At 42.0% G+C, this 137,500-nt stretch overlaps 2 protein-coding genes and 1 long non-coding RNA gene across 6 annotated transcripts; all 3 read right to left on the bottom strand.

Moving 5' to 3' along the window:
- Positions 1–2,395: 2,395 nt before the first annotated feature.
- LOC137617957 (uncharacterized) lies at positions 2,396–38,464 on the bottom strand. The gene is made up of 3 exons (XR_011039709.1): positions 38,331–38,464; positions 5,574–5,676; positions 2,396–4,639 (listed from the first exon to the last, which is right to left on the bottom strand). It is a non-coding gene; the product is annotated as an uncharacterized lncRNA (long non-coding RNA).
- A 25,541-nt stretch (positions 38,465–64,005) lies between these two features.
- LOC137618269 (uncharacterized) lies at positions 64,006–125,360 on the bottom strand. Of its 4 annotated transcripts, none has more exons than XM_068348436.1 (4): positions 125,214–125,360; positions 120,684–120,787; positions 89,451–89,584; positions 64,006–78,488 (listed from the first exon to the last, which is right to left on the bottom strand). In XM_068348436.1, the coding sequence occupies exon 4, from the start codon at positions 77,870–77,872 to the stop codon at positions 66,311–66,313; it is 11,562 nt and encodes a 3,853-aa protein (XP_068204537.1). In that variant the 5' UTR covers positions 77,873–78,488; positions 89,451–89,584; positions 120,684–120,787; positions 125,214–125,360; the 3' UTR covers positions 64,006–66,310. The 4 variants fall into 4 exon arrangements, with proteins under 4 accessions (XP_068204537.1, XP_068204538.1, XP_068204539.1 ...); XM_068348438.1 differs by lacking the exons at positions 64,006–78,488; positions 89,451–89,584 and adding exons at positions 99,486–110,601; positions 110,889–111,039; XM_068348439.1 differs by lacking the exons at positions 64,006–78,488; positions 89,451–89,584 and adding exons at positions 99,486–110,601; positions 110,889–111,036.
- Positions 125,361–129,357: 3,997 nt separating this feature from the next.
- LOC137617956 (trypsin-1-like) lies at positions 129,358–137,470 on the bottom strand. Its single transcript, XM_068347890.1, has 6 exons — positions 137,363–137,470; positions 135,851–136,041; positions 134,951–135,121; positions 131,835–131,972; positions 131,262–131,411; positions 129,358–129,529 (listed from the first exon to the last, which is right to left on the bottom strand). The coding sequence occupies exons 1-6, from the start codon at positions 137,466–137,468 to the stop codon at positions 129,395–129,397; spliced, it is 891 nt and encodes a 296-aa protein (XP_068203991.1). The 5' UTR covers positions 137,469–137,470; the 3' UTR covers positions 129,358–129,394.
- Between the last annotated feature and the right edge of the window lie 30 nt (positions 137,471–137,500).

Below are 137,500 nucleotides of genomic sequence, written 5' to 3'. Positions count from 1 at the left end.
TCTACTTGAGATACACCAGCCATACTCCTTAGACACTTCATCTCAAACACATTCAATTTCTGTCTCTCCGTCACTTTCATTCCCCACAACTCTGATCAATACATCACTGTTGATACAATCACTTTCTCATACAGAAGTCTCTTTACACCCATGCCCAACCCTCTATTCTTTACCACTCCCTTCATTGCCCCCAACACTTTGCATCCTCCATTCACTCACTCATGTACATCTGCTTCCACTCCACCATTTGCTACAACAACAGACCCCAAGTACTTAAAATGATCCACCTCCTCAAGTAACTCTCTATTCAACATGACATTCAACCTTGCACCACCTTCCCTTCTTGTACATCTCATAACCTTACTCTTACCCACATTAACTCTCAACTTCCTTCTCTCACACACCTTTCCAAATTCTGTCACTAATCGGTCAAGCTTCTCTTCCGTGAAGCAAAACAACAGATTTACCTCCCATTCCTGATCATTCTCGTCTACCAATTTTAATCCTCATCCAAGCACTTGAGCATTCACCTCGCTCACCACTCCATCAACATACAAGTTAAACAACCACAGCGACATCACACATCCCTGCCTCAGCTCCACTCTCACCAGAAACCAATCGCTCACTTCACTTCCTATCCTAACACACGCTTTACTACCTTTGTAGAAACTTTTCCCTGCTTGCAACAACCTTCCACCAATTCCATACAACCTCATCACATTCCACATCGTTTCCCTATCAACTCTATCATACGCTTTCTCAAGATCCATAAACGCAACATACACCTCCTTACCTTTTGCTAAATATTTCTCGCATATCTGCCTAACAATAAAAATCTGATTCATACCTCCCTTACCTCTTCTAAAACCACCCTGTACTTCTAAGATTGCATTCACTGTTTTATCCTTAATCCTATTAATCAGTACTCTACCATAAACTTCTCCAACCACACTCAACAAACTAATACCCCTTGAATTACAACACTCATGCACATCTCCCTTACCCTTATATAGTGGTACAATACAAGCACAAACCCAATCTACTGGTACCATTGACAACACAAAACAATCTCACCAACCATTCAAGTACAGTCACACCCCTTTCATTCAACATTTCAGCTTTCATACCATCCATACCAGATGCTTTTCCACTTTCATTTCATCTAGTGCTCGCCTCACTTCCTCTCTTGTAATCTCTCTCTCATTCTCATCTCCCATCACTGGCACCTCAACACCTGCAACAGCAATTATATCTGCCTCCCTATTATCCTCAACATTCAGTAAACTTTCAAAATATTCTGCCCACCTTTTCCTTTCCTCCTCTCCTTTTAACAACCTTCCATTTCCATCTTTCCCTTTCTCTTCAATTCTCAAACTAGCCTTCCTTTTTCATGGATAAAAATAATGATTACATAGTTTTTGGTTTGAAATATTTCATTAAAGATATTTGGTAATTATGCTACAGTTTTGTGAGTCATATATCTGCCCCTAGTTTGTGTGATAGAGAAAGTGTAAAAGAATGGGAAGTATATAAATGAGAAAATGAAAGATAATGATGGAAAGGAAGAAGTCAATGACATAGCCTGCATTTTTAAGATGCTGGATAAAAAAAAAAAAAAAAAAAAAAAAACCTTATATTTGCATAATGAAGGGATACAGAGAAAAACAAATTAAGAGGTTTAAATAAGTCTCCAAAATGATGAAAGAATGAGAAAATCATGGACTTTCTGCCATGAAATTATTTGATAGAATACTGTACAGAGGTACTTCTGTATACAAGAGACTCTTAATACGTGAAAATTGGTATACTGTACAAGCATAAAAATTCAAAATCAGTTTAGGTGGTCTGCAAGAAAAAATTTCTTTCAGTATGGACTCTTTTTGTGGAGAAATACTGTATGAACGAAGTTATTCTGCAATGTGCTAAATATTTTGGATGTGGTGAAACAATATCTCCAAGTTTCAAATTAACTTTTTGATGACCGATGGACATATTATACGTCCTATAAGTCTTCAACCCCTAGATGACCGAAGGATGTAATATACATTCTCAAAAGGGTATCTTTTTCAAAACGGCTATTAATCAAAAATTAAATTTGGGCCTAAGCAAATATCAACTCTATGATAGTGGGTGAGCCATAGTTGAACTTCATGCTATTGGTCTGGAATAATAATTCAAAAATAACTTATTTTCTACCAGTCACTTCCTTCACACAAAATATTTAATTTTTAAAATCTTTTATTTCATAATTTATGAATAATTTTCTGGGTCACATTGGAAAAACTATAAACCCTCTTTATATAAAATCTGTTCAGGAACAAGATACAAGAATTTTAAAATTCATATTGAATTTGTTTGCCAAATATTCGTGTATAAGTAGCATTTTTTTTTTTTTTTTTTTTTTTTGTCCACCTATCTATAAATTTTCTACAGACAGACATGTTCTACTGCAATTCTGATAAACCATCTATCAAAAAAAATCAATGTTATAACTTGAATATTATGCTTGCTACAGTGATTTGAAAAAAAAAATCCCAGTTTCTTGTTAGCGCTCACAAACTCGGCCCTGGGAACGAACAACACTATTAATTGACCGGTCATCAGAGAGTTAATATGCTTTAAATATCTGAAGTGAGTTGAGATGTCACTGTGAATAACATACTGTAATCATTATTAGCTTTAGTGTGTGAGCATTCAATCAATTTTTAAAATATGCCTGGGCATTGGTCCTTGGTAACTTTATCATCATTTTCTTATAGGGGGGAAAGACAAAAGTTTGGTATTTTGTTAAAGGGGAAAGGATTGAAATATTCTGAAGAGGGAATATCATGTGTCCAAAAACCGTGCCTGTACAGGCACTACAAAAATAAACAAAAATAAGCAGCAGCCTATTGGACATGTGCACTGGTAAGTAGGATTACATCATCCGCATTAATTATTCTACAAAACTATCAATTCTTCCCAGCACACAAAGCTGGGAAGCTCCACAATCAGGATGGCCTCAATCCCGCTATCCATATCTATCTGGCTACAGCAAGTACGTACTCCATGATGAGAGCATGAAAAAGACAGACGCCCTTCACGGGTTTGCCTGAGACCTACGAAATTACACTAATAGAATATGATTAAGAAGGAAACAACATGAAGAAGGGAAAAAAAGACTCAATGTATTTGTATACAGAGAATAAAGGAAGACTGCTTGAGCATGTTATAAAAATACTGAAAAATATAGAAGAGGAAAGGAGATAAACTACAGAAATATCAACAGAACTTACATAAAAGTGGAAAAGATTACAATAAATATTTGTGAATATCCAAGCAGAGACTATTGCCATTAACTGCCAGATTGCCTCAATACTGTACTAGAGTCTTAAGCCTATTGTAAGGAGAGAAATTGTGAAATTTTTATCTTGAAGGATACATCAATATAGTCAAAGCTTCAAGAAAGAAGCTGTATGAACATCAAGGAGATTCACAAAAATAATACATGATAGACATTACAAAGGCAGAGGATATCATTAAATAGGCTAATAATATTACGCAAATCTAAAATGAAACAATAGTAGGAGAATCAGAAAAATTGTGTCAAATACCAGTAGAAATGCCGGCAAAAGACGTACAGTTAGGACAGTGGCCATGCAGTTGAACTGTTTAACAAATGTTATATATTGTTTAATTTACCAGCTCACTTTGCATTTCAAATCTAAAAGGAGAAAGAGATTCTTGAAGCCCAAAATGTATTACAAGGATGATGTGGAATAGAGGAATGTGGAGAAAAGTGTGGTGATGAATAGACAGTTCTTAGAAGTAGTGTATTTCAGTTACCTTTAGGACAGACTGAACTTAGAGGCAGAGGGTGTGAGGTTAGAAATGAGTACCTGAGCCATGGATGAAATGGAGTACGATTGCTTGACTGCACGCAAATAAAAAAAAGCCCCATCAGAAGAGGAGGCTAAGACTTACATTGAGCACATATGGTTTGTGCTACTCTACACAGCAGAAACATGAAGTACCAACAAAAATTGGAAGACTACAAAATAGGTTTATAGAGTGCCGTAGCCAGACTACAGAGTGAAGAGGCAATATGAAGTTAAAAGTTAAGAAATTGGACGGCAAAACAAAAGAAGGGAAGTAGGAACAGATCTATAGTAGATGGCTATAAAGTGAGTGGAGCTAGTTCAGGCAGAGACACTACAAACACTTTTAAAGTTATGCCTACAATCCTCCACTTGAGGCAAACTGATTACACTACTAAATTAAAGTAAGCAAAACAAAGCTTAGGGTGACAATGAAGAAAGTACGGAAGATAACTAATCATAGTGGCTGTGTTTTTGTACTGTTGTATTAGTTTAACAGATGTTGTCATTCATAACAGGTAAAGCCCTGACTCACAAAACACTTCAAAGCTCAAAAAAGTATTCACCACATCACATATAAGCTTAGTTAATCCTATCAAAAAATCACAAACTCAAAAAATCCCCTCAGATAGACTAAGGAGGAAAAGAGTATTTAAATCTGCACTGAATGTCAGCTGTCCCTCTGGAGATAGGTCTGGAGAATACGATTTGTTTCAGACATCAGACGTTGCTTGGCCATCTTGTTTGTCTTGTAGACGGATAATGTTGTCTTCATCAGGAACCTGAAATGAATTTGTCATTTAGTACCAGTTTCAAAATAGGACCCTGCACACCACTTCATGGTATGAATTATTTTCTATGGACCTCGAATACAATGTACTGTACAAATTATATTTACAAAGACCAATGCTGACTGGACTTTTCTAAAGGTTCTCATACATTTTTTTACAAGATTATCATTATAGTTACTAAAATACTCAAGCCATCAACTATGACGTCAAAATATTTATAGATATTGCACACAGATTCAACACTTCCCAACCCCTACTCCAACTACAACCTCTGTATGCCTTTCATTATCCAACATTGTTTTCCTTCCCTTGTCACTCCTCTTTCATTTCTTCCTGTTCTAACTTTTCTAACATATTGGTAAATTTCTTAATACTAATAAATATAATTGAAAAATACATTAATTACAACGAACCAGTGTTGAAGAAACAGAAAGAAATGGAGTTATTACCTGGACTAGATGATTTACAGGAATAAATGTACACCAGTAAATGGTACTAACTCAGGGGCTCAAATTATTTGTTATCTGAGCAATAAGCTCTTCTAGCATTCTGCAACCCTATTGCCATTACCCTTAAAATAATTTAGAAAGACTACAGCTTCCTATTCACAAACTCTCATGGGGCTCCTCTGAGGGACTCCCTATAAGGGGATTGAATGTCAAATAACAAATAATAATTGAATTTGATTGCTAACATACAAGTGACCTCAAAAAAGGGTAACTGTTGCACCTAAAAACACAAAACAATTGAGAGAGAGAGAGAGAGAGAGAGAGAGAGAGAGAGAGAGAGAGAGAGAGAGAGAGAGAGAGAGAGAGAGAGAGAGAGAGAGAGAGAGAGAGAGAGTATGGATAGGCAAGGATTAAGAAATTGCAAAAACACTAAGATGAATTTCATACTCCTGTGCTATTTAAAGTTTTCTTAATACCTTTGGTTGGGCCATTTCATCATTAAGTACATTTTCTTTGAGGCAGGCTACCAGGTAGTATTTCCAACTTCCAGCTAATTGTGTGTTTTACAGTCCAAGTCACCTGTAATGAAAATTTTTTTTCAAATAGGCTACACTGTATTGTAATTCAAATATTTCTTTTAAAAATTCCCAGAAATACTTTTATCTCAGTAACTTGGTTAACAAAAAAAAAACATATAAAAAAATAGTTCATACAATACAAAATAACAAATTTTGAAAGTAATATGACAAATTCGTAGATAATTTGTATTTTTCCTAACCATACAAACCGTAGCTATTTAGATAGGGTATTACTTTCGGCGTAGCAGGAATGACGAGCCATTAGATTTTTAACAAGGGTTAACTACCACCTCGCTAGTTAGCGGGGGGGGGGGGGGGGGGGTTAGCTAGCTATCCCTCCCCCCTCACACACCGGTGAACTAATTCACTTCGCTTAGAGGTAGGACTTCACGAGGGACAGGGCCGGCGGGCAAGTATGATTAAATAGCTAAGGTTTGTATGGTTAGGACTTAACCCTTAGGTAGGGTGACTTAACCCTTAGGTAGGGTGGTAAGTCCCAGCCTTACTGGCTCTGGCTTTGCCCGGGGACTCAGAATCCGAGTGTGTAGCACTCGAGATAAGGAGTGCCTGCACCTCGCAAATCCCTTGCTCTGCAAGAAACGTGTGGCCTATGTAAGCTTGTGTGTGAAGGAATGAAGTGTGACTCGTCCTAGGAAGTTGACCTGTAATCCTTTAGATGGAATTCTAGGGTAGGACATTCCCAATACCACCTCGTCAGGGTATGGGGGACGCGACAGTATTACCTTAATACTAGGAACACAAGGAAGCATGGTTTACCTGCAGTGGTTTGAGGTCAGCTGTGCAGAGAACCCAGGATGCTGCTTTCCCCAAGAGAGGGGAGGATGAAGAAAAGAATAAGGGCCAGGCATACTTTTTCATTCACGCAGACTAAAACCGGGTAACAATGCCCTCAACCTTCTGCTACTTGTCCATTAAGGAGCCTGAGGTTTAGACCAGCTGTTGTGCAGCCACCACAGGGCCGATAGAGAATGTATCGAGCCTCCTGTGGGTCACGTCCTGCAGGTAGTGGACTGTGAAGGTCGTTTGACGCTTCCAGACCACAGCTTGTAGAACCTGCGTCACTGAGTAGTTTCTCTTGAATGCCAGGGACGTAGCGATGCCTCTGACATCGTGTGCTCTAGGGCGACGTGATGGAGGAGGGTCTAGATTCAGGAAATGGTGGATGACCCTGCGAATCCATGCTGAGATGGTGCTCTTAGTGACCCTCCTCTTCGTCCTTCCTGTGCTCACAAACAATGCTCGCACTTGAGGACGAGCTGCAGCTGTTCTCTTAAGATAGAGCCTCAGACTCCTTACTGGGCACAGTAGGAGATGGTCTGGGTCATCTGTTACAGAACGGAGACTCGAAATCCTGAAGAAGTCGAACCGTTGGTTCGGAATCCCGGGATTTTGAGTCTTAGCCACGAACTCAGGGATGAACCCAAACGTTACCTCCCCCCATACCCTTGAATGGGCAACGTCGTATGAGAGACCATGAATTTTGCAGACTCGCTTGGCCGAGGCCAATGCGAGTAGGCACACCGTCTTCCAAGTCAGGTGACGATCAGAAGCCTGGCGTTATGGATTCGAACGGAGGTCTCTTAAGAGACCTGAGGACTCGAACCAGGTTCCATGGAGGTGGTCTCACTTCCGACTGAGGGCAGGTAAGCTCGTAGCTTCGTATGAGTAGAGAAAGTTCCAGCGAGGAGGAAATGTCCATTCCTTTCAGCCTGAAGGCTAGGCTTAAGGCTGAGCGATAGCCTTTCACTGCCGAGACTGAAAGGCGCATTTCTTCCCGCAAATACACGAGAAACTCCGCTATTGCTGGAATAGTGGCATCGAGGGGAGAGATACCCCTTCTGCGACACCAACCACAGAAGACTCTCCACTTCGCCTGGTAGACCCCTGCGGATGACTTTCGCAGGTGTCGAGACATCCTTTCAGCAAATTGTTGCGAAAAGCCTCTCTCTGTGAGGAGATGCTGGATAGTCTCCAGGCGTGGAGCCGCAGCGAAGCTACGGCTTTGTGGAAGATGTTGGCGTGTGGTTGTTTGAATAGCTCGTGTCGTGGAGGAAGTTCTCTCGGGAGTTCCGTCAGGAGCTACAGAAGGTCCGGAAACCACTCTGCGTGATGCCATAGCGGAGCTATCAAGGTCACTGAAAGGTTGACCGATATTCTGGTCTTGTTGAGTACCCTCCTCATCAGACAGAACGGGGGAAAGGCGTATACATCGATGTTGTCCCACCGTTGTTGGAAAGCATCTTGCCAGAGAGCCTTGGGGTCCGGGACTGGGGAGCAGTAAAGCAGAAGCTTGAAATTCAAAGCTGTCGAGTACAGATCCACCGTCGGGGAATCCCACAAAGTCTGGACTTTGTTGGCTACTAGACGATCCAAAGACCACTCGGTAATCACTATCTGGGATGCCCTGCTCAGACTGTCGGCGAGCACATTCCTCTTGCCTGGAATGAAACGAGCTGATAGTGGAATCGAGTGGACTTCGGTCCATCTCAGTATCTCTACTGCAAGATGGGATAGCTGCTCTGAAAAGGTACCTCCCTGCTTGTTGATGTAAGCCACTACCGTGGTGTTGTCGCTCATCACCACCACGGAGTGACCCGCCAGGTACTGTTGGATCTGTTGAAGTGCCAGGAATACAGACTTCATCTCTAGCAGATTTATCTGGGGGCACTTTTCTGATTCTGACCAGAGGCCTGAGGTCCTGTGGTTCAGAACATGGGCCCCCCACCCTTTCTTTGAGGCGTTCGAAAACAGCATCAAATCCGGGGGGAGGACGAGAAGATCCACTCCCTTTCGTAGGTTCTCGTGTCACCCACCACTGAAGGTCCGTCCGTTCCGCAGGACCCATAGGGACCATGACGTCTGGGGAATCGTGTTCTTGATTCCACCTAGACTTGAATCGCCATTGCAGGGATTTCATCCTGAGGTGACCGTTTGGAACTAGACGGGCCAGGGAAGAAAGGTGACCGAGGAGACGTAACCACGATTGGGCTGGGAGTTCTTCTCGTCTGAGGAAAGGATCTACAACCCTCCTCAGCCTTGCTATCCTGTCGTCTGATGGGAAGGCTTTGTGGAGATTGGTGTCCAATATCATGCCTAGATATACCAGTCGCTGAATTGGAAGCAGAGAAGACTTCTCGAGATTTACCATGATCCCTAGATCTTGGCAAAGTCCCAGAAGCTTGTCTCAGTGTCGAAGAAGGGTAGACTCCGAGTCTGCCAGGATCAGCCAGTCGTCCAGATAACGGAGGAGACGGATGCCGATCCTGTGTGCCCACGAAGAAATCAGGGTGAACACTCTGGTAAATACCTGAGGTGCTGTGGAGAGACCGAAACACAGCACCTTGAACTGGTAGATCTTGTTGTCTAGGCTGAATCTTAAGTACTTCCTGGAAGACGGATGGATTGGGATCTGGAAGTACGCGTCCTTCAGATCCAGTGTACACATGAAGTCTTACGGTCTCACTGCATGTCTGACCGTGTCTGCTGTCTCCATGCTGAACGGAGTTTGTTTGACAAACTTGTTCAGAGCTGAGAGGTCGATGACTGGTCTCCAGCCTCCAGACGCCTTCTTTACAAGAAAGAGTATACTGAAGAAGCCTGGGAAGCCGTCAACGACCTCCTGGAGAGCATCCTTCTTCAGCATGGTCTCGACTTCTGCCCGTAGGGTTAGCCCTTTGCCGATCCCATGGCATAAGAGCTCAACGACACTGGATTCGCTGTCAGGGGAAGAAGAGATGCTATGAACGGGACGGGATATCCCTGACTGATCACGGAGATCTTCCAGGAATCAGCCCCGAGTTGCTGCCACCTGAATGCGCAACTTTTTAGGCATCCCCCACTGGTGGACATGCAGGGGGATTGCCAATCATAGCATTTGCGGCCTCAGCCGCTCCCTCTAGGATTCTTGCCTCCCCTGGAGGACTTTTTGCCCTTCTTGTCTCTGACAGGAAAGGGCTGCTGCTTGGACACCGTCGTCTTTGCTGCTGCTGCCGGTTTCGTCGTCTTGGACTGGCGAGGTTGTTGAGGTGCTGGAGGTTTGTAGGGCTTTATTGTAAGAGCCCTATGGAGAAGAGAGTCATGGTTCGACTTTCTCCACCTCTCAGCTGCCTGTTCCACATCCTTGAGCTCAAACAAACTCTTTCCCAGGAGGGAAGTGTGTCTGAGCTTGCAGACATCCACGGCTGGGACCTTCGAGTGGAACCTCTCAGTCACCGCATCATGTCGCTTCAGGATCGAATTTGCCTACAAGTTCAAGACTTGGTGGGCCAGAAACTCAATGGTGCGCGTGCCCGAAGAGAGGGAGATCTCCAAGGCCTTCCTGGTGCTCTCCTTGGACAGATCCTCGGTTCGTAGCAGGATGCCCAGAGACCCCAGCCAGACATCCAGCCACGAAGTGGCCTGCATGGCACACTTTGCGACCTTCTCGTGATTCAGGATCTGTTGCCGAAAATGTCACTTGCCGGCTGGAGTGTTTCTCAAGAGAGACTCCCCTGGCAAGCTCTTCCACAGAGTGGTGAAGTGGATGAGCTAAACAAGACTCCTCCATGATCTCAAAATACCTCCTCTGTTGGACACGAGGAGGTGGGAGGAGCTTGTTGCCAGCAGTGGAACGGCTGGAGGAGGCAAGCTCGGAGAGCTGGCCCTCAACCTTATCCCTGGCACTCTTCACCCCTTGGGACCAAGGCAAAGCTGCACTGGCCTTAGTGGGTTTCTGAATGCCCAAGACTCGGTCCAGGACCGTGTTCTTGCCCTCACGAGGGGCAATCTCCGGGTCCTTGAACCCACTGAGATGCCTCATCATCGTCAAGACTTGCCAAAAGGCATGTTCTGACTCTTGCTGCTCTCCTCCTGGTGAACTGGCAGCAAAGTCTCCTGTCCCCAGATGCTCTACTTGGGGGGACACGTGGACATTCTCCTGGGGTCTCGCTGGCTCTGGTTGAATCCTGGAAGACAACTTCGGGATAGTCTTCGAGTCCTTGGGTTCCCTTCCAGGAGGGATGCAGGACTCCAGCAACAAAGTCTGAGGGCTCTTCTCCGCCCCAACATAGGAAGATTCTCCTACTCGCGATGGGGTCTCTCCCATTGGTGTGGTGGAGGAAGGTCTCACCTCGGTAGATTCTCCTGAGGACGGAAAAGCTTCGTCCAAAGGAGAAGGAGAGAACGTCAGTGGGGGGGGAAGGAGCCTTCCTTACGGACTTCTTAGGAGCCAGTTTGACCCTGGGAGAAGTCACAACGATCTCTACTCCTCTCTTCCTCTTCAGTGGGGTCGGAGCTGCCGTTGGTTTGAGACCCAAATCAGCGAAGGCAGGCTTAACAGCCTGGACGACAGCTCTGATAAGGGACCCAAACCATGGCTGCTTACTGACAGACACAGTGTCAGAGACTCCCGCTGGAGGGAAGAGGATCTTGCAATCCTTCGGAGTAGATACCATGGGGCCTGCCTGAAATGAAAGGGAAGATGATTGGTGCCTAGACCTCTCTGAAGACCTCCCCTCCTCCTGCGAGCGCCCTGGGGGGGGGGGGGGGACCATGAAGAAGATGACCTGATTGCTCTCGCTCCAGAAGACTCGCTAGGAAGCTTGCATTGCGAAACCCGGAGGGAATCGCGCTTGGGCTCGCGCGCGATGGAGCAATCCCAGGTTCGCGCACGTATTCGTGCGCGCGGGCAAGGGCAGGCGAGGGCGCGCGTGAGCACGCGGGCGAGGGCGCGCGTGAGCACGCGGGCGAGGGCGCGCGTGAGCACGCGGGCGAGGGCGCGCGGGCGAGGGCGCGCGGGCGAGGGCGCGCGGGCGAGGGCGCGCGGGCGAGGGCGCGCGGGCGAGGGCGCGCGGGCGAGGGCGCGCGGGCGAGGGCGCGCGTGAGCGCACGGGCGAGGGCGCGCGTGAGCACGCGGGCGAGGGCGCGTGGGGGTGCGGGCAAGTGCTGGTGACCAGGAGAATGACGGCGTGTAGGCGAACGACAGAACACAGGCGAGCAATGGCACACAGGAGAGCGATGGCGCGCAGGGCGAGCGACTGCGCACAGGTGAGGTTGCGCGTGGGCGCGCAGGTGATCTTCTGCAAGCAGGCTCGAGGGCACGTTGGCGTGCTGGAGAGTGATGGCGCGCAGGGGATGGGGTGCGCGGACGCACCGGAGATCGCTGTCGTGCAGGTGCGCGATCTGGAGAAGACAGATGGGATCAGCAGGCTTAGAAGCGAGTGAAGGAGACTGCTCGTGGGCATGTGGGCGCGTCGTACGCCGTCCACCTCTGGAAGTGCGCATGGTAGGAGCTGGAACCTGTGGGCGCGAAGGTGACTGAGCGTGATGGCGTGTAGGCGAGGGTTGACGAGAGGGCGAGTTCCGAGGGTGCGCAGGTGAACGCTGGCAAGAAGGAGAAGGGTGAGGCTTCCTTCCTACGCCCAGATCCGAAGATCGTGGGCACGCGGGCGAGCGATGACGAGTAGTCACGCGCTGGCGCGCAGGGGAAGTTCACTGGCGAGCTGGAGATCGTGGGCACGCAGGCGATCGTGGGCATGTAGGGCGCATATCAGGATCAGGGCGCGCGGTTGTGCGCTGGCGAGGAGGAGATCGCCGGCGTACAGGAGATCGCTGACGCGCAGGAGAGCGCTTGCGAGTAGTAGCGCGCTGGCGAGCAGGAGAGCGCTGACATGTCGACTCTGCCATAGGAGATCGCTGGCGCGTTGTTTCCAGCACAGGATGACACTCAGCAACAGCAGGAACAGGAGAAGGCTTGCGCGTAGCTGCGCGCGAGCGAGCAGGAGAACATGGGCGCACAGGTAAAACCTGGCACTTAAGGGACTTGCTCACATTGTGAGACAAGCCCTTTTGCCCCGAAGGGACCGGTGCCCGTTGGATAACGGGGTGCGAGGGCGCCCACTGCGCATCAGCTGCCACGAACGGTGAAGGAGTGTCAGCAGGTCTGGCAGGCGTAGGAGATCGCGAGTGATCTGCAGAGAGGTCCAGAGATGCGGCTGCAACGGTCAACTCACAACAAGGAGGATCCTCTGTGGGGGACAGCGAGGGCGAGGAGCCTCCTAACTCCCTTGTGGGGAGAAGGAAGACCTCTACGGCGAAGAGGAGGGCGAGCCTTGCGACGCATACGTCGTCTGGGAGAAGGAACACCATCGTCGGTCCTCCGAAGAGGAGTCTCTGTCAGTGAACTCCCCCGAGGGGGAGAATCGCCTGCAGGAGCGACCGTTGGACTCAGCTCCTCCCTCGAAGGGTGTTCGGAGGGGGGAACTGAGCCTTCAGCAACATCAGCACCCAAGGCAGGGATTTGACCCGACCCGTCAGAAGCCTCTGCCACAACAACGTCAACGATAGACAGAGGGTCAACCTCCGCTATCATCGGCAACTGTTTGACAGCTGCGCCCAACTGGATCAAGTCAAACAGAGGTTCCCTGGAGGGAAAACCCTTAAGCCCCAAGGAAGCCCAAAGCTGCAATAAATAATCATTATAAACAGAGGAAGAAATAGATAAATCCTCCCCTGGAGGAGGAGGAGGAGCTGCCTTGCTATGGGAGGCAATTCCCTCTCCCGAACCCCGAGGTCGGTCAACAAAAGAACGGCCTACGCTACCACTCGACGGTATCTCACGAGAGACCGATCGAGCACGAGCTTCAGAGGAGGTTCAGGCAACGGAAGAGGAGTACTGTATCTGGAATTTTCCTTCTTCAAGGAAACCCTTGAAGGAGAAAGATCCCGCTTAGACTTCCTCTTCCGTCTCCGGGAGACCACTGGGAGGTAGAACACTCCCTGCACACACTGCAGACTTTATCCTTATCACACCGTTGACCTCTGCAGAACGGACACAAGGTGTGAGGGTCCGTCTCGACCGCCGACATATAAGTCCCACAAGGGCGGTCGGGTAAACCAGGGCATTTCCGCATGATAAGGAGAGAGGCCAACTTCCAAACACACAAACTGAGAGAGAAAGCAAAAAAGATTAAGGCTGTTAATGCGAGGGTGAGAGCAGACACGTCTGACCATCACCCAAGCCAAAAGTGAAGTGAATCAGTTCACAGGTGTGTGAGGGGGGAGGGGTAGCTAGCTACCCCTCCCCTACCCCCCCCCCCCCCAACTAGCGAGGGGGTAGTTAACCCTCGTTAAAAATCTAATGGCTCGTCATTTCAGCTACGCCGAAAGTAATACCCTATTCAAATAGCGTGGTTTGTATTTCGGTTACGGAAGAATTGTATTTTTCCTAGCCATACAAACCCTAAGTCCTCTACACAGGCTGGAATTGGTCGTTGTAACATAACAAGCAGTTATCCAATTGGAGAGGGTGCAGGTCAAGGAGTCCCGCCCCATTCCAATCAGGTCATAACTCACTTTTGATACTTTACGTCAAGACTTGGATGGGTGGTTTGAGGAGGGCTTGACCTGTGGAGAAGCAAAGCAAGGCACTAGCACCCCCTATCTGTTTATCATAAGGATGAGAAACTAAAAGCCTCTGGGTTGTACAATGAATTGTACCATACCAAGTAAAGAGAAATGTTATTTTGATAATAAAATAAATTTTTGAATATGCTGTACTTACCCGGTGATTATAATAGCTGCAACTCTGTTGCTCGACAGAAAAACTCTACGTAAAAATTCGCCAGCGATCGCTACACAGGTAGGGGGTGTACTCAACAGCGCCATCTATCGTTCAGATACCCATTACTCATTGTAAACAAAGAACTCAATTTTCTACTCGGTCCACTGTGTCTTAATTTATAATCACCGGGTAAGTATATTCAAAAATTTATTTTATTATCAAAATAACATTTTTCAATATTTAACTTAGCCGGTGATTATAATAGCTGATTCACACCCAGGGGTGTGGGTAGAGACCAGCAAAATATGTTTACATCATATGAGCTAAGAATTTTTATTTCATTTTAGAAGTTATCAAAATAACTAAACAAAATAAATAGGTACCTGGTAAGGAAGTCGACTTGAACAATTACTCTGCCTTTTTAAGTACGTCTTCCTTACGGAGCCTCGCGATCCTCTTAGGATGCTGAGCGACCCCTAGGAGCTGAAGTATCAAGGGTTGCAACCCATACAACAGGACCTCATCAAAACCTCTAATCTAGGCGCTTCTCAAGAAATGACTTTGACCACCCGCCAAATCAACTAGGATGCGAAAGGCTTCTTAGCCTTCCGGACAATCCAAAATGTTATTTTCATTAGTAAAATAAATTTTTGAATATACTTACCCGATGATCATGTAGCTGTCAACTCTGTTGCCCGACAGAAATCTACGGTCGGTATACGCCAGCGATCGCTATACAGGTGGGGGTGTACACAACAGCGCCATCTGTGAGCAGGTACTCAAGTACTTCTTGTCAACAAGAACTCAATTTTCTCCTCGGTCCACTGGTTCTCTATGGGGAGGAAGGGCGGGTCCTTAAATTCATGATCATCGGGTAAGTATATTCAAAAATTTATTTTACTAATGAAAATAACATTTTTCAATATTAATCTTACCCGATGATCATGTAGCTGATTCACACCCAGGGTGGTGGGTGGAGACCAGCATACATGTTAACAAAGAAGCTAAGTATCCCGTATCTTATTTTAGCCGTTATTCAAAATAACAAACATAAAATAAATAAGTACCTGGTAAGGAAGTCGACTTGAACCATTACTCTGCCTTTTTAAGTACGTCTTCCTTACTAAGCCTAGCGATCCTCTTAGAATGCTGAGCGACTCCTAGGTGCTGAAGTATTAAGGGCTGCAACCCATACTAAAGGACCTCATCACAACCTCTAATCTAGGCGCTTCTCAAGAAAGAATTTGACCACCCGCCAAATCAACCAGGATGCGGAAGGCTTCTTAGCCTTCCGGACAACCCAGAAATATTTCAAGAGAAAGATTAAAAAGGTTCTGGAATTAGGGAATTGTAGTGGTGGAGCCCCCACCACTACTGCACTCGTTGCTACGAATGGTCCCAGAGTGTAGCAGTTCTCGTAAAGAGACTGGACATTCTTAAGATAAAAGACGCGAACACTGATTAGCTTTTCCAAAAGGTTGCGTCGAAAATATTTTGCAGAGATCTATTTTATTAAAAGGTCACGGAAGTTGTGATAGCTCTAACTTCGTGTGTCCTTACCTTCAGCCAAGCTTGGTCTTCCTCATTCAGAAGGGAATGAGCTTCTCCTATTAACAGTCTGAAAATAATAGGATAAAGAATTCTCTGACATAGGCAAAGATGAATTCTTAACTGAACACCATAAAGCTTCAGACGGGCCTCATAAAGGTTTTTAAAAAAAAAGAACTTAAGAGCTCTACAGGACATAATACTCTTTCTAGTTCCTTTCCAACCATATCGATAAGTTTGGAATAACGAACGATATTGGTCAAGGCCGAGAAGGCAGCTCGTGTTTGGCTAGAAAACCAAGATGTAGAACATGTAGCCGTTTCGGATGAAAATCCGATGTTCTTGCTGAAGGCATGAATCTCACTGACTCTTTTACCTGGTAAAGCATATCAGGAAAAGAGTCTTAAAGGTGAGATCTTTCAGGGAGGCTGATTGAAGTGGTTCGAACCTGTCTAACATAAGGAATCTTAGAACCACGTCTAAATTCCAACCAGGTGTAACCAAACGACGCTCCTTCGTGGTCTCAAAAGACTTAAGGAGGTCCTGTAGATCTTTATTGTTAAAAAGATCTAAGCCTCTGTGACGGAAGACTGATGCCAACAAGCTTCTGTAACACTTGAGAGTGGGAGCTGAAAGAGATCACTCTTTTCTCAGATATAAGAGGAAGTCAGCTATTTGAGTTACAGAGGTACTGGTCGAGGATACGGATACTGACTTGCACCAGTTTAGGAAGATTCCCCACTTCGATTGGTAGACTCTAAGGGTGGATGTTCTCCTTGCTCTAACAATCGCTCTGGTTGCCTCCTTCGAAAAACCTCTAGTTCTCGAGAGTCTTTCGATACTCAGAAGGCAGTGAGACGAAGAGCGTGGAGGCCTTGGAGTACCTTCTTACGCGTGGCAGACGTAGCAGGTCCACCCTTAGGGGAAGAGTTCTGGGAACGTCTACTAGCCATCGAAGTACCTCGGTAAGTTATTCTCTCGCGGGCCAGAGGGAAGCAACTAGTGTCCCAACGTGAGAGGCGAACTTCTGCAGTACCTTGTTGACAAACTAGAACGGAGGGAATGCATATAGATCTAGATGAGACTAATCTAGTAGAAAGGCATCTAAAAGAACCACTGCTGGGTCTGTTGAGAGCCTCTTGGACATCGAGGTTGCGAAGAGATCCATGGTTGGATGGCCCCAAGTGACCCAAAGTCTCTTGCATACATCTCTGTGGAGGGTCCAATATGTTGGAATTATTGTCCCTTCCTACTGAGACAAACTGCTAAGACATTCAAGTTGCCTTGGAAGAAATTTGTTACTAGTGAAAAGTCAAGACCTGTTGAACAGGAGAGGAGGTCACTAGCGAACTCGCACCATGTCAGAGAGTAGGTCCCTCCTTGCTAGGAGATGAACATCAAAGCAGGGAGTTGTCCGTGTTGACCTCCATTACTTTGTCTTGAAGGAGAGACCTGAAGCTTTTCCAGGTCAGACTTACTGCCAGAAGCTTCTTGCAGTTAAAATGCATTGTCCTTTGACGCGAGTTCCATAATCCCAGGCATTCCCTACCGCCTAAGGTCGCACCCCAGCCTACGTCCGATGCGTCTGAGAAGAGAACGTGGTTGGGAGTCTGAACAGTCAGGGGAAGACCCTATAAAAGGTTGATAAAGTCCTTTCCTCAGGTTAGACCAGACTTATCTTCCGGAAACCGGGATCGAGACCGCTTGTAGCGTCTTGTCCTTTTCCAGTGAAGAGCTAGATGAAACCGAAGAGGACGGAGGTGTAGTCTTCCAAGTGACACCAAATGCACCACGGATGACAGTGTCCTAACCAGACTCATCCACAGCCTGACAGGGCCGTATTCCTTCTTCAGCATCTTCTGGATGGATAGCAGGGCTGGGGATTGATCTTCTCGTTCAGCCATGTCCTCATCAGAGGGTTCCTCATCCGAAACTGATGAGGAAACGGCAACGGAGTGGGCAACGTCTGACTCGCTGAATCCGGTCGCACTGGTGGATGCGTGACGGAGCCGGACACAAGATCATGGTACTGCTGCACCGTCTGTGAACTGTCAACCATGGGGAAGCGAGGAAGTACAGCGACAACCCGAAACTGTCTAGACTGTCTGGGTAGTACAGACAACTCCTTATCGGGTTGCTGAGGTTGCCGCACTGCGTCACAACAAGTCACCTCTGCTGGTTGTTGAACGTCTTCCCAGTGACTCACTGACTCCGAAAAAAATCCTCTATCAAGGACTAAGCTTGGACTGCATGTCTTGCAACAAAGCCCAAGGTCTATGGGAGCAGGTGTGGCAACAGACGGGGTTAGCGACTGAAGCGGAACCATTTACCCTCCCTGGAAGCATGTTATGCTTAAATAAAAGTCCATAGGAGGCTAAGCAGCTTAAGGCTCCTCTCCAAATGACAGAGTCCTCAAGGGAATATCAGAAGGAGGGAGAACAGCACTTTCTCATCTACAGGAACCATATCCGAGAAAAGCTAGGTTCTCTCAGTGAGGGTTTCACTGGTGCAAAAGCAGCAGACCAGAAGGCAACGTATGAAACTGCTTGACAGTCTGTGAACTGTCAAAAACTGAACTGTCAACCACAACAGGAGCGTGAGGACATACAGCACTGGTGTATAAGTAGCAGACCAGAAGGCAACGTCATGTAACTGTATGACAGTTTGTGAGTTGGCAACAACCAAAGTTGTGTGGGGAAGCCTCAACTCCTGACTGACTAGTTTGCTGCTGGCGAGTGGCGGTAACCACAGTGTGTTGCGGAGGCTGACACACCGTGTCAAAACACGGCAGCTTGTGGTAGCTCACGCACGGCAACGGAGTGCTCTGTGTGTGGGAGTCATCATACATCTGGCAGGGTTGACTTGTGCATGGGTGGAGGAGCTCTCACAACAAGAGTGTGAGAGCAGGAAGCCATGCCGGGCGCACAACCGTGGGAGGTGTAGGCCCACGGGTGCATCGTCAACCTTCTCCGCAGTCGGAGTGTGGGAGCTGGCAACAACAAAAGCAGAGTGCTGGAGCGTGGGAGGGGCTGCGGTGGGTTGAGGAGCATGCGGTATGGTATGCGGAGCAAGCTGTAAGGTATGCGGCTCATGCTGCATGGTATGCGGAGCATGCTGTAAGGTATGCAGAGCATGCTGCATGGTATGCGGAGCATGCTGTAAGGTATGCAGAGCATGCTGCATGGGCTGCGGAGAATGCCGCATAATGCTGGAACCCGGCAGCTCTACAGAACCTTCCCACTGCTGATGCGGTAGCTCACGCATGTTAGCAGATGGTGCAGCAAGAACATGCGTCTGGCAGGGTGGACTGCGCATCGGTGGTGGAGCTCTCACAGGTGGAGGGTGGGAGCAGGCAGCCGCAGTATCTGCTGAGCGCACAACCTCGGCGGGTTGTAGGTTAACAGGTGCATTGTCAACCTTCCAGCATGATACTCCTGCATGAAGGAGCAAGCTGAGACTGTATAGTCTGCAGCATGGACCACTAGGGTCTATGAAAGACAACAACAAACGGAGCTACTGTCCGTTGTGACTGAGGGTCTAAAACCGCTGGTGCGGCAACAGACGGAGTTACTGCCTGTTGCGGTACCACCTTGCCTCTCTTGGGAGGTGTGCAGTTGTCGTACTGCAGCAAGTCCGAACTGACCCAGTGGCTACACCTAGGCCGTTGGACTTGCGCGGAAGGGACCGACTTGCACTTAAAAGCTGCAAGATTTGGTCCATGGTTTCTGCGAGAAACCTCTTCCGCAGACGAGGAATAAATGGGCTCTCTCGTCTTTGTGTGGGTGGGGTGATCACGTCGGCAACGTGTGTAGATACACCCGAAACCACGGAGGGAAACGTCTGTTCGTTGATCAAGGCCTGTGGAACCCATAAGTCCTTCGACATTACTTCTCCCCTGGGCTTGGGAGCTTGTAAGAGGTATCGGACTAGGTGAACAACTGGCACGAACAGAAGAACCCTCGAACGCAACACTGTAACACTTTGCGCATATCACTTTATCACTTTTGATTTTCTGTTTGCACTTATTTCACTGAACTCGAAACTTTAAGTGGTTTGTACCTGAAACACGCAATCCTATCCTTCATTAAAAGGTAGTAATTGCGAAAACAGTATTACAATGTAACAGAAAAACATAATGAAAGATAAAGAATTCAGTGGCTGGAAAAGAGACTAAACACTAGTTCAAATAAACTACGTTTAAAATCTCTCACCGCATAAAGCCTGGGAACAAGAATAAAATTCTAGAAACGTTTTACCTTCTTCCCCTATAGCGACTAGGGAGAAGAGCAAAAAACGAGAACAACGTTACCCGCTTGAACGAAACGTTTATCCTCCTCTCTCTCCCTCCGTCTCTATCTCTCTCTCTCTCTCTCTCTTGACTTAGAACCTGAGAGATGAGCCCAATTATATATATCGTTAAAACATATTATTTGTTAAAGGAAAAAAACTGAAAGGTTTCCCAAATAAAAAGTTCCTTTATTAAATTAAAACCATTTAAGCTAAGAAAGAATGAACGAAACGCTAGAATCGGTTTACTCTTACTGCAACGTGAAACCGTGAAATACTCTCTCTATCGTAACGATAGAGCGCAAGTTGAACGTTCTGAACGTCAACAACTGCGGAGACTAAACAAAACGTTAGTTCAACTTTGAAAACAGTACGAGACTATCAAAGAAATTCTTTCAAAAACATTAAAATTAAAATAGCATAAATTCTTAACAGGAAAAACGATATGACGGGCTCAATGTTAATTAACTTCGGTTCCAAGTAAGGACCGCCTACTATTAGGAAAGGTCGCATATAAACAAACATAAAAATTAATTTTTATAAGTTTATAATAAATGGAAGTTAATCGAAGAGGCCTATAAATGGCGGAGACATATAAAATAAATCTATAACTTTGTTAAGCAAAATTACCAAAAACCTAAACACACTTCCGTCTGAGGGAAGGGTGGGAAAAAAAAGTGAAAGAGAGTCTATACTCTCTTCGACACCAACACTACCGTCTAAGGGAAGGGTCGGCCATATAAAAGTGAAAGAGAGTCCATACTCTCTTCGTCACCATAATTGAATCAAATTAATTCCAAAAGCTTGCTAAGCTAATGATAAAGCTTCCTGAATAGCGAAGGCTAAACTCTAGAGCAAATACATCACCAAATCGTGAACAATAACTCCAGAATCAACAGCGTATCCAAGTAGGTCTAGCCGGTGGCACGACAGAGGAAAAATTGAGTTCTTGTTGACAAGAAGTACTTGAGTACCTGCTCACAGATGGCGCTGTTGTGTACACCCCCACCTGTATAGCGATCGCTGGCGTATCCCGACCGTAGATTTCTGTCGGGCAACAGAGTTGACAGCTACATGATCATCGGGTAAGATTAATATTGAAAAAACAACAATAAAAACATTTCAAGAGAAAGATTAAAAAGGTTATGGAATTAGGGAATTGTAGTGGTTGAGCCCTCACCCACTACTGCAATCGTTGCTACGAATGGTCCCAGAGCGTAGCAGTTCTCGTAAAGAGACTGGACATCCTTAAGATAAAAAGACGCGAACACTGACTTGCTTTTCCAATAGGTTGCGTCCATTATACTTCGCAGAGATCTATTTTGTTTAAAGGCCACGGAAGTTGCGACAGTTCAACTTCGTGTGTCCTTACCTTCAGCAAAGCTTGGTCTTCCTCATTCAGATGGGAATGAGCTTCTCGTATTAACAGTCTGATAAAATAGGATAAAGCATTCTTTGACATAGGCAAAGATGGTTTCTTAACTGAACACCATAAAGCTTCAGACGGGCCTCGTAAAGGTTTAGTTCGTTTTAAATAGAACTTAAGAGCTCTTACAGGGCATAAGACTCTTTCTAGTTCATTTCCAACCATACGATAAGCTTGGAATATCGAACGATTTTGGCCAAGGTCGAGAAGGCAGCTCGTTTTTGGCTAGAAAACCAAGTTGTAGAGAACATGTAGCCGTTTCAGATGAGAATCCGATGTTCTTGCTGAAGGCATGAATCTCACTGACTCTTTTAGCTGTGGCTAAGCATACCAGGAAAAGTGTCTTTAAGGTGAGATCTTTCAGGGAGGCTGATTGTAGCGGCTCGAACCTGTCTGACATAAGGAATCTTAGTACCACGTCTAAATTCCAACCAGGTGTAACCAAACGACGCTCCTTCGTGGTCTCAAAAGACTTAAGGAGGTCCTGTAGATCTTTTTGTTGGAAAGATCTAAGCCTCTGTGACGGAAGACTGATGCCAACATGCTTCTGTAACCTTTGATAGTGGGACCTGAAAGAGATCGTTCTTTCCTCAGATATAAGAGGAAGTCAGCTATTTGAGTTACAGAGGTACTGGTTGAGGATACGGATACTGACTTGCACCAGTTTCGTAAGATTTCCCACTTCGATTGGTAGACTCTAAGGGTGGATGTTCTCCTTGCTCTAGCAATCGCTCTGGCTGCCTCCTTCGAAAAGCCTCTAGCTCTCGAGAGTCTTTCGATAGTCTGAAGGCAGTCAGACGAAGAGCGTGGAGGCCTTGGTGTACCTTCTTTACGTGTGGCTGACGTAGAAGGTCCACCCTTAGGGGAAGTGTTCTGGGAACGTCTACTAGCCATCGAAGTACCTCGGTGAACCATTCTCTCGCGGGCCAGAGGGGAGCAACTAGCGTCAACCTTGTCCCTTCGTGAGAGGCGAACTTCTGCAGTACCTTGTTGACAATCTTGAACGGAGGGAATGCATATAGATCTAGATGTGACCAGTCTAGGAGAAAGGCATCTATATGAACTGCTGCTGGGTCCGGGAATGGAGAGCAAAATATTGGGAGCCTCTTGGTCATCGAGGTTGCGAAGAGATCTATGGTTGGCTGGCCCCAGGTGGCCCAAAGTCTCTTGCATACATCCTTGTGGAGGGTCCATTCTGTTGGAATTATTTGTCCCTTCCGACTGAGACAATCTGCCATGACATTCAAGTTGCCTTGGATGAACCTCGTTACTAGTGATATGTTTAGACCTTTTGACCAGGTGAGGAGGTCCCTTGCGATCTCGTACAACGTCAGAGAGTAGGTCCCTCCTTGCTTGGAGATGTACGCCAAAGCCGTGGTGTTGTCCGAGTTCACCTCCACCACTTTGCCTTGAAGGAGAGACCTGAAGCTTTTCCAGGCCAGACGTACTGCCAGTAGCTCCTTGCAGTTGAAATGCATTGTCCTTTGACTCGAGTTCCATATCCCGAGCATTCCCGACCGTCTAATGTCGCACCCCAGCCTACGTCCGATGCGTCCGAGAAGAGAACGTGGTTGGGAGTCTGAACAGCCAGGGGAAGACCCTCTCTTAGGTTGATATTGTCCTTTCACCAAGTCAGACAAGACTTTATCTTTTCGGAAACCGGGATCGAGACCGCTTCTAGCGTCTTGTCCTTTTTCCAGTGAAAAGCTAGATGGTATTGAAGAGGACGGAGGTGTAGTCTTCCTAGTGACACAAATTGATCCACGGATGACAGTGTCCCTACTAGACTCATCCACAGTCTGACTGAGCAGCGTTCCTTCTTCAGCATCTTCTGGATGGATAGCAGGGCTGGGGGCTGATCGTCTTGTTGTTCAGCAACGTCCTCATCAGAGGGTTCCTCATCCGAAACTGATGAGGAAACGGCAACGGAGTGGGCAACGTCTGGCTCGCTGAATCCGGTCGCACTGGTGGATGCGTGACGGAGCCGGACGCAATATCATGGAACTGCTGCACAGTCTGTGAACTGTCAACAACCATGAGTGCGCGAGGAAGCACAGCGTCAACCCGAGACTGTCTAGACCGTCTGGGTTGTGCAGTCAACACGCTACCGGGTTGCTGAGGTTGACGCACTGCGTCAAAACAAGTCACCTCTGCTGGTTGTTGAACGTCCTGAACGTCAAAAACCACCTCCGAGCGTCGCTTAATGTCAACGTGCGGCTGGCAACCCACACTGGGTCGCATCGGTGGAGAAACCACCTCAACTGGCAGACGTGAGTAGGTTACCTCAGCGTCAACAGGGCGCACAACCGACCGGTTGGAAGGTTGTTGGCCAGAAGGTTCTTCTCCGCATTTAAGTCCTCTATCAAGGACGCAAGCTTGGACTGCATGTCTTGCAGCAAAGCCCATTTAGGGTCTACGGGAGCAGGTGTGGCAATAGACGGGGTTAGCGACTGAGGCGGAACCGTTTACCATCCCTGAAAGCCTTGTTATGTGTGACATAATAGTACAGCAAAACTTCAAAGGCTCGACAACAGCTGTGAAGTTGACCTGTAAACAACTTGGAGCGTCTCCTGGCTAGGTGCCAGGGAGAGTCTACCAGAATTGAGAAGTCTATCTGGGCAGAGTCATGAACTCCCAAGCCGAGAACTTCTCTCGTGTCATATCAGACTCTCGCTCTATAAACCAGTTTAAAAGAAGGGAAAGCAAAGGCTGTATCCCCCAAACTCCTCCTGGTGAAAAACCAGTCGCCTAGCCAACGTAACGCTCTCTAGGAGAGCGAGAGAGCACTAGCTTAAAAACAACGGCTTCGAAGTAGCTAGGCCTAGTGTAAGCTCTGACGTTTAGGCGAACGAGGAGCAGCAGTTACAAAAAGATCCGGACGAAGATCCTTAAAAAAAATCATCATGATTTAATTAAAGTCCATAGGAGGCTAAGCAGCTTTAGGCTCCTCTCCATCTGACAGAGTCCTCAAGGGAATATCAGTAGGAGGGAGAACAGCAACTTCCTCATCTACAGGAACCTTGTCCGATAAAAGCTGAGTCTCTTACTGGTGCATTAGTAGCGGACCAGAACGCAACGTCATGTAACTGCTTGACAGTCTGTGAACTGTCAACAACTGAACTGTCAACCACAACAGGTGCGTGAGGACGCACAGCGTCCACTCGAGACTGCTTTGACTGCCTAGACTGAGCAGTCAAAACAACTCTAGAATGCGGAGGTTGACGCACAGCGTCAAAACAAGTCAACTTTGATTGTTAGTGAACGTCTTGAACGTCAACAGGAGCATCAGCCAGTGGCCTAACGTCCAAATGCGGCTGAAAAACCACACGAGACCGCATCGAGTGTGGTTCTAAACAACCTGACTGACGTGACTAAGCTACGCCAACGTCAACAGTAAGCACAAAGGAACGTTAGGTTGGCTGAAAGCCTGGATATCGATGAGATAAACGGCTAGACTCAACGGACTAATCGGCAGAATAGTCTTCCATAAGGGAGGCAAGCATATACTGCATGTTTTGCCATACAACCCCTTAAGGATCAACGGAAATGGTTGTGGTAATAGACGAGGGTAACGTCTGTGACCGCAACACTTTGCCTACAAAAAAAGACTCTCGGAGTCTGTGTTACGATTTTGTTAGGCGGCGAGCAGTTATCCGATGACTGCATAGGGTCAGAGCTGTCCTAATGGCTGTAACCAGGACGCTGGACCTGTCCTGAAAGGACTGACTTTCGCTTAAGGGCTCCGAAACCTTGTGACAGGTTTCTTATGCGAAAAGCCTATGGATGGCGAGGAGAAACAACGTCTCTCTCGTCTTATGGTAGGGGAGATCTTGGTAAGATACACCCGATACCATAGAGGGAAAACGTCTGTTCGTTGGTCAAGGCCTCTCGAACCCATAAGTCGTTTGACATTACTTCTCCCCTGGGCTTGGGAGCTTGTAAGAGGTCCCGGACTAGGTGAACGACAGGCACGAACAGACGAACCATCGGACGCAACACTGTAACACTTTGCGCCTCGGACGCAACACTGTAACACTTTGCGCATATCACTTTATCACTTCGATTTTCTGTTTTGCACTTATTTTTACCTGAAACGCAATTCTACCCTTCATTAAAAGGTAGTAATTGCGAAATTAGTCGTATAATGCAAGCTCATTAATACCAGCAAAAAACAGAAAACATATTTTAAGATAAAAAGAAAAATCAGTGGCTGGGAAAGAGACTAAACACTAGTTCATATAACTACGTTTTCAATCTCTCACCGCACATAGCCTGGGGACGAGAATAAAAACCTAAAAACGTTTTATCCTTCCTCCCCGTACAGCGACTAGGGACGTGAGTAACACGAGAACAACGTTACCCGCTTGAACGGAACGTTTTCTCTCCTCTCTCTCCCTCCGTCTCTATCTCTCTCTCTCTCTTTCTCTCTTGATTTCGCACCTAAGAGAAGAGCCCAATTATATATCGTCAAAAAAACATGTTATTTGACTAAAGGAAAAAACTGAAAGGTTTTTCAAATAAAAAGTTCCTTTAAATTAGAATTTAAAACATTTAAGCTAAGAAAGAATGAACAAAACGTCAGAATCGATTTACTCTTACTGCAAAGTGAAACCGTGATACACTCTCTCTATATCGTAACGATAGAGCGCATGTTGAACGTCCTGAACGTCAACAACTGCGTAGCATAAAAAACTAAACGTTAGTTCATCTTTGAAAACAGTACGAAGACTATCAAAGAAATTCTTTCATAAAAAATTACATTTAAAAAGTTTTAAATCCTTAGCTCTTTAAAAGCTAAAGACGATATAAAGGGCTCAACGTTGATTAACTTCGGTTTCCAAGTTAGGGCCGCCTACTCTCAGGAAAGTTCTATATAAACAAAGCATTAAAAATTTATTTTTATATGTTTATAAAAAATAGAAAGTTAATCGAAGAGGCCTAATAAAGGCGGAGAGATATAAAATATATATAGCAAAATCTATAACGTGATAAGATAATTACTAAAAGCTTAAACACACTTCCGTCTAAGGGAAGGGTCGGCCATTTAAAAGTGAAAGAAAGTCCATACTCTCTTTGTCACCATAATTAAATCTATCCAAAACGAGTTCAAGTTTTCAGATGAAGATAAAACACCTGCATAGCGAAAGCTCAAAACTAGAATAGTGTACTTCACCAAATAGTTGTGAAAACAAATCCAGTTAGCAACAGCGAATTAGTAGGTCTTGCCGGTAGCCCGACAGAGAGAAAATTGAGTTCTTTGTTTACAATGAGTAATGGGTATCTGAACGACAGATGGCGCTGTTGAGTACACCCCCTACCTGTGTAGCGATCGCTGCCGAATTTTTACGTAGAGTTTTTCTGTCGAGCAACAGAGTTGCAGCTATTATAATCACCGGCTAAGTTAAATATTGAAAAACCTTACTCCCCAGAAGTAGAAGTCAGTAAGAATCAAACACCAAGAGCATGAATAAAACGGGTTGGTTTCAGATTCACCATCACCCAGCTTGCAGGGGAGATGGGGAGCTAACCTTAGGTGAATACAAAGAATGGTGCTTTGAAGTACAACTTACCAGCATCTGGTCTGACCAGCATGTAAAGCATTGACCGCCGACCATAAGAGAGGGGTAGAAGAATGAAGGAGAAATGCCAGTTATTTAATAACCTTTTATTCTCAACTTATGTCGAAACGTTACCACAGACAAAATACATCTTTTTCCCATGTGGGAGCTGGGCTTATTACACAACAGCTTGAGCAGCCACCACAGGTCCAAGCCAATAGGAAATGAAGGGTGTCCGCCTTCCCGACACCTGGCCCACTGGCAGATTTCTCTTGAAAGCAAGTGTGGGGACAAACACCCGACTTCCTAAGCCCTGGTCCTGGTCGGTGCCTTGACTCTCACATCAACTAAGGCGTACGCTCTACCGATTGTCTCACGAAGTCAAAAAGAACATTCCTTGACACCATTTTCTTGGACCTGTCAGTGCTAACAAAAAAGTCTCCTACACTCAGACCTGAGGTGTCGGGCCATTTTAAGATAGCACAACAGGGACTTCAATTGACATACGAGTATCTCATCACAATCTGATGCTTCTCAGAGGGAGGAGATGGAGAAGGACTCAAACCTAGGCTCATGCACCACTAGATTTGTAGTGCTTGCCCTTGGTCTCACAAGAAATTAGCAGTGGAAAATGGAAAATGTAAAATGAGGGAAGGAGAGGACTTTGGTACAAAGTTGGTCCCCCCCCCAACCATACAGAGGAGTAGTCAATGTCATTTAAAACTCAGCCCAATTAGTTCTCCTATGCCTCGGGGACTAATTGCTCTTCCACTTCAAGGGAGCACATCTGAAGGTCCACATTCTTTAAATTTGGAAATTTCCAAGTCAAGTCAGGTAGCTGAGATTCATGACTGTTGGAGTGATACACCTAGGGTTATTTTTCCATGTCTCTCCACAATGAAACTGGGCAAACGAGATTCAAGCAATTCAGTGATATGAGATGGGTAGATACAGTACATGATACCATCATAATAATAATGAAAAAAAAAAAATTATACATTATCAAAGGGCTTGAGGAAATATCCACTTGGAAATCACAAAATAAAGCAGCAATTATAAAGTTTCGTCTCACCCACTTGCAGAGCAATATTTTTTATTTACACTACTGTACCACAATTACTCAGTAACATTTTCCCTGCAATTAATATTAAGGAATAGTGAAAATTTTACTCTTTTTGACCTTCCTGCTACATTCTCAGCATTCAAATCTCTAGTAACTTCGTGGCACAGTACTAATCAACTTTCCTAGGTGAGGCTGGGTCTTCATCCATTTGAGAGGAGCAAAACTGGGTAATATGGAGAACTGCTCCCCTGCCCCAATAAAATTTATACGGACACTACTAAAGGCACTCAAACCCATCAATAACATTTCATTTTGACTTTTCAAACTAGGCTTCGACTTACCACCATCTAACCTGACATAAATAAGCTGTGACCTTGCTTGCCTTTCCCCGACCTAACCTTAGATTGCTGTGACTCAAACATTTCCAGGAAATTGTCTATCTTTTATCTAGGGCCATATCTCAAACAAGTGGTAGGGTCTGGGAAGCTACTCAAAGACCAAGAACCACTAAGGGAAAATCCACAAATTGAAACATTCAATAAAGTTAAAATAAGACGGAGACCAAGATACTTACTTTTACTTTTACTTTTACGGGTTTATTTCTCGCCCTCCGTCACACACTGAATGTCTGTTCAGGAGGGCCTTGGTGTGTGAAAAAATAATTTCTTTCCAATTAATATTTTGCTCTGTATATTATCAGTTATTTTGCTAGCATTTGTATTCAGGCTTAATAGTTTTCAGGTCACTATTATAACACTCTAAAAAGAAAGCAAGAAGGAAGCAAGATAGGAAGTACAGTAAAAAGATAAAACGTAAATGCAGCTTCCAATGCAAAATGTTGGGTTTGATGGACGCTTTAACCGTCTGAAAATCCGAAGACGCATAAATACATGTAGGCTAGGTTTATAGAAATTTATTCAGCTTTATGAAATTTTCATTTTCTATCTTAATTCCTTTGTATGTTACACTAGAGAACATTAAGATACGGTGGCCGCACATGACACCGATGTTCATTGTAATAAAAAATTTGCAAGTTGTGAGTTTGATAGCGATTTTATCACGGTTAGGACCAACAAGCAGTTAATCGTACCTAGATACTAAGCAATTCTAGGCCAGTTATTGCAATACTAAACGGATTTTGAGCGAAGCGAAAAATCTATTTTTGGGTGAGATAGCCATGGCGTCCTGATGGAAGGTTCCTTTTTGGTAGCTTCCTTGGGTAAATAACTACCAAGATATTCCCAGAGAATTTAACCACAGGTTATCACAGAATTCTAACTTCTGGAGCGAGTATCCTAAAGGTTTCCTTTTTAAGACATCGTATATCAACAGGGGACGCATGTATTAACGCGCCACATAGCTATCTACACCCCGAACAGAGTTAATGCTTCGATGTGTAAGGGCTGAGAATAGCTGGGAGCCGTTCCATAGCTAATCTCATTCGTGGCTACTACTGATACTCTAGACGTAAACAAACGGGCGCCATTGCTTAAATGACGTCACGTCCGTCTTTATCCTGAAGCCAGTTGCTTGCCCATCACCATGATACAGCAGAGCAGGGTGGGACCTAAAACTGGACGAAGTAGCAGGGAGGGTCCATCAGGACGCCATGGCTATCTCACCCAAAAATAGATTTTTCGCTTCGCTCAAAATCCGTTTTTTGGGCTCAAGCCATGGCGTCCTGATGGAAGAATACCAGAGAATCAATGTATCGTGGTAGATTTTCCCCTAATAGTAAGTGCCAAGGCATTGACAAATTAGCATAGTAATCTTGGAAAGAACCGTAGGGAAGAAGCATCCTGCCCCCCTTGGCAGTGAAGTTCCCACGGGCCATGCCGACGTCAAAGTGGTATTGAAGGGCTATTCATCCTGATAGAAGAACTTGAAGAACTTGGAGATGAAGCTGAATGTTTGGTATTTGTATAGGAACATTCTGAAAAGTAGACCAGTGGTGGTTGGGCACTGTATGTTGAGAAGGATGATTCATCTCCAGGGTATGAAGAGTAAGTATTCGTATTGGAACATTACATAATCAGAGTGAATATAAATTAAGAGTTAGTATCTTAATTTCTCCATAACCATAAGGAAAAGGGGATAATAAAACTATGACAGGCATGTATTTCATAGTAAGTAGGAGCTGATTGAGACGCACAGGTAATAAAATAGAAATTTTATTTCACAAATGCAGAAATTAAATAAATTACAGCAATAAGTAAAGTTCATTTACAGTAATTATAATGTACATAGTAATAAAGACTTGCTCTTGAATCTGAAAAGGAATTTCAAGTTTATTAGTAGGCACTCGTTCTAGAGGAACGCAAGTCTTTGATTAAAACACATCATGCTCAGGGCATGAAGATTATGTGACAACTATGACATTTCACCTGGGATAAGAACAGTTATAAAAGCACTAAGTGTTTTCGACATCACTATGTATCGCTCGAGGGTCAACATAGGCACCCGAAGAGTTAGAGTCCCAAGTAACTCACTGTTCTACGCAGAGTTAGGTGCAGGTTTCATAACACTACCTGCGGCTACCACAAAATGTTTGACTTCGTGCACTTGTTTCGCATAATGTTTAAAGAAAACGCGCGAGGACTTCCAGCCTGTGAAGTTTTTAAGGCTTTCAAAGTCCATGCTCTGAAAGAAATTCAGAGATGATGCAACTTTCCTAGGATCATGACCAGCGGGTGTACTGTCAGGATCCGCTCTGCGAATGAAGTAGGTGATTTTCGCTCTTAATTGTTTCAGTGACAGGTCGCTGCCCGATGTTTCTCCTTTGAAGAGTTGGCCTCCACCAAAGTTCGAAGTTCTGCGAAGATAGACCTTGAGGCTCTCTACTGGGCATAGAGAGACATCTTCCTTCAGGGGGCATATTCTCCATGGGCCCCATCTTTTGGTGGGTAATTCATTTTTGGCGAGAAATGTCGGATCAGGGGAGAGGGTAACGTCTCCTGTATCGGTAAACAGGATGTGTCCGTCTTCTCTTGATAATGCCACTATTTCGCTGACTCGAGCTCCCGAAGCAAGAGCAAAGAGAAATATAACTTTCTGAGTCAGATCCTTGAGAGGGCATGAATCATTATCCAAGTTGGAGGCGAAATGGAGCACCTTGTCTAGTGACCAGGAGATCGGTTTCGGTGGGGGTGCTGGGCGTAGGCGAGCACATGCTTTCGGTAGTTTGTTGAAGATGTCGCTGGACAGATCAATTTGGAAAGCATATAGAATTGGTCTGGTCAAGGCCGATTTGCAGGTTGAAATCGTATTGGCTGCTAATCCCTGTCCATGAAGGTGAATAAAGGAGGACATGCAGAAATCAATCGTGATTTCTCTAGGATTTTTTGTCTTGACGAAGGAGACCCATTTCCTCCAGGATGATTCGTATTGCCGTCTTGTGGATTCGGTCTTGTATTCCTCTAGGAAGTCCAGACTTTTCTTCGAGATCCCAAACCTCTTCTTTGCGGCTAGGGAGAGAAAATCATGAGATGAAGGTCCTTGATTTTCGATGATGAAGCGAAGACAGTCGACTTCTGTACTTGTTGGGAGAGAACTGGGCCCGGGAGAGGGATCAGCTTGGGCTGCAGCTCCAGGACCAGGGGGTACCAGTTGCTCCGGGGCCACTTGGGAGCCACTAGGGCCGCTGTCCCTTTGAAGGTTCTCAGTTTGGAGAGGACTTTCAACAGAAGGTTGGTGGGAGGGAACAGGTAGATCTTGGACCATCTGTTCCAGTCCAGTGACATGGCATCCACTGCTTCTGCCTTGGGGTCCTCGTACGGGGCCACATACCGAGGAAGTTGATTGATGTCGCTCGTTGCAAAGAGATCTATCTGAAGTTCTGGGACTTGGTGAGAGATGAAGGAGAACGATCTTGCGTCTAGAGACCATTCCGACTCTATCGGGTTTGTCCGAGATAGAGCATCCGCTGTCACGTTGCGGAATCCTTGTAGGTGAACTGCAGACAGGTGCCACTTCTTCTTCTCTGCCAGACGGAAGATTGGGAGAAGCACCTGATTTATCTGGGGCGATCTTGAGCCTTGGCGATTGAGACAACGAACTACCACCGAGTTGTCTAGGGTTAGACGAATGTGGATCGAGGGCGGCGGGGATAATTTCTTCAGAGTTAGAAGGACCGCCATGGCCCCCAAGATGTTTATATGGAACGTCTTGAACAGGGGAGACCAGGTCCTTGAGCCTGTTTTTGGTGGGAGTGACCTCCCCAACCCTCCAGCGAAGCGTCCGTGTGGATGTTGAGTGATGGAGGAGGGTGTTGGAGAGGAATGGACCTTTTCAGGGCCTTTGCTTCTGACCACGGCTTTAGGAGAAGTCGAAGTCTGTTTGGAAGCCGTCTCTTGAGGTCTCTTCGAGCGATGGATGCAGAACGTCTCCAGACTCCCGCGGCATCCTTTAGCTGTGCACGAAGCACTGGGTTTGTTACTGAGGCGAACTGTAGAGAGCCTAGAACTCGTTCCTGCTGGCGTCTTGAAATTCGTTTGGATTTCAGCAGTCGCTTGACAGACCCTGCTATTTCCTTCCTTTTCTTCTGGGGGATGGAAAGGCGGTGTGACTGAAGGTTCCATTGGATTCCCAACCACTGGAACTTCTGAGCTGAAGAGAGGCGAGATTTCTTCTCGTTGATCTTGAATCCCAGGTGTTCTAGGTACTGGGTGACTTTGTTGCAAGATTTTACACAATCTTCGGGCGATGGAGCCCAGACTAGCCAGTCGTCGAGGTAGGCCATCACCTGGACGTTTCGGAGGCGGAGCTGTTGTACTATGGCGTCCGCCAGCTTTGTGAAGATCCGAGGGGCCACGTTGAGGCCGAAGGGCATGGCCCGGAAGGCGTAGCTTTTCCTTTGGAGTCGAAATCCTTGGTAGGAGGAAGCGTGATGGTTCATTGGAACGTGCCAGTAGGCATCCGCCAGGTCTATGGAGACCGTGTAGGAACCTCGAGGCAGAAGGGTCCTTATCTGTTGAAGAGTCAGCATCTTGAACTTGTCGTTCGCTATGAACTTGTTGAGGGGGGATAAGTCCAGAATGACTCTGAGTTTGTCGGAGTCTTTCTTGGGGACACAAAACAGTCTCCCTTGGAACCTGGTGGACTTTACCTTCCTTATCACCTTCTTGTTCAAGAGATCTAGGACATATTCTTCCAGAAGGGGGGTTGATTGTTGAAAGAATTGCTGGAAGGTTGGGGGTGGTTGAGTCCAACTCCAGCCTAGACCCTTCTTGACGATGCTGTGTGCCCAGGGATCGAAGGTCCAACGATCCTGGAATTGGCGGAGTCTTCCTCCCACCGGAAGCACTTCATTGCTTCTGGTGTCCCGAGGGCTTGCTGCCTCGGCCGCTAGCTCCCTTTCCTCCTCTGCCTCTGGAGGGACGGCGAGATGCGTCTCTGCTTGCACCTCTGTTTGAGCCTCTACCTTTGGGACGAAAGGTAGTTGTCTGTTGCTCGAAAGCAGGGGTGAAGACCGGTGACTGTGACAACACCGGTTGGGTGACCAATTGAAAGGTCTGTTGTGGCTGAGCTGCCACTTGGGAGGTAGCGGGTCCCGGAAACTGACGTCTTTGTTGACGTTGCTGGGGTTTCTGTTTTAGGGATTTCCTCTTAGGTTGAGGTCCGTCGTCCTGAGAGGGTTTCCTTTTTCTTGACATGCCCCACTTGTGGAGAAGGTTCCTATTCTCCGTGGCGGCTTTGTCGGTGATTTCCTTCACAAGGTCAGAAGGAAAGAGGTGTTTGCCCCAGATGTTGGAGGAAATCAGCCTCCGGGGTTTGTGTTTCACAGTGGCACCTGCGAACACGAATTCACGACAGGCTCTCCGAGCCTTCATGAAGTGGTACAAGTCCTTCATCACGGTTGTCATGTGGGATTTGGAGAGTACCATGTAGTGGTCTGGTACTCTGGTGTCACAGGCCATAATTTCAAGTTGGACTTGGTGAGACATAGATGCTGCGAGCCTCTCCTTCGTATCTTGTTCCCGACGAAGGAGGTGATCGTTGAGCTTAGGGAGGTCTTCATTAAACTGACGTCCGGCGACGTCAGGATCTAGCTTTCCCATGACGAAAGTATGCTGGATATCCTTCCAGTGTCGAGCGTCAGGGGGAGTGACTATGGAGAAGGGTCTGCACTCCTCCAGTGCAGGGCAGGCTTTCCCCTCTTCCACAGCTTTAAGGCACGCAGTGAAGGCCTTTTCCAAGAATGGAAGAACCGCATTTTCAGGTGCGACATAAGTAGGGTGCTTCTTGCTCAGGGCCGGAAGCTTAGAGCAGGTAAAACCCCTACTCTTGAATGTGTTGGCTAGCATAGCCTGGGCCTTCGCGAGATCGAACACTATCTCTTCCTTCGGTTCGGTCTCTTCCTTAGAGGCAGGTTCGGAACGAAGTCGGACGTAACAGTCCGGGTAGGCCTCAAAGTTTGGGAAGAACTCCACGTCTTCCAAAGGGACCGTGCCGATCTTGTCGCTGATAAAGATCCTGCCGGTCGCGATAACCATATGCTCAGCATACCTCCACGGGTTGGCATGTGAGCAAGCGGGGAGATCCTTAACCGAAATCCTCTTCGGTTCTCTGGATCCCATCATGGACCTGATGAACTCCTGATTCTCCTTTAACCTGTCGTCCATGACGGCTCTAATCAACCGGATCATTTCTTGAGTGGAAGAAGAGGGATCCGGGGTCGTGGAGGTAGACGGGATAGATACTTCCGTCGGTGTAGGAGTAGGAGCGGAGATGGAAGGAGGAGCGACCTCTAGCTCCGACTCGGCGTATTCCACCTGGTCTTCGTCATCTTCAGCTCCTTGAGCCATAAGAGTCTTCTCCGTGTCTTCCGAGACATCCGACATATGTTCGTCATCTTCAGAATCCAGGCGGCACTCATGCATGGACTGAGCCATGACAACATCAGGTTCCACTGTAATTTGGACAGTGGGAATCACATCCTTGGGTACCACTGAATCAGGGGAGGCCTTAGGGAACAAGAGTGACCTCATTTCTTCAGTGGCCAGGTACGGTCCGGTGGCATTCTTCTGGAAGCCACGCACCCACTTGCGTAGCTTCTCTCGAGAAGTGTCCCTGACCTCCGCTGAGGGAGGGTTATGGAAGGCATCAACTAGTTGAGCCTGGCAGACCGTACAATTCAGTGGGTCCCAGAATTTCAGATCCCCTTTCTTGTTAGCACAAGGGGCGTGAGTCCTGCAAGCCGTATGCCCATAGAAGTGCGGGCGTTTCACAGCGCAGAAGTCGAAGTCACACTTCATCTGCTCCTCCTGTGGAAGAAAGAGAAAATGAGTATGGGGAGTCATAAGAATGGTTCTTAAGCTAAGTTAAGATTAATCATTAATATTAACTTAAAGAAAGGGTGTGATGCATAGATTGAAGTAGTAAAGAAAACATACTCCATGCATCTCGCCCGTCTGGCTACCGCAAGCTTTATCCATGGATAATCCGAGATGGCCGAAGGCACAGGATAGTATTCCCTGAAATTCCACAGGGCAATGGAATTCCATGGAAACCAAGGATAAGTTTGGGACTGAGATCACTCAGTCCCAAATTAGGGAGCTAACAGGTCCCTTAGGGTAACTGCTTCCGGCAACCAGCCGCGCTAAGATGCACGCAGCATGCTGGAATATTGAAGAATGCAAAGGGACAGCATGATTACTAATAGAAGAGTACCAAGGTACTGATCTAAAGAGTGTAACAGGCTATCTGTTTGCAGTGTAGGGCTATCAGTATACAAGTGATAGCTAGGAGAAGGGGGTGCAAGTATCCTTGACGCCTCCGGGAGGTTCCGGCAGACCTCCGGCACGCCGGAGGCCGCTCCAGCAGAGTTTCTGGCATTAGGACAGACAAAATGTAAGTCAAGAGTAAAGCCAGGGTGGCGGCCGCCGGCACAACGGCGGCACGCCGGCAGAGGAGCGGCGGCACGCCGGCAGAGGAGCGGCGGCACGCCGGCAGAGGAGCGGCGGCTCCGGCAGTCGGAGGATGCCGGATTGGTGACTGGGATAAGGATGGTTATAGCTGAACCAGGTTGCCGGCAGTGAATGCCGGCACTCCGGTGGCCGACCGGCAGGCGGACGGTGAAGCTAGGAGGAAGGAGGAAGGCCGTCGGTGGGAGCCGGCAGCGGTCGACAGTCCCCCGGCAAGCGGAGGGGCTGGCGGCATGAGGGTAGGGGAGAGTCACCAAGGTAGGAGGCAGGTATCGCCGACAGTGGAGGCGGCAAGGGACCGGCACCCGGATAGTGAGAGAGACAGGGGGAGGGATGTAAGAAGTCCAGTCATGGAATCCAGACATCCCCCCCTGAGAGGGTGTACCCATGATAGAGGCAGGCTCTATCACCCAGGAGCCGGGGTCGCAGAGGACCGGGGGCTAGGGTAGCCCAAGGGAGGGCTAGGGGACACCCAAGAGGGGAGAGACCTCCGCATGCAGAACGCATCCAGTGGCTAACCCCATAGGACACTATGAAGGGTATATGTACCAGAGCGGACTGCACAAGGAAGCTCAAGGTAGCCCTATCACTCCGCCCTAAGGAGGAGTTGTAGGACAGGGGACAGATGGGTATAGACTAACCTAAGTGTAGGCTAGGCTATACAAAAGATAGGTGGGGAGGGGAGAAGAGAAGAGTCTTCCAAGGAAGGGGTTCTGTACCAGAGCGGCCACTAGGGAAAGGGAGGACACTCCCTAACCTAAGATAAGGCTGCCAGGCTGAAACGGTGCATGGGTACAGTTTCAGCAGGGGACAGAGTAACCTTCCAAAACCTAACCTAGAACAGGGCTAGGAGCCCTGAACTAGGAAGGATAGAAGACATATCGCTATGGCAGGACAGTCATAGACTATTCCTAGCCATAGAGGAAGGGCTAGCCTAACCTCACTCTCGGACGCAACTCTAAGGGGGGGTCATTCCCTTAGGGAGGACTGAGAGGCGATGAATACTCCATTAGACACTTGATCCCCTTACTCAGAAAGGGAATCAAGGCTAAACAGAGGGAGTGCCAAGGCAGGGGATGAAGGAAGCATATAGGGGTCCTACAAGTAGGTTAGGTTAGGAAGGGACACTAACTAACCTATCCCCTATATGGTCCCTGAAGGCGAAAAAACACTTGCATCACGGTCGAAAGTATTGTAAAATAATGCCACTATCTTCATAACTTAGCCTAGGATCACTAATAAAATCATGCATGAACACTTATATACAGGCGCTCTGGCCTGGGGGCTATAGTAGCCGACTGGTATGAGGTCAATCGATGACCGATAAAAAGCGTCGAAACACGATATAAAAGTTCCTAGCTATGAAGACTAAATAAACTAATGTAATCGATTAGTAAATAAGGCCGGAAGCGTTGTTGTGGCTAACTAAATAAGGCATGCAAAACAACAACGACGCCATAAAATGGCGGGTCAGGTAGAGGCACAGCTCTGCCACAAAACAGCAATTATCTCGGAAAGTAATATTTACTTTACGGTCAGAGCTTAACTAAACAATACTGGAACCTTGTACTCAACTTTCCAGAAGAAGGCGAGGCTGAAGGTAGCGACATTACGTAGATGCAAAGCGATAAGTAAAGCACAGGGAAAATCCGTCTAAGTAGGGCGAGCTACTGAACAAAGGATGAAGACGGACGTGACGTCATTTAAGCAATGGCGCCCGTTTGTTTACGTCTCGAGTATCAGTAGTAGCCACGAATGAGATTAGCTATGGAACGGCTCCCAGCTATTCTCAGCCCTTACACACCGAAGCATTAACTCTGTTCGGGGTGTAGATAGCTATGTGGCGCGTTAATACATGCGTCCCCTGTTGATATACGATGTCTTAAAAGGGAAACCTTTAGGATACTCGCTCCAGAAGTTAGAATTCTGTGATAACCTGTGGTTAAATTCTCTGGGAATATCCTAGTAGTTATTTACCCAAGGAAGCTACCAAAAAGGAACCTTCCATCAGGACGCCATGGCTTGAGCCCAAAAAAGGCACATTATCATGCCCGAATAGGTTAAAGAGCCATAGGCTAGTCTGGATTATACTATCAAAATAGCACTGCATATGTTACAACTAGGATAGGCCCTACACAGTAAAATACTCCAAGCTTACAAACCTTAACACAAAAATGCTATTCATCATGATTAAATAGGTACTGACTACTAACCACCGCCTCCATTTTGTGGACTACTTCCTAGCCTAACACCAACTTAAACAAAATAGCATTACACCTTTAAATACAAACCTGAGCTACTTCATTTGCAGCCTAAGTATTTCTTTATCATTCAGGCAGACATATAATTGAAGCACGCAAAATTATAAGACATTGGCCGGTGGTAAAATGGGAATTTGAAGATAGAAACCTCCAGACTTGTCAATCGATAATTGTGTGCGTCACTCCACACTCAGAAACTTTTCACACGCAGTGTTACCAGATGGGTTAGTGTAAAAATCCATAAAACTCGTGATAAAAAAATCTCCAAACAACCCAAAAATTCATATTTCCACAAATATATTCTCCTCTGATCATGTAGGCTTCACCAATATAGAAATTACTCACCATAATTCATAAGAGCGCAAGCAAACTAATTGCAACAATATAAAGGTTTACTCATCTTTGTTTCTACTTCACAGAAACTTGCACGGAATATCCCCATCAGACACCCAAAATCCTCAAATCTAGAGATAAATCCCCAAATCTGGGAATAAATTCCCATAGCTGGCAACACTGAACAACTATTGCCAATTGCTTAATATTTGTTATTTAAAGTATATGCATATTTGTGTGAGCTTTTATTTATAATGAAGAAAATGTGTTTTTATATAAAAATTGATGCATTGCAAGTATTTTAAAAAGATTAATCTAACAATAATAATGTATATAATGCATAGAATTAAAACATTGTTACCAAAACTCCCTAATACTGACTGACTGGCTGTCAGGGGTAACGTTTCCATTGCTATTTTTTAAAATAAACTATATTAATAAATATTTATAAATGTTTATATGAATTTGATAATAATAACAGATGTAACTATTTCAGTAAATACACATAGATGTTTATGGGTACCTAATGATAATTATGATAATAAAAAGTAATAGTAATTACTGTAAATTGAAAGCAGAAAACGTAACCTGAAGCAAAGATTTGGTGTGGAGTCTAATATTACAACCAATTCTCGTTGTTCAGATCACCCAAATATATATTTTGCAGAGAAAGATTAAATTTCAGACATGATAGCATGATAGAAAAATATAACCATCTGAAACCGACCTTTCTGTGGCCCTTATGAACATACCCAAAATTGTACTTTTTTTTTTTAATTCCTCTAAAAAAAGAGTAACGCCGTAACATCACTATCTTCTAATATCACAATCTAATCCTCAATAATAGTTATAATCCTCTGATAGCCTTGAGAGAGAGAGAGAGAGAGAGAGAGAGAGAGAGAGAGAGAGAGAGAGAGAGAGAGAGAGAGAGAGAGAGAGAGAGATATTGTTTTATAACTTGATTTCCGCTAAAAGGTACCTATTAGATATAATAAGCCTATTCTAGTCAATATACTTCTAAAAACTAACTTATTTTGCCTAAATTATATCTAATCTTTCCTATAAGCATAGACCTGAACCCATTTAAAACTATGAACAATTTTCATTCCATACACGATTGAGAGAAGGTTGAAAATAAGGGATTTATGTTATTCTGTCATACTAAAAACACCACTAAAATAAATTAATAATGAATAAAGCTGTTTGAAAAAAATTATCAGCACATGAATTATCAAAAAAAAAAAAAAAAAAAAAAAAAAAAAGTACCTTACAATGCTGAGGAGTAGAAGGGCATGACGTCCTCAATCCAGGATAGGTATCCTTTATTGGCCTTGAACTTTGTCATCCTGATGGAAGTTCCTCGAAGGCAGCCTTCTACTTGAGGTATATCTGCTGCCATCCTTTACAGGAAACGTCGGGTTAAGCTTGACCTCGTGTCAGAAAAATTAGAAAATTTATTTTGTCATAATCTTTATAAGTTTTTGTTTCTAAAAAGAATATCGAAACATTACTAAATACCATTGAAAATGCATAAAAATTATCAGCAAATAAAATAATCATTGTTAATACGTCTTAAATATAAGTGCAAAAAATACTCTACTCAAAAATCTTTTTTTCTAAATCTAAATATAAAGATAAACAAAATAAAATATGTGAATGTTCCTGGATATTTTGACATTTTTTTTTTCTTTTTAAATCTAAAAACTGTTGAGGTCATTAAATAAAATGGGTAGTGGCAAAATTTTTTCTTATCGAATAAAGTCACATTATCGGACAACGGAAATGTGTTAAAAATACACACTTTCCCAATTGCAGTTGGACATTGCGTTCAATGCGTGTCTTCGCAATATGCAATGCATTTGTTTTTCTACGTGTATATGCGGCAGCAGTAGACTTCCTTCTGCTTCTCATGATGGGGAATAGAAAAAAGAAAAGAATATACTTATCAGATGTGGAAAAAAAGAGAGAAGAAAATAAATGAATTAGAATAGAAAAGAAAGCCAAGGAGATCTTTAGTAGATTTGAAATGAAGGAAGGGCATGTCAATTACAACATTCTAATTACTTAAATAAATATTCCTGGATTTCCATGATTTTATGGTGGATGTCTGGATGCTTAGCAATTAATTCGCAACTATAAATTTTAAATTATCAATAAAATAGATTATTCTAAAGAGTACTAACATAGAAAAAAATGGCAAATTCTTGAAATATTTTATAAAGAAAATGGATTAAATTCCTTTCTTAGTTTAATAATAGTGTTTATGAAAACAAGTAAGAAAAAGATAGCTTTACTTTTATCAAAATTCAAGTATACTTTAGGAATAAGTCAGTTTGATGCCACAGACAAACAGTTGCACGAACAGGCAGCATTTGTCTTTTGGTTAACCTTGGGTTGATACCTTTGGTACTGCATTCACTGCGGCACCTCGATGTGGCAGGGATTTGGAGGGCCAGATCGACTGCCATCAAGGTTGAATATGTCCTTCATAAGTTGATGGAGTCCCCTCGAAAACCTGGTAGCATGCGTGTCATACCAATGTTTCACTTGGGGAGACTTCATTGTTGTATAGTGCTATGAACACATTCAAAGTTAATGATAAACTAAGATATTACTTCATATATTAAAAGGCATTTTTGGGCTCAAGCCATGACGTCCTGATGGAAGGTTCCTTTAGTAGCTTCCCAAGGGTATATATGACTACAGTGATATTCCCAGAGAATCAAACCAAAGGTTTCACATAATTCTAACTTCTGGCGCGAGTACCCTTAAGATTTACTCTCAAGGACATCGTATATAATCAGGAGACGTATTCTTGACACGCCACATGGCAAACTGCACCCCAAATAGCCTTTACGCTTCGAGGAGTATACGTGGCAGAATTAGAAGGGTAGCCGCATCAGAGGTTACCCTGGTTCCCCTACTACTATCGTATCACAACCACGCCAATTCCCTCTGGCGGTCATTCCTTAATTTGTAGCGCCTCGCTACGGTGGTGTTCCTTGTTGATCTGACATTTTCGATCGATTTCTAAAGATCTTTCTGCTTTCTACAGCTTCTTTCATCCATCTAGAAAGTTGAGTATTCATTCTTTACAATATGTATATTAGTTCCAGCCTCACAATGAAATTAGTGTATGTATTGTGATTGGATCTACGCCGATTACCTGTGTCGCCATGGGTGCTGTTGTTCATTGGGCTTGTGTTATTTAGTTAGCAGAACGACACTCTCGGTTTAAATAGCATTAATTGTTATTATGAAAGCTATTTGGGCATTTTATAATTGTAAAGATATGTATATGCGTAATTTTCCCTTTTCTGTGTCGATCGTATATGTCAGAGTTTCGGTGATTTTAGGTAACCGAGAACTCGCCTTGCCTAGGTAACCCAGCCTAGACAACATATACTTTCGACATTTCCCCGGTTACCCTTGTGTATCGGTTATCATTCATTGGAGATTGATATATCCTGGAATTGTTATAGCCGTTACTCATCTCGAATAGAGATTTATGGGTAATCTCTCTTCCCTCTGAGAGTAGCCTTAGGCTACAACTCTATGCGTCGGCCTTGAATTTCTTATTCAGGCATGATTAGCCTAGAGTTTTCTCTCTCATCCCTTAACAGCAGACGGCAAGTTTTGGGATTCGATCAGAACCTCAGAGTATTTAGTCTTATGTCGCAGTCGGTCGGCGCAGGGAATTGCATTCCCCTGCCGGCTGAGCTGCCGGCATAGGAGGCTAGCCCTCCCTAGGCTACACCTAAAGTGGTCGCATGATGCCGGCACCTTCTCCCTGTGGTCTAGCAGACTAGTCCTATGCTCGCAGACCCTAGGCTGTAGAGTAGTTTACTCATGTGGCCTAGGATGGCGCTGGCATTGGAACTCTGTTTCTCCCTTGTTGAGAGGAAATGGCATGGCTGCCGTCCCCTTAACTGTATTAGCACCTCCTAAGCTGGAGAACAAAAGATCCTCCTGCCACTTGGGGTTGTGCCGATACTGAAACAGAGTTCCTTCAAGGTGTGTAGGTCCGGCAACATTGCCGGCCCCTTCCATACCTCGTATAGGACCCTAATACCTCCCCCTCCCCCCCCCCCAGTTCTTTTACGATGGCCGAGCCATTGTTTTTCCTGAGCCGGCGTCCTGCAACCTTACCATTGCCGGTGGGTTGCCAGAGCCGGCCAGACCCCCTCTCCTCAGCTGACGGCTGTCGGTGACTGATGGCTTCCGGCGGCCATGACGGCAGTGGGTGGGAGGTCCCTTCTGTCACCAAAGTTCTCCAGTTCTCCCTTGAACTGCTGGCCACAACTTCTGTTGTCGGCGTGTTGCTCTGGCCGGCAGTAGACAGGCACAGATAGGTACTGACTCAGTCGGCAGCATGCCGACTGTACTAGTGCTGCCAGAGGCTGGCCTTCAGTGGTAAGCCGGCAATAGTACTGTGGCTAGATGAAAGCCTGAATGTTATATTCTCCCCTTCCATTTGAACCTTCTTTTCGGAGAAAGGCAGTAAAATTAGACTTTTACATCCTTAATTACTGCATTCATACACAGTAATAGATAGCCTTCACTCTATGCCTTCTCTCTCTCTCTCTCTTAGCTAGCATGCTAGATGCTCCGGCAAGAGCTTGCTAATCCAGCAACATGCCGGTTGAACTACAGTATATGTCTATACAGGTAGTCAGTATATTTGCAGTATAGTGTATACGGCAGATGGAAAACTAATGTGTATATTATACTAGTAGTTATTTCCAATATATCTTGAGTATCCCTGCCCAGGTATTTGCTGAACACAATCCTATATTGATAGAATAATATTTCGTCAATATTCTGATATGAAATCAGTTTCCATTTACCCTACAATATTAAATTTCATAAAGGGCTGTTGGTGTGTCACCTCTAACCTTTAAAGGGGAGAGCACTTATCCCTGAGTTTCCCTGATCAGGAAACTCCCTGATTTAATATTGAAAGGGAAGCCACAACAAATACATTGGGTGAGATACACAAATATATGTCTTTTATCTTTCCTAATCCAGTTGGGCGCCAGATGGAGCAGCACACTGGCTGAACTACATTAGATATAATTATACATTAGCCATTAATTTGCAGTATGGTATATACTGCAAATAGAAAACTATAGTATGATTATACAGTAGTTATTTCTACATATCTTGGGTACCCTTGTGCGAGCTTCTGCTGGTACCGCTCCTATATCGAAAGAACGGTATTCCTTCGATACTCTGATTGTGAAATCGGTCCTCCTTACCTTACGGTGTTAAGTATAAGGGGGGACACTTCTCTACACCTAGGTGTTTGACCCCCTTTTTACCTGGAGTTGCCCAGTTGGAGGAATCTCCTTATATTAATACTGAGGGGAGGTAACAGCATTGGCTTGTAGGGGATACACAAGTATGTGTCTCCCACTATCCCTTTATAGCTTCCAGTCCTAAACTATTTTGTCAAAAGATGACTTTTGCAAATTGTTTATCAGTATGATAATCAATTGAATACTCATTTCTGTTCTCCTTTCCTTACAAGAGGAACATCAGATGATGCATCGCAGTCTTTTGCAGGAATAAGAGTGAATATTTTCACGGATATAATACATGCAGGTTTCATGCCCCCAGCAATATTAGTTCCCAATCCCCAACCCATTCTGAGACCCTCCGGCCTGAAAGTAGGCTGGACCTTATTGTCCGAAGGTCTCGAAAATCCCAAGTTAATAGAATCTACGGATACAGCTCGTAACAACTTAGGCAATTGGGTGTGAGGTTTCTATAATCTCTGAAACCATACCTACGATTATTACAACTTCATAAATGTATGACATCCTGTCCCTTATCCCTCCTTTCTCCACTCCAGTTCGAGGGGAGGAGATGGGGATGGGGGTACCCCCCCCCCCCTCGCTGCCAGTTCATACACGATGGCAGTCTCAAGCTGTCGAACTACGGTTGGTTTGGTTTCAGGTGTTGTCTGAAACAAAAAGGCAGTTCAGTTACGAACTCGCGAAAATACAGAAACTCTACGGGATTTGGACCGAAGATTTCACTTATTCATTGTGGTAACTGGCAAATTGGTGATCCTTTCACTGGCTCGTGGTGATAACAACGACGGCAGTCATTGATTAACTGCCGCCGAGAGCCGGCAGTGTGTGCCCTTGGTCACCACCCAGTTAATGTCTGGGTGGGTATGCCTTCAGTCGGCACCCCGCCGACAACCGGCGGACTGCCGACAGCCCGAGGGGTCGCCGACGATTCAGCGGGCTGCGGCCTGCGTATAGTTTTCACCACTACCCAGTCATATTGAATGCTGGCTAGGATGGTGTGCCTTCTGTCGGCGACCCGCTGACGACTGACGAGTCACTGACATGCCGAAGCTGCTAGCCATATCGATACTGAAGTACTGTGCCAGTTGACTTACCCCCAAGTACTAGCCTTGATGGTAGTATGCCAGTTGTATAGGTGTATACAATACCCTGTACATCTGTAGCATAGGAACATTTCACAGACAGAAATCTTTGGTACATAACCATACAATAGAATAATTTTCCAATACTCTGTGCTTCTAAGCACAATCTCTTGCAGAGACCTACCTGATTTGGGAACTCACTTCCCCCTTTTCTTACGCTGACTCTTCATCAGTTTCTTTGATTCTCATTATTAATTCCCTAGATGTAGGCGCTGTTTACGCTACTCTATTCTTATGGGCTAGAATCTTCCATTGGGACCCCCAAAAGAGGATGCCCTAGAATAAATAATTAGGAAGGTCGCAGCAGTTGGCTGGAGGGATTCACACGTATGCCTCTCTCCTATTCTTTTCCAGCGTACTTATCCTAAGCCTTATACAATAGAAAGGAATCTTCTATTACAGTGAAGCACGACACTGGGAAGCTGATATAAACAAACGGTCAGGTATAACCTAAAAGGAGGACGGAAAAGTTTCTTAGTTCTCCTTGGGATGTTCAACAGCATCCCACAGTCACAATGGCCGTTGTTCCACAAACGGTCAGATATGTAAACCTTCTGATCATGCGAAGCAAACAAACGCTTCTGATAGGAGGGAGGTTCCTTCCGGATCGCTGGACCTTCGATCCTTGGGTCCAAGGCCTAACCAAGATGAGACTAGAATGGAAATAGACATTACCTCCACCATCCTTTCCTCAACTCTTCCTACATTCCAAAACCCCCCTGGAAGAGCATACTTTAGAGCTCTAGAGCATATTAGCAGTAAGGAAAGTGGAGTCCATCGATTTCCAAGGAAGGCAGTTTGGCGTTCACGTGAAGGACTCAAGAAAACTCTGAGTCATTCTGAACTTGTCGCCACTCAACAAGTTCCAATAAAACAGCAAGTTCAGAATGTTAATCCTTCTGAACATAAGGACCTTATTCAATAAGGGATGTACGCAGTCTGGTCACACCTGAAAGATGTCTATCGGCAACTTCAAGTCAGTCACCCCCTCCCCTCCTACCTAGGATCCAAGTTACAGAAGATAACATATATCATAGACAAGATTCTCGTCAGACTAGATTCAGTCCTAAGATCTTCACGGAATTGGCAGACACAGTCAAGCTAAACCAAGCCTAGAAAGAGTTCAGGCAACAAAGGACCTGGATGACAGGCTGGGGTGGGCAGCACCCGAAACGGCTGGTCTATGAGCATCCATGGAGATGATCTGGCCCCCGGAACATTGGGGATGCAAGATAGCTTCAAGAAGTCTCGATTCTCTCCAGCTCAGGGGCTTCAATGTTTTTAAAAAACCATTGAAACCTGTGGTCACTCCAACTCTCCTTTCCCTTGGGGATGTAAAAGGAGATCGCAAGGTCGGTCAAGAGACTATGGTAATCAGTCAGGATTCCAAGACGCTAACAGGGAAGAGTTTTGAACTCTCTCCAGTTCACGATAATGACAGACCCAGTGCTACGAGCACAGATGTAAGATGCGTTAAGGGCTGCAGAAGACACGAATCAAACGCTCGAAGAGATCTAAAAGGACCAATTATGTTCGTTCCTTCTTCGCTTACCCTACAATGACCAAAGGCCACAGGCTCGTAGGCCATGTTAGTCCTGTAATGGGTGGGGAAACTCTCTCCACGCAGATCAGACCTCATCAGGCTGATTTGGGGCATCGAAGCGATAATGAGGCGTCGAAACTGCCGAGGATAAGGGACGTCTCATTTCATTAGGTGATGTTAGCCATCCCTTCCCTAAGGGAATGGCACCTATCAGCAGCTCATGTATAAAGGTTCCGCAAGGTGACAGCGGATGCTCTTCTCGGGCTCAGGCCAATGGAGTTGGAATGGTCCACAGACGCAGACCTATTCCCTCCCAGATGGGAACAAGTCCCCGAACTGCAGATCGATCTCTTCATCACGAGCGTCATCAAGATACTATCTCGATATATAGCCCTATACGAGGATCCTCTAGTGGAGATAACAGACATCATGTCTCTAGAATAGAAGGGATGGACTTAGGAATTCTTGTTCAGCCCATCCAATCTCCTGTGGAAGGCCCTCTATATGCTGAGACCCTTCCAGGGAAGAGGGGCTCTGTTGGCTCCCAGGTAGCCCAAGAGCACCCCGTTCCCTGTAATGAAGGAACTGAGGCTGAGGCTGGTCCTAGTTCTGCACCTAGGATTATCCAGGAGGTTCAGAAGTTTTCTGCCTTCAATTTCTCACAGAGCACCCGATCCCTTCATCTTATGAATTCCTTGCCTTAACGGTTAGGAAAAAGACTTGGGATCTCAAAAGGCAAAATAGAATTCCTAGAAGAATACAAGTCCAGTCAACTAGAAGACAATACGAGTCTTCTTGGGAAAAGTAAGTTGCTTTGTAAAAGCGAAAGGTCCAAAAGGAATCTCATGATCTTCTGCCTGTCCTTCTCTGTCCACCCTCATAATCAAGGTCTGGCGGCCAACAGCACGAAGGCCTTTGACAAAGGAGGCAGTGCATCCTTGGATACTATGAGAAGAATGGTTCCTCGGCCCTGTTCCCATATGAACCCTTGAGTAAGCACCAAGAGTATGGCCGGGTTTGCAAGAGAGGTCACTTGATTGGATCTTTGGATCCATGGACCAATATCTACGTGCAAGTCAGCCTCGACTAGACTTCTTCTATATGCCCTTTAAGTGCGAAGACATGTGCAAGGCTTAGGCCTGCACCACCACCAAAGCCCATCTCATGGTCTTTGGACAAGGTCCTACATTATGCCTCACCTGTGAACAAAAGAGGATTGTTCCCTCAAGGATCTAACCCAAAAGGTTATTTTTCTGTTCACTATAGCCTCTGGGGCTAGAGTTAGTGAAATAGTGGCCCTATCTGGGGATGAGGGCCACATTAAATGGGAGAACTGCATCTCTTTCTTGATCCAACCTTTCTCGCTAAGGACGAGCTACCTACTAAGAGGTGGGGTTCCTGGAGAATCTGCCCACTGAAGGAAGATGTCTCTCTATGTCTACTAGAGTGCCTAAGGTCTATCTTCGTAGAACTTCAGACTTCAGGAGAAACAGCTCTTTACAGGAGAAATCTCTGGATCAAACTATCCCTACAACTGAGGGCGAAGCTCACCTACCTTATTCGCGGAGCGGATCCTGACAGTACTCCTGCAGATAGTGATCCGAGAAAAATTGCTTCATCACTGAACTTTTCAGTGTGTGGACTTGAGCCTCTTCGATCCTTTACTGGACGGAGATTGTCAAGAGTGTCTTACAGACACTATGCTAAGCATGTCTATGACTTGAAGCATTATGTGGTGGTGGCAGGTGGTATTTTGGACCCTGTCATCTAGCTCTGCGATGAACAGTCAATTGATTGGGACTATCAATTAAAAGGAGAAGGGGTCAGCATTTTTCGTGTGACCTCCCTTTGAATAAGTGTTGCCAAGGTAACACTAAATCTGTTCAGAATCTCAGGTGTGAAATTATACAGATAACATTAGTGCCGTGTGTACATAGTACACAGTGTTGTTAGACTATTTCATGTACAGAAATTATAAAGAGAAGTCCTATTGAAAGAGCTTTTCTTCAGTCTGAGAGTTGCACTCATTATTTCTTCCCCTTTCAAAAGGGAACATTAATTTCTGTATATGTCTCTTGTATAATTTCCTTATCATGATACATTCATTTAGCATGTATTCATTTATTAGAAATAAATGTCTATTAAAATGCAGTTGCTTCCTAATTCGCCCGACAATTGCATGTTTAAGATGCCAGAGTTCCTTGACTTACTCATGTAAGTATTTCTCATATCATTGTATGTTTACAAACAACGGATGGGGACACTGATATTGGTTCGGCAATATATACAAACCTCCTTGAGACCGTTTGTATTCTCAGTGTATACTTATGTTTGTTCATACAATATATGCTACCTTGAGGCCCCTTTTCTACCATCTAAAATGACTCTTCTCTGCAGGGGGCAGGAAGCACTAACATCGTTATGCTTAGTGATAATGACGGATATCGGTAACGTCATTTGTCTCAATTGGCCCTTTTGGCCGTAGAAATATTGTCCCAAGGTTAAGGCACTGATGAAAATCCACAGATACATTAATTCTCTGGTATGCGTCCGTCAGGACGTCATGGCTTGAGCCCAAAAAGCAGAATCTATTTTTGGGTGAGATGGCCATGACGTCCTGATGGACCCACCCTTCTTTTCTAAGAAAAGATCTTCACAGTTTCCCTCCCGAACTACTGTATCTGTAGCACCATGCTCAACGCTACAAAGAATGACCGCCAGAGGGAATTGGCGCGGTTGTGATACGATAGTAGTAGGGGAACCATGGTAACCTCTGATGCGGCTACCCTTCTAATTCTGCCACGTATCCCCCTCGAAGCGTAAAGGCTATTTGGGGTGCAGATTGCCATGTAGCGTGTCAAGAATACGTCCCATGATTATATACTATATACTTGAGAGTAAATCTTAAGGGTACTCACGCCAGAAGTTAGAATTCTGTGAAACCTTTGGTTTGATTCTCAGGGAATATCACTGTAGTCATATATACCCTTGGGAAGCTTACTAAAGGAACCTTCCATCAGGACATCATGGCCATCTCACCCAAAAATAGATTTTTCCACCATTCCTCTGGTCCCTTGCTGTATACCTACTGTACAGACCTCTTTACTTCACTTCCTCCTTTCTTTCTACCTTCTTGCTGTTCAACCTCTTCTGTCTATTACATGTGCAACAGCAAAAGTGTCCCTCCCCATTTGGACCTCTATGCTGAATGCCTCAACCTGATTCCAACAACCAAAAGTGACCCTCCCCTTTTAGGACCTCTGTTGAATGACCAAACCTGGCTCCAACAACCAACTATAGGAATTCTCCTAAGGTTAGCTGTACCTGGCTGCAAAAGTTAAGATAGGCTGCAAAGCACAATGCAAGAAAGTGGGTGCAGTTTGGTATGTGGAAACCCTGCAAAGACATCACAAATTCAATTTGAAATATCATAGGAAATCATTTGGAAATTCACTCTGTTGGAGGTTAGTGCCACACGTGGCCCCAATTACACTTGTTTTATATCCTTCTATTGTATCCCTATTCCAACTTGCTGTTTAATTTCCTAAATTCTTATTAAATGTGCAACTGCACGATTTTTCCCAGTAGCACTTGGGCTCCAAATGGCCTCTCAGGCCTCAGTGCCAGGCTATATAGTCAAAAGCCCTTTTTGGGTATGCTATGTTTTACTGCTGTAACAATAAAAGCACCAGGAAATGTGAATTCACAGTTTTAGGCCTGTGTCATTATCATCAACATGATACAATATTTGCAATCTTCTCAAGATGGTCTTAGAGGATATTTCTGGTGCATACCATGACTTTTTGGGCTCAAGCCATGGCGTCCTGATGGAAGGTTCCTGTTTGGTAGCTTCCTTGGGTATAAGACTACTAAGATATTCCCAGAGAATTTAACCACAGGTTATCACAGAATTCTAACTTCTGGAGCGAGTATCTCAAAGGTTTCCCTTTAAGACATCGTAATACAACAGGGGACACGCATGTCTGGTCGTGCCACATAGCTATCTCCACCCCGAACAGAGTTAACGCTTCGGTGTGTAAGGGCTGAGAATAGCTGGGAGCCGTTCCACAGCTAATCTCACTCGTGGCTACTACTGATACTCGAGACGTAAACAAACGGACGCCATTGCTCTAATGACGTCACGCGCGTCTTTATCCTTTGTTTAGTAGCTGCCCTACTGAGACGGATTTTCCCTTGTGTGAACTTTATCGCTTTGCATCTTCGCTATGTCGTTACCTTCAGCCTCGCCTTCTTCTGGAAAGTTGAGTACAAGGTTCCAGTATTGTTTAATTAAGCTCTGGCCGTAAAGTAAATATTATTTCGCGAAATAATTGATGTTTTGTGGCAGAGCTGTGCCTCTACCGGACCCGCCATTTTATGGCGTCGTTGTTGTTTTGCATGTTCTATTTAGTTAGCCACAACAACGCTTCCGGCCTTATATACTAATCGAATACATTAGTTTATTTAGTCTTCATAGCTAGGAACTTTTATATCGTGTTTAGACGCTTTTTATCGGTCATCGATTGACCTCATACCAGTCGGCTACTATAGCCCCCAGGCCAGGAGCCTATATACAAGTGTTCATGCATGATTTATCAGTGATCCTAGACTAAGTTATGAAGATAGTGGCATTATTATTTTACAATACTTTTGACTAGTGATGCAAATGTTTTCGCCTTCAGGGACCATATAGGGGATAGGCTAGTCAGTGATTCTTACTAGCCTAACCTAACCTTAGGACCCCTATATGCTTCCTTCATCCCCTGCCTTGGCACTCCCTCTAATTAGCCTTGATCCCTTTTCTGAGTAAAGGGATTTATTGTCTAATAGAGTATTATATCGCCTCTCAGTCCTCCCTAAAGGAATGAACCCCCTTTAGGATTGCGTCTGAGAGTGAGGTTAGGCTAGCCTACCTCTATGGCTAGGATAGTCTACGACTTTCCTGCGATAGCGATACGTCTTCTTCCTTGCCTAGTTCAGGACTTTTAGCCCTGATCTAGGTCGGGTTAGGAAGGTTTCTCTGTTCCATGCTGAAACTGTACTCTTGCACCGTTTTAGCCGATCAGCCTAATCTTAGGTTAGGGAGTGTCCTCCCTTCCCTTTGTGGCCGCTCTGGTACAGAAACCCTTCCTGGGAAGACCCCTCTCTTCTCCCTCCCCACCTATCTCTTGTATAGCCTAGCCTATGCTTAGGTTAGTTTATACTCATCTGTCCCCTGTCCTACAACTCCTCCTTAGGGTGGAAGAGTAGGGCTACCCGAGCTTCCTTGTGCAGTCCGCTCTGGTACATATACCTTCATAGTGTCCTATAAGGTTAGTTTCTAGTGTAGCTCTGCATAGGGGAGTCTCCCCCCCCCCCCCCCTCTTGGGTGTTCCCTAGTCCTCCCTTGGGCTACCTGCTCCCGGTCCCTAGTGACCCCTGCTTATGGATGATAGAGCCTGTCTCTATCATGGGTACACCCCCTCAGGGAGGGGGAGGGATGTCTGGAACCCTGAAGGTACTTCCTGCATCCTTCCCCCCCTCCCCCTGTCTCTCTATCTATCCGGGTGCCGGTCTCTTGCCGCCTCTTCTGCCGGCAATACCTGCCTCCCTCTTGGTGACTTCCCTACCCTTGCCGCCAGCCCCCCGTGTACCGAGGGACTGCCGGCTGCCGCCGGCTACTACCGGCAGCTCTCCTACTCCTATCTAATCGTCCGCTTGCCGGTCGATCTCCGGAGTGCCGGCATATACTGCCGGCAACCCGATACTACCTGTACCATCCTTACCCCAGTCACCAATCCGGCATCCTCCGGCTGCCGGAGCCGCCGCTCCCTGCCGGCGTGCCGCCGTTGTGCCGGCGGCCGCCATCCTGGTATCTAACTGACTTTGAAAATTGTCTGTTCTAGTGCCAGAATCTATGCTGGAGCGAGCTCCGGCGTGCCGGCGGCTTGCCGGATGCCCCGGAGGCGTCAAGAATACTTGCACCCCCTCTCTGTAGCTATCATAAGACTAAGATAGCCCTACCTTGCAAATAGATAAGCTGCTTTGCTTCTAAGATCAGTACCTAGTACTGCTCTATTAGTGATCATGCTGTCTCTTTGCATTCTTCTATTTCCAGCATGCTATGTGCATCTTAGCACGGCTGGTTGCCAGAAGCAGTTTCCCTTAATGAGACCTTCTGGCTCTTATCTGGGAACCGAATGAATTCGATCCCAACCTTGTCCTTGGCTTTCCATGGAGTTCCAATATAATGGGAATCCTAGGAAACTATATCCAATGATCTCGGTCATTTGGATTATCCCAGGACCAAGCCTATGGTAACCAGCCGGGCGAGATGCATGGAGCGTGTTCTCCTTTACTGTTTCATTCTCTATGCATCACACCTTCTTTAAGTTAAAATTAATGATTAATATTAACTTAATTCAAGAGCCATTCCTATGACTCCCCCATACTCATTTTCTCTTTCTTCCACAGGAGGAGCAGATGAAGTGCGATTTCGCATACTGTGCTGTGAAACGCTCCCAGTTTTACGGACATACGGCGTGCAGGACTCACGCCCCTTGCTCAGACAAGAAAGGGGATTGGAAGTTCTGGAATCCACTGGAATGTACGGTCTGCCAGGCCTACCTAGTTGAGGCCTTCCATAACCCTCCCTCAGCGGAGGTTAGAGACATTGCTCGTGAGAAACTGCGCAAGTGGGTGCGTGGTTTTCAGAGAAATGCTACTGGACCGTACCTGGCCACCGAAGAACTGAGGTCCCTGTTGTTCCCTAAGGCCTCCCCTGACTCAGTGGTTCCAAAGGAAGCAATCCCCACTGTCCAAATTACGGTGGAACCTGATGTGGTCATGGCTCAGTCCATGCACGAGTGTCGTTTAGATTCCGAGGATGATGAACAGATCTCTGACGTCTCGGAAGACACGGAGAAGACGCTTATGGCTCAAGGAGCCGAAGAGGACGAAGACAAGGTGGAATACACCGAGTCGGAGATTGGAGCTACTCCCTCGTCCATCCCTCCGCCTACTCCTACACCGACGGATGTGTCCATCCCGTCTACCTCCTCGACCCCGGATCCTTCCTCTTCTACCCAAGAACTGATCCGACTGATTAGAGCTGTCATGGACGACAGACTGAAGGAGAACCAGGAGTCCATCAGGTCTATGATTGGATCCAGAGAACCGAAGAAGATCTCGGTCAAGGATCTCCCAGCTTGCTCTCATGCCAACCCGTGGAGGTATGCAGAGCATATGGTTATTGCGACCGGCAGGATCTTTGTTAGTGACAAAATCGGCACGGTCCCGTTGGAAGATGTGGAATTCTTCCCAAGCTTCGAGGCCTACCCGGACTGTTACGTCCGGCTTCGTTCCGAACCTGCCTCGAAGGAGGAGACCGAACCTAAAGAAGAGATAGTGTTCGATCTCGCAAAGGCCCAGGCTATGCTAGCCTCCGCATTTAAGAGCAGGGGCTTTACCTGCTCTAAGCTTCCTGCCTTGAGCAAGAAGCATCCTACATATGTCGCACCTGACACTGCGATTCTTCCATTTTTGGAAAAGGCCTTGGCTGCATGCCTTAAAGCGGCGGAAGAAGGAAAACCCTGCCCTGCACTGGAGGAGTGCAGACCCTTCTCCATCGTGACACCCCCTGACACTAGACAATGGAAAGATGTCCAACATACTTTCGTTGTGGGTAGGCTCGATCCTGACGTCGCCGTACGTCAGTTTAATGAAGACCTCCCTAAGCTCAATGATCACCTCCTTCGCCGGGAACAAGACACGAAGGAGAGGCTTGCAGCGTCTCTTTCTCATCAAGTCCAACTTGAAGTTATGGCCTGTGACACAGCAGTACCCGATCACTACATGGTACTGGCCAAATCCCACTTACTCACGGTAATGAAGGACTTGTACCATTTCATAAAGGCTCGTAGAGCCTGTCGTGAATTCGTGTTTGTCGGTGCCACCGTGAAACACGAACCCCGGAGGCTGATTTCCTCCAACATCTGGGGAAAGCACCTGTTTCCTTCTGACCTTATCAAGGAAATAACGGACAGAGCCGCCACGGAGAATAGGAACCTTCTCCACAAGTGGGGCATGTCCAGAAAAAGGAAAACCTCTCAGGACGATGGACCTCAGCCTAAGAGGAAACCTCAGAAGCCGAAACCCCAGCAACGTCAACAAAGACGTCAGTTTCCGGGACCCGCTACCTCCCAAGTGGTTGCCCAACCACAACAGACCTTTCAATTGGTCCCCCAACCGGTGTTGTCACAGTCACCGGTCTTCACCCCTGCCTTTGAGCAGCCATCCACTACCTTTCATGCCAGAGGTAGAGGCTCGTCCAGGGGTGCAAGCAGAGACGCCTCTCGTCGTCCCTCCAGAGGTAGAGGAGGAAAGGGAGCTAGCGGCCGAGGCAACAAGTCCTCGGGACACCAGAAGCAATGAAGTGCTTCCGGTGGGAGGAAGACTCCGCCAATTCCAGGATCGTTGGACCTTCGATCCTTGGGCACACAGCATCATCAAGAACGGTCTAGGCTGGAGTTGGGTGCAACCACCCCCAATCTTCCAGCGGTTCTTCCAACAATCGACCCCCATTCTGGAAGAATATGTTCTAGACCTCTTGAACAAGAAGGTGATAAGGAAGGTAAAGTCCACCAGGTTCCAAGGGAGACTGTTTTGCGTTCCCAAGAAGGACTCAGACAAGCTCAGAGTCATTCTGGACTTATCCCCCCTCAACAAGTTCATAGAGAACAACAAATTCAAGATGCTGACGCTTCAACAAATAAGGACCCTTCTGCCTCAAGGTTCCTACATGGTCTCTATAGACCTGGCGGATGCCTATTGGCACATTCCAATGAACCATCACGCTTCCTCCTACCTAGGATTTCGACTCCAAAGGAAAAGCTACGCCTTCCGGGCCATGCCATTCGGCCTCAATGTGGCCCCTCGGATCTTCACAAAGCTGGCGGATGCCATAGTACAACAGCTCCGCCTAAGAAACGTCCAGGTGATGGCCTACCTCGACGACTGGCTAGTCTGGGCTCCATCGCCCGAAGAGTGTACAAAGTCTTGCGACGAAGTTACCCAGTACCTAGAACACCTGGGATTCAAGATCAACGAGAAGAAATCTCGCCTCTCTCCGGCTCAGAAGTTTCAGTGGCTGGGAATCCACTGGAATCTTCAGTCACACCGCCTTTCCATCCCCCAGAAGAAAAGGAAGGAAATAGCAGGGTCTGTCAAGCGACTACTGAAATCCAAACGCATTTCAAGACGACAGCAGGAACGAGTTCTAGGCTCTCTACAATTCGCCTCAGTGACAAACCCAGTGCTTCGTGCACAGCTAAAGGATGCCGCGGGAGTCTGGAGACGATCGGCATCCATCGCTCGAAGAGACCTCAAGAGACGGCTTCCAAACAGACTTCGACGCCTCCTAAAGCCGTGGTCGGAAGCAATGGCCCTGAAAAGGTCCATTCCTCTCCAACACCCTCCTCCATCACTCAACATCCACACGGATGCCTCACTGGAGGGCTGGGGAGGTCACTCCCACCTGAAACAAGCTCAAGGGACCTGGTCTCCACTATTCAAGACGTTCCACATAAACATCTTGGAGGCCATGGCGGTCCTTCTTACTCTGAAGAAGCTATCCCCGCCGCCCTCGATCCACATCCGTCTAACCCTAGACAACTCGGTGGTAGTTCGTTGTCTCAATCGCCAGGGCTCAAGATCGCCCCAGATAAATCAGGTGCTTCTCCCAATCTTCCGTCTGGCGGAGAAGAAGAAGTGGCACCTGTCTGCAGTTCACCTACAAGGATTCCGCAACGTGACAGCGGATGCTCTATCTCGGACAAACCCGATAGAGTCGGAATGGTCTCTAGACGCAAGATCATTCTCCTTCATCTCTCATCAAGTCCCAGAACTTCAGATAGATCTCTTTGCAACGAGCGACAACAATCAACTTCCTCTGTACGTAGCCCCGTACGAGGACCCCAAAGCAGAAGCGGTGGACGCCATGTCACTGGACTGGAACAGATGGTCGAAGATATACCTGTTCCCTCCCACCAACCTTCTGTTGAAAGTCCTCTCCAAACTGAGAACCTTCAAAGGGACAGCGGCCCTAGTGGCTCCCAAGTGGCCCCGGAGCAACTGGTACCCCCTGGTCCTGGAGCTGCAGCCCAAGCTGATCCCTCTCCCGGGCCCAGTTCTCTCTCAACAAGTACAGAAGTCGACTGTCTTCGCTTCATCATCGAAAATCAAGGACCTTCATCTCATGATTTTCTCTCCCTTGCCGCAAAGAAGAGGTTTGGGATCTCGAAGAAAAGTCTAGACTTCCTAGAGGAATACAAGACCGAATCCACGAGACGGCAATATGAATCATCCTGGAGGAAATGGGTCTCCTTTGTTAAAGCAAAAAATCCTAAAGAAATCACCATTGATTTCTGTATGTCCTTCTTCATTCACCTTCATGGACAAGGATTAGCAGCCAATACGATTTCAACCTGCAAATCGGCTTTGACTAGACCAATTCTATATGCTTTCCAAATTGATCTGTCCAACGACATCTTTAACAAACTGCCGAAAGCATGTGCTCGCCTACGCCCAGCACCCCCTCCGAAACCGATCTCCTGGTCACTAGACAAGGTGCTCCATTTCGCCTCCAACTTGGACAATGATTCATGCCCCCTCAAGGATCTGACTCAGAAAGTTATATTTTTATTTGCTCTCGCCTCGGGAGCTCGAGTCAGCGAAATAGTGGCATTATCAAGAGAAGAGGGACACATCCTGTTTGCTGATTCAGGAGAAGTGACCCTCTCCCCTGATCCGACGTTTCTCGCCAAAAATGAATTACCCACCAAAAGATGGGGCCCTTGGAGAATATGCCCCCTGAAGGAGGATGTCTCTCTATGTCCAGTAGAGAGCCTCAAGGTCTATCTTCGCAGAACTTCAAACTTTGGTGGAGGCCAACTCTTCAAAGGAGAAACATCGGGCAGCGACCTGTCACTGAAACAATTAAGAGCGAAAATCACCTACTTCATTCGCAGAGCGGATCCGAACAGTACACCCGCTGGTCATGATCCTAGAAAAGTGGCATCTTCTCTGAACTTCTTTCAGAGCATGGACTTTGAGAGCCTTAAAAACTTTACGGGCTGGAAGTCCTCGCGAGTTTTCTTTAAACATTATGCGAAACAAGTGCACGAAATCAAACATTTTGTGGTAGCCGCAGGTAGTGTTATGAAACCTGCACCTAACTCTGCGTAGAACAGTGAGTTACTTGGGACTCTAACTCTTCGGGTGCCTATGTTGACCCTCGAGTGATTCATAGTGATGTCTAAAAACACTTAGTGCTTTTATAACTGTTCTTATCCCAGGTGAAATGTCATAGTGTTACACAAGTGCCGCATGCCTTGAGCATGATGTGTTATTTAAAGACTTGCGTTCCTCGAGAACGAGTACCTACTAATCCTGAAATTCCCTTTCAGATTCAAGAGCAAGCCTTTATTTCTATGTACATTATTATTACTGTAAATGAACTTTACTTTTGCTGTAAATTATTTAATTTCTGCATTGTGAAATAAAATTTCTATTTTATTACTTATGCGTCTCTTTCAGCTCCTACTTACTATGAAATACATACTGTCATAGTTTTATTTATTCCTCCTTTCTTATGGTCATGAAGAATTTAAGATGTCTATTCCTAAATTATATTCACCTTGCCTCAGTAAGGTTCCTACACGAATACTTACTTCTGATAATCAGGAGATGAACTCTACACACAGTGCCCAACCACCACTGGCCTACTTCAGAATGTTCCTATACAAATATCAAACATTCTGCTTCATCTCTAAGCTCTTAAAAGTTCTTCTGTCAAGATGAATAGCCCTTCAATACCACTTTGACGTCGGCATAGCCCATGGGAACTTCCTACCAATGGGGGGCAGGATATTTCGTTCCTATGGTTCTTACCTAAGATTACTTTGCTGTTTTGTCAATGCCTAGGCACTTAACTCTGGGGGAAAATCTACCACGATACATTGATTCTCTGGTACTCTTCCATCAGGACGCCATGGCTTGAGCCAAAAAAACGGATTTTGAGCGAAGCGAAAAATCTATTTTTGGGTGAGATAGCCATGGCGTCCTGATGGACCCTCCCTACTACTTCGTTCAGTTTGCTCCCACCCTACACAATTGTATCATGGTGATGGGCAGCAACTGGCGCCAGGATAAAGACGCGCGTGACGTCATTAGAGCAATGGCGTCCGTTTGTTTACGTCTCGAGTATCAGTAGTAGCCACGAGTGAGATTAGCTGTGGAACGGCTCCCAGCTATTCTCAGCCCTTACACACCGAAGCGTTAACTCTGTTCGGGGTGGAGATAGCTATGTGGCACGACCAGACATGCGTGTCCCCTGTTGTATTACGATGTCTTAAAGGGAAACCTTTGAGATACTCGCTCCAGAAGTTAGAATTCTGTGATAACCTGTGGTTAAATTCTCTGGGAATATCTTAGTAGTCTTATACCCAAGGAAGCTACCAAACAGGAACCTTCCATCAGGACGCCATGGCTATCTCACCCAAAAATAGATTTTTCGCTTCGCTCAAAATCCGTTTTTTGGACTATTCATTTAACATCTACAAAAAACATATGACTAATCACATGAAAGCATAAAACAACTTTGATATGGTAAATTCGGTAAATTTACAGTTTCATCCATTAAGGGGAAACTGGAATAAAAATATATTTGTTGCATCAGAAATAGTGTAGTTTTTAACGAATTTAACATTTATTTTGACCGCAAACCATCCAATTTAGAGATTTACTATGTAATTGGAGTTAAAACAACAAGTTGTTCTAGAATGCAGAAAGACCCTACTTCATCCCAACAATTATGGGGGACACCAGGTGGGAACTGGGGTTTGGGGGGGTGGGGCCTCAAATGATATTTGCAATAAATGAATACTTATCCTTCCACCACCCCTCCCCCTATACCCCTACCGGGGGGGGCTCGGCCCCCTCTGCGACCCCCCCTTAAGGCCACAGTGATTTTCAGGGCACTACTGAACCTAATAAACCCACCTAACCTAGCCTAGGGGCCCTGGACCCCTACCTAGGCCTACCGGGGGGGGGGGGGGCCCTCTGCCCCCCCTTTAAGGCCACAGTGAATTTCGGGACACTACCGAACATAACACAACCACCTAACCTAGGGCCCTGTACCCCTACCTAGGCCTAGCCCCTGCGAGGCCCCCCCCCCCTTACAGCCACTACCTAACACATTCATCAAACCAAATCCAAAGTGATGGTACTGCTGTATACATCGTTATACTATCACCATTATAATATACTCTATAAATTAATGAAGCTTACCTTAAACTGTTGGTTCATAAAGATGTGCTGGTGCTTTGAGGAAAACGTGAAGCCGTTGCGAAGGTTCCTTGACATGCAGGAAAATTTTTATTTTGTAAAATTAAATTGTCTCTCTGGCACAAATCCACTAGTTTTTCCATATTCCCCAAATAAGTTACAACAAATTCATTGTAAGTTAGGAAACAGTCAGGACAAGAAGATGGAATTTCAACTTCTTGTGCAACATGAGATGACGTGCTTGCTATGGCCTTCATGTCTAAGAACGAAATGAAATGCCTGGGTAAGATAATGTATTGTCGCGCTGTTGTATTGTCGCGCTGTGATTGGCCAAACATGTGTGACGTCATAGTGGACAGGCGCTGTGATTGGCCAAACGTGTAAGACTTCATAGTGGACTAGTTTGTCTGTGGATTATAGTGGTTACAGGGCTCATTTAAGCAAATGCAAGACACAGTCAACAATAACAACAGACTTAGAAAAAATCTGGGAGTAAGACATGAGTAGCGTGAGTTTGATCGTCGATGTATAAAGAACTAGGCATTTGCTACAGATAATATTTTACAGAAATACTACAAAAGACTTGCTTTACTCGGGAAATATATTATTATAATAGATTTCCCATAATGGATGAAACTGTAATAATACCGTAAATTCAATATTTAATAAAAACTCATTTATCACAGATTTTAAATTTACAGATATTGAATACTGTACTTGAAAAGCATTAGTTGATTTCATGAATAATGTATTTACAAATATCCATGAATACCTTTGCATAAAAATGTTTTGTGAATAAAATATCTACCACACTGGAGCACCTTTCAAATATCAAAGAAAAAGTTAGTATCATTAACCAAAATTTCTGCTGGTCAAGAAGACAGTTACTAGTTACCAGCTTTGCTCAAATATTTTCCAGAATAATTTACCAAATAATCGTAACATTTTCTTCACTATCTATGGAAATTGGTTTCTTAACCAAATAACTAAAATTGTAAATGAGTAAAACTTTGGAAATCTACCCTGGACAGTGACATTCTTTTAAGAGGTACAGTACCAGAATTGTGATTCCGACTCATATCAGCAGCATGTTGGGAACCTAACCAATTCGGGTAATCAGGAACTGGTGAAAAGTCACATCTAAGTGAAAAAGTGTTTTTTGTGGTACTGAAATACTCCTGAGATTATCAACCAATGATTGACCTATCAGCTATCAGTGTTTAAACTACCCAGCGAACTGCTGAGGCACCATGAACCAAGTTATCAATGTACTTCAGTCAGTTGTCAAATGTAAAGTATATCATGATAGACATACATGAATAAAGCTTTTACCAGTTTGATATTCTGAACTCAACCTTTACGGAACTTATAATTTCTAAATTGGATATTATCTTGGTCATTCAAAGTATTAAGGAAGCCAATCACACAAATAACGCTCCACCTTTTAACAACAAAGAGTTCCGCAGTTATGCTGACCAAGTAGGATTCAAGTCTAGGAAAATTACACTACTTTGGCCTGGGGGCAATGGTGAAATGAAAAGGTTTATGGATACTGTAAAATTTACGTAGCCCAAGGCGATTGGCATCAAGAACAAGAGAGACTTCGTGGTTGTGTATCAAGCCACTCCACATTGCTCTACAGATGAATCACCTGCAAAACTACTATTTGGTCAGTCAATCTAAACAAAGCTGCCCGAGACTGATTAACCAGGATGAGAGAGTAGGTTATATGCGAGGATATAACATTAAAATACACAAGGATGAAAGCATACCATAATTAAAGGTTATATTAATAACCAGTTGAGATTGAAGTGGGAGACAGTGTCATAGTATATGACAATATATCGAAGAGATCACTGCCTTCGTACCAAGCTAAGAGATTGTAAGTAGAATACAAACATGGCTCTTTGTCATAAAATCTAGAGGACGCCAAATTAGCAGGATTGTCATACTTTAATGATTATCACAAGGGATTGTTTGTACGTTTCATACGATAGAGGGTGAAGAAGATAAACAGGATGCAGTGCCAGTACCACTAGCTGTATCTAAAACCCCTCCAAGTATACATATACCAGCATGTCTTAAAGGAGGCTAGCAAGACCAGTCTTTGTACCCACATTGCTGAAAAGCAGTCCAGTGCACAACATACACCAAGACCTACTAAAACCAGATAAGTGACCTTGTAATAAAGACTGTCATGGAAACATTTGTATTAGTAAAATCGAAACATATATCTATTCATTCTAAATCAAGATGTGAAAAATGTTACTTTGATATAGGGACTTTATTACTTAATCACATCTTTGGTATCATAATACAGTATAGCCTAATACTGTATGTGTTTTCTTATAGGTGTGTTGAAGCTACAGTAAGTTTTGTACATGATCTTATTACTTTGTTAGCTTCATATTTTTGTTACATTCAACTGTAATTAAGAGTCTAAACCAATATTACATGAAAGTTAAATTTCCAACTTTTCAAACATTGTCTGGATAGTCCTTATAGTTTCCAGAGTTTATTTTTATTCATCCAAGGTTGGGAGAAATGTAAATACTATAACCTTAATGTCTTTGCAAGAAATGCTGTGGTTTTGTCTAGTCTTGTATATGGGATCCCTTGCTTCACTGTCTGGGACATTACACACTGGCACTTCTAAGACTGTCTTTCTGTTGAAAAGTTTTGCAGTACAGTATATTGTTTCCTCTCCAAATCGTTAAATAATTTCCTCTGTCTGTAAAGCTGGAGTAACTGCGTCTTCATCAAATGGATTGTGCAATCAAAAAATCAATATACTTGTTGTGGTCATGACTTAAAACATCGGTCCTGTGCAAGTGCATGGAACCTAGCCTCAGGATTTTGGTTATATTGGCCAAAATAAAGTTATAAAGATGAAAAGCTTTAAAAAGTTTTTCCTTGAATTCTGCAAGGCCCCTGGCTTTTCCAATGCACTGGGCCCCTAGAGGGGGGAAGGCCGACAGCAACGACTCTCAACACATATGAGGATAGTTGGCCTGCTATCTGCATTTTAGTGAATGCACAATACAGTAATACCTCAGGATATGAAATTAATTCGTTCTGGAATGGCTTTCATAACATGATTTTTTCGTATATAGAAATAGAGCAAAATACTTTTAAATCATTCATCTAATCTAACAGCACGAATTTCGTCTCGTATCCAGAGTATTTTTTCGTAATAGGCAAAAAAATCTTTGTATGCTGTTTCATATGAAAAGTTTTTCGTATACGGAAACTTCGTATCCTGAGGTATTACTGTACTAGACCTGCTTGATATAACTAAGATAAACATGTTGCTCTTATTCAAGGTAATTTTACAAAAATAAATTTACCAAAGTTATAAAAAAAAGGAAATCACATAATGAACTGATGAAAAGGATAAAAACAAACACTGCAGACATATGCAATACTGTACCGTAATTATTTTCACATGATAAAGTTCTCTACATTAAAATAAATAATAAAACTAATAAGATATATACATCAAAATTTGTACAATTTTTCCATTTACATTTACATGTTTTCATTTACATTTCTATTCTAAAATAAAGTAAGTATATTCCTAACAATAGTGATTTTCAGGCCACAGCTTCAAAATGAATCAGTATTTTACATCAAAGTAATTAGATATCTTCTTTCTCATCTGACTGATACTAGATCATTATAACTGATAAATAAATAATGTAATGTCTACAACAAATTTGGTCTACAGCAATAATTTACATAATCTTATCAAAATGATAAACTATACAATACAAAGAATAAAATTGGGTAGTTTTAGATCATGTTTGTTAAAAATATGACATTAGTAGCAATACAGAAAGAAATTAATAATGGCAAGACATCTTTGAACCATAATAAATAAAAATAAGGAATATTCATTTATGTTGAGTTTACATTATAGATATTGATGTGAATATTTACAAGTCAAAACAATACAAAATGGTATATTTTCCTTGGGAAATCAAATGAGTATTTACTGTACGGAACAAATATTAAAGTATTTTATACACAAGATTATTTTCGATTAATAAAAGTTTCACTTGGCAAGCTAATGTACATACTACACGGAAATTCCCCACAGCTGAATCTTCGTCATAATTTCTTTGGCTTCTTATATAATGAAGATTTGAAAAAATATTTGGCATGCACATGTATAAATATCAAGAAATTAAGTTTACGGAGACAATTTTTACATTTGCGTGTCTCTTTCCTGACATTTTCTGCACGTTGGGATCAAGGAATTCCTAGAAAATAGGAATGAATTAATCCCCATCTGGCACATTTGTACTTGGCTCCTTAACATGGCATTTCAGTGCTACAATCAGTTCAGCTTAAGAGAATGCAACTATACTAAAAAAAAAAATATTTGTAATGGTTTATTTTGTATTTAGAAAAAACAATCATCAAAAACCTAAAATAATATACTACCTAGGATTATTAACCTTTGGAGCTAGGAGTCAATGAAAACTATTTATAAATTACCTGCAGAATTACATCTGGACTGTGTTACTAAATACCTCTTGCTAAATAATTAGATACCTATCCTCAGCCGCCAACACTATCCTCTCCCATGTTGGATCATACATGAAGTGGAATGTCTCGTTAACCATTTCACAATCAGTTACGTAAGATGACCTGATTTAATCACACAAAGATGAGTATTCAAATAACTTACTAAATTTGTCCCTACTTAGAAAGAACATTAAAGGAAATCAAGCCCTTTCTTACAAGAAAAAAACCAAAACCCCTTTTTGGAGAAATTACTTTCATCTTTTGGTTTTCACCAACTGAAACGGCACTACACGAACATTTACAGACATGAAATCTGAAAGAGGACATGGAATGTAAAATACTACAAATTCGGTTGAATACCTTGTCAGGCAGAGAGGAACGGAGAGAGGAATGATCCCCTTTTGTTCCTTTATTTGATGTCGTTTACGACCCGAACTTTGGGGGAAGTGCCTTGGTAAATAGATAGATAGCTTTATCATAGTCACATCTTTATATAGTATCGATCGCAATTACCATTCTAGTAAAAAAAGGCCTATAAAACCATGTGTGTGTAAGATATCAACGTAAAAATTACAAATATTCTACCGAAGAATCATACCAGAGGATTTTCTTCTCCTCGATTGAAAAATAACCTAGCAAATTATGGTTCAGAATACTGAGAAAGGATATGAATGCTCTTTATACACAGGACAGTGGTGTCTCATTTCCAAAGAGGACAGACAGACTGGTCATGTTGCATCAAAGGATGTATAAAAAAAATGTGACATGTTTGAGTTTGTCTCAATGTGGTATTCTAGACTGACAAGATTTTGATAAATGTGCAACGCATCTATTTTCCCTATATAGTAAATACAATTCACAATATAAACAATCTTTACACAAAAATACTGATATATAGATCTGTATAATTGTATTGTTGGCTTACAAAAGATTAAATTACATCTTTTCTTTTCCTTGTTTGTGAACTGAGCGATATGGATTATATCAATATCTTCTAACTACCGGTACCCAGTTTTCTTCATTTTCCTGATTCTCCAGTAGACAACACACTAATTTCTTCTACAATATACTTTTAAACTAATAGAAATATAAAGGCCAAATAACTAACAGAATAGAAAAGGGAAGATGATGGTACTACATTCATATTTGTGGAACATACCGTAATGCTAAATACAGTTCAGTGGTTAATCTAATGGTCCTCTTCACATTCATATCATCAACCACATAATTACTCTGTTCAAGATGGAAATTTGAGTCACAACAATACCATTAGCCCCTTGTAATTTAGCTATCTAATTTGCAATTTTTGTCAAAGTTTTATATGAAATCTTTTCACAGTATAAAACTATTTATTTCTGATAATAGTTTTCCGTGGAGATGACAATTACGGAACTGATGTTCATTCTAAAAGAAAGAGCAAGAACAATGAAAATATAGCAAAGTAAGCCATTTACAACAGCCAGTACAATAAACTGTAGCAAAAATAATTAATTTATAGTGTGCTTTTGGTATATAATTTGAAAAACGTCCTCACCAAGACACAGTTAACCCAAAAATACTAAAGGATTAACATAGGTGAATATAACAGTTCAGTGGCACAATCAGATTATCAGTCTACTATAATACTATCAAGAACAAAAATCTTGACATTTCCTTAAACATTACACTTTGTATGTGCTCTGTACATATAATGCCTTAAGGTAAAAATTAAAGTCACAACACTAGAATCAGAAAATCTCCCACTATTACATCTTATTAAATCTAAACTGAACATGCATACATCATGTAGACATGATTCCCACAGAGAATCGTTATAATCGCTTAACTGCTAAGCGATTTAGAATGTAATTGCATATGCTTTTTTAGACGAGACTTCTTCCCAAACTTTTTGGAACATACGTCACATTCAAGTATTCGGTCCCCAGTATGTAGTCTCATGTGAAGTCTCATGCTACCTTTCTTCTGGAAAAGTTTACTACAGTACATGCAGGAGTATGGCTTGAAGTCGGGATCACGTTTATTGGCTTCCTTAGAAGAATCATTTTCGTTCTTGCCCACCGAGGATTCCGACAATTCCACGCTAGATAAAAATGCTGGCTCCGATTGTGTAAATTCTGGTTCACAAGGTTCAACTGCTGGCTCAGGTGATGTAAATTCTGGTTCACTAGGTATAACTTCTGGCCTAGGTGGTGTAAATTCTGGTTCACAAGGTTTAGCTTCTGGCTCAGGTGGTGTAAATTCTTCCTCACAAGGTTTAGCCTCTGGCTCAGGTGGTGTAGATTCTGGTTCACAAGGTTTAACTGCTGGCTCAAGTGGTGTAAATTCTTGCTCACAAGTTTTAGCTTCTAACTCAGGTGGTGTAAATTCTTGCTCACAAGGTTTAACTTCTGGATCAGGTGGTGTAAATTCTGGTTCACTAGGTATAACTTCTGGCCCAGGTGGTGTAAATTCTTGTTCACAAGGTTTAACTTCTGACTCAGGTGGTGTAAATTCTAGTTCACTAGGTTTAACCACTGGCTCAGTTGGTGAAAATTGTGGTTCACAAGGTTCAACTTCTGACTCAGGTGATGTAAATTCTTGTTCACTAGGTTTAATTGCTGGCTTGGGAGATGTAAATTCTTGTTCACAAGATTTAACCTCTGGCTCCGGTGGTGAAAATTGTGGTTCACAAGGTTTAACTTCTAGCTCAGGTGGTGTCAATTCTGGTTCACAAGATATTTCTGCTTCAATAAGAGAAAACATTGACTTGTCATTGTTTAAGGTATCTTCCACAGGACAGAATGCAAGTGGGTCACTTGCATTTTTCATTTCTGTACGAAACTCTTGCGCTGTGTCACTGGTTATTTTCAAATCCTTGTGGAGGGATCCTGATGGCATGTTAATCACATTTGCATCCTTTGAAAAGTCTGGCTTATTATTAGTAACTTGAAATTCATCAAGGCAGACTTCCGATCTATCAGTGGTAGAAGTCACTTTTGAAGGGATGGCCCCTGGCTCTACACAGGCAATTCCTATATTGTTATAGCAGGATTCTGACCTGCTACTGGTAACTGCTACTTCTTCACTGGTAATTTTCTTTTCAATGAGGCTAAATTGAGGCCTGTTTCTTTCAATTTTTTCTTCATGGCATGATTTGGGCTTGTCACTGATAATATTTACTGTCACGCTACCACAATTATCCTGCTTTCCAATAGATTCTTTCCCACCAATACAATGATAACTATTATCTAATTCATTTATAGAGGGTAATTTTCTAATATTTATTCTTTTTACTTCTTTAACCTGCCTTGCCTGTGGTACAGTTGGCCCCTTGAACAGAAGGGTAAGATGTTCATACAGATGATTCAAAGCCAGCTTGTTACTTTTAAAGGTTTCCCCACAAGCTTCACAGGATCGAATAGTTTCTCTCGAGTGCACGTGCAAGTGTCCAGTCAGCTGATGTCTGGAACCAAAAGACTTTTCACAAATACTGCAACTGAACTTGGCAGCTTTCCCAGGTTCTCTCTTGACGACGTAATACATTTCGTCGTTGCAATCAAAATAATCAAGTATGTGCGATAGAGCATGGTCTTTGTACTGCTTGCTATTTTTGAGAGTTTCCCCACAGACATCACACTGGTAAAACACACATCCAGAATGAACGTGAATGTGACCAAAGAGTTGTCTCTGAGTACTAAAATGCAGATCACATAAGCTACAATATACATTCTTTCTCGATACAAAAGTGTTTCTTTTCTTCACTCTGGTGTCTATCAACATCTGCACTTCTCGAGAAAGTTCACTAAACTCTAACTCTCCAGGTATGTCTTTTGTAATGGCACCATGTAATTTAGCATCCCTATCAGCTTGTAAACTGTCTGAATTTTCACTTTCAATACCTTTAGTAGCACTGAAAAGCTCATCTTGATTTAAACATTTTAACTGATCTTTCGTGATATTAACTTCAGTATTCACATCTAAGGAATTCTCACAAGAATTTGAACCAGAGCTTGTAATATCTACATTTTCAATAAGGTCTTGAGTCATTGCATCACCTTTATGAATACCCAATTCCTGCCTTTTATCTGCAATATTGGATATCTCTTCAGCACTAAAACTTTCAGAAGAACTTTTATCAACAACATTGGTTGCCTCTTCTGCACTTAAAGTTTTGGAACTCTGATCTACAACTCTGGATATCTCCTCTGCACTCAAACTGTCAAAAGAATTTTCTTCAACAAAATAGGTTGTCTCTTCTGCATTTAAAGTTTTAGAACTCTGTTCTACAACTTTGGATATCTCCTCTGCACTCAAACTTTCAGAAGAACTTTTACCTACGACACTGGATACTTCTTCAGAACTCCAACTTTCAGAATTTTTATTAGTTGCAATGTTAGAAGAATTGTCCTTTCTAGAGTTCTTCTTTTTTCTCTCATCATTTAAAGCTTCTATGAATTCATCTTCACTTCTAGTATGTATTTCAGCCAGTTCTTCAGCTACTGAAGGAAGAGGCAAATGTTCTAAAGCATCTCTTTCGTGTTCTAATACCAAGTCACTGAATACATCAAACTCTTCAACAATAATATCTTCCACGTCGTCAATGTCTATTACTTCCTCCTTGATTTCAATAGCAACATCTTCAGTGTTATAATCCCTATCAATATAATCTGCAACAAATACCCTTTCCTCACCTGAACTACTTTCCCGTTCTAGACCGGCTAATCCGTCGTCCTCATTCCTTTCAACTGCACATTCATACACCTCCTCTTCTTCACATGCAATATAATCCAGAGAACTCTCTCCCTTATGAAACATCATGTGCATTTTTAAAACACTGTCGTACAGGAAACGTTTATCACATATGGTACAGTCATACAGCGTACTGGATGAATCGAATCCTCGTACATTTCCTCCAAACGTTGCCAATAACGTCTTAGGATCACACCCATGCTTTTTTCTAATGTGACGGTTGCGATCCCAAAGTCTCTTAAACTTTATTTTACAATCGGGACACCTCCACGGTTTATCGTTAGAATGCGAAATTACGTGGTCGTTGAGATTGCTGCGACAAGAACATACTTTCCCACAGAGGGGGCACACTAAGCACTTTTTCCCTGAAGTAGGAACTTTATCTATGGCTGATTCTGAAATCCCAGGTACCACATCATCCCCAGTTCTTTTCTTTTTCTCCTTTTTACTAACAGATATATCTCTTGTCTTTAATTCCATCTCACTTTCATACACTATCACATCTCTTTGTTCATCTTTTCCAGTAATTGTGACATCCATTATTTCTTCAACCTGCGCTTCTGCAGCTTCTGCAGCCAACTGCTTTGCTTGCTCTAAATCTAATTTGTGGCTTTTTCGAAGATGAGTAACCAATTTGTATTTGTGTGAGAATAACTTAGAGCAGAGCCTGCATTTGAATGTTTCCGTTACCCCAGGTAACATGTCATTAATACTAGGTACTTTAACAATGCCACTGACATTTTTATCTCTGATCTCTGTGTCATTAAGCTTTTCTTTATCCTCTACTTCTTCGACCACCAGTTCAGCAGATTCAATCTTCCAATTGTGCATGTTTTCAAAATGACTCAACAAGATGTGTTGATGTTTGAATGATCTATCACACACATTACAAATAAAGCTTTTTAGTAAATGAGTCTTCAAGTGTTTTTTAAACCTCCCTTTATTTATTATAGTTTTCTTACAAATATCACACCTAATTGGCTTATTCTTATAATGTTCTTCCATATGCATATTGAAAAAATAGCAGGATTCACACTTCCTCTGACATATCTCACAGGTATTAGAAAGATGTCTAGAGTTACTCATGGTTACACTGTTAGAGGAAAGCCCCAAAGAATCTAGCTTTTCAGTTTCATTCGCACTAGAACCAGCGCAACTTGCATCCAATGCAGCCGGCCTTTCGTTGTCATTTACCATGTCATGTTCCTTACAGTGACATGCGAATAACTCATGATCTGAGAACTTTTCCCCACAATGGAAACATGAATAGGGAGGCATAAATTGGTGGTCATCCATATGCTTAAGATATGATCTAATGTCAAAGCTTTCTTTACAAATATCACAGTTAATAGACTGGACTTTCAAATGAACTTTTCTGTGTTCACGATATTTTCTGTAACTTTGAAAACTCATTTCACATACATTGCACTTGGGCAATTTCTTGTTTAAATATTGTTGTTCATTTTCCCTTACCTCATGTGTAACTCTTGGATCTTGGCTATTAAGAGGATTTTGTTCGGAGTCGAGGATTTTAAAGTTATCGCAACCTGATTCTCCATCCTCGAGGTATTGGGAGTCTTTTCTGTATTCTTTTCTTAAAACTTTACCCCTATTTTCATTTATTTCCAGTTCTGATTTGTCCACAACCTTTGATAAGGAATCAGCTTCATCACTAGAAATATTAGCCACTTCTCTGCTGTCACCAGCCAAGGAATCACCCTTCCTCGCAGTCTTATGAGTTATTTTGTGGAGTTCAAACTCTCGGTTTCTTAAGAATCTTCTCCAACAATGCTTACATTGCTTATCTTTGGCCGAATGTCTTTTCTGATGCATTTTGAATTTTGATTTTCTTGAAAACGTGTGTCCACAAAACCAGCAAGTAAATTCATGAATTAAGTTATGTTTTTGAAAATCTAACTGAGAACCAAAGCTCAAGTTACAGAACCTACACTGAAATGACCTTTCCTCTGTAGAGTTTGAGTTTTTGCCTTCCAGTAATTTGTCATCACTTTCATTCTCTATTCCTAATTTCATTCCAACACTAGTCACTGAACTTTGCATATCAGATTTCACTTTTTCATATCTATTCCCAAAGGATGAAAAGGTGTCATCCCCATCCACAGAGGCAACAGAATTTAAGAACAAAGTGTTCTGCAAAGCATTTGTGTCTTTTTCATTCAGACCAATTTGACCATCATGCATAGGAGAGTGACTTGCATAATGCCTCAAGAAGTTAGCATGATTTGCCATTTTCTTACCACAAACTGGGCATCCATAATACTTTAAAGAATTCTTATGAGCGTGTGTCTTCAAGTGTTCGTCATAATCTTCCTTGCACTGGAAAAAATTTTTACACTTTTCACAGTCGTACATAACTGGCTCAAAATGCACCTTCTCATGGCTCAAAAGTTTTTGATACCTTGTGAAAGATTCATTACATACGGGACATACATATGATCCCTTAGTAGTCTCATCTTCATTATTGCTAGTGATGTTATCTTTAACACTATTCGCATCAATATTTTTATTCTCCTCCATTATATCCTTTTCTTTGGTTCCATCAACTATACTATCAGATACTTCAATGTGGTCAATATCCTTTCCAGATTTGGATGGTTCTTCGTTTACTTCACCATAAACTGTAACCGCATTGCATGTTTCACCACCATCATCAGCTACTTTTCTGGAGTCTATTAAATCTGATTTACTGCTTTTCCCTTCCAGTGAATCTTTGTGTCTGCCTTCCGAGTTACTTACATCATCTGAACTTTTCCTAGTAAGTATATTTTCTATATTCTGTTTCTCTTTAGGTCCTGAAGAAACTTTTGGAACATGGGCTTCACCAGGTTTTTTGTGGGTTCTCATGTGATTATCCCGAGCTACTTTCTTCTTGAATGATTTTTGACAGTAGCTGCACTTGAAGGAATAAGTTCGTTCATGGGTCTTTAGATGCAAATTATAGCAAGAAGCATTTTCAGTGGTCTTTCCACATATACTACATTGGAAGCGTCCTTCTTCCATCTGCTTATTTTCAAAGCAAATAGCCTCTGTTGAACTCAATTTACCTAAAGTTTTCATCAAATGTGCTTTCATATCTTTAATTATCAGTGAAGCATTAACTGTGTCCCCATGCTGGGACATGTGATTAGCAAGGGACCACTTCACCATGAATTTCATCTCGCACACATCACAATTATACATGTTCATGTCCTCATCCTCTCCTAACCCCAATGCTTTGCAAATACAGAAAACCTTCCTGCAAACATTACAAATAGGAGTCTTAAATATGAGCTGGATCACATCGTACAATTGATCAGAGGGTCCATAGTGAGAACGCATAAGCTCATCCCTATCTTTATGAAAGCTTAAATGCATGACAAAATCAACTGCATGCATGATTAGCCTTCCACAAACTGTGCAGTCATATTCACAATCCTGTAGCCGAATTTTCTTTGATTCTGGCTCTGTTTGTTTGAAGGCTTCCTCTTCTGACATTTTTTCGGAAATTGTTTTAACATCTGAAGGGCAATCTGAGACTGGCATGCTCAAAACTGCGCTCGACTGTGAATCCTTATTTAATAATAGAGACGATGATGATTTGCCACCGTCGTTTTTCTTGTCACGATTATGTTTTGTTTCATCATCCATGAGCAATTCAGATTTATGTCTATCCTTGTGCATTGAAAGCTCCGATTCATTGTAGAAGACCTCTCCACATATTGAGCACTTTAAATCTTGAATGTCGTCGTGTAGTTTCATATGTTTGGTGTAGCTCAGTTGCCTAAAGAGATTGATATTACAAATTTTACAGTGGTAGGCAACTCTATTAGTGAATACTTTGGTATTTTTGTCCCTTTCATTATTTCTCCATTTAAAATTATCTCCTTCACTACCATCCACAGACAACTTTCCAACAGTCTTCTTTTCATAGCTTGCTGTGGGGGATATGTGGTTATACTGTCCTTCAATGTTAAATTGTTCCGGTTCCTTTGTAGCTGTAACAGCTGAACCATATTTCTGCATTGGTTCAACTTCCATGGGGCCTGAAAGTGTCTGATCTTCTTGATTCTTAATTCTAAATTCCTTTAAAGCAATTTGTCCTTTTTCAACATCATCTAATTCCTCTCTGAATTCATAGGTATCCGGAGTTGACATAACACTGTGGTATTCTTTCAAATGATTATGAAGATCACTCTTTTTCAAATTCATGCCACAGAGGTTACAGTTTTCTTCACCTACCACTGAATCAGGGTTATCTAGCGAAGCTTTGAGGCCGAAGTTTGATCGGCGGTTCAATCCGCCATATAAGTTCCTCTTAACATTCGTTTTTTTACCAAACAAACTAAGCTTCGATTTAAAGTGTACTTTCATATGACGATTAAGATTGTACCTACGGCTGAACATTCTGTCACACCCTGAACTTTTACACGCGTAAGTATTCTTCTTCTTAAAACATACTACTTTATGCCTCATATACAGTCGATGGTAGAGAAATGCTTTGCCACAAATTGAACAAACATAATTTAATTTTTTCTTACTATCTTTAGCCTCTTTCTCTCTATTAACTATACCAGATTGTCCTTCAACAAGATTCGCACATGTTGGAAATGAGTTTAGATTATCTTTGCAGACATCTGACATATTCTTGCCATGAAAAGATTCTCGATAGGTGACTTTACTGTTGCTAGCAGTACCTTGAATCTCATTCCCGGAGTTACCTAAAGTCAAATTACTTGTTTCAGATTTACTATTAAGCTCTGAGTCTTTATCAGCAGCATTTAAATTATTTGATATGTCACTTTCCTTAAACTGTAATTCACCATGTGATATGTGCTTCTCCTTGTCATCAGTAAGTGTACTAATTCCATGTGACACTTCTGTTTGGCCAAAACTGTGATACTTTTTCTGATGGACCGAAAGAGTATCTTCAAAATAGAAAGTTATGCCACACAATTTACACGGGAAATGGTCATACTCAGTATGAGTTTTGAGATGGTTGGCTAAAGCACTTTTTGTCAAGCATTTTTTATTACAGTAAAAGCAAGCCAGCATCTCTTCTTCACTGTCTTGCAGAGTTCGGCCACTTAACCTACACTCTCTCAGGTGTTTTCTTTCATCACCATCACTAGCCACTTCAAAATCAGTAGGACTATCAATTACAGAAGCATTAATTGCTGGTGGACTCAATATGGTAATCCCCTTCTTGGGGCTATCTCCTTTAAATGCTCCGGGTACAGCATCAGTAGAATATTTCTTCTTGTGCTGATATAAATGAACATGCAGTGACTTATCAGTAATGAACGTCAGTGGACACATTGGACAAGCAAAAGGTCTGTGTCCTCTATGAATGTGAGAATGCATTGAAAGACAGCTCTTCTTAGTGAAGGCTCTGCCACATGTAGGACAAACAAATTTTTTCTTATTTACCTCATTCTCAGTTTGCCTTTTATCACCATCCTGTTCTGGAACTTTGTCTTCAACTTTTTTCTCTTGTTGAGCACCAAACACAGGAATGTTTTCTGCCTCTTTCTTGTCACAAAGCAATGAGGTAGTTTCTTGCTGGATATCAAGCAAGATATTTTCCCCTTTTTGGCCAATAGAAGCCATTTTTTCTTCTTGCTGGTCACTAGATATGACTAAATTTCCCTGCTGCTCTAAAGGTAGTGATGCTTTTTTATTTCCCATGGTACCACCTCTTATGTCATCAGTTTTTGCAGGGATATTATCATCAATTTTTTCAGGGACAGTGTCATCATTTTCTGCCGGGACAATGTCATCAATTTTAGCGTGGACAATGTCATTAGTTTTTGAAGGGAGTGTGTCATCAATTTTTTCAGGGATGCTGTCATCAGTTTTAGCAGGGACAGTGTCATCAGTTTTTGCAGAGGGACTTTGTCCAACAGCAATGTCAATGTCCTTTTCAGAGAGAACTTCTTTGTTACTCTCTACAGAAGCTTCCAAGCTGGAACAATTGGGATTATATTCATTAACAACCCCAAAATGTTGGAGATCAACTTTATTTGCCATATCTGAGTCTAACATATCTTCAGAAAAATGTTTTTTATAATGGAAAGTAAGTGCGTGCTTAGATTTGACAGCCAAATTACAAATAGAACAGGAAAGCATATAACTTTTATGAATGGAATAATGTCTTGCGAGATGGTTCTTTTTCCTGAACTTCTTATGACAAACATCACAATCGAAACTACAAGCTTTTATATCATTATCATTACCACAAACACCGATTCTATCATGAATTTTAAGATGCCTTTTAAGACTACCTTTTCCATGGAATGTCCTTTCACAGAGATTACATTTATATTTCCCTGCAACTTGCTCATCAGGAACCTTACTTTCCGAAGTTTCCATACTAAGCACATATGTAAAACTGTTAAGCTCATCATTCGTATTAGCTTCTCTCTCATTGGGAACCAGGTTACTTACTCTACTCGTTTCCTGTTCGAGATTCACAATACCTGCTTTTCTTTTTCTAGCCTTATGCAGTCTCCGATGCTTAATAAAAGGGGTCTTTGTGGCGAACGTCCTGTCACATAAATCACAAGAAAAAGACTGCACATCTAAATGTGTTTTGAGATGACCAACTAGGCCACACTTCTTTACAAAATTCAATCCACAAAAATTACACGTATATTGTTGACTTTTTTCGTGTGTCTTCATATGCTCAGCTAGCTCACTTTCAAACCAGAAATCCCCCCAACAAACTGAACACTTGAATTTCTGTTTCTCCTCATGTTCAGCCATATGCTGATGAAAGGTGTCCTTTCGGTTGAAAGTCATTTGGCAAACATCGCATGAGTATTTGTGTTCAACAGGATGTTCTGCAAGATCTGACTTCAATTCCTCTTCAGAAAACACATGCTTTTCAGTCGCAAGTAAATCCCTCGTAAGAGGATCAGCACTAGTACTACTTCTCTCTACTGTAGATCTGTTTGATTCTTCAAACAGCTCAATTTCATCATCTAAACCTTCTTCTATGTAAACTGTTGTAATTTCTTTCCTCTTGACTGACAGTTCATTACTGGTATTTTCCTGACACATAATCTCAGCAACAGAACTTTTTATCTGAGCTTGTATGCAGCTGGAACTATCAGAAAGGTTTATTTCATTAGTAACAGTAGTTGAAACTATACCAGAGTTGTCACTTTGTGCAGGTAATGACAAAGTTGAACCTAGGTCACTACCATCAGTATTGCTTTGTGCACGATGCCCACTCCTGTTTACGGCTTGGCTGTGACTAACATTGTGGGCATCGGAACAACCATTATCCTCGGAACGAGAAGCACTGATATTAGTCTCTGAACAAAGATTACCTGATGGACAGGCAGACTTTTGATTGCCTGATAAAATATCTGGTACAGGCTCCATAAACTTGTCGTGAACCTTACGAACCACAGATTGTACGGCACTACTGCTTTGTACTATTTTCTCTTCCTCAGTTTTTTGGAAAATCCCTAAAAAGTTATTATCGGAGCTATTACCCATATCATCAGTATAATGGTCAATCAATGGATCTTCTGCAATATGTCCAATGTGATCGATTTTGTCTAGTCTCTCACCTTCTGAAAATATATCACGATCATCCATCTGTTCCTCTGTTATATAAACTGTCATTTCTTCATAATCATTAGGGGTTTCCTCTTCTACTGAAGCAGTCTTCCCTGACAATTTCTTTTTCTTTCTCAAAGATACATCTTGATTACCCCTATGCAAATTAGTCGCACTTATCAATTCTGATGACGAAGGCTCCGACTCGATGTATTCCACAGACTTTGGTAATTTCTTCCCCTTGTCCACTCTGCCCTCTCGAACACTGGCCCCGTGTTTCTTCATGTGCCTCCTTAGGAGACTTTGTTTGGTGAAGCTCTTTTCACAAATAGAACACTTATTCTTCAAAAAGCCATCACAGTGCTCAATATGAGCATTCAATTCTATAAAACTTTCAGTAATTTTACCACACAGCTGACATGAAAATACTGTTTGTGAATTCTGGGGTCTGTTGTTGTCTGTATTGCCTGTCACACTTGTCTTGATTTCTGCTACTGAAGAGGATTTGGAGGGCTTCTTTTTAAAGTGCTCCTTAACATGGGCTTCTAAGTCAGATTTTGAAGGAAAAACCTTTCTACACACAATACAAGTTTCCTGAGAGTCACGAGAAGAGACTTTTTCGGTAAACTTCTCGTTTATTCTCGAATCTGTGCTTTTCGTTCTTTTCTTGGCAACATTCCTGATATCAACAGCCCACGATTCAACCAGCGACGCACTTTCTATAGACGAGGACTCAGATAAAGAATTCTGTTCTGTTTCTAATACTCTACATGAATTCATTATCATGTGAGTTTTAAAAGTATATTTATGAGCAAACCCAACACCACACACATGGCACGAATACTGGCTCCGGCTAAGTTTTTCCACAAGTTTGTGTGTTTGAGGTTTACTCAGATCCACAGGTGTGCAAGAATTCTTTAATACGTGCCTCTTAAAACTGGATTTATGACAAAATCCAGTTCCACACATTTGACATTTAAAAGGTTTCACAGTTAAATGCCCAGACATATGTCTCTTCAAGCCACTCTTGGTTAGAAAAAACTTGGAACAATGCTTGCACTCTAACGTTTTCACCGGTAACTTCTCCATTTTGAAAATTGCTACACAGCTGCGATAAAATTAATAAAAATGATTTCTGTTGGTGTTCAGTTTGAATTCGAACAATGGTACTATATCTTAGTATTCACTCAGCTTCATCATTATCAGTGAACCCACGCATGGATTAATCTACCATCATAGAGTAGCAATTTCATTATATAAAATCTATACGACATCTTGATGTAATTAAAAAAAATCATATGAAGAGAAATCTGAAAACCATGTACTTTTTACAAACAAACAAATTCAAGGCTATTCCTCAAAAATTACAATTACTAATACTATACTGCAAACAGATTTATATTACTCTTTTCTTCATCCAGAACAATATTCTTGAAGGATTTATAACAAAAAGTATTTTCAATGTAATTTTAGCGAAGGAACAAGTACGGACAGCACACAGGATACTTCCATAAATCTAAAATTTCCTCTAAAAATTTAAATAATATTTCATAGTAACCAAAGAATAGCACAAAATACAATTAAATTAAATATTTATGCCATTGAATATTACTTGTAAAATACCAGTGACTTTCATAACACAGATTTGCTACATACTCAACAACTTGTGACTGTCTGCATATCTCCAATTCACACCATACTGTACCTGGAAGAGATTAAATGAGTCAAGAATCTCTTTCACAGGAAGGAAGATTTCTAAAAATTAAACTGTATGTAAATGTGAGTGATATACATATTTATTCACGACCCACTTTTGCCCTCCCATAAGTCCCGCTAGACATCTAATTGTCAAAAGCTAGAGCTTCCATCAAGCTGATTTTACTAGTTTCCTAAGCAGGTTTTATGACTCGGCTTCTTGAGAACCGTCCTAAATTTTTTCTAAAATTATCACTTTACAAATCTATTTTTTAAGTAAAATGGGTGACAGGCAGATAGAATAAGCGGTAGTCAAAAGTGACCCTGGCAGTCTACTGCAAACCAGGCAGACATAATACTGCAAATTTTGGGGTCAGGAGAGTAGAAGTGAACTCAGTGTTTATTCAAACTGTTGCAAATCTTAGGATTAGAAGAGTAGATGTCAATTCAGTGTTTATTCATACTGTTGCAAATCTTAGGGTCAGAAGAGTAGAAGTGAATTCACTGTTTATTCAAACTGTTGCAAATCTTGGGGTCGGAAGAGTAGATGTCCATTCAAACTGTTGCAAACCTTGGGGTCAGAAGAGTAGAAGTGAATTCACTGTTTATTAAAACTGTTGCAAATCTTGGGGTCAGAAGAATGGAAGTGAATTCAGTGTTTATTCAAACTGTCAAGTATACACTGGCACCCCTAAGAGAAGATCATAGGCTCCTGTATCAAAACCATTGATTACAGTCGTCCCCTACAATGAAGAATACTTAGGAGTGGAGTATACAGTACAGTAGTTCTTTGACAAAACCATATTCACTGACACTCGCCCAGCCCATTTCATATCACTGAATTTTCAATACATACCCTTGGCATTAAGTGCCTATGGAATAATTGGGTTATAACCAAGAGGGAGAGAGCCATAATCTTGTAGGATACAGAAGTCTGTTTAAACAATACTTAATGTCTTTCTCAGCAACAGCAGGTTTGCCCGAAATAGAGATTAAGGGGTTTCGTTGTAAAAACCTAACTTAGACAGTGATTATACAAGAGTAAATACCAGTGTTGTTGTTGGAAGAAACAATATAGGACTTTGTAATTCCTTATCCAGAGTTTTTCACATGTTTCTCTGGTTCTCGTTTGGTGTTCAAGTCTTCTATACCTCAAAGACATTCTGACTTGCAAAAGACTAACCAGTTACCTATTCTTGTGCTAGATTAAGATTTATTAACAAGTCTTGAGTCCATCACCATTGATAACAAAAGAAAATCTTTCATTGCAGAATTTGCATGCTGGTTCACCCAAGAAATACTGTTTGTGGATAGTAAAGTTAGAAGTGTTTTTGAAATATTCTTATTTGCATATTCTATAATTGGTGGTTATTTCTAGACTATAGAAGAGAAATTCACAGGCCATCAGAAATTGGATTTGATTTTGGATTATATAACTTATTTAAATAACACTATTTATGATGAAACATCTAAGGCTGTAACAGCCTTTGTACATTTTTTTTTTTTTTTTTTTGAGAAGAAAACAAGTAATGGTGCTTAATGATGGGGACAATCTCTTAGTTGCTCAAGTGGAAATTAGGACTTAAACTGATACTTTGGGATCTTTTTCTATGAATAAATAAGTTTACACTTTTCAGCCTATGATTTCACCCTCCTTAGAATTCTCACCAAAGAATTCCTTTCGTAAAAGGGGTAGAATATCAGGATTCTACTCTAGAAGACATTCCGTAAGAGATACTGTACCAACAGGACTCGATAATCTTATTAGAAAACACTATGATGGTTCTTCCTTGGAAATTCCAGTAGGACAAAGTCTTTCACTTCTATCAAGTTTGGAAAGCCTTCATCTCATTCTGCAGATGCTAACTTTAGTCAAAGAATGTTACCGGGTTCCTCTAATATCCAGTATTCGAATGTTTAAGGAGCCAGTTCCGTCTCCGAGTTATCTAGCAAATACAGCACAGCAAAGGCTCATATTTTGAAACCACACATTGTGAACCTTCACAAGAAAGATTTAATAGAGGAAGTCTTAAATCATGCTAAGGGGTTTTTACAAAAGGTTATTCCTAGTCCCCAAAGCTTCGGTGCATTGGAGACCAGTTCTACATGTCTCTACCTTCAACAAGTTTAGTTCTCACATTACTTTCGATGAAAACACCCTCAACAATTCTAGGGGTAATTAAGAAACTAGAACTAACAGAAACACATAGAAGACATAAATATAGGATGATAAAATGAAACAGAACCAAAGAAATATAATTCTTTTATAAGAGCCAAGTTGTATCGACAAAACGTATGAAGTCGAAACAGTTTTATATGGTACTTACAAAAACTTTGAAAACTAACCCCCTTTGACAAAGAAAAATTTCCAAATACAAAAATATCCAGACCTTCATGAAAACTCAATAGGGTCATAAAAGTTACATTTGAATTTAATGTAACAATTCTATAAAAACAATATCTGGATACACAGTAATATGTTATTTTCATTAGTAAAATAAATTTTTGAATATACTTACCCGATAATCATGTAGCTGTCAACTCCGTTGCCCGACAGAAATCTAAGGAGGGATACGCCAGCTATCACAATACTAGAAGGGGGTGTACTAACAGCGCCACCTGTGGCCAGGTACTCAAGTACTTCTTGTTGACACCTCCTCAATTATTCCTCGATCCCACTGGTTCTTTATGGGGAGGAAGGGAGGGTCAATTAAATCATGATTATCGGGTAAGTATATTCAAAAATTTATTTTACTAATGAAAATAACATTTTTCAATATTAAACTTACCCGATAATCATGTAGCTGATTCGCACCCAGGGGGGTGGGTGAAAACCAGTGAACAAGATTAAAGGATAGCCAAGTATCCCCACATTTCATATAACAGTTATCTCTAATAACAAATGAAATAATAAGTACCTGGTAAGGAAGTCGAATTGAACCGTTACTCTGCCTCTTTTTTAAGTTCGTCTTCCTTACTGAGCGCAGCGTTCCTCTTGGAGGCTGAATCAACCCAAGGTGCTAAAGTATATAGGGTTGCAACCCCTACTAAAGGACCTCTACACAACCTTTAACCCAGGCGCTTCTCAAGAATGAATTGACCACCCGCCAAATCAAAAGGATGCGGAAGGCTTCTTAGCCTACCGTAACAACCATAAAAACAACAAAAGAATTCAAGAGAAAAGTTAAAAAGGTTATGGGATTAAGGGAATGTAGTGGCTGAGCCCTCACCTACTACTGCACTCGCTGCTACGAATGGTCCCAGGGTGTAGCAGTTCTCGTAAAGAGACTGGACATCTTTCAGATAAAAAGATGCAAACACTGACTTGCTCCTCCAATAGGTTGCATCCATTACACTCTGCAGAGAACGGTTTTTATTAAAGGCCATCGAAGTAGCTACGGCTCTTACTTCGTGGGTCCTTACCTTCAGCAATGCAAGGTCTTCCTCCTTTAAGTGAGAATGTGCTTCTCTGATCAGAAGCCTTATATAATACGAAAGCCCATTCTTGGACATGGGTCTCGAGGGTTTCTTGATGGCACACCATAAGGCTTCTGACTGTCCTCGGAGAGGTTTAGACCTCTTTAGATAATATTTGAGAGCTCTGACAGGGCAAAGAACTCTCTCAAGTTCGTTACCTACCATGTTGGAAAGGCTAGGTATCTCGAACGATCTAGGCCAAGGACGTGAAGGAAGCTCGTTCTTTGCTAGGAATCCAAGCTGGAAAGAACATGTAGCAGACTCGGTCGTGAAACCAATGTTCTTGCTGAAGGCATGAACCTCACTGACTCTTTTAGCTGTTGCCAGGCAAACGAGAAAAAGAGTCTTGAGGGTAAGGTCCTTGAATGAAGCTGACTGGAGAGGTTCGAACCTAGATGTCATAAGGAACCTTAAGACTACGTCTAAATTCCAGCCTGGAGTGGAAAGACGACGATCTTTAGACGTCTCAAAAGACTTAAGAATGTCTTGAAGGTCCTTGTTGGAAGACAGGTCCAAACCTCTATGGCGGAGAACTGAGGCCAACATACTCCTATATCCCTTAATCGTAGGAGCTGAAAGGGATCTCTCATTTCTAAGATGAAGCAGGAAGTCAGCTATTTGGGTCACAGAGGTATTGGTAGAGGATATTGAATTGGCTCTACACCAGCTTCGGAAGACCTCCCACTTAGACTGGTAGACCCTACGAGTGGAAACCCTCCTTGCTCTGGCAATAGCCCTGGCTGCCTCCTTCGAAAAGCCTCGAGCTCTAGCGAATCTTTCGACAGTCTGAAGGCAGTCAGTTGAAGAGCGTGGAGGTTTGGATGTAACCTGTCTACGTGAGGTTGACGTAGAAGGTCCACTCTTAGAGGTAGAGTCCTGGGGAAGTCTACTAGCCATTGTAGTACCTCTGTGAACCATTCTCTTGCAGGCCAAAGGGGAGCAACCAGCGTCAGCCGTGTCCCTTCGTGCGAGACGAATTTCTGCAGAACCTTGTTGATTATCTTGAACGGAGGGAATGCGTACAGGTCGAGATGGGACCAGTTCAGTAGAAAGGCATCCACATGAACTGCTGCAGGGTCTGGAACAGGAGAACAAAACAGAGGAAGTCTCTTGGTCATGGAGGTGGCAAACAGATCTATGGTAGGTTGACCCCACAAGGTCCAAAGTCTGTTGCACACACTCTTGTGGAGGGTCCATTCCGTGGGAATGACCTGATTCCTTCTGCTCAGACGATCTGCTGACACGTTCATATTGCCCTGGATGAACCTCGTGACTAGAGAGAGGTTTCGACTTCTTGACCAAATGAGGAGGTCCCTTGCGATCTCGTAAAGGCTCCTCGAATGGGTCCCCCCTTGCTTGGAGATGTAAGCCAAGGCTGTGGTGTTGTCCGAGTTCACCTCCACCACTTTGCCTAGCAGGAGGGACTTGAAGTTCAACAGGGCTAGATGAACTGCCAGCAGTTCCTTGCAGTTGATGTGGAGAGATCGTTGTTCCTCGTTCCACATTCCGGAGCATTCCTTTCCGTCCAAGGTTGCACCCCAGCCCGAGTCCGATGCATCTGAGAAGAGATGAAGATTGGGGGTCTGAATGGCCAAGGATAGACCCTCTCTGAGAAGAAGGTTGTGCTTCCACCACAGGAGAGTGGTCTTCATCTCTTGGTTGATAGGGATAGAGATTGCTTCCAGGGTAGAACTCTTGTCCCAATGAGCTGCAAGGTGGAATTGAAGAGGGCGGAGGTGGAGTCTGCCCAGCTCGACAAACAGGGCTAGGGACGAGAGAGTCCCTGTGAGACTCATCCACTGTCTCACTGAGCAACTGTTCCTCTTCAGCATGCTCATGATGCACTCTAGGGCTTGGCTTATCCTGGGGGCCGATGGAAAAGCCCGAAAACTCTGACTCTGAATTTCCATTCCCAGATACACGATGGATTGTGAGGGAATGAGTTGAGATTTTTCCAAATTGACTAATAGACCCAGGTCTCTGATAAGGTCTAAAGTCCAATGAAGATTCTCCAGACAACGACGACTCGAGGAGGCTCTCAACAGCCAGTCGTCTAGGTAGAGGGAGGCTCTGATGTTTGACAAGTGAAGGAACTTGGCTACATTCCTCATCAGAAGGGTAAAGACCATAGGAGCTGTGCTTAGGCCAAAACACAGGGCTTGGAATTGGTAGACGACCTTTCCGAAAACGAATCTTAGGAAAGGTTGGGAGTCTGGATGAATCGGAACGTGAAAATAAGCATCTTTCAAGTCCAATGAGACCATCCAGTCCTCCTGTCTGACCGCTGCTAAGACCGACTTGGTCGTCTCCATCGTGAACGTCAGCTTGGTGACATACTCGTTGAGAGCGCTGACGTCCAGGACAGGTCTCCAACCTCCTGTCTTCTTGGCCACAAGAAAGAGGCGGTTGTAGAAGCCCGGGGATTGATGGTCCCGGACTACAACCACAGCCTTCTTCTGCACAAGAAGCGACACCTCCTGGTGCAAAGCTAGCCTCTTGTCCTCCTCTTTGTAGTTGGGAGGGAGGTTGATGGGCGAAGTGGTCAGAGGTGGTTGAAGGAAGAATGGAATCCTGTAACCGAACCTCAGCCAACTGACAGACTGTGCGTCTGCACCTCTCATCTCCCAAGCTCGCCAGAAGGTCTTGAGTCTGGCTCCTACTGTCGTCTGGAGAATCGGAGAGTCAGTGTTTTCCTTTGGATGGCTTGGATCCTTTCCTGGACTTGCCTCTGTAAGAGTCTGGACGGGAGCTTCCTCGGCTGGGGGCTCTACCACGAAAGGGCGGTATGAATCTAGTCGCAGGAGTATCAGTCACTGGGGAGCGGTAAGTCTTAGGGGCTGAGGTGGAAGCCTTAGACTTACGAGCCGAAGAAGCCACAAGATCGTGCGTGTCTTTCTGAATCAAAGCAGCCGACAAATCTTTAATGAGCTCTTCGGGAAAAATAAACTTCGAAAGAGGAGCAAACAGAAGTTGTGAACGTTGGCAAGGGGTAATGCTGGCGGAAAGGAAAGAACACAGCTGTTCCCTTTTCTTCAAAACCCCTGACACGAACAAGGACGCTAGCTCGCCCGATCCGTCTCTGATGGCCTTATCCATACAGGACATTAACAGCATGGCAGAATCTTTGTCCGTATGGGAGGTTTTCTTGCTGAGGGCCCCCAGGCACCAGTCTAGAAAATTAAACATTTCAAACGCTCTAAACACTCCTTTAAGCAAGTGATCCAAGTCCGAAAAGGTCCAACACACTTTTGAGCGTCTCATAGCAGATCTTCGAGGCGAGTCTACCAGACTTGAGAAGTCAGCCTGGGCAGAGGCAGGTATTCCCAAGCCTGGTGCTTCCCCTGTGGCATACCAAACGCTCGCTTTCGAAGTGAGCTTCGTTGGAGGGAACATGAAGGAAGTCTTGCCAAGAAGTTGCTTAGACTGCAGCCATTCCCCTAGGATCCTAAAAGCCCTCTTGGAGGATCTAGCTAGGACAAGCTTGGTATAGGAAGACTGAGCTTGTTGCACTCCCAGCGAAAACTCAGATGGTGGAGAGCGGGGTATAGCTGAGACAAAATGGTCTGGATAAACCTCCCTGAGAAGAGCCAAGACCTTGCGAAAATCAAGAGACTGTGGAGAGGGTCTGGAGTCGTCCACATCCGAAGAGGGATCAAGGTGTGCTTCCTCATCATCCGAAATCTCAACCCCAGAATGAGGCGACGGGATCGGATACGAATGCTGAACCGCAGAGTCAGAACGAGCAGGAACAACAACAGAGGTGGAAGGAGGAGGTGCAGCAAGTTCCTGTTCCTGTGGTATGAGTGAAGCGTGAATAGATCGAGGCTGTGCAGAACAAGGTAAAGTTCCAGCAAGCAGAGATGTCTGAGTAGCAGGATCAGGGTGCACGGGTAGAGCTCGGTGCAGCAGCTGAGCAGACTGACTCACAGGTGGAAGAGGTTCAACATCGTACGCCTGGCAGATGGAGCTGCGACTGGGTGCAGCGAGTGCAGGCGGGTGCAGCACAGGCTGAACCGGTGCAGGAGGCTGGTGCACCACCGGTGCAGGCGGGTGCAGCAAAGGCTGAACGGGTGCAGGAGGTTGGTGCACCACCGGTGCAGGCGGGTGCAGCACAGGCTGAACGGGTGCAGGAGGTTGGTGCACCACCGGTGCAGGCGGGTGCAGCACAGGCTGAACGGGTGCAGGAGGTTGGTGCACCACCGGTGCAGGAGGGTGCAGCACAGGCTGAACCGGTGCAGGAGATAGGTGCACCACAGGTGCAGGAGGTGCAGCACTCTCAGCACGACACTCACGCATCAGGTCCGAAAGCTGAGCTTGCATGGACTGAAGCATAGACCACTTGGGATCAGCAGAGACAGTAGCAGACTGAGGTAAAGCCATAACAGTGGTTGCACCACCGGTGCAGCTCTGTTGTACCTTACTCCTCTTGGGCGGAGTACAATCGCTAGAAGACTGAGGCGAGTCAGAGCTGAGCCAACGACTGCAACCTGGCTGAGCACTCGTGGGTTGGACTCTGCGTTTAAGAGGTCTAGAGACCTGAGACCAACGATTCTTCCCCGAGAGAAGATCAGCGGACGAGCGGAAGACGGGCTCAATCGTCTGCAAGTGGGAGTGACGGTCTGTGGTAGACACGCCCGCAACCACTGAGGATGATTCTGTGCGCCTAACAAGGCCTGCCGAACCCTTATGCCCTTCGACATTGCTTCTCCCCTGGGCTTGGGAGCTTGCAAGAGGTCCCGGACTGGGAGAACGACTGGCTCGCACAGAAAAATCCCCACGCACCACACTGGCACTAACACTAGTACAAGGCACTGCACCGACACTAGCACTCGTCACAGCACTGGCACTAACTTCACCCACTGCACTCTTGGCCTTCAACTCTTTCACTTCGGCCATCAGAGACTTATGGTCACTTACCACTGACTCTACCTTATCGCCTAAAGCCTGAATAGCACGTAAAACCACTGACATATCAGGCGGAGGGCACACAGTAGGATCGGGGGTAGCCACTACAGGGGTAGGATCAGGAAGAGGATCATGAGATGAGGAAAATAAAGAAGAGTGAGAAGAACTCCTCCTAGCTCTAATTCTCTCTAACTTAGAAGAATACTTTAAAAGTCGGACAAAATCCAATTCCGAAAGACCGGCGCATTCCTCACATCGATTTTCTAACTGACAGGGTCTGTCCCTACAGTCAGAACAAGCGGTGTGAGGATCTACCGAGACCTTCGGAATACGTCTATTGCAAGACCTACAACGTCTATGGGAGGGGGCTTGCGAAATGTCAGACATTTTGTTTTCAAGAGAAGTCAAAGGGAGATCCAAAAAACAAGCAAAAATTCGTTAACCGTTAAACTGAATTAAATAAAAGCTATCTAGCTAATATCAGAAGGTTTCCAGTAATGCGACAGCCGTAAATCAAAGAGAATACATCACCAAATAAGCGAGAATAAACTCGAAGACCATGAGCGTATCCCAGAACGTCTAGCCGGAGGCACGACAGAGGAATAATTGAGGAGGTGTCAACAAGAAGTACTTGAGTACCTGGCCACAGGTGGCGCTGTTAGTACACCCCCTTCTAGTATTGTGATAGCTGGCGTATCCCTCCTTAGATTTCTGTCGGGCAACGGAGTTGACAGCTACATGATTATCGGGTAAGTTTAATATTGAAAAGCCTAGGTTTATAAATATATCTGGATATGTATATTTCTGTATACAAGCATGAAATTTTGATTTGGTATACAGTGAGAGCATTGTATCAGTCTGCAAGCAAAAATTTTCCTCCTTATGGTAATTTTTTGTGGACAAGTACTAATGTGACTAACACGAAATTGACCAACCCGTTTCAATGTGCCACACGCTTGGTGTTCACGCTTTATGTAAGGGTGTGAAAAAAAGACGATCAATTATCCATAAATAGTAAATTTATATCATTTAGTTAGTGATAGTAAAACCCATTTAAGAGAGAGAACTCGTGACGTTACCCGGAGTTCTCACGAAAGAAAATTCTCCCTCCACGAACCTCCTCACAGGTAAAGTGCGAGTCAAAATTGTCAATACTTTCTATCTTTAATTGGGAATTATTAATTTATATTGATTTCAGATGTTAGGGGTTATAATTCCCTCTTTATATATTACAAACCTTACAAAATGAGTGTGTATGTGTATTTATGAACCTGGGGAATGTATTAAGCAAATTTCCTTTATTTATTAAGGGAAAATTTGTTTTGGTTTACCAATATTTTGAGATTAAAACTTGCTCTTGGAACGGATTAATCTCGTATACCGAGCTACTACTTTAAGTGTGATATTAAATAGCTCAAATTATAAGAGAACTTCTGGGATCTGTTAACCAGTCAGCAGAACACCAATTCAATTACAAGGAGTGTAAGAAAATGTGTCAACCTATTATCCCATATCCTTCGACACAAGGTCAACTCTATTCGGGGAAGGATAGCCGTGGTTATTTTAAACACGTCCCTGTTCCATACACGATATCTTTCGGGATATTCGCTCTGGGGGTAGTAACCCTGTGATGACCTCTACAGGTAAAATTCTCTGGTATATCACTCGCAGGAAATATCCCAAGTACAAAGCTGCCTTGAGGAACTTCCATCAAAACGACATGGCTATCTCACCCAAAAAAAGATTTTTCCTATGTCACAATCCCTTAAGTTACCGACTTTTTCTACTACATATGAAGTTACATACTTGGGATTCGTCCATGATACAAAAGTAAACTATTAAAATAACATATTTGTGACGACACAAAAATTGTTCACAAAAAGCACTGTTAAAGCTATGATTTCATGATGAAAATTGATATAATAAAGATTTATCTAAATGTGTTTACATGAGTTTCATCTAGATATTGTACTCTTTGCATCATAATGAAAAGGTCATAAGGAATTTTTTTAATTCTAAAACTATAAAACAAAGCAACAGTAACTTATCATTTTGTTCAGCATTAATCATTGTTTGTGTCTTCATCATCATCCTTATTATTAGTTACCATTATCATTACTATACTGCATAGCAATTCAATGAGACTATTGAAGAACATTTATAGACTAACATACTTACCCGAAAGATGTCTCTTTCAGCCTGTTGGAGATTAAATGACTTAAAACGAGTTTCCCAATGCTGAGTAGAATAATGAATAGAATAAGTAATTGTATGAATAAGTTATATTGTTATGAAAACAATTTTCTTAATACAAATTACTTTTCCTATAGCTGGAATTTTAAGTGTGTTTGTGAAAGTTCATGTTACTTATTTTTAATAGTGAGACAAAGTAATTCTAATACAATGTTAAGTTGATGATGCTGAGCTCTTCCAATCTATAATGGAACTATTCTACAATACTACGCACTTTTTACCCGTTTTGAGACAATTTTATCCACATCGTAGTAAATCTCGAGTAATAAACATCCCTAAAACACTCATCTGGGCTTTCAACATGAAATGTAAATTATGTAGGACGAAAATAACTTACCGTATCTCCTTTATAGGAGATTTTAGAACCAACTGATTGCACATTATACTAGATGTCTTCATTGTCATTTTGAAAAAAAATTATTTCCTAGCTGGATCGCCTGTGGATGAGAATCAGCTTCATGATATTTCCTCCTGGAAATAAGACAGAATTTCACTCAATTCATATACTCGCAAAATTTTGTATACCATTTAAAATATATATTTACCAGTACTGTACAGATAAAAGGTCTTTGTAAAAAAATATCAGTAAAGTGCTTTATATAAGATTTCTACACTTGGTCATATTGAATTCAGCTTTCAAAACTTTTAAAAACAGCCTTTTTTTTCATGCGTAATGTTCTTCATAAACAAAAAACAAGCAGCCTTATTTTGCTCTTAACTCCACTGCATACTTATACTTTGATCTATTTTCTTGAAAATCTTTCTTTTTCTTCCATATAACAATTAATTCACAAGAGGTTGCTGATAACTGTATTTCTAACCCATGTGATAAATTTGATAACACAAGGACTCACTAAATGATAACCTATATACCTGGTTATAGGAGTCAATATTTTCTAAATATTCATGACTCTTCAATGCAAATACTGGTTCTGGGTGTGCTCCACGAATGCAGCAAAGATTAACAACCAGGCATCATTGAGATGATGTCCACCAAAAGTGCACTCCTCAAAGCCCGACGGCTAATAGAGTACTGTACTCAAGTTATTCGCCAGAAAAGGGCCGAGGCTGTGGCCACTTAGTAACTGCCACCTTCAAGAGGAAAATGTGACTGTACATTCTTTGGATCATGAAGCATTTTTAAGGGGTTTTTGACATAACATCTCATCAAATAAATATGTCAGTCTCTCTACACCCCAGTTTTGATTCTTTGTAACATCTGGCTTCTTTTAAAATAAAACCAGCATTTATAGTTAGGAGAGATATTTCATGCCATACAGGTGACAGGTGATGGTAATACTAACAAAGACTGCAGTTATTTTGAGAACTGAGAGTGAATAGGATGTGTGGCTAAGATCCCCCATCTCTCATTGAACTACTCTTGCTTTTCAGTTATACCTCATATCTTGAAGTTCCTAAATTATCATTTATACAATCTGATAAAGTTCCTGGTAGATATAAACTGTTAATAAATTTTTAATACAATATTTACATTTAGCTCTGCAACTCTTAATTCTTTTGATTTATTGCTATTTCTTTCTGGGACCTTTGGTTTCAATTATTTTTAGAAAAAAAATACGCACAGTACATTTACTGTTCTACTTTATAATCTATCCCAAGGTTTAAGTACATCCTGTCCAACAATATGCTGGATATTCCAATATAATTTAATCACTACCGTATACACTATGTGAATTTCACCCAACTTCATATTCTAGTTAACCATTTTTTATATAATTTTAATTAATCAACCTAACGTTAGAATAACATCAATGGAAGTCCACACTCTTCTGCAGACTGTATTCAACTGATCTTCCAAAATAATTAACAAGCACAGAAGCTCTGCAACTTTCTCTGATGAAATACCTCTCGGCTATTAACCCTTTTACCCCCAGGCTCTTTGGAAATTTCCAACCCTTAACCCCCAAGAGGTTATTTTTTTCCCAGCACATTTTGCAGTATATTTTCTTTAAATTGCTCTAACAGCCTTAATTTTTGTCATAGAGAGGTCAGGTTGGTCTCATTCTCTTGGAAAATGCCTGAATTTTCTCAAAACATTATCAAAAATATGAAGAAAAAAAAATTTATAGCATTTTTTTTGCAAGGACGTACCGGTACGTCCATGGGGGTAAAGGGATGAGTTTTGTGAAGCGTACCAGTACGTCCTTTGGGGGTAAAAGGGTTAACAGATAAAAACTATTTTGGGTTGCATAATTCCTTAATGGGATAACGACATCAAATGAGCTTCTAAAAATACTTTCTTGCTTTGTAGAGTTTTTGAATAAAATTCTAACAGGTTGAGCTCCTATTATGTCCCTTTTTCATAGTATTCATCCTCTTTTTACTACAGGTATTCACTCCAGTTACTTATATGTCTACTTAAATTTTTATTCTATCAACAGCTCTTTTACCCCTCATCAATCATCAATGTTCATTTCTATTTCATCATTCATTTATACATTCATGAAGAATGTGACTGTTACACCAAAAGGTGAATAAATTTGTAATAAAGATTTTTGAAAATCTTAGTCCTCTTAGCTTAAACCTTTTACTACTGTTCCAAGATTTACTTATATCTTTTTTTTTTCTTGGTTTTCAAATGACTTGACAGACAGAAATGCTATTGCAACAGCAAAAGTAACCACGGCACAGGTTCCAATTCACGTCAACAAGAAGTCAAGACACGAACGTGGTTTTTTATTGGAACAATTCTGGGAAATTCAAATAATACTTAATACCATTCAAACATTTTCATACAGATAAAATCCCAAATTTTTAAGTAATTTGTATTTTTCCTAACATACTTACCTAGAACTACTTTCTTAGGAGTTACTGGTAACTCTTCCCAACCGACCAGAATTTTGTGTAGTTTACCCATTTTCTATGGGTGACCTCAGGCGGAGTGATATGCGCCCTGAGGCGACCCGGGGTCAGAGAGCGTGCTAGTTCAGGTGGTGCTCCTCAGTAAGTTTCGTAGCCAAAAAGGGTTCTCCTCAACCCTGCAGGACCCTCGGGGAAGGATGGGCGGCCCATAACCCGAAAGTAGTTCTAGGTAAGTATGTTAGGAAAAATACAAATTACTTAAAAATTTGTGATTTGTTCCAACACAGAGTACTTACCTAGAACTACTTTCTTAGGAGACAAACTTTTGGAGGAGGGAGTGTCCTGCAGGGACTAGGGTCTGACGGTTTAGGAGCACGACCAGGCGAAAAAGGGGAACCTCAAAGGGGAACTAGGTTCCGATGACCTCCACTAGAAACTTGAATGAAAATAGGGGAAACTACCCAAAAAACTAACTTAGTGTCTAAGTGGCTTACCTCTGAACCATTACTTCTGAGACGTATTTCTTGTTGAAGACGTATATCCTGGCCGCCAGGGCCTCTTGATTCACGCCCATGCTGGGGATTAAGGGTAAGGTTAAGGATGATAAGGGGGAAAGGTAAGGGATGAAAGTGTGTCTCATGACCTACCACCCCCGGTTTCCCTGGGGCCATGACCTTTAAATCTTTTGCAGCGCTGATATGACTGGGCCAAGGTTGAACCCCGTCCAAGGATTTCCTAGAGCAGTCCTTCAGGTAATGTTCCGTGAAAGTGGACTGTCTGGACCAGGTACCCGCTTTCAGAATTTGGCCCACGGCCATGTTCTTCTCAAACGCCAGGGAGGTGCCTAGACCCCTAATATCATGAGGCCTTGGCCTACCTGGAAGAGGGATTCCCGAAACATCGTAAGCTCTCTTGATCACCTGTCGCAACCAAAAGGAGATCGAGTTCTTAGAGACTGGTTTCTTCACCTGACCGGTTGAGAAAAATAGGCTCTTGATCTCCGGTCGGAGCCTGGAAGTCCTTTCAAGGTATTTTCTTTCTGCTCTGACAGGGCATAAGAGTAAATCTTTAGGGTTGTCCGACCTAGGGATCGCTGGGACTAAAAAGCCCTCGAACCGAGGATCCCAACAGGCTGGGTTCTGCGTTTTTGGCCACAAAGTTAGGGACGAACCGAAAGGAGGCGTCCCGCCATCCTTTTTGAGTGTGAAACCTCGTACGATAATCCGTGCAACTCACCAACCCTCTTCACCGAAGCTAGGGCTAATAGGAAGACCGTTTTGAGGGGGAGTTCCTTATCCAGGATGTCCTTGAGGGGCTCAAAGGGAGGTTCTGATAGGACTTTGAGTACTATGGCTAGGTCCCACTGCGGTACCCTCACCTCCTGTGAGGGGCATGACTGCTCAAAGCTCCTGATGAGCATCGAGATGTGCCGGGAGGATCCCAGTCAATGCCCTTCAGGAGGAAGACTTGACCTAAGGCTGCCCTCACTCCTTTTATTGCTGGAATGGAAGAGCCCAAATCGTCCCTGAGATACACCAGGAAGTCCGCCACATCGTGGATCGAGGCCCTCAAGGGCTTGATATTACGGGAAGCGCACCGTTTCGAGAAGACTGCCCATTTCGCTTGGTAGACAGCGATAGAGGACCGCCTTAAGTAACCCGATTTCCTCGTCGCGGTCCACGATGAGAATCCATCTTTCTTCTGAAGCCGCTCGATAACCTCCACGCGTGAAGGCGGAGGGACCGAAGGTTTTCGTGAAACCTTTGGAAGTGGGGTTGACGAAGAAGGTCTGGCCTGTCCGGGAGCGGCCAAGGAGGAAGAAGGGCCAGTTCTTTTAGGTCTGCGAACCACTCCCTCTCCAGCCACCAAGGCGCGACCAAAGTCATCTGAAGGTTGGCTGTTGTCCTTACTCTGTTGAGGACTTGACGTATCATTCCGAAGGGGGGAAAGGCGTACACATCGAGGCCGTCCCAAGGGTGCTGGAAGGCGTCCTCGAACACCGCTGACGGATCTGGGACTGGAGAACAGAACACGGGGAATTGGGATTTCAGACGTGAGGCGAATAGGTCTACTACTGGGGAACCCTACTTCAGTATGACTGACTGAGCTATGCTTGGGTGTAGAGTCCACTCTGACCCTATTACTTGGCCTACTCTGCTGAGGCCGTCCGCCAGGACGTACCTCTTTCCCGGGATGAACCTTGCTGTGAACTCGATCCCTTCTTCTGCCACCCATTCCAGAAGTTCTGTCGATAACGAGCATAGTTCTTTCGACTTTAGACCCCCTTTCTTCTTAACGTAGGCTACTACTGTGGCGTTGTCGCACATCAACGCTACTGTGTTCCCCCGGAGGAGATGAACGAATTCTCGACTCGCCCTCAGCACAGCCATCATCTCTAGCACGTTTATGTGGTGCTTTGCTTCTTCGCTCGACCATTTTCCCTTTGTCGATTGGTCAAGTAGGTGAGCGCCCCAACCTTCCTTCGACGCATCCGTAAACAATAGGACTTACGGAGGGTCGGGGGCGAAGGGCATCCCCAACTCGGTGTTCCTCCTGTCGTGCCACCATTGCAAGACTACCTTCGTTTCTGGGGAGACCAGAACCAGTTTGTGGGGATTTCTCCCCTAGTTCCAATGTTCCTTCAGGTTCCACTGCAACGCTCGAAGTTTGAGTCTCACTTGTGGCACTAACTTTTCCAAGGACACTAGGTGGCCCAGCAACCTCTGCCAATCCTTGGCCCTCCTGGGTTGGTCCAACCGAAAGGGTTGCAGAACTCGCTCTAGGTTCTCCAATCTCTCCAACGAGGGGAAGGCTCTCACTAGTCGGGTGTCCAGGACCATCCCCAAGTAGGTCATCCTGGTGGAGGGGATTAGCTGGGACTTCTCTACGTTGACCGTGATACCCAATTCCTCGCAGAGAAGAAGTAACTTCTCGCCTTGTTCCTTCAATTCTTCCCTTGAGGCTGAAAGAAGCAACCAATCGTCCAGGTACCGGATCAGACGGATGCCCTGCTCGTGAGCCCAAACGGCAACCGTCGTGAAGACTCTTGTAAACACTTGAGGAGCCGTCGACAGTCCGAAGCAAAGGGTCTTGAATTGTAGTACTCGGGAATCCCACTTTATCCTGAGAAACTTCCTGCTGGAGGGATGGACGGGGATTTGGAAGTAGGCGTCCTTGAGGTCCAGGGATATGAAATCCCCTTCCCTCAAGGCGGCCAACACTGTCTTGGCAGTGTCCATCTTGAACTCGGTTTTCGCCACAAACTTGTTGAGGGCCGACAGGTCTATTACTGGCCTCCATCCCCCTGTTGCCTTCTCCACTAGGAAGAGCCTGCTGTAGAACCCCGGGCCGGGCTCTTCGACTAGTTCCAACGCTCCCTTGGAGATCATGGACGACACTTGTTCCTGCAGAGCTGCCAGTTTCAAGGGGTCCTTGAGAATCAGCCACTCCACCTGAAGGGCTGGAATAAGCGGGGGAAGTTCCGCCAAGAAGGGTAGTCTGTAACCTTCCCTCAGGATTGTCACCATCCAGGGATCCGCACCGTAATCTTGCCATGCTTGCCAAGAGTATCTGAGGCATCCCCCTACTTGAGGCTCTTGTAGGAGTAGGGGGCCTCGCCTCCTATCTCCTTCTGGAGGGGCGTCTGGACCGACCTCTTCTTGAGTTCCCGTAGGACGGTCTAAAGTTAGACTGGGGTGCTGTGGCACCTCCACGGGGGGCTGAGTTGATTGCATCCAGGGAGCCACAGGTGGCTGTCCTCTAGGCTGGGCTGGAGAGGAACGGGAAGTGTGAGGGCCATCCACGGAGGCCCTCCTGTGCGGTGGGCGCCTCATAAGGGGAGGTCTATGGTCTCCCATGTCCTTCATCTTCCTCACCCGTTCCATCGTCTCGTCCACCAACTTAAGGGGGAAAGATTGCCTTGTCCCAGATCGAGGAGTTTCTCAATTTTCTTGCTTCTCGGTCCGGGAGTTTCCTCACTAGTTTGCTAAGAATAGTGTCTCTCTTCCTCAGGACCCAATTGGTAGCCTGGGAGAGAGATTGATAGGATAAAAATTTTAAGGCTTTGCCACCTGAGCTAATTAGCTCTCTCAGTAAGGTTTGGTTTTCTGGCAGGGACAAATCATGAGAGGCCTGAAAGACAACTAACGTCCACCAGTGCAACCAGGAGGACACGTAGAGTAGGTCTTGGGCCATCATGGAGGTCTCCGAAGGGGAAAAACACGCAGGGGCCGTGGACGCTCTGTCTTCAGCGGCACCCTGGTTTAACGAGGTGATGGCTGTTTCCGTTGTGCGGGGTCCTCCCCGACGACCTTCCGGCACGTAAAACCTCTTTTGTGCCCTCAGTCCCGGAAGCAGCTTCGAGGCACTTTGACTCCTAGGGGCATCCGCCAGGCCGTCCAGGAACTTATCAATATGCTCCATACCCAGCCTTACGTCGGGAGCTAAGGGTAGAGCTAAGGTGGGCTTTTGCTGAATAGGGTTCTCCACCAACCTGCTAAGTCCAGAGAGCCAGGTCTGTTCAGTGGTGGGCATTGGTTCATCCAGCCTATGGTGCCGTCGTATGAAGGACAACACTTTGCGATAGGAGGAGATGTCATCCGACAAGCACTCCCCTCCTTCCACTAGGGCCTCCATCACCAGTCCCTCCGCACGAGTATCATCGGTGACAGTAGGGGGAGCAACGTTGGATGGGCCTGCCCGTGTCACGGGCGGACCAGCAGAGGCGAAGGTATCCGTCATGGGATTGCCTTGCCCTGCAGGCATCATCGTATCTGTGGGAATATCCCTAGCCGAAGGGCGCCCTTGGAGCTTAATGAAGTCAGCCAAGGAGCCTGCGGCTGGCGTAACGCCTTCCACTTGACGGAGCGCCTCCCTCCCCAGAGTAGGGGCAGCGGAGGCCTTCGTCAACTTCGGCGGCTCGTGGGGAGCTTGGAAAGGCCTCCCTCGGTGAGGTTCTTGTCCGTAGGGGAGAGACAGTGAGGACGAGGCTCTAGGGAGCCACCCGGAAGCGGCCGCGGCTGTGGTGACCTTAAACAGCTCGCTCCGGGGCACCGTGATACTCACCCAATCCTTAGACTTACTCCTCTTCGCCTTCTTCTTAGATGGTCTGGACTCCTTCTTCTTCTGTCTTGAACGGGAGCGGGACTACTACTTCTTCCTGGACCTCTCGCGCTTCCTCCTCGCGGACCTGGAATCGTCCTCTGATGATGAATCTACGGACGAGGAAGAAGACGAGGAGGAAAGGGAATCCGCCGAACCACCTGAGGCGTCCAACTCCGAGGGGGTTACTCCATGCCGAACCTCTGTTTCCACAGGCTGCATGAAGATGGGCGGAAGAGTCGCCGAGGGCGCTGGGGGGGACCGAGGAACGTTCTTCCGGATGATCCAATGGTCAAACTCCTCTTCTAGTCTGAAGGGTGACCTGCAGGGTGTTTTAGGGATATCCCAAATGACGGGGTCCGAATTTGACGAAAGGCCTTTCTCGGCATCCCCCCTGGCGGCCGAAGTACCTGAAACACACACCCAAGATGGGGGAGAAGAGGTAGTACCTGACTTCCCCCACATCGGGTCTTCGGTAGATACGGGCCCTGCGGGCACCAGGACCTCGTCTCCCACACACTCTCCCGCACTTCCCTCAGGCCCCACACATGCCTGTAATACATCAGAAGCTTCCCCCACAGGTAATTCAGACTCTTGGGGAAGAACAATGGGCCGCTTCCCCGCAACGGACTTACCTCGAACCCTACTCTGGGTAGGGGAAGATGGAAGGGAACCACGTTCCGACGAGGCATCCGGGGACACCAAAGCAGAGGACGCGGTACCTTTCTTGGGCGATTTCTTCTTCTTAGTCCCATAAAGGATCCACTGAATCTCGCCCCAAGACTCGCACTCCGAACACGTGGCAGTAGGAGAGCACACTTTGCCCCTACATGACGAACAACACGAGTGTGGGTCAACCTCGGAATTCGAAAGGAAAGCCCCACAAGACTTACCAGCCACAGGCCCAGGGCAATGGCGTGGATGCTCCATAATGAAAACACTAACACCAAGAGACACAAAGGAAAGGGGTAAGGATACGGGCACAGGAACCACGTGGTAAACACAAAGGGTCGCACTGGGTAAGAGAGCACGCGGCGGGATGTGAATCACGTCGCGACCAGAAACTTACTGAGGAGCACGACCTGAACTAGCACGCTCTCTGATCCCGGGTCGCCTCAGGGGGCGTATCACTCCGCCTGAAGTCACCCATAGAAAATGTGAATAGGGTAAACTACACAAAATTCTGGTCGGTTGAGAAGAGTTACCATTAACTCCTAAGAAAATAGTTCTAGGTATAAGTACTCTGTGTTGGAACAAATGAGTTTTACAATTAACTTTTATTCATTAATAAAAACAGTATGAACTGAATTCAAATATTCATCCTCTACCCTAACCAAAATCCATAGAATGACTATATGAGCCAATTCTGGCTGACAGATATGAAGGTATTCATTATCATCATCTCCTACGCCTATCGACGCAAAGGACCACAATTAGACTTTGCCAGTTGTCTCTATCTTGAGCTTATATCTCAATACTTCTCCATTCATAATCTCTTCATGCTTCATAGTCCCAAGCCATGTGGGCCTGAGTCTTCAAACTCTTCTCGTACATGGTGGAGCCCAGTTAAATGGTTGGTGAACGATCCTCTCTTGCGGAGTGCGAAGAGCATGCCCAAACCATCTCCATCTACCCCTTACCATGATCTCATTCACAAATAAATAAAACTTCAGTTTAATATTGGTTAGCAAACCAGGCAAGTTACCGATGGCCCCCTTGAGAGAGAGAAAAAAAAAAAAAAAAAAAAAAAATCAGTGCAATCAGGAATGCATATGGTCAATAGGAATTCAGTAATTGCCGTAACACTCATCGGGTTCAAGATACTAAAGAGAATTGCGGCATATTGCGCAGCAAATAAATCGTGTCGACACGAGAAGAGTTACAGATGGCTTCAGACTGTTGGAACCTAGATATATGTCTACTTTAGGCTCCAGAGCCTTTAAATATGTGGCCCAAAGACTATATAATAAGGTCCCACGAAACATTCAAATGATTGAAGACATTCAGGCTTTCAAGAGGAAACTGAAGACTTTCTTATTTAAAGGCTTACAACAGTGACGATTTAACAGTAAATGAACAATACGTGATCTGAAACGATAAATAATCTGAACAAACAAGGTAAAACGACAGCGGAGGTCCTGTAGAGAGTGGGGTTCTCCTGCTGTATAGGAGCGGAAAAGCAGCCATCAAATGAAAATGAAAATATTATTATAATCTAAAAAAATCCTAAAATAAACTTATAGGAACTTACAATCATAGAAAACTTATAAAAGTAATTTCCAATGAGAAGTACAGTACATTTAGACTCAAACCCAAACACTTAACCATTGTAGTTTTTATATTAGTCTAAGAGAAGTTTAGTTTTCAGACCTTATCAACCTTTTAAACTGATGTGGAATATTTCTGTTAGAAGTTTTATACACCTGGTCTCTCGTAAAATAAAATACCATTTTTAAAGCATATCGTAATTTATTACGTCATTTCAGTGAAAATGGCGAGCTACATATTCATATTCAAAGACTTAACATCGAGATGTATCAGGTTTATTCTAAATTCTAAGATTCAGAGGTTTCACATTCTAACCCTATTATCAATTACATAAGGATCGATAAATCTTTTTAACCTAATTGCAATGTACATTCTACAGACTTCCAATACGGTAAAAGCATTATAACAATTCTATGTTAACCACAATACTGTAAAAGCACATAAAAAGCTCAAGGAGACTTTGAAACTCTTTGGTTTCGCTGAACAAGCTAATCTTTATCTACAAGACAAACATCATTAAGTTACTGTCTGCATAATTCCTCACCAAACTCCTCCAGCTTCACAGGAAGTATATGGATAAAAAAACTAAACTTTACAAGTATATGCATAAAAAAAAACAGATTAAACTTTCATATAGAGATCAATAACATCAGTTTGAATTAAACTATCAATTCAAAAGGAGTACTGATCTATACCGACATTACATTGAATATGGGAAAAAAAAGAGGCTACAAAAATGTTACACACATAACTAAGACATTAAAGATATTAGGTAGACTTTTCCTCGCTGTGCTTCTTAAGAGAAGCATCTAAGTACTACGAACCTTATACAGTATTTTGACATACGAATTTCCACACAACAAATTACTGGATCCTTTTTTTCTTTCTATAAGGTCAAATTTTCTTGTGAAACATTTCCCTAGCCTATTTCCTCTACAGTCTTCAACTCTTTATTCACAAATTTCATAAATTTCTTTTAGCACACTTAACATACTGAGTGACAATTTCAATGTGTGCACAGTACAAATTGTATATAAATCTATACTGAAAAAATATAAAATCATTTGACAGATATACTTTAAATTGTAAAGAAATTTGAACTTTTTACAAGTGGTCATATAGCAGCCCTAAACGTCTATATGTTTCTCTTTAGCACTTTGAAGAGCAACTAGCTTCTATATTCTCTGGAATGTACAAATTACCTTGCTCTTTTTCTGACGAAAATGCGGAATAATTTTCAGTGTTCCCGGACTCATCCCCGAAAATACAGCTTTCACTAAAATTAGAAAAATCTATGCTCTCACTTACACTATCAATTTCTCCAGTGAAATTGAGATGTTCCGGTGCATTCTGCTCCATTAAATCAAAGTCATTAAGCAGGAATTCCTCAGGCATTAAATCTTCATAGTCTTCCTCGATGTCATCAACTAGTTCTTCTTTGATATCAATTGCCATGTCTTCGACAAAATATTCCTTTTCTTCTTTCAAATACTTATTAGTATCCTCTAACCTGACAGACTCAATGGACAGGATGCCATCATCTTCGTTGGTTTCCACAGCACATTCGTAAACCTCTTCCTCGCACTCCCCGGAAAACATGGAGCTTTCCCTCATGTGGAACATCGTGTGGGCTTTCAAAGAAGTATCGTAAATGAAACCTTTATCGCATATGGAACACTTGTACGGTAAATCAACAGTGATGTCCCTCCCACTTGACGTGAGACTTTTCGGATGAAACTGATTAGGATTGGCATTGTGAATTTCTCTGATATGTTTTCTGACGGTGTAATCCCTTTTGAAAAACTTCTGACACAATGGGCACTTGAAAGGTTTCTCCTGGGAATGCCTTATCATGTGGGAATCTAAATGACTCCCAGATAAAGCAACCTTTCCACAGATGTGGCATACAAAATTGCTTTTTCCAAACAAAGATCTATTGTCAAGAGTGCTGTCATCTTCATTCCCTTCCAAATTAATGTTTTCGCAAACTTTTGGGGTCTCAGCAACACCTTCCTCGCTGTCGCAGAATTCCTGAGATGGCAATTTTTCTGTACATACATCTGATTTTACATTTTCTGATGACTTGCTTTCAATTCTTTTCTCCAACTCGGGGGAATCAATATTTTCTATTTTATTCCTGTGGAAAATATGACAATGCTTCTTTAAAGAGGACATTTGCGTAAATGCTGACCCACAATCTTCACACCTAAATCTCTTCCCAAGTTGATGTACTGTCATGTGTCTTTTCAACCTCTGTGCACTTCTTGCACCTTTATGGCAAATTTCACATTTAAATCTTTGCTCTAAATGCACTTCCATATGCAGTTTGATGTACTTCATGTATCTGAAGCCTTTGCCACAAATACTACATATGAATGGTTTTGCCTTGGAATTATCTACAATAGTATTAGCTGCAACATAATCTTTGAGGTTTTCATCATTGATATCATTTGTGCTTCCTGGTGATTCTATACCAGAAGATGAAGGTAACACTTCACATATTTTCCTCTTTTTCATGCTAACTTTGCTGCCTTCCTCTGCTTTCAAACCATGAGAAATTCCCCTGTCACCTTTAGTTCGTAATCCTCTTAGAGGAGCAGGTGGTGTAGCTGAGGCCTCGCTTCCAAGTCCTTCATTCTCGTTTGATTCGTTGATGTCAACTTTATCCGTTTCCTGCAGTTTGTACTGACAACTACCATCACACTTAAATCCACAATAGGAACATTTACCTTCCAATTCAGGGTGGTGAATTCTCATGTGTTTACGGTAAGAAGACCGACTTTTATACTTCTTAACGCAAATGCCACATCTATTTTTAGTCTGTTGCGAATGAATCCTTTGATGCTTGCGAAAACTTTTGTGGGTGGGCAGATATTTTCCGCACATGCGACATGACAAATTAATGTCCCTCTCTTGGGCCTTTGTAACTATATTTTGCATTCCAGTATTATTCTCCCATTTAGTCTGAGAATTACCATCAGATGATATTTCCTGCTTGGTTACTTTTCCGCGGCCCTGGCTATCAGAATCTAAAACATTTTCATGGCTCTGAGTGTGTATCAAGAATTCTTTCTTATAATAATATCTTCTACTACAGAAAGCACACTTGTAATCCTTTTCTGAATGTTTGGCCATATGATAGACACAAATTGATCTATATTTGAACACTTTGCAGCAATATTTGCAAGTTCTTGATTCTAACTTGATCTTATGATACTCTTGACTAGGACCAACAGCCTTCTCTGGAGAAATGTTTGAATCTCTGGAAAGAGTCGATGTTTCTCCTTCCCATTTAGTGTAATCAATAGAATCCCTTGAAGAAGAAGCCAAATTAAAATCTGATGTTACTGAATTATCAACAATGTGACTATCAGCATTATTTGAAGGTGAAGGATCATGTTCTTGAGTTGTTAAATCACATCCATTTGAATGTGAGCTGTAGCTGTCACCGATGGTAATCTTTGAGTGCACATGAACATGACGATCTAAGGCCCATTTCGACTTGAAATTTTTGTTACATTTACTACACCTTATTGGATGACCCACATCATCAGCTTTACCGTTCACATCAGCTTTATCCTTCACATCATCTAGTTCAGTTTTCCCAAGGGCTTCAACTTCCCCTTTATCACGGTGGCCCCTCATATGGGTAACGAAATTGCCTCTATGAGCCATCAGTTTACCACATAACTTACACTCGACCTTCATGTGTCCTGACTTCGTCCTCTTCATCCCCATGTAGTCAAAAAGTTTACTCTGCTCAGTGCTTTGTTCCAACTCTCCTTCCGCCTTACTAGTGGGCTCTTTAGGTATATTCTTATCCTTTTTCCCCATAGCATTTTTATATTCATGAGACCATATGTGTACTTTGTAATTGCCACTATGTCTAAATTTCTTGCCACATATTTTACAACTGTGCTTCTTTTCATTTGATAGAAATGCAGAGTTTTCACCCTCCTCCTCTAATATTTCATCCTCCTCTTCGTGAGAGCGCAAGTGTAATCTGAAACTTTCATCATCACTAAATTTTCCCGTACATATGTGACATTTATACTGATCCTCTGAAGATTTTTTTGATGGTTCTATTTCCTTCTTACTAATCCCATCAGAATGTACTTTTAAGTGGACCGCTAAATCGCACGATTTGCTAAATTTTGTACCACATATTTCACAAGCATGGACCTTTTTATCTAAATGCAAATTCTTTCTTTCTTTTGGACTATATATGTGACTGCTCATACTTGATAAATCATCAACATCGGGACCAGAGTAATCATCCCTCTTAATACCACCATCCTTCACAGACAATTCTTCTTGCTCCTTTTTATGCCTGTGTTTTTCATGAGATTTCAGTGTATAAGCTGTGGTAAATGTACTATCACACAAGTTACAGTAATAAGGCCTGTTATTTAAGTGAGTCCTTACATGGCTTTGAAGTCCGCACGCTTTCCGAAACTGTAAGCCGCACATGTTGCAAGAAAGATCACTCAAATTGACTAAATCGTTGTATTGGCCTTCAACTAATGCTCCACTTTTAGTGCTTGTTTCACTTTTATTATTTGTATTTTCAGTTTCTTTCTGTTCCTTAAAACTGACTTCTCCCTCATCATTACTCTTCACTGCAACCTTCTTTCTGTGACAAAGTCTTTCGTGCTTTTCCAGAACAACACTTGATTTGAATGTTCTGCTACAAAGACTACAACAATAGGATCTACTGTTCAAATGTACTCTAAGATGACTACCCAAACTACACGGTCTCTGAAATGTTAACCCGCAAAATGTGCAAGGATGATACAAGGAAGAACCCGTCTTAACTTCACTCCCTTTACTGTCATTAAACGAAGCCAGATCATCAACATCCTCGTTATGCCTTTCCAAAGGCTTCTCTTGATCAACCTTAATGGTTGGCTTTTTCAATTTACCTACTGATGACTTTTTTTTATGACTTCTACTTTTGTGCATTTCCATGGTGACGAGAGAATTAAATCTCCTGCCGCAAAAGTTGCAACTGTAGGGACGGGCCATCGAATGGGTCCTCATGTGACTTGCTAAACCACATGACTTCTGAAATTCCATTCCACAGATAGAACAAACATTTGACTTTTCCCCTGGAACCGTTTCTTTCACCACTTCATCGCCTACTCCACTCCCCATATCTAAATGCTCATTAAAAGTTGGCATATCATTTGGCTTTTCTTGCTCAATGAAACGGGAAGATTTCTCTGAAATAGATCTGCTCAAAAATTTTCTTTGGAGATGACATTTTTTGTGCTTTTTCAATTTCCCTTTGGAAGAAAAGACCCTCAAACAAACATTGCATTCATATCGCACGCTTCCGTGAATTTTCATGTGCCTTGCAAACCCAGAGGGTCTTTTAAATTCTATCTTACATATGATGCAATAACATATTTTTCGTTGCGAAATCGAACTCTTTAGATTCGTTTGCGGCTGTCCTAATAATCTCTCATTTTCGGCCAATGACCCGGTATACATGGAATCAGAGGCAAAATTGCTGTTAAGTCCATAAATTTCGTCACTATCTGGTGTTTCTTCAGTGAATGAATTCTTCTCTACAGTACCAAACTTATCTACAGCTTCATCAAGTCCAAGTTGAAAATCACCGTGATTCATTTGAAGATGGTGAATAAATGCACTTTTTCCCAGGCATTTATTCAAACAAATATTACACGTATATTCAACACTTTCTGACAAAGATTTCTCACTGCTCCTACTGATCTCATCATCTAATGACACATTGTTCAATACCTCAGGCGAGCCTCTCACATCTTCGATTCTACAACCTTCCTTAAACCTTTCTCCGTTAAAACCACTATCATCACTGACTTCCTCTGATACATTAGGCGATCCCACTTCAGTGTTGTCCATTTCCATTGTATTTTTCAATCTGTGAATCTTCTGATGTTTATAAAGTTTGACCTTATTTGTAAAAACAAGACTACACATCCTACACGTATATCGCTTGAAGTATGAGTGGACCTTTTGGTGAAGTACTAAGCTGTTATTCCTTGAGCATTTTTTCCCACATGTTGGGCAGACATACCTTCCTCCTCCTCCTGATCTATCAACAGTACCAGTAAGTAATTCTAAATCGCTGACATCTCTGGCATCAGCTACTATCCTATGGTCTTCTGATTCTTTAAGAATTTCATTCACATTATTTCGAATCACTAAAGGAGGAGGTTTTCCTTCTCTGTTAGCTTCTCCCTTATCATTTTCATATCTTTTATATTTGCATGCATGGTCCTGAAGTTTTATTTCACTTGAAAAGGTCAGAGAGCAAAACCTGCAGTTGTATTCCTCAGATGCTACATCAGACTCGGTACATTTTTCATTCTTAGAATGAAAACTGTAACCATTAACACCACAGCTTTCTTTGACATCTTCAACATTACACTTTTCTTTTTCTTTGTCTGTTACAGAGGACAATTTCGCTTCCATGTCAAACACTTCATCCCCACTTTTACTCTGTTCATGTACACTCTGATGCTTAAGGTACTTAAGCCTACTCGTAAAAGTAAGTCTGCAGAAACTACAATCGTAGCCCTTGTGCGATAAATGCATCTTTTGGTGAAGTATGAGGCTATTGATTGTTTTGCACTGCTTACCACATACTCCGCACTGATACCTTTCTGATTCTATACCACTAGGCCCATGACTTTCCATCTTTTGACGGCTATATGAACTCGGATCTCTTTCACTGACAGTGTTATCGCTAAGCATCTCCGAAGGTTTTTCCTTGAGAGTGAAACTCCAACTCAGGTCTATTTGCATATTCTGATCACCTTCCAAGGTGTTATCATACATTACTTCATCCTCCCCATTCATATCTCTTTCTCCCTCATCTAATATAGAAGACTGTTCGTCGGCACTCGACAAACTTTCAATTTTTTCTATGTTCCTGTGCTCTCTTTCGTGCTGGCGTAATTTAATCAGATCAGGGAAAGTTAAATCACACAAACTGCATTTGCAACTCTCAAAAGGTTTATGGTATTTCACATGGAGCGCAAGACTGCTCTTCTTCTTGCATCTCATGCCACAAATGCCACAGACAAACTTTTCAGATTTTAGTCTAAAGGAATCACAGTCTTCAGTCTCTGAACAAACAACACTGTTATTCTGTTCCCTCAATTCACCAACAGTTGGATCTCCAACAATCTCAGAATTATTCCAGAGTTCACTGGTCTCCATACCGGATGACATGTCTGGCTCCTTACAGCCATTTTTTAAGTTATTACTAAAAGAATTGTCTCTATAATGCGCATCCAACTTAACTTTTTTTGTGAATGTCGATTCACAAATATGGTTACCGTCAGCGGCACTTTCATCAACAATTTCCGATGTGTGTGTTTCTGTTCTTTCACCGTTATCAAGTTCACCTTCATCACTCGTAAATTCACCTTTAGCACTTAATCTCTGGAATAGCTGTAGCTCGTGTTTATGGTTATACTTTTTCATATGCTTTCTCAGCTTTAACTTACTGCCATACTTCCGATCACAAAATTCACACTTATATTTACGATTAGCTGAGTGAATTTTGAGATGGAGTGTATAAGAACCTCTGGTTTTGCAAACTTTTCCACAGAAGGGACAATTCATTTTGGCTCCATCATTCTCTTTAGCCTCTAATTTTCCATCATCATATAAAGGGGAGAGATTCCCCACCCTCTCCCTACTTTCAGCATCACGATCAAATACCATTTGTGATCCTTCTCCAGCAGAAACTCCAATTTCTTGCTCGTTTTGTGTGTGATTTTTCAAATGCCGATGTAAAGAATCTTTGGAAACGAAAGTTAACTGACACAGATCGCACCTGAACAGTCGGTTTTTTGAATGCACAGCAGAGTGTCTTACAAGGCCACTCTTCTTGATAAATTTCCTCCCGCAATCGATGCAATCGTAATTCATCGCTTTTGTAACGTGCGTATTCATGTGATTGGCAAGATCAGAATCGAACAGAAAGTCAACCCAACAAACAGAACATCGGAACTTTTGATTCTCTCCGTGCTCTGCCATGTGTTTCCTCAAGTAATTCTTCTGGCTAAAACTCTCGCCACATACATTGCAAATGTGGAAGCGTCCCTCGACATGCGTTGACATGTGCACTTCGAGACTGCCGCGAGTTAAGAACTGCTCGTTGCAAATGATGCATGTAAAACCTGAATACGAACTGTCATCTACAACGTTGTCTCTAGTAAGGGGATCAGAATTCTCACTGCCTCTAACTTCAGATTCATTTACTATTTCATCATGAAATCCAGTTTCTTGTGCACCACTTTCAGTAATATACACAGTTACCTCTTTTACTCTATTTTGAAATACTTCACTGCTCCCTTCAATAATTCGGTCCTCCTTATTCCCACCAACGTTTGACACTTCTCCCCCAACCACTGCATAGTTTGATGATGTCGAGCATTCGCTAAAGGCCACAGACTCTTCAGAAAAAGTTTCTTCAGTGCTACCCATTCTAGAACTGGTGCCATTCATACCATGCTGGTCAACTGCAGTTGAAATAACGGAAGTACTCGATTCGCTGTTGGGTAGAACGCCACTTCTAGCATAAGAAGAACATTCGTCGTTCGTAATTTGAGTACCCTGATCACCAAAAACAGACAAATCCCCTTCGCAGTCACGAAGAGGATCAGAGTTTTGATTATTACCATTTGTAGTGCCTTCTAAATCATGCCCAAGCCTCCTCTCTGTATCTTCCTCTTCATTACTGTCAGTTATAAAAACAGTAACATCATCAATACTATTTACCAGAGTTCCTTCGTTGTCATTACACGATGACCCTACTGCAACGTGAGTCTTCATATGCGAAGCTAAATTACTCGGACTGGAAAACAGTAACTTGCATATTGTGCAACAGTGTAAGCCAGGATTTATGTTCCCCTGTAAGGCTCCTTTTGTGCTCTCTAGAGTTTTATGTTTGCTACTGCTTTCACCATACTTCCCAGCATGAGTTTCCAGATGACTGTTCAAGAAAGTTTGTTTTAAAATAACCTTGTTGCATAGCACGCACTTGTAAATCTTGTCCCACCTATGATAAAACAAATGATCTTCAAGTTCAACAAAATTATCAATTTCTTTGTTACACAATCTACACGCGCTGTCGCTGACCTGCGCGTGTCCCGACCGCATGTGTTTCCTGCACTTGGCCAGACTGAAATATTTCTTTGGACACAAGACACACCTGAACATCTTCCTGAATAAGTGCTCCTCCATGTGTTCCTCTAGCTTCCGTTTTGACGAATACACTTTCCTACATATCAAACAAGTTTCCTTTGTAGCATCTACATCATCTACAATCACTTTGCCAGATGAACTATTCTTTGACTGCAAAATACTATTACCACTTTCTTTGTATTGACAAACGTTACTTGAAGATATTTTAGTAGGCAAAATTTTATTCTCAGACTTGCCGACCAACTGACCTACGTTCTTCTCTTCATGGATTTCGTCAATACTTGACAATCCACATTTCTTGTTTTTCAAGTGCCGGTATAAATTGGATCTATTGGAAAATGACGTCCCACAGTTTTGACACTGTATTCTTTTCTTGACAACCTCAGCGTTAGAATCATATTTTCCTCCATCTATTTTATCACTAGGATAAGATAAAGAAACATTATGTACAGACTCCGAATTGTCGCATTTTCTCTCGACACTTTCCATGCGATCCGAAATAACACAGGTGTTCTTTGCTAAGTGGCTGTTAAGTGCTTGTTTATGATTGAACCCTAAGCTACATCTTACACACTTGTATTTCCTATCCTCAGCATGCTGCTTCAAGTGACGTTTCATAAAGTGACCGTGAACTAATCGGTGACAAATTGAGCACCTGCTTGTTGCCAATCTTTGCTTTTTGACACTAGCTTTCTCTATGACTTCATTTACTTTGGAAACTTCTCGACTGACTACTCCCATTACAGGGTTAGACTGACGGACCCTGATAGGGGGACCCAGCTTACATCTCTTGAACCGCTGGTGCTTTGTCATATTACCTTTCAAGTTAAACCCACAACCACAAGATTCGCACTTAAATGGTCTTTCTTCTGTGTGCATCTGCTTGTGTCTCTTTACCATATTCTTATTTATATATCTATGACAAATCTCACACTCTACTGTCTTGATTTCGCATGACCTAGCAGAACTATTTAGAGCTTTTCTTTCATAACTGACAATGAATGGCACTTGGCTACAGTCATTTCTACTCCTGTGACTCACCAGATCATTCTTCTGAAAGAAAACCACTCTACACAACTCGCATCTGAATTTCTTATTTTCTCTCGCGTGTTGCTTCAGATGCTGATCAAACACTTCGGCAGGATACCTCCCACGGCAAACTTCACATTCGACATCCTTCTTTTCTTGTTCTTTGGAAGGATCCACCGTTTCCAAAATTGCTTCACTGCTTTTCTGAGATGGAACAGCCATACAAGCGTCCCCTGAGGTCTCCTGGTTCACTATATTTCCTTCTTGAAGCACCGCAGTTGGAATAGATTCTTTTAATACACTAACTGCTTCAGTTAAAATGGACTCGGACCCATGATCTCTCTGAAGCTTTAATGGCTTGCATGTATGTGTAATTACATGTCTCTTAAGTGCACATTTATGAGTAAAACCTAAGCCACATGAATTGCATACATAAGCCCTATCTTCAGAATGTTGTTTCAAGTGTCTCTTAAGATGTTGACTCCACACTTTTCTTTTACAGACCCCACACACCGCCATCTCTCTTTTCCTTAGTCCACCCATTTTTCACATCAATCAAACACAGTGCTGTGCTTCTAAAACATGCGAAACCTAACCATGATAAACAATTGGTTTACTATGGTCATGTTTACGATGTTTTGCATTTGCCAATACTGTAATGGCATTGTTGAGAAATTAAGTTTTGTGCCTAGAAACATACTCAAGGGTTACTGAAACCTCTTCCTAGCCCTACGGAGGAAATATTTACATAACACTAATACACTAAAATTCACATTCTGATGCCCTACCAAAATACATTAATTATACTATCGTTATTTCCAATGGGATCATTCATTGGTTACACTTTTGTTTTGGCTATTTTGACCATTATACACATCCTTCTAAAATGTTTCCCTAACTTCCATATTGGGAGACTTCATTTTGGTTTTATTATCATTTTGTTTGCTGTTATCTGGGCTAACTGTTTGCAAATAATGTCCTCATAACTTTGTGGTACGCAAGGCCTGACCATTTTTTTTCTCTCAGAAGTACCACGAGAAGGCACTTAATTACAGTACGTCAACCTGCAAGAGAGCAGAAAACACACTGTATGAGAGCGAGTATATCAACCTGGGACTGTAACTTATACTCAATGCTGTTGTTACTTTACGTGAACTTCAAACTTCCAAAGAACAAAACCATAAAACAATTGAAAATTTAAAACTCCGAAACTAGAATTTTAAAAACTACCTAAACTATTCTTTTGACATCAAATGATAGACTGAACAGACTACAAAAAGAGTATATAATATTTTTCTTTCTTTAATTTAAAAACCAAACAGAACCTAACAAAACAGTAATCAACACTAACTTGGATTACGAATGAACGCAGGGCCCTAATCTTCGCATCCACCGCGTCTACGCTCCTAACTTCGTGGAGTGCATCATCAGCCCGATATCAGTCGCCCAAACTCATTTGCACCATCAACTCATTCTAATCTTGCATGTGTAAACTCATCCTGCTGAGAATGAACATCTCAATTAGAAACTGAAAGATACTATGGCTGCATTTAAAAAAAAAAAAAAAAATAAGTTATATTTTTATTGAGTGAACTTCATATCATACATTTCCAACATGCAACAAAAACAAGAAATAGCCTAAAGATTATCATGTTAATTTCTGACTAAAGCTAATTCTGAAGAGCCTAAATATATCCTTTAAAAGGAATTGGCAAGCCAAATATGAACAAGATCCTACCTATTGAGCTAAGTAATCAGGACATTACTGGACTTTGTCATTGATTTTAAAATGATTTACATAGATTTTAATACTGATTTTATCAGATCACAGCATACAAAATTCATAATAAAACACTTACAAATATTTTAGTAAGTTTTCCTTTTATATGACCTAACAGCTGACTGAAATATGGCAAAAGATATTGCAACAAGTTGAAGATTAATCTAATAGGATTATAAGGAACCGATTAATGCTCTCAAAAATAATAATGTTTTGTATGATGCATTTGTTTCATTGTAGTAGATTGTACCTGTTATTTCCAGGGAGAAAATAATACTTAAATCATGACTTTAACTTACATTAAGACTTCATGCATCGCGTACCTCTCCAATGCACGTTCTTTTTATCATACCGCAGTACGTGCTCTTTACGTAGGAATTCAAGAGACCTTCCGCTAATCTAAGGTAGTGCCACGTTCTCTTATTTGTGGGAAACTTTCATTAGATGGAAAAGTAACTGTTCATGCTAGAAGCAGTCTAAGACCTGTTATCACTTCTGAAATTGTGTTTTTGTCTTCTACCTTGCAACTTTTCAATTTACACTATTAGCTTTCAAAGTGCTGTGCTGGTAATAGCCCTTGTTATATTTCTACCCATGATATCTCACAAGAGTGAGATTTACTTTTCAATTCCACATTTGGATTGCCACTAAGGTACAAAGCCAAAAGAGTTCTCTTGCTTTAGGGTACACTCGGGCACACTATTCTATCTAATTTATCTTCCTCTTATTTTGTTAAATTATTTAAAATTCATATATGAAATATTCATTTTAATGTTATTACCTTTCTTAAAATATTTTATTTTTCCTTATTTTCTTTCCTCACTGGGGTATTTTCCCTCTTGGGGCCCCTGGGCTTATAGCATCCTGCTTTTCTAACTAGGGTTATAGTTTAGCAATTAATAATAATAATAATAATAATAATAATAATAATAATAATAATAATAATAATAATAATAATCAAGTCATTCCACATTAACCAATAAATAATGTACTGTAAATTACAAGTCATGTCTCAAAGAACCTACAATTACAAACTATTTGTTCCAATATATGTTTAAACCTTACATAAATTTTTAACCAAACTGCAAATACTCTCGAAAAATTCTAAATTCTCTATTCCAATAACTTTGACCTCAAACCATTTTTACAGTAAGGTACTGTTCTTTCAGCACAGCATAAAATTCCCCCTAAATGTTCAATGCTATTACATGCACTCTTAACAAATTATCTTTGGTTTCACACAGAAATACAGGCATCGCTGATCTGTTCTCAAGGTTACAAAATCAGAGGTATGTAGTTCTAAATGAATATACATTAACACACTTGAAAGGTCCCAATATTTTCTTATTTTCAAAAGACGTTTCATTGAAAAACTTAGCTGGATACAGAATACTTGCACATGTGTATAATATACTGTTGAGACAACACTGAAATTTAGAAGTAATTCCACACTATATAAGTTCCCAAACTGACTATTCTTTCACAATCACCTATTTTACGACTTCCCGTCTATAAGTAAGATAAACTTTAAAAAATATACATTGAGGAAACCCGTCATATACAATACTTGGGAAGTAAGTACAGCGATACCTCTTGATACAAATGTTTCTGCATATGAAATTTTCATGATACGAAAAGAGATTCGCCAGCCAGGCTGAGAATAAAATAGTTACAATGTGCCTATGACTTTTGAGTCGTGGTACCTTTTGTACTGAAGCTGTGTCAGTATTGTACAATCCCTTTCGAAAAAGTAATATACAGTGCAATTTTGTAATAGAAGCCAAGAAAAAGCAATATAGTACAGTACAGTGGGTTACCTAGTGTGTTAATCAACCATACGTAGGAAATTGCCTGTGTTTCGGGGGAAGGTTACGAGTTGACCCACTGTAAGGTATAAAGCATTGGCAGAGTTTTGCTTTTCACAGGTGTCTCTGTTAACTAACCCTCGCAAATGATCAGGGCTGATTACAGTACCATAGTAGTTAGTCTCTGAGGTGAATGACAATGACAGAAATTTACTGGCGTTTATTTTTCTATTTTTATATTAGGGTTAAGAAACAAGTGTCTCTAAATCAATACAATACCTTAAGATTCACAGGTAAGATTCATGAAAATCAAAGATATTTGGCAACACGCATATGACTCAAAGGTAAGATTCATGAGAAAATATTTGGCATCATGCTTATGATTCAAAGGTAAGATTCATGAAAATAAGACATTTGCCATCATGCTTGTGATTCAAAGGTAAGATTCATGAAAATAAAATGGTATTTAGCATCCTATATTAGGTAAAGACTTTAGGTACAAATGAAATCATGGTACAGAGGACATAACCTGAGCAGGTGAAAGTAGGACACAGGAACAAAATAGGAAATTATTACCGTAACACTAAGAAGTATCAAGTTACTTGCATTTAAGGAAAACGCCATAATTAATGAAAAAAAGGAAATAGTTAGTATTTAAGAGAACTCATTATATATTTAAAGGAAAAACAAAACCATGTGTAACTTTGTTGAACAAAAATGATATTTTAATTATAAAATAAATTTTTGAATATACTTACCCGGTGAATATATAATAGCTGCTACTCAGCGGCTCGACAGAAAACACACTCAAAAACTCGCGAGCGATCGCTATGAAGGTTGCGGGTGTGACCACCAGCGCCAACTATCGGCCAGATACCACTCTTGCATGTAAACAAACCCTTCAATTCTTCTCGTCCCGCTGCGTCTCTATTGGGGAGGAAGGGAGGGCCTTTAATTTATATATTCACCGGGTAAGTATATTCAAAAATTTATTTTATAATTAAAATATCATTTTTAAATATTCAACTTAGCCGGTGAATATATAATATCTGATTCACACCCAAGGCGGTGGGTAGAGACCAGAGTTAATTAAGTTTACAGCGTATAAGCTAAGAGTTTTTGACAGTTATCAATATAACAAAACCAAAATATATAGGTACCTGGTAAGGAAGTTGACTTAGACGATTACTCTGCCTTGTAAGTCTGTCTTCCTCACGAAGCCCAGCCATCCTCTTAGGATGCTGAAAGACTCCCAGGAGCTGAAGTATAAAGGGTTGCAACCCATACTAACAGGACCTCATCAAACCCCTAATCTGGGCGCTCTCAAGAAATGACTTTGACCACCCGCCAAATCAACAAGGATGCGAAAGGCTTCTTAGCCTTCCGTACATCCCAAAAAACAATATTAAAAAACATTTCAAGAGACAGATTAAAAAGGATATTGGAATTAGGGTAATGTAGTGGTAGAACCCTCACCCACTACTGAACTCGCTGCAACGAATGGACCCAGTGTGTAGCAGTCCTCGTAAAGAGTCTGGACATCTTCTAAGTAAAATGACGCGAACACTGACTTGCTTCTCCAAAAAGTCGCGTCCATAATACTTTGCAGAGATTTATTTTGCTTGAAGGCCACGGAGGTTGCTATAGTTCTAACTTCGTGCGTCTTAACCTTAAGCAACCATCGGTCTTTCTCATTCAAGTGAGAATGAGCTTCTCGTATTAAAAAATCTGATAAAATATGAAAAAGCATTCTTTGAAATAGGCAATGATGGTTTCTTAACTGAGCACCATAATGCCTCAGATTTACCTCGTAATGACTTAGTACGAGCTAAATAGAAATTAAGAGCTCTAACAGGACATAATACTCTTTCCAGTTCGTTGCCTACGATCTCTGATAAGCAAGGAATATCAAAAGATTTAGGCCAAGGACGAGAAGGCAGTTCATTTTTTGGCCAGGAAACCAAGTTGAAGTGAACAAGTGGCTTTTTCTGTAGAAAAAACCGATGTTCTTACTGAAGGCATGAAGTTCACTGACCCTTTTAGCCGAAGCCAAGCACACTAGGAAAAGTGTCTTGAGGGTAAGATCCTTCAGGGAGGCTGAATGTAATGGCTCAAACCTGTCTGACATGAGGAACCTTATGACCACGTCTAAGTTCCATCCAGGAGTTGCCAAACGACGTTCCTTAGAGGTCTCGAAAGACTTAAAGAGATCTTGGAGATCTTTATTGTTGGAAAGATCTAAGCCTCTATGTCAAAAGACTGAAGCCAACATGCTCCTGTAGCCCTTAATCGTGGGAGCTGAAAAGGGAGCGAACCTTTCTCAGATGTAAAAGAAAATCTGCGATTTGGGCTACAGAGGTACTGGACGAGGACACAGATGCTGACTTGCACCAGTCTCAAAAGACTTCCCACTTCGACTGGTATACTCTAATGGTAGAAGCTCTCCTCGCTCTTGCAATCGCACTGGCTGCCTCCTTCGAAAAGCCTCGAGCTCTTGAGAGTCTTTCGATAGTCTGAAGGAAGTCAGACGAAGAGCGGGGAGGCTTTGATGGACATTCTTTACGTGGGGCTGACGTAACAGATCTACCTTTAGAGGAAGACTTCTTGGAAAGTCTACCAGCCATTGAAGTACCTCGGTGAACCACTCTCTCGCGGGCCAGAGGGTAGCAACCAACGTCAACCTTGTCCCTTCGTGAGAGGCGAACTTCTGCAGTACCTTGTTGACTATCTTGAATGGTGGGACTGCATATAAGTCCAGAAGAGACCAATCCAGTAGAAACGCGTTTATGTGGATTGCTTCTGTATCTAGGACTGGAGAGCAATAGATTGGTAACCTTTTGGTCAACGAGGAGGCAAAGAGGTCTATGGTGGGTTGACCCCAAGTAGCCCAAAGACTCTTGCCCACGTCCTTGTGGAGGGTCCATTCCGTGGGTATCACCTGACCCCTCCAACTGAGACAGTCTGCCAAGACGTTCAAGTCCCCCTGGATGAATCTCGTCAACAGGGAGATGCCTCGATTTCTTGACCATAAGAGAAGGTCCCTTGCGATCTCGAGCAGCGTGAAGGAGTGTGTGCCTCCTTGCTTGGAGAAGTACGCCAAAGTTGTGGTGTTGTCTGAGTTGACCTCTACCACTTAGTTTCGAAGAAGCTTTCGAATATCATCAAGGCCAAGTGGACTGCTAATAGCTCCTTGCCGTTGATGTGCATGCTCTTCTGACTTGAGGTCCACAGACCCGAGCATTCCCGACCGTCCAGGGTCGCACCCCAACCCAAATCCGACGCGTCTGAGAACAACACGTGGTTTGGGTTCTTGACTGCTAGGGATAGTCCCTCTCTTAGACTGATATTGCTGTCCCACCATTTCAGGCATGCCTTTACTGGTTCGGAGACTGGGAATGATACCGTCTCTAACGTCTTGTCCTAGTTCCAGTGAGAGGCTAGATGGAACCGGAGAGGCAGAAGGTGTAGTCTCCCTAGTGAGACAAACTGCTCCAGGGATGAGAGAGTCCCTACGAGACTGTTCCAACTCCTGACTGAACAAACGTTTTCTTTTCAGCATTAGTTGGACTTCGAGCAGGGCTTGTTCTATTCGGTGGCAGACGGAAAAGCCCGAAAAAAACTGGACTGCGAATCTCCATCCCCAAATATAGAATAATCTGGGATGGGATCAGTTGGGACTTTTAGGTTGACCAAAAGTCCCAACTCCCTGGCCAGACTCAACGTCCAATGTAGATCCTGCAGACAGCGAAGACTGGACGATGCTCTGAGAAGCCAGTCGTCCAAGTACAGGGAGGCTCGGATCCCCGATAGATGGAGGGATTTTGCCACATTCCTCATGAGCCTCGTAAACATGAGAGGCGCAGGACTGAGGCCAAAGCACAGGGCTCGAAACTGGTACCCCACATTCCTGTGAACAAACCTCAGAAACGGTTGGGAATCCGGGTGTATAGGAATGTGGAAGTATGCCTCCTGAAGGTCAAGAGAGACCATCCAGTCGCCTTCCATAAATGCTGACAAGACAGCCTGGTAGACTTCATCGTGAAGTTTGTCTTGACAATGAACACATTGAGCGCACTTGCCTCTTACGTACTCCTGCAGTGAACATGGCTGCCAGATCATTGGAGCCATCCCTGAGGGACTTGTTCCTGCAGAGAACGTGGCTGTCAGATCATTGGAGCTATCCCTGAAAGCCTTGTTTATGCATGACATAATTGTACAGCAAAACTTCAAACGCTCGAAAATAGCTCTGAAGTCGACCTGTAAAATCTTGGAGCGTCTCATGGCCAGGCGCCAGGGAGAGTCTATGAGGTTTGAGAAGTCTATCTGGGCAGAGGCAGGAACTCCCAAGCCGAGAACTTCTCTCGTGTCATATCAGACTCTCACTCTATAAGCCAGCTTAAAAGTAGGGAAAGCAAAGGCTGTCTCCCTCAAACTCCTCCTGGTGATAAACCAGTCGCCTAGCAAACGTAAAGCTCTCTTAGAAGAGCGAGAGAGCACTAGCTTATAAAACAACGGCTTCGAAGTAGCTAGGCCTAGTGTAAACTCTGACGTTTAGGCGAACGAGGAGCAGCAGTTACAAAAAGATCCGGATAAAGATCCTTAAAAATCAGCATGATTTATTTAAAGTCCATAGAGGGCTAAGAAGCTTTAGGCTCCTCTCCGCCTGACAGAGTCCTCAAGGGAATATCAGTAGGAGGGGGAACAGCAACTTCCTTATCTGAAGGAACCTTGTCCGACAATAGCCGAGTCTCAAGCAAGGGAGAGACCTACCGTGGTGGCAATGCTTTACAAGCAGAGTCCACACGCACTGGTGCATTAGTAGCGGACCAGAACGCAACGTCATGTAACTGCTTAACAGTCTGTGAACTGTCAACAACAACAGGTGCGGGAGGACGCTCGGCGTCCACTCGAGACTGTTTTGACTGCCTAGTCTGAGCAGTCAAAACGACTCTAGACTGCGGTAGTTGACGCTCAGCGTCAAAACAAGTCAACTCCGCTGGCTGGCGAACGTCCTGAACGTCAACAGGAGCATTAGGAAGCGGCCTAACGTCCAAATGCGGCTGAAAATCAACACGTGACTGCATCGAGTGAGGCTCTACATATCGTGACTGACGTGACTTAGCTACGCCAACGTCAACAGGACGCACAAAGGTTCGTTTGGGCGGCTGAAGGCCAGGATCTCGATGAGATAAACGGCTAGGATCAACGTGAACCTTATCGGCAGAATAGTCTTCCATAAGAGAGGCAAGCTTATTCTGCATGTCTTGCCGTACAACCCATTTAGGATCAACGGGAATGGTTGCGGTAAGAGACGAGGGTAACGTCTGTGACTGCAAAACCTTGCCTACAAAAAGACTCTCGGAGTCTGTGTTACGCTTTTGTTTAGGCGGCGAGCAGTCTTCCGATGACTGCATAGGGTCAGAGCTGTCCTAATAGTTAAAACCAGGACGCTGGACCTGTCCTGAAAGGACTGACTTTCGCTTAAAGGGCCTCGAAACCTTGTTCCACGGTTTCTTATGCGAAAAGCCTTCGGATGATGAGGAGAAAATCGTCTCTCTCGCCTTATGGTAGGGGTGATCTTGGTGAGATACGCCTGATACCATAGAGGGAACGTCTGTTCGCTGATCAAGGCCTCTCGAACCCATAAGTCGTACGACATTACTTCTCCCCTGGGCTTGGGAGCTTGCAAGAGGTCCCGGACTAGGCGAACGACAGGCACGAACAGACGAACCCTCGGTCGCAACACTGATAACACTTTGCGCAATATCACTTTATCACTACGATTTTCTGTTTTGCACTTATTTCACTGAAATCGAATTTTTTAACAATTCACATTAGGTATGAATAAAACTGATTTCTACCTGAAGCACGCAATTCTACCCTCATCAAAAGGTTGTAATTGCGAAATCAGTCGTATAATGTAAGCACATTAATACCAGCAAAAACAGTAAACATATTTTAAGATAAAAAGATCAGTGGCTGGAGAAGAGACTAAACACTAGTTCATTCAAAACTACGTTTTCAATCTCTCACCGTACAGTGCCTTGGGACGAGAATAAAAACTAAAAACGTTTTATCCTTTCTCCCCGTACAGAGACTAGGGACGAGAGTAACTCGAGAACAACGTTACTCGCTTGGGACGAGATAAAGATCGGAACGTTCTCTCTCCTCTCTCTCTCTCCGTCTCTATCTCTCTCTCTCTCTCTCTCTCTCTCTTGATTTCGCACCGAAGAGAAGAGCCCACTTACATTTCGTCAAAAAACAGGTTATTTGACCAAAGGAAAAAACTGAAAGGTTTTTCAATTAAAAAGTTCCTTTAAAATAGAATTTAAAACATTTAAGCTTTGAAAGAAGAATGAATAAAACGTCAGAATTGATTTACTCATTCTGCAAAGTGAAACCGTGATACTCTCTCTCTATCGTAACGATAGAGCGCAAACTGCGTAGCATAAATAAACTAAACGTTAGTTCATCTTTGAAACAGTACGAAGACTATTCAAAGAAAATCTTTCATAAAATATCTACTAAAAAATATTCATTTAATAAGTTTTAAATCATTAGCTCTGTAAAAGTTATTTACGATTGAAAGGGCTCAACGTTGTTTAACTTCGGTTTCCAAGTTAGGACCGCCTACTCTCAGGAAAGGTCGCATTTAAACAAATCATTAAAATTTATCTTGATGTTTATTATAAATGGAAAGCTAATCGAAGAGGCCTAATAAAGGCGGGTGAGATATAAAATATATAGAGGAAAATCTATAATTAATTTATAACGTGATAAGATAATTGCTAAAAGCCTAAACACACTTCCGTACTAAGGGAAGGGTCGGCCATTTAAAAGTCAAGGAAAGTCCAAAAAACAATCCAAAGTCATCAAAATTAAATCTATCCAAAAACGAGTTCAAGATTTAAGTTGAAGATAAAACACCTGCACTGCGAAAGCTCAAACCAAAATGAAGTACTTCACCAAATATGTTGAGAAAACTCCAGGTTCTACAGCGAGTAATGATACGTCTTGTCGTCAAGGTCGACAGAGAAGAATTGAAGGGTTTGTTTACATGCAAGAGTGGTATCTGGCCGATAGTTGGCGCTGGTGGTCACACCCGCAACCTTCATAGCGATCGCTCGCGAGTTTTTGAGTGTGTTTTCTGTCGAGCCGCTGAGTAGCAGCTATTATATATTCACCGGCTAAGTTAAATATTTAAAATTGGAAATTTTACACAGGTACAGTAGTCTTCTACAAATTTCTGGCTACTTTGACCCTTTAACAGAGAAGTAATAGGCTTTAGTACTTTTATATGAACATACCATTGGGCTTATAGCATCTTGCTTTTCCATCTAGGGTTGTAACTTAGCTAGTAGTAATTATAATAATAATAATAATAATAATGCAAGAATAACAAACCAGCGACAAAAAGAATGAGTCGACATTGGGGAGCATAAAAAAAAAATAAGTGATTAATGACAATCAATTTGTATATTCTGATTATTTTGTAAATAGTTTTCAAAAATGAACAAAGCTTTCAATGCTACTCCTATGAATCATGCAATTAATAATGTACCTGATTTACAGTTCAGCCATCCATTCGACGTGACCTACACCCACACTGTCCAACCATGTTGGTTTATCTCAGACTAAACTGGGGCCGTCCAAAGCATTCAGTACCTGTGGAAAAAAATTACTTTTATAGTTATTCTTATAAAGAGTTTCTTATTTAAGATATTTGGAGTTTAACCTATTATGTAGGAGTATCCTTCAAAAATTACTATGGACCTAAAGATATTTTAGTTAGGATACAAGTTGAATTTTATAATGTTTAATTTCCTGGATTTCTGACCTCAGAGAGAAACAAAAGGCAAATGTAATTCACATAAACTAGTCTTAAACTTAATTCGCTTAATTTCCAGTAACTTAAAATGACTTTGATGATTTAGGTCTAATTAATCTATAATACCAGCTTCTATTTAGGTTATCATAAGTGAGGGCTAATTTAATCCTGCATATATATCTAACTCCTCCCCTTGCATGTGGTCACTCATTACTATCAAATAAATGCTCCAAGCAGGCAAATTTTAAATACAGGTACACCAATTCATATTCTAAAGTTTATGTACAACATTAAGTCCTCTCAATCTATCTTTATATGGAGAATATATTTCAATGCTCTACTCAAGCTGGGATTTACAATAGCGAATCATACAAATCGACAAATAGCACGACAAGCATCCCCCTACTCGGCAGCAGTAGGAGTGTGGAAGGGGCATACTGACCTCCTTGACCTCCTTTCTTCTGGCCCCCATCCAGGAAGGTCCAGGTTGGGTGGCTCAAAAAAGGGCTGCACAGGCTCCTTTCACGATGAAGTAACGAGCAATCCTAATCAGGGTCTAAGAACAAACCGGAGGCTTTCGTTGCACCCGATTCCATGGGGAAAGCTAAACCCAGGGAATAGCCCATGCCCTATTTCAAACTTATCAGACAATGGGAAAAGAGACTCCAACTTCAATTAAGGTGCAGCAATCACTGGGGGAACCCTACACGCCACCAGAACCTGAAAAGCTCACCGAAGTAGATCCAAGGGCTACTTGGCACTGACGCATATTCTCCAGGGATCGAGCTAGGGGCATATGCCCGGATGAGGTAATAGCAGTAGCATTCGATAAAAGAATGGAAGAGACGAGAAATCTTCGATGTCTTTTAGGCCACTGCAAAGATAGACCCCCGAGAAGGCTCAAGTCTCTTCCTCCCATTGAAGGCACACACCTGCCACTGCACAGTTAGCCAAAACCTACACTCAGGACACAGGAAAGATTGCAAACAATCATGCACCTACAAGAAGCAGTGTGTGTGGATCATGTGCCGGTTTACACATAAAAAGAGTTTGGACGTCCATCCTTTCCTCGACAAGTATAAATCTCATTTCACATCCATAACCCACAAGCACAACGGCCAGCATTAATTTCCTACAAGAAAAAGATTAAAAATTTTGGTGGGGGGACAACGGTAGATCTGTACTAATGGCTGACGAAAAAAGTGGAAAGCTTCCAACAGGTGGGGGCAGGTTTACTTGTCCCCATTTACGATCTGTCGTTAAATACAGTACCTCATTAACGAATGCAACGGCAGTTCAAACTCCGCTAAATGCATGATTCCTAATTCAAAGGACAAATGGTTTGCATACTCATAAACAAATGAGCTTTTTTATTGGATAAGTTATAACCACTCTATATGGTAAAAGATGAATATACGGTACACTACTATTATTGATACCATTTTCTTATAGATAATAGATACTGTAACTGTCTTACATCAGAACCACAAATATTTGCTCCATGTGCATGTGCTTTAGGATATCAAAGCTAATGAAGCTTTTAATATTAATGCTCTACAGGATATACTACAATATGAAGCAACGACTGGGGCAAAACAACGAATGGATGTCGGTTAGATGAATTTCTACTACCAGGTGCTACAAATTATTGTCTTTGTATATTTGAACCTTAAAGGGTAACTGATGCCTCATCCACAGGGCATTCTAGATTATCTGACATCGTTGCCTCTGCATTTTCGCCAAGATCCACTGCCAGTCAACTAGCAAGAGCAAATCGAACTCGCGAGAAACAAGACCTCTGGACCATAAGGAAGAAAGAGGATTACCAGCTGCCATTTTCATTTCCTGCAATGAAATAGGACCATAACTTTGTGATTATAAAGGATCTCTTTACCATGTTCGGGTAACCTACCTATACAGTAATTTCTTTTTCTGAATAAGGTATGGGTTATAATGCTTAGCTTCATTACCTAAGTGGTGAATTAAAGGATTTTCAAAATGATATAGCATTGTACGCAAGATCAGTAAGTGATCCAGTAAGTAAGTAGGGAGAACCCAGCACCTACAACTCGGTTAAGTATGCAGGTAGATCACGAAGCAACCCCTTAAGTAGGATGGACGCTATGCCCCAGGCTAGATAGAGTATGTGGGTAGATCACGAAGCAACCCCTAAATAGGGAGGGCCCTATGCCCCATGCTAGATTAAGTAGGTGGGCAGATCACGAAGCAACTCCTTAAGTAGGGAGGACCCTATGTCCCATGTTAGTTTAGGTAGACGGGTAGATCACGATGCAACTCCGTAAGTAGGGAGGACCCTACGCCCCAGGCTAGGTTAGGTAGGTGGGTAGATCACAAAGCAACCTCTTAAGTAGGGAGACCTCTATGCCCCAGGCTAGGTTAGGTAGGTGGGTAGATCAAGAAGCAACCCATTAAGTAGGAAGGAACCTATGCTCCATGCTAGGATAGGTAGGTGGGTAGATCACGGAGCTACCCCTAAGTAGGGAGGACCCTATGCCCCAGGCTAGGTTAGGTAGATGGATGTGGCTACGTTGAGGACCCTAAGGCCAGGGGTAGGTTAGGTAGGTGGGTAGGTCAGGAAGCGAACCACTCAGTAGAGAAGACCCTACGAACCCAGCATAGGTTAGGTAGGTAGGTGTGGCTAAGTTAGATTGCATTTCTGTATTTGATTAGTTTTCTGTTTTCTCTGGAAAGAAAAAAAAATAATTTCCACAGCTCCCCAATTCTTGTTCCCAAAAAATGTCCTTTATCTATGAAATTACTATTTTCAATAGAAATGAAGAACAGATTCGTCTGAAATAAATTATTGTATGGATAAACTTTATCTAAATATACCATAATCCAAGTTGATATAAAGAGCAAGTTTAACACTTTATAATTGGGTTTAATATGTTTGAAAGCGACCTTCAATATATAGCTTTTAAAGATATGAAGGGTTTTCTTAGTTTATAATACTTTGAGGACTTAAACCTTAAGATATGCTATAAACTATCACATAATCAATGTTAATAGTGGCATATCAAAATGCTTGGCTTAAACATGATACCATAACGGGATAACTAACAAAGATTTAATCCCATGAATAAAATTACCCAAAATATTAACTTGTAATGCCCTTCTAAATACAGATACATATTGGCATTGCTTGTTATGTCCTTTAAGAGATACATATTTGGCATCCCCTCAAATGCCATCAAGCACATAAATTTATATATACATTGGCATCACCTATAATGAACATAAGCACGTAGATTAAATTAGCATCTCATGTAATGACCCAAGCACATAGATACACATTAGCATCACCTCTGACGTCCTTAAGCCCATAGATACATATTGGCATCGCCTCTAATACCCTTGAGCACATAGCTAAAATTGGCATCACCTGTAATGATCCCAAGCACATAGATACTTATTGGCATCACTCTCAATGTCCTTAAGCACATATATACATATTGGCATCACTTGTAATGATCTCAAGCACATAGATACACATTGGCATCACTTGTAATGGCCTTAAGCATATAGATACATATTGGCATCAACTCTGATGTCCTTAAGCACATATATACACAATAGTATCATTTGTAATGCCCTTAAGCACATAAATTAAATTGGCATCACTTGTAATGACCTTAAACACATAGAAACACATTGGCATCACTTGTAATGGCCTTAAGCACATAGATAAATATTGGCATCAACTCTGATGTCCTTCAGCATATTATACACATTGGCATCATCTGTAATTACCTAAAGTACATAGATACACATTGGCATCATTTGTAATGCCCTTAAGCACAAGTTAAACTGGCATCACTTGTAATGTAATGCCCTTAAGCACAAGTTAAACTGGCATCACTTGTAATGACCTTAAACACATAGAAACATATTGGCATCGCCTTCAATACCTTTAATCGCTCGGATAAAATTGGCATCACCAGTAATGCCCTTTAAACAAGCAGATACAAACTGGCATCGCCTGCAATGCTCTTACGCACATTAGATACATACTGGCAGGGCCTGTAACGCCCTTCAACAAACAGATACATAAGAAATGCAGCTTCAAATACTATAAATACACTAAAAATAACTTTCATGCCAAACAAGGCAGAACAATAAATCGTACAGGGTTATCGCTGGGGGCCCAGCTAGACATTCATAATTGCATTGAATTAAGAAACTAATGAAGAACAAGAGGATTTGGGATCATTATAGGAGAAATGAAATGCTGTAATCACTTACTACATAATGTATGTAATGGCAGAGTTTGATGTCAGACGTTTAAGTGTCAAAAGTGAGTTCTCAGAGTAGTAAACACAGCCTGTGGTGTCTGAGAGAGACAGCAGAACTTGGGGATCTGCAGCCCTCTAGAATGATCTTGAGGTTCTCATGTAATTTTCTAAGTAATATATATTAAAATGTTTTATTGGTTATAGAGGTGAATCTTTCATATATGTGAATATATACTTTCTTAAATTAGCTGTATTTAAACGTTGAATAGTTGCGTATACGAAGAAAAGTCTACTGCTGTGATACCTGGTATTGAAAATTATATTACTATAGGGTGATTTTTTGTATATATTAAGAAATTATATATATTAAAATGTTCTCGTTGTTATAGAGATGAATCTAGCATACATGTGAATGTCTATTTTCTTAAATTAGCTGTATTTAAACGTTAAACACATGCGTATAGAGAGAAAAGTCTACTACTGTAATACCTGGCATTGAAAATTATATGGTTTTAAGGTGTTAATTTATATATATTAAAATCATTATGTTGTATGTGCTACATTATATTAGGATAAACTAGTGAGATTTATATATTATCAAAGCAACACTTGTACACATTACTACTTCTTGCTCGGTATTGAGGTATTCTAATTCTGGTGGGTGGTCGAAAGAGAAAATGGTTTTAGCATCCATTTTATTATTGTCAATGACCGTCACTCATTTCTACATCTGTAAAGGTGTATATCCCCTTATATTGGGGAAATATAAATCCTCTTTCCCCCTCTGAAATACTTATTTGAACCAAAGACTTGTCATATGTACTTCGGCCGTACATCTCTCCCTGTGTGACGTCATGAATGTATACAGCTCAGCTGTGCTCTCCGAGTCCTTTCATTTCTATTGAATAAAATCTCTCCTGTAGAATGTACTAAGAAGTAATGTGAGATTAATTTTGTCTATATGATAACAATAATGTTATTAGGATAAAATTTACCTAAACTGGTGCTCTATGATAGTAATAATGCCTGAAATTGTACTGAACGACATCAGGATTTGGTTATTTTTTGGGGTTCCTATCCGGCATTTGCCTTGAAGGGCCGTGCCACAAATTTTAATTTCCTCAAAATGCCACTAAATATATTGTAAATAAATTTCTATGACTGTCGTATAATTATCCCGTCAAACATTATATAACTGTTATTACTATATTTGCTAGTCTATTCTTAATCATAAAAAGCCACTGATTTGATGTAATAAAAACAAATCAGAATAAAATAGAGATTAAATACATGTAAATAAATATTCACAGCACTTGGTAAGCCATTATGTTTAGTAAAACCTATAGCAATATATCAAACCGACTTAAGTTAAATGATACTTTATCGATGATGCAATTAGCATTGCATTAGTGATCATTATTCTGTTATTTTAGGTTGTATACAAAATAACAAACACTTATTCTAATATGTATAATGTATAAAAATATATGAGAAATGTTTATGCAATGCTATGAATATCATAATATAGACAGAAGTTTTGTTAAATGTATTTAATATCAGCGGCGCTTTCGGCGGCTTCTATCGACCGTCTTTTGGGATGGCCGGTAGATCCCGTTACCCGCCAAGGTGGCAATTACAGTTTCCTCTTTGTTAATTAGGTCCTCTGTACTCTGTTCTTTTTAATAAAATGTCATTTTGTAATGCAATTAAGTTCTTATATACCTAATTCCTAGAACAATTCAATGTTTATGACTATTTTTCTTTGCTGTACCCTTACTTTTAAGGGCTGTTTTCCAGATCCTATCACATATTATTATTATTATTATTATTATTATTATTATTATTATTATTATTATTATTATTATTATTATTATTATTATTACTTGATAAGCTACAACCCTACTTGGAAAAGCAGGGTGCTATAAGCCCAGGGGCTCCAACAGGGAAAATAGGCCTGTGAGGAAAGGAAAGAAGGAAAAACAAAATATTTCTAAAACAGCAACAACGTTAAAACAAATATTTCCTATACAAACCACAAAAACATTAACAAAAAAGAGGGAGAAAAACTAGACAGAACTGCATGCCCAAGCGCACCATCAAGCAAGAGAACTCTGACTCAAGACAGTAGAAGACCATGGTACAGAGGCTATGGCACTACCCTAGACTAGAGAACAATGGTTTGATTTTGGAGTGTCCTTCTCCTAGAATAGCTGCTTACAATAGCTAGAGAGTCTATTCTACCCTTACCAAGAGGAAATTATCCACTGAACAATTTCCTCTTTATTAATGAGGTCCTCTACTCTTATTTTAGATCAAATGTACTTAATTTCTTTTCCTCTTAAATGTACTCAAGTTCGTATATGCTCAATTCCTAGGGTAACTTAATGTATAGGCCTAGGCCTTTTTTCCTTTCTTTTTTTATGTAGGCCTACCCTTATTTTAAAGGGATGTTTCCAGGTCCTGTCCCACATGGAAACAGCGTACTCTACAGAAACTATAAGCTCTGTTTGTCGTATACATTCTTAGATACTTCAGAATATCACACACCATATTCCAATTTAATTGTCAAACTCACATTATCGAAGCACTTAGAAAACTTGAATATCGATTTTCATGTTTCATTTCTGCTTTCTTTTCTATCAGAATTGGTGGTCAACGTTTCTAAAAGCTATAGTACAGCATTTTTACCCTTTTCAGTATAATAAATCACCAGAATTCTCAACCTAATCGATATAGCTCTCGTTTTTTAAGTTTTATTTTTATAAATTTATTCTATCTGTGATGTTTTTTTTCCTCAAAAATTCCATATTTCGTCCTTAACTTATGGATATATATATATATATATATATATATATATATATATATATATATATATATATATATATATATATATATATATATATATATATATATATATATATATATATATATATACATATTGTCCATTTCTTTTAGCGAGGCAGATTTGCACCGACTCGTAGCGGTGCCCTTTTAGCTCGGAAAATTTTCCTGATCGCTGATTGGTTAGAATTATCTTGTCCAACCAATCAGCGGTCAGGAAACTTTTCCGAGCTAAAAAAGGGCACCGCTGCGATTCGGTGCAAATCTGCCTCGCTAAAAGAAATTGACTATAGGTGCTTAAGTTGTGAGGTACGAAGAAAATATTATTTATATGTTTTCCTTCATGTTTATCGATTTTTGTTTTACTTTTTCGAACTATCTCTATTGGAATCAAAACTTTCTGCTTCAATAATTTACAATATCTGCTAGAATGATTCCTTGCCTATATATTCTTTTTATAGTTTAATTATTATGTTTCAGAATGGGGCAAGCTTATGTAGATAATTTAGACCTATTCTAAAATGACACGGTAGATGGTTTACACAATTATCCAGACACACACACACACACACACACACTCTCTCTCTCTCTCTCTCTCTCTCTCTCTCTCTCTCTCTCTCTCTCTCTCTCTCTCTCTCTCTCTCTCTCTCTCTCTCTCTCTCTCTCTGAAATTATATAGACTCATTAATTAAATAACTCTTTTCATTTTAAGATATGTGCATATGCATATTTCTTTTTTTTGCTATACATAAATGAATACATTAACATATTAAAATTTATAATGAATATGCTTGTGGATGTAATAAGAACAATAATTACTAATGAAAAGAAACATTAAAACTAATACAAGTCAGATATTTTAAAAATTCTTCCTTTAACTTTTTTTTTTTATTTATTTTTTCTTTTGTCTATCATTGTAATTCACATACTTCAGTTCACTTCTTTCCATAGTGACATCAGTATTTCTAGATTTACCGTTTCTGAATAATACATGTATCTATAGTCAATATTTTTTAGTGAGGCAGATTTGCACCGACTCGCAGGGGTGCTCTTTCAGCTCGGAAAAGTTTTCTGACCGCTGATTGGTTGGACACGATCATTCTAACCAATCATATAGCAGGAAATTTTTCCGAGCTAAAAGGGCACCCGCTGCGAGTCGGTGCACATCTGCCTCACTAAAAAAAAATGAGTATAGTACTACCAGGATTCATGAAATACGAAGAAGGGATTATTAATGATACTATTTTATGAAATTGAATGATTTTACTAAATTGCCAAGATTTTAAAATTCAGTTTTACTTTATATATTGATATTGTTTTCATCTAAAGTTGATTCTTCTTCCGCATGACCTAAGGAGCAGATCCTTTGCAGTATATTCCATCAGCTGCGTTGGCTCTGATCCAATTGAGGTATTCATTGACTCTGGTATAGACACCTGGATAACCTTTCTCGGCGCAACCATATCCCCAGCTCACGACTCCGATCTGGCGATTAAAATATAATCAAATATAGGTTAAAGCTAAGAGGACTTTCTTAAATCTTAATAAAACATATTAACTATCATTTCTTCTTCTGTAGATTGTCGGAGGTTTTCTCCAGACAAATTGCCATAGCACCAAAATATAATTCTTAGTGAAAAAAAAAAACAGTTATAAAGTTAAGATTTTCTTAATCCTTAATAAAACATATTAACTGTCGTTTCTTCTTCTGTAGATTGTCGGAGGTTTTCTCCAGATAGGGGCATTTTGACAAAATGCCATAGCACCAATAGAATAATTTTTAATAACCTTTCAGTGCAAGTGGAAGTTGCTGAGCTGGTCAACTATGGTTTGAAATAGATAATTCATTCCCTCTGTTTATAAGATCTAGCACCTTGTATCTTCTACCCCATTTTGCAAAGTTAAATACCATCTGCCTAAAAAACTGCCTCTTTTTGTGAGAGGTAGCAATACTTTAAACATCGGCCTACCATGTGCATCTTACATACATAAATATACCAAGGCACTTCCCCCAATTTTGGGGGGTAGCCGACATCAACAAATGAAACAAAACAAAAAAGGGGACCTCTACTCTCTACGTTCCTCCCAGCCTAACAAGGGACTCAACCGAGTTCAGCTGGTACTGCTAGGGTGCCACAGCCCATCTTCCCACATTATCCACCACAGATGAAGCTTCATAACACTGAATCCCCTACTGCTGCTCTCTCCGAGGTCATCTAAGGCACCGGAGGAAGCAGCAGGGCCTACCGGAACTGCGTCACAATCGCTCGCCATTCATTCCTATTTCCAGCACGCTCTCTTGCCTCTCTCACATCTATCCTCCTATCACCCAGAGCTTCATTCACTCCATCCATCCACCCAAACCTTGGCCTTCCTCTTGTACTTCTCCCATGTGCATCTTACTTTACTTTATTTCAAAGACTGTTTTCCTGGTCCTATCACACATGGAAACCCTGTGCCCTGAAGGACCTAAAATATCTGTTTGTCATATACAGTCTTAGGTATTTAGAGTATTGCAAAGCATATTCCATATTGATTTTCAAATCCACATTAATGAGACATTTAGAAAACAAGAGAGTCTTCAGGTTTTTTCTCGAAATCCTTAATATCTTTAGTCTTCCGGATGTCTAGTGAGAGCTTGTAGTACAGTATAGCCTTGGGGCCACATATGAGATTATATAGAAAAATTATGCCATAACTATCTTTCACTATGAAACTCGTTCAGAGAATATCAAACTACTGATATAACTTGCGATTTGGGCTAATTTCCTGGTCTTAGTTATGATAAAACCTGAGACTTGAGCTACACCCTGTCATAGTTCTGATATAACTTGAGACTGGGACTAACCAGGCCATAGTTTAAAAGGCTTAATGGTCGCTCATGAATGGCAGAGGCAAGGGACAGTGACATTGCCCTAGTAAGCAGGACAATGCCCTAGAGACTAACATATATGATCAGTGCCCAAGCCTCCTCTCCACCCAAGCTAGGATCAAGGAGGGCCAGGCAAGTGGCTGCTGATGACTCAGCAGATAGACCTATAGGCTCCCCAAAACCCCCCAACCTTAGCTCACAAGGATGGTAAGGATGCAGACACTAATGGCACTATCGAGTCTGAGCGGGACTCGAACCCCCGGCTGGCAAACACAAGGCAGAGACGTTACCGATCAGGCCACAACAACCCCTAATTAACACAATTAACAGGAGACTCTGACTAACCTGGTCATAGTTTCCACCTCCATCCATGAAGACCAATGGTCCACCAGAGTCACCTTGGCAAGAGTCTTTACCATCCCCAGCAGCACACAGCATAGTTTTCTTGATAGCACTTCCATACGAAAGCCGCCGACAAGCTGCATTTGACATAACCTGGGGAAACAAATCAAACTTGGCTCTTACATGCTTACTTTTAAGAGGGCTTTTATGGCCCCACTTTGCACGAAAAGTTTAATTGTATACATTCTTTGAAAAATCATATGGCATAGACCCTTTCCATTGTACAATAAATACAATCATATCACTCTGAAAACAGTGAAGTTTTCAAAATCATTATATCATTAGTTCTTCTGATATCAGGTGGGCTTTTGTTATAAAATCTTTGTGCCACATATTTGAAATATGTTGAACCAACTAAATAACTTGAAACCATCCGTATATGGTCTTGTGTCTGACCCATTTGTTGGCTGCACTTTAAATTATATCAATTTAGTAGACCTATCTACTTTTCCTTCTATCAAAAATGAAGTTTTCGTTAAGAAAACGAACTGGAATATCCTCTGTACCAAAGGTTACCTTAACTGTGACTTCCTTCAGGACATCGGAAGCGGGTCCTCCATCGCTTGTGTCTCCCCATCCAGTTATAGTCGCCATTTTGTTAGTATAACGGGGATTTGGTGGGGGCATACACACAGGCACTACTGTACTGCTCATCTGAAATATAAAAAGAAAAAACTTTAAAGAATCAATAAATTCATCTAAATTTTATACTTTAAAATACAGTATTAATTTTTTTTTTTGGAAGTTATGTGAGAGGGAGATTTTTCTTATTAAAGAATCTGTGGTTTGAACTGGAATGGGATATGGTAATATTGATAAACTAGCAGAACCCGTGTAAATTACACAGAATTATATTTTCAATACTAATTATCATGTTCCTAACCTATACATGTTTGAATAAAATGTCCCGAGATTAATTTTACAATCTAAGTCATGGAAATTGATGGAACTCAATTTTTTGTCTAATATTTAAAAAAGAGTCAGGTGCTAAAGACAAAATTGGGAAAACTATATAAGATGTGCTTTGGTTAAGTAATCAAAGTCTACTGTGAATTTGTAAGAGTATACCATGAAATTATTTCCGTTTTCTTTAAAGCGTGACAAAATGAATAACACACACGTAATCGTATCAATATACAGATAAGAAGATCTCTGTACACATGTCTAATCATCAATGACCATCAATGTCAGGATGTCTGAGAACTTCAAGTCCTTATATAGTTTATATATCAAATATATACCTGTTTTAACGTTATTGTTTTTAATATATCTGTTTCAATTTTTCATTACTTCTTATATCGCTTATTTCTTTCCTTATTTTCTTTCCTCACTGGGCTATTTTTCCCTGTTGGAGTCCTTGGGTTTACAGCATCTTGCTTTTCCGACTAGAGTTGTAGCTTGGATAATAATAATAATAATAATAATAATAATAATAATAATAATAATAATAATAATAATAATAATAATAATAATAATAATTTATTCATTCATGCACATAACCAGCAATAGTGATGAAGACTGCTGGATATCTTTATTACAATTCATTCATAATCCAATTATCAAATTAAATGTTGTTTGCAAGTCACTTCAATCGAAACCATTATCACAGATACTGTAGAACTACAAATAAAATATTTCCATAAGGAAATTAAATCAAGATATTTGTCAAAAATAGAACCTTGTTAAATATTAACCTCATATAAACCCTTATTTCATAAACACAATTAATGTATTATTTACTTGTACTTTGAAAATAAACGTTTTTTTTTTCTCTCTTTTTTATTTACAGTAAGAGAGATTACACTATATGTGGATGAGATCATGGTGAGGGGTAGATGGAGATGGTTTGGGCGTGCTCTTTGCACTCCCCGAGAAAAATTAGTTCACCAAACTTTGAACTGGGCTCCACAAGGCACTAGAAGAGTTGGAAGACCCAGGCCTACATGGCTGAGGACTATGAAGTAGGAAGTAGGAGATGATGAATGGAGAAGTATTGAATCAAAAGCTTAAGATAGAGACGACTGGCAAATTCTAAACGAGGCCCTTTGCGTCAATAGGCGTAGGAAGAGATGATGATGATGATGATGATGAATGTGTAACACCTATAGTTATTGAAAATGTACTAATCCCTAGTAAATATCTTCCTTGTATGTTTACACGAATATATATAGTTTTAAATTGAGACTATCTTTTTAAAAATGAGACTATCTTTTTAAAAATTAGACTATCTTTCTAAAAATTAGACTATCTTTTTAAAAATTAGACTATCTTTCTAAAAAGGAGACTATCTTTTTAAAAATTAGACTATCTTTCTAAAAATTAGACTATCTTTTTAAAAATGAGACTATCTTTTTAAAAATGAGACTATCTTTCTAAAAATGAGACTATCTTTTTAAAAATGAGACTATCTTTCTAAAATTGAGACTATCTTTTTAGAAATGAGACTATCTTTCTAAAAATGAGACTATCTTTCTAAAAATGAGACTATCTTTCTAAAAATTAGACTATCTTTTTAAAAATGAGACTATCTTTCTAAAAATGAGACTATCTTTTTAAAAATTAGACTATCTTTTTAAAAATTAGACTATTTTTTTTTAAAAAATTAGACTATCTTTTTAAAAATTAGACTATCTTTTTAAAAATGAGACTATCTTTTTAAAAATGAGACTATCTTTCTAAAAATGAGACTATCTTTTTAAAAATGAGACTATCTTTCTAAAATTGAGACTATCTTTCTAAAAATGAGACTATCTTTCTAAAAATGAGACTATCTTTCTAAAAATGAGACTATCTTTTTAAAAATGAGACTATCTTTCTAAAAATGAGATTAATTCCTTTAAAATCGTATTATTCAAAAATATGCTGATAAAATTTAATGTCAAGAAACATTATGAATTCTAATACACACAGACATTTGATATTAAAAATTAATCTTCAAAATTTCAATTGTCAGTTGGAAGAAATTTTAAAAGGCACTAGTTGTTTATTTATGACTTCTTATAAAGATTAAATCTATAGTTTCCCAGGCACAATATCACTCATTTCATATCTAAATTAGGCTTGTTTTTATCAGTTATTATTTCAGTGAAAAACTTCATTAGTCAAATTCTATAAAGTCATTAGGTTGGACGTATAGAAATGTGTTGGCCATGGTTAAATATGATATAAGCATATTATTATTCAATTTTACGTAATACAATAATTAATTTCACTCATGGTTGCTTCTAAATAAATAAAATAGTTTGGTGAACTGAGAATCATGCAATAAATAAAAAGAAATAAGTTTTTAGTATTTTCCGAAATTCATACTTTTATGCAATTTTGGTATTGAAGTATATGTGTGATAGTTCAAAAATAGCACTAAAGAAGTTGTATAAATCTAAAGTAATGTTAAAGGTGTCTAGTTTCATCCCAAGTTTCAAAAGAATAGATGCTCACCAGAACATTATTAGGGCAAGCCTAACCCACCCCCTGCCCGGTGATGCCCAACCACGACAGTGGCCTCCCCAGTAAACAGCTTAAACTCACAGTCCCGGGCCGGGATCGTTCTGCCGCCATGCGAATGCTAGGTAAACACGTTACCACTGTATTAGCATACATCTTTTTATACAAGAATAAATTGGTTAGTTTACCTCAACTGGCGATGATAATTGGAGGAGAGAAATGTCATTAATTTCATCTCCAGGAATATAATTTCGATGGTCGATAATTTTCTTAACATCTCGGGTGACGAGCGATGTTTCTCCAGCAGTGCTAAGGCGATGTTCAGCTAGTCGGACTGTTATATCCCGAGGTCTTAAGCCCTAGAAAATTGGATGTTTTTTTTTTTTTTTTTTAAAGCAATTTGATTTTAATAGAAAATAGTGAGTTTTTGAAATTTCTATATTGAAACAGAATATCTTTACGCTTGGCTGGTCTTACTTGTGTGCACTGAACTAAGGACATATCTAACATTCATGATTAAAAAAAATAATTATTAAAATGAAAATAGTTAGAAAATAAAATTTCTATATTCACGTTGAATATCTTCATATATGGCTGATATTACTTCTGTCCAATGATTGAAACCAATTTCCCTTAAATAGCAAAATAGTCAGATAATAAAATTTCTATATTCACACTGACTATCTTCATATATGGCTGATCTTCTGTCCAGCAATTGAAACCAATTTTCCTTAAATAAAAAAAAAATACTTAGATAAATTTCTATATTCACGTTGACTATCTTCGTGTATGGCTGATCTTACTTCTGTCCAGTGATTGAAACCAATTTTCCTTAAATAAAAAATACTTAGATAAAATTTCTATATTCACGTTGACTATATATATACATACACACACACACACATTATATATATATATATATATATATATATATATATATATATATATATATATATATATATATATATATATATATATATATATATATATATATATATATATATATAGAGAGAGAGAGAGAGAGAGAGAGAGAGAGAGAGAGAGAGAGAGAGAGAGAGAGAGAGAGAGAGAGAGAGAGCTGGTCTTACTTGCGTGCAGTGAGCTGCAGTAAGGATGTATCTATCATTGATGAGAGAACCACCACAGAATTGCTTGCGCCCATCCATGATAGCAGCCTGCCAGGGCCATTCGTTGATCTGCGCATCGTTACCGCCCACGATCCTCGAGTCGCCCTTCTGACCGCATCTACAGGACGGATCGCGCTGCACTCGAGGTTGGACTGGGAAATCAAATTAAAAAGCTGTTTTTAAACATTGCGGACATAAAATTCTTTCCCACCGTTATCCCTACAATAAAAGGGTCGATTGCCTGATGCGACCTCTCCAATATCTTGTCAAAGGTATTAAAATAGCTAGGTTAAATTATACTCCTTGGTGTAATTTCAGAAGTTTAAACTTGCAGAGAATGTGCTTATGTTGAACAGGCTGACATTTGTCTCTCTTCATGTTTTATATATGACAAATTTATTACAACATTGTTATTGATCTTAAATTAATAAATGTTTATATTCATTATTCATTACTTCTCTCAAAGTTTGTTTATTTCCTTATTTCCTTTCCTCACTGGGCTAATTTTCCCTGTTGGAACTCTTGGGCTAATAACATCCTGCTTTTACAACTAGGGTTGTAATTTAGCTAATAATAATAATAATAATAATAATAATAATAATAATAATAATAATAATAATAATAATAATAATAATAATAATAATAAGTGTAACAGACTCACTGGGATTTTTCCCGTCGGACTCCTTGGGCATATAATAGCATCCTACTTTTTCAGTATACAGTAGAGTTCTAGCTTATACTACTACTACTACTACTACTACTACTACTACTACTACTACTAATAATAATAATAATAATAATAATAATAATAATAATAATAATAATAATGGTGGGACAGACTCACTGGGTTATTTTTCCTTGTTGGAGTTCTTGGGCATATAATAGCATCCTACTTTTTCAGTATAGAGTTCTTGCTTATAGCTAATAATAATAATAATAATAATAATAATAATAATAATAATAATAATAATAATAATAATAATAATAATAATAATAATAATAATAATAATAATAATAATAATGGTGGGACAGACTCACTGGGTTATTTTTCCTTGTTGGAGTGCTTGGGCTTATAGTATCCTGCTTTTCCAAGCCATTTCATGGCTAGTAATAACAACAACAACTAAAAACAACAACAACAAACAATAATAATAATAGTATAACAGACTCACTGGGCTTTTTCCCTCGGACTCCTTGGGTCTATAGCATTCTGCTTTTTCAGCTATAGGGTTGTAGCTTATACAGTAGCTAATAATAATAATAGTGTAACAGACTCACTAGGATTTTTCCCGTCGGACTCCTTGGGCATATAATAGCATCCTACTTTTTCAATATAGAGTTCTAGCTTATAGCTAATAATAATAATAATAATAATAATAATAATAATAATAATAATAATAATAATAATAATAATAATAATAATAATAATAATAATAATAATAATATAATGAAAATCACTAGGTTTAGTCTTACTTATGAACGGGTGCGTTGAGTTAAGGTGCTGAGAAGAAGCCGAGCAGTGAGCCACTTCCAAAATCACCAAGCTCGAGCACACCAGGAGTGTGTAGAGGAACGTCATGGTTGCACTGACCAAGGAGAGACCTCCCTTGA

The sequence above is a fragment of the Palaemon carinicauda genome, chromosome 24 (genome assembly GCF_036898095.1).
Source record: "Palaemon carinicauda isolate YSFRI2023 chromosome 24, ASM3689809v2, whole genome shotgun sequence".
NCBI classification, from domain to species: Eukaryota; Metazoa; Arthropoda; class Malacostraca; order Decapoda; family Palaemonidae; genus Palaemon; species Palaemon carinicauda.
This window is presented reverse-complemented; position numbering and strand designations above follow the sequence as displayed.

What these genes read in the sequence shown, in the direction of transcription:
- LOC137618269 (XM_068348436.1), bottom strand. Translation starts at nt 77,872, where the DNA reads ATGGAGAAGTTACCGGTGAAAACGTTAGAGTGCAAGCATTGTTCCAAG.
- LOC137617956 (XM_068347890.1), bottom strand. Translation starts at nt 137,468, where the DNA reads ATGACGTTCCTCTACACACTCCTGGTGTGCTCGAGCTTGGTGATTTTG. An exon ending in CTCAACGCACCCGTTCATAA is followed by an intron (nt 136,042 to 137,362) that starts GTAAGACTAAAC and finishes TTGATTTCCCAG; the next exon opens with TCCAACCTCGAGTGCAGCGC. An exon ending in AATTATCATCGCCAGTTGAG is followed by an intron (nt 131,973 to 134,950) that starts GTAAACTAACCA and finishes TTTATATTTCAG; the next exon opens with ATGAGCAGTACAGTAGTGCC.